The sequence below is a fragment of the Suncus etruscus genome, chromosome 11 (genome assembly GCF_024139225.1).
Source record: "Suncus etruscus isolate mSunEtr1 chromosome 11, mSunEtr1.pri.cur, whole genome shotgun sequence".
Taxonomy (NCBI): Eukaryota; Metazoa; Chordata; class Mammalia; order Eulipotyphla; family Soricidae; genus Suncus; species Suncus etruscus.
Genome location: NC_064858.1, coordinates 109,084,064 through 109,217,325, shown reverse-complemented (window position 1 = coordinate 109,217,325; position 133,262 = coordinate 109,084,064). Strand labels below are relative to the sequence as shown.

General features: G+C 43.7%; 3 protein-coding genes across 5 annotated transcripts; all 3 read right to left on the bottom strand.

The window, feature by feature from the left end:
* Positions 1 to 12,017: 12,017 nt before the first annotated feature.
* RPAP3 (RNA polymerase II associated protein 3) lies at positions 12,018 to 74,894 on the bottom strand. 2 transcript variants are annotated; one of them, XM_049783954.1, is made up of 16 exons: positions 74,505 to 74,894; positions 72,398 to 72,538; positions 62,344 to 62,466; positions 60,063 to 60,190; positions 54,928 to 55,049; positions 52,576 to 52,646; positions 50,423 to 50,545; positions 48,010 to 48,137; positions 38,976 to 39,097; positions 37,952 to 38,022; positions 37,709 to 37,810; positions 23,864 to 24,102; positions 20,136 to 20,298; positions 18,509 to 18,606; positions 16,942 to 17,042; positions 12,018 to 12,313 (listed from the first exon to the last, which is right to left on the bottom strand). In XM_049783954.1, exons 1-16 carry the CDS (start codon positions 74,655 to 74,657, stop codon positions 12,228 to 12,230), a joined length of 1,971 nt encoding a protein of 656 aa, XP_049639911.1. In that variant the 5' UTR covers positions 74,658 to 74,894; the 3' UTR covers positions 12,018 to 12,227. The 2 variants fall into 2 exon arrangements, 1 of the variants encoding a protein (XP_049639911.1); XR_007500279.1 differs by lacking the exon at positions 18,509 to 18,606.
* A 4,714-nt stretch (positions 74,895 to 79,608) lies between these two features.
* Positions 79,609 to 88,053, bottom strand: LOC126022212 (uridylate-specific endoribonuclease-like). Its single transcript, XM_049783051.1, has 6 exons — positions 88,047 to 88,053; positions 87,648 to 87,923; positions 86,089 to 86,202; positions 84,848 to 84,954; positions 84,152 to 84,294; positions 79,609 to 79,729 (listed from the first exon to the last, which is right to left on the bottom strand). Exons 1-6 carry the CDS (start codon positions 88,051 to 88,053, stop codon positions 79,609 to 79,611), a joined length of 768 nt encoding a protein of 255 aa, XP_049639008.1.
* A 9,833-nt stretch (positions 88,054 to 97,886) lies between these two features.
* LOC126022741 (uridylate-specific endoribonuclease-like) lies at positions 97,887 to 119,073 on the bottom strand. Of its 2 annotated transcripts, XM_049783735.1 has the most exons (10): positions 119,019 to 119,073; positions 113,153 to 113,275; positions 110,285 to 110,356; positions 109,659 to 109,793; positions 108,789 to 108,960; positions 105,195 to 105,394; positions 103,438 to 103,551; positions 102,389 to 102,495; positions 101,473 to 101,615; positions 97,887 to 98,007 (listed from the first exon to the last, which is right to left on the bottom strand). In XM_049783735.1, exons 1-10 carry the CDS (start codon positions 119,071 to 119,073, stop codon positions 97,887 to 97,889), a joined length of 1,242 nt encoding a protein of 413 aa, XP_049639692.1. The 2 variants fall into 2 exon arrangements, 1 of the variants encoding a protein (XP_049639692.1); XR_007500274.1 differs by lacking the exons at positions 97,887 to 98,007; positions 101,473 to 101,615; positions 102,389 to 102,495; ... (3 more) ...; positions 113,153 to 113,275; positions 119,019 to 119,073 and having other exon boundaries at positions 108,844 to 108,960; positions 110,285 to 110,410.
* Positions 119,074 to 133,262: the final 14,189 nt, after the last annotated feature.

The following is a 133,262-nucleotide window of genomic DNA, read 5'->3' as shown; positions in this document are numbered from 1 at the left end:
TGTGGTGCTTGTTTTTATTGCTGTAGTGCTCACTGGATATTTTATTTGATATTTCTTTCTGTATTGTTGTGCTGTTTCAATTATCTTTTTCCTGTCCTCTCTCAAACTGAGGTTGAAAGCCTTTAGAAGGACTCCGCCCATTTTCAACTTATTTGATTTTTTTTTATCCCATTCTATTGATTTTCTTTCCTTCAAACAAAACCACATAACTCAAACTATCTAGCTCCGCCTCTCAAATAGAGGGGGAAACAAGGGAGGATACGAGGACCAAACAGATATATGATCACTAATAGTAAGCTAGACATAGAGGGGACCACTTACTCTAGCAGCCCGGGGAGGGGGGTGCTGAGGGGGATATGGGTTGCAGGAAGGGAATGGGGGTGAGGGGACAACAAATTTGGTAATGGGTATTCCCCTGATTCAATGTTAATATGTACCTAACATACTACTATGAAAGATATGTAAGTCAATATTGTCAAAATAAAAATTAAGAAAAAAATAAAGAAACTGGTACTTATATACAATGGAATATTATGCAGCTGTCAGGAGAGATGAAATCCTGAAATTTGTCTATACATGATGAACATGGAATCTATTATGCTGAATGAAATAAGTCAGAGGGAGAATATAGACACATAATAGTCTCACTCATTTATGAATTTTAATAAAAATTAAGGACATTATTGTGATAATGCCCAGAGACAATAGAGAAGAGAGCCAGAAGGACATCTCACAATATGAAGCTCACCACAAAGAGTAGTGAGTGCAGTTAAGGAAATAACTACACTAACAACTATCAAGAAGATCTTAATGAGTGATAGAAGTAAAATGGCTTGTCTCCAATACAGGCAGGTGTTGGGGAGGAGAGAGTGGACATTGGTGGTGGGAATGTTGCATTGGTGAAAGAGGGGTTTTCTGTTCATGACTGAAACCCAATTACAATCATGTTTGTAATCATGGTGCTTAAATAAAGATTTTATATAAAAATAATTTAAGAAAAGAAATGAAAGAGGGCACAATGAAATGGAGACACATACCCTGTTCATGGATTGGGAGGATCAACATCATTAAAATGACAATACTCCTCAAAGTTTTGTACATATTGAATGCAATTTCTCTAAGGATATCCATGTCATTCTTCAAAGAAGTGTATCAAACACTTTTTAAATTCATTTGGACCAATAACACCCACGAATAGCTAAAGCAACCTTTAGAAAAAAGATGGGGGGCCGGGAAGGTGGCGCTAGAGGTAAGGTGTCTGCCTTGCAAGCGCTAGCATAGGACGGACAGCGTTTCGATCCCCCGGCGTCCCATATGGTCCCCCCAAGCCAGGGGTGATTTCTGAGCGCATAGCCAGGAGTAACCCCTGATCATCAAACGGGTGTGGCCCAAAAACCAAAAAAAAAAAAAAACAAAAAACAAAAAACAAAAAAAAAAAAACCCCCCCCAAAAAAAAGAAAAAAGATGGAAGGCATCACTTTCCCAAACTTTAAATTATATTATAAAACAATAGTAATTAATGTAACCAATCCCCCAACTTCCTGTCTATCTTACCTGAATGGGAGGGGTTTGTGGTAGGTAACAAAGGGGTTGCTTCAGGGGGAGAGGAGAGAAGAAGCAGCAGGAGGAAGCAGCATGAAGAGGAGAGACATAGGTTGGGTGCAGAGAGGCTGCTTAGCTTAGAAGTCATTTGAAATATGCACGTGGTGGTTCTGACCTTATTAATAAAATGTCATGTTTCCTGAAATCTGACTGCTGTGGATTATTTCCTCACCATTATCCTGAACCTACAGACTCACCAGGCTGAAAGGGACTGCAGGTGCCAGGCCAAGTCAAGAAAGGCCTCCCCCATCATCCATCCATCCATCCATCCATCCATGAACATCTAGGACTCTATAATTAATATTTAATACAATAATTAAAACAGCATTGTATAGGAACAAAGACCCTCAGATTAATGTAATAGATTTTAGTATTCAGAGAATGTTCCCTAGACATACAATCAATTAATTTTTAACAAAGGGCCAACAAATCCAAACTGGAACAAGGAAAGCGTCTTCAACAAGTGGTGTTGGAATAACTGGTCAGCCACATGCAAAAGAAGCAAACTCGGACCTCCATCTAACACCATGCACAAAGACCAAATCCAAATGGATTGAAGATCTTGATATCAGACCTGTAACTATAGGTATATAGAAGAAAACATCACTAAAAAACTCCATGACATTGAGACCAAAGGCATCTTCAAGGAAGAAATACCACTGTCCAAACAAGTGGAAGAAAAGATCAACTAATGGGACTATAACAAAACAAACAAACAAACAAACAAACAAAGGGCCCGGAGATATAGCACAGTGGTGTTTGCCTTGCAAGCAGCCGATTCAGGACCAAAGGTGGTTGGTTCGAATCCCGGTGTCCCATATGGTCCCCCGTGCCTGCCAGGAGCTATTTCTGAGCAGACAGCCAGAAGTAATCCCTGAGCACTGCCGGATGTGGCCCCAAAAAACGAACAAACAAACAAAAAACAAAAACAAACTAATGGGACTATATTAAGCTGAGAAGCTTCTGCACCTCCAAGAAGATATTGACTAGGATAAATAGGGCACCCACAGAATGGGAGAAACTATTCAGATAGGGGGCTAATATCTAAATTTTTAAATGACAGCTAGCACCTCAGGCACAGTAGTGATATAGAGGTAGGGTATATGTATATATATGAAAAAAACTGTAGGGGCCATAGAGATAGCACAGCAGTAGGGCATTTGCCTTGCATGTGGCCGACTGAGAGGGACCCAGTTCAATTTCCGGCATCCCATATGTTCCCCCAGCCTGCCAGGGGCGATTTCTGAGTGCAGAGTCAGGAGTAATCCCTGAGCACTGCCAGGTGTAGCCCAAAAGCCAATCAATAATTAAATAAAGTTTGTTTAAAAAAAAAACACTATAAACATGGAACCCAAACTGAAGTAACCAAACTTAATAATGTGCCTGGCTAAAAGACAGGTTTAGAGGTAAGAGGGAACCTGGGAACATTTGTGGAGGGAAGTTAACACTGTGGTGGGATTAGTATTAGAAATTATATATACCTGAAACTCTATATTATAAAAATCTATGAATTATGATGGCCTAATAATTATGTAAAATATATTCATATGGTCCCAGAGAGATAGCTCAGCGGCGTTTGCCTTGCAATCAGCCGATCCAGGACCAAAGGTGGTTGGTTCGAATCCCGGTGTCCTATATAATCCCCCGTGCCTGCCAGGAGCTATTTCTGAGCAGACAGCCAGGAGTAACCCCTGAGCACCGCCGGGTGTGACCCAAAAACAAAACAAAGAAAAAATATATATTCATATACTTTTGTACTGAAAAAAGCAATACCTGAACTTCAGATTCTTAAACTTAACAGAACAAGGACAGAAATTAAAATAATTTGGGGCTAGAGAGATAGCACAGCAGTCAGGCCTTTGCCTTGCACGCAATCAACCCAGGACAGACCTAGGTTTGATTCCTGGCATCCCATATGGTCTCCTGAGTCTGCCAGGGGTGATTTCTGAGCACAGAGCCAGGAGTAATCCCTGAGCACCATCAGGTATGGCCCAAAAACTGAAAAAGAAAAATAATCAATAATCTGGAAATTCAAAGAGTGAAATCTATACTCAAGGGGCTGGAAAGATAGAACAATGGTAGAGTGTTTGCCTTGCATGCAGCCAATCCAGGACAGATGGTGGTTCGAATCCTGGCATTCCATATGATCCCATATGCCTTGCAAGAGCAATTTCTGAGCACAGAGCCAGGAGTAACCCCTGAGTTCTGCTGGATATGAGAAAAAAGAAGAAAAGAAAAGAGAAAGAAAGAAAGAGAGAGAGAGAGAGAGAGAGAGAGAGAGAGAGAGAGAGAGAGAGAGAGAGAGAGAGAGAGAGAGAGATCTATACTGCAGCTAAGGGATCCCAAACCCCGAACTATAATTGTAAGGGAGTAGGCACAGATTTCATATATGTTTCTGCTCTGTCTCTGGTTCAGGAACAGTGCTATGACCGCAAAACAGTAAGTCAGTGCAGGTTCAAGGGGACATTGTACTGGACTGCAACTGTCCAAAGTAGTCTAAGCAAGAATAGATGCCTCGCAGAGATTGGGAAAAACATGTATTAGACTGAAGGGTCACAAGCCCTTTCACAATCACCACTTGGGAAAACAGAGCTTACCCAAGAGATTATCCTAAATTATCCTAAAATTAACACCAAGGGCCTCAAGTAGACTCCCCAGAAAACTTCAGAAACCACAGTTAAGGCATTATGGCCAACGATAAACCTCACTCCCTCCGCTTTGCAATTTATGGAGGCTTATGAATGTCACTCATACTATGCTTCATCAGACTCAGCCAGGCCTCACCAAATCGTGTTGGTTATGCTTGGAGGCAGCTCCATCATTCTTTGAGACTGTAGCTATTCCAGCTAATATTTCTTATCCATCTAATGCCTCAGAGTGCCAAGTAAGTGGGCAGGGTGAGATGGGCCTCACTCTTACCACAGTCCATGGGTCGGGCACCTGCCTGTCCATTTCATTGGGGAATTGACTACTGTTCTATAACACTGTCAGTGGGTGGGACAGTCCCTTGGGGTGGGCAAGACCAGCACAAGGGCAATGGCTCTGTGTTAAAGCAGAGCTCACTAGGTATATTTACAGGGACACCTGACTGACCACACAGGGCATTTGTGTGGCTGTGCAAATCCTGCCAAGAGTCTTGTGGCGCTCACAGGAAGAAATGTTAGCAGCCCATATGACCAGATGGGTCTGGAATAAATGAGAAGTAGAAACTAGCAGCTGTATCTTTAGTTTCTTTACTAAGTGTGACTGGGACAGCCACCGGAATTACTGCCTTGGTCAGTCAGGACGTCGCATTAAAAAAATCTCAGGTGGACAGTGGACCAAAACCTTAAGGAAGTAGGACATGCAATTAAATGGTTAAAAGACTTCCACCGCTCCTTAGCCAAGGTGGTCTTGCAAAATAGAAAGGGATTAGAGTTACTGCTAATTAAAGAAGGGGGACTATGTGCAGCTCTTAAGGAAGAGTTCTGGGCCTAGAGAGATAGCACAGTGGCGTTTGCCTTGCAAGCAGTCGATCCAGGACCAAAGGTGGTTGGTTCGAATTCCAGTGTCCCATATGGTCCCCCGTGCCTGCCAGGAGCTATTTCTGAGCAGACAGCCAGGAGTAACCCCTGAGCACCGCCGGGTGTGGCCCAAAAACCAAAAAAAAAAAAAAAAAAAAAAAAAAAAAAGGAAGAGTTCTGTTTTTATGCAGATTACTCCAGTTTAACAGAAGACTCTCTTAACAAGTTATATATCAGAATTGAACAAAGAAAAAGAGAGAGAGAGGCTGGTGGGTTCTGATTCCAGAGGGGGTTTACTCAGCCCCCATGGGTCACCACTTTGATCTCCACCTTAGCCGGCCCAATAATCATCCTTTTGCTTTTATTAGCCTTAGGACCTTGTATTCTCAATTTGTTAGTTAATTTTATAAAGGACCGTATTAACACAGTCTAACTCTTAGTTTTAAGGCAACAGTATTCTCAGGTGCCTAATAATGATTCAATTAGTGACCTAGTTGTGTAAGAATATAGTTTGTATAAGAATGATTTCTTATTAGTTACTACTAGAGGGAAAAATGCTGAAAATGAATCATATAAGAAATTAGAATATATTAATCATGCTTTTGCTTCTGTGAATCATGCTCCTGCCCACAGGATTTGTTTAAAGTTTAACTAGAGCCCCAAAGCCAGAACAATGGACAAGACATACCAGGGCAGCCCAGGCCAGGAAGCCCAGGCAAAGGGCAGAATCTAGGCAGCTAAGAATGCCTTACTTTTGTCATTTTCTTTAAAGTAGGTATTATTCTATGTATAATTTGAAACAAACATGAAAGTAGTTAAAGGGGCAAAAAGCTTACATACACAAAATTCAGGTGAGATGGGAAAGGATGTTTTGAAGGAAGTATTGTTTCAGCATTGCTGCATTGTCTCTTAATGATTTATTGAATGACCTATGTAACATCTCAAAAACTTATAAAAAGCTGTATCTGACTGGTACTCGGGGTCAGCGGACCACTGGAGACTGGGACCTCTTGCCCAAGGTAATAAAGCCCGATTGCTAATTGTATTACCAACTGGTTGTCTTTCTCTCAGATGGGCGGGGAGAGCACCCGGATTCTCAACTCGCTGTCTTGTCTTTTCTTCCTGGCTTTTTATACCTTCAACCCCTCTTCACTGGAGCAGTCTGAATATTCCCTCGGGCATAGGTTCTCCAAACTAAAAGCTCTTAGAGCGGGAGGGCTCCTGAAGACACCCATGACAGGATGAGGGGGCTGCAAGCAGGTCTTCCCAGATAAAGACCTGTCCCCCGTAGAAGAAAAGCTGCCCACTGTTGATAGGTTGCTTTGCTTGAAGCAAAACACTGTCTCGGGCCTGGAGAGATAGCACAGCGGTGTTTGCCTTGCAAGCAGCCGATCCAGGACCAAAGGTGGTTGGTTCAAATCCCAGTGTCCCATATGGTCCCCTGTGCCTGCCAGGAGCTATTTCTGAGCAGACAGCCAGGAGTAACCCCTGAGTACCGCAAGGTGTGGCCCCAAAACCAAAAACCAAACAAACAGACAAAAAAACATTATCTCAAAAATTATTTGGCAAACTGCTCTTCTTTCACTCTTGTCCCAGGCTTCTCTGACTCTAACAGCTGCACCCAAATTCCTGTACTGAATCTCTCTGCTATTGTTTACTTTTTTTTAAGCCAGTCAAATTAAGCAGTGGGGGGTTATATACCAACTTTTGTGATACTAACTTTAATAAGTTCTGATAAACCACTGCCATCAGACCAGCCCCAAGTCTTATGAGAACTCTGCTTGTCTGCTTTTCACGATTCCTCCAGTGTCTTCTCCAATGAGCCAGCTCTCCAGAGCAATTATCTTGGGGTGGGTAGATGGGGAGATTGAAGGGTTTCCATCTTCTCGTCTCTTTATGGACACACTGATCTAAGTCACTACCTACAATTCTTCCCTGTTCTTAGGCCACTTCAGCCCATATTTCTACATTGGCAGCACAGTTTGGGTTGTTTCCATCTTTCTGAATCTGCTCTTTTTTTTCCTTTGAGCAGCTTTGTTACTCAGTGGGACACACTCATGGCTGAATCAGTTAGTGGAGTAGGTTCAGAAGAGCTCCTTTGTCAAGGACACCCTTCTGGTCTCACTCAGCTCTCAGCATAAATCAAGGCACCATGCCTCGTTCAGGACCTGTCTTGCTCTCTGTTCTGGTCTCAGTCTTTCTCTTCTGGGCTTAGGAAGAGGAGGGATTCATGGGAGGCCAAATAGTGTTAGAATTGACCTTTCTGACCTTGTTGGGGGGAACATCAGAGGCTGGGTAGGGACCCCATAGGTAGCTCATTGACCATCACCTCTGACTACACTTCTCAAGCCTAGGCAGAACCTTTGTGTCCATGAAAACATGAGAATCTTGTGCATTTTGTTGGTCATCAATGATGGCTGCTGGAGATGGAGAGATGCCCAGTGTCTCAGCCATTGGCCTGGAGCTGAGGTTGGGCCCCTGGGGACTCTTCAGGGAGGTTGTGGCCAGGTCCCTTGGAAAAGACAACAGCAGAGGCGGAAATGCAGCTGAGTGGCTCCAGTTTTCCTGGCAGCCTCTTGTCATGTAAAGGTGATTTTTCTCTCTGGGTCTGGTCTCCACATTGCTCTGACTGTGAGGGTTTGAGACTCATTCTGGAAAACCAGAAAAACTGGCAGCCCCAGAGGAGGACCAAGGTCCCACATCGCCCGTGGTGGAGTGTGGCTGCTACAGATCCCGCTGCCATCCTCGCATGGTTTCTGTTCTCAGCCTGTTCCTGCACTGTGCCCCATCAGAGATTGCTGATCAAAGTGGAGCAAGAGAAGCCAAAGCAGAGACAGTGGGACCAATGGGCCTTGATCCCCTTCAAGCAGCTGCAGCTCCTCCAGACCAAGTTCCTGAGGGCAGTGAGGAACATCACACTGCTCTCACTGTGGGAAAGTGAGAAGGAAGCCCATGACTGTCCCTAGTACAAAAGCCAGTTTACCATTTTTGTAACCCCAGGTGAGACCCAAGGGGGCTGTGCAGGAGCTCTGTCTCCATGCTCAGCCTCATCTTGTATTTGTTCCACCTCCCTATTAATGGTTTATTATTATTAATTATATAATACAATATTATTAATCATTTTTAATTAACCACTAATTGCTTATTAATCGATTCTGCTTGTTTTTATTAAATGTATGGCTGCCCAGGTGCTGAGGAGCCCAGTGCTGTCCTCATCCCTGTTCTGCCGCACTCTACAGCAGATAGCCTGGAGGCCAGTCAAGAGCCAGGGCTCCATGTGACCTCAAAATTGGTTTCATCTTTTGTTTTTGAAAAGTTCTGTCTTAAGACTTAGAGCTTTAATGTCGTTAGAATCCTAGTATCTTTGCCCCTATTCTGCATTGTGGGTAGTTTCCCGACTCCTGTTCCACAGGTCATAGTAGTAACAAATAATTCCCACTTGAGAGCCAGAGAGCCAGAGCCCTGGGTGAGATGCTTCTCTAGCCTGTGTTCGATTCCAGTTTCATTCCCAGCACTGCACAGCATTTTATGAGACCCCTGGGTATACCACCCCACCCTCAATCCTGGCTCCCACCAGGAAAACTATTTTACTGTAGATAATAGCAGAGGGCATTTCTGTCTAAAGAGCAAGCCTAGGAGTGCCTGTGAGGAAAGCTCCAGGGCCAGGCACCCTGTGAGAGTGAGTGATGGTCTGGCTCCTAGACACAGTTCTGTCATCTGTCTGCAGCTCCGGCCACTTCCGTGGAGTTGGAGGCTGAGCCACCCCGGCCTGCTTTCCCCTGAGGTGCTTCAAGTTTCCTCAAGGGTCTCACTAGTGCCACCAGGACATAGGCTCAACCTGAGCCCCCAGTACTCCCGGGAGGCACTGACTGGGAGCCCGGGAGTCGTGTGATGGGCTCCTGGGCTTCCATGAGGGCTTGTGGCTGGGCGAGGAGGAGGAGGGTGGGTAGTCTGCAAGGTGCTGAGGGGCCTTGGGCCAGGGAACCAGAGATGCCTGTGGCTGGAGTTTCAGCACAGCTAGCTGCCTCTGGCTTGAGCTCTGGCTGTCACCCGAGTCATATCCTTGGGTCGTGTCTTTCTCGGAGCACACTGCTTTGAGTCAGGAGGGGTGATGGACAGTCTGAGGTTAAATGGGACCTGGTTGATGGTGACTGTCTACCACTCAGGTGCGACTGGGCAGCCCCCAGCCTCACCCCCATGAAGGGTCTGTTAAGCCCCACGCAGCACCCCTTCCTGTCTTTCAGGCAGCCTGCACTCTCCAGTTCCTGCTTCAGCTCAGCAGGGCACTTTTCTCAGACGTGAAGAAATGTTGGACTGTGTGTATCCTTTGGTACCATGCAGCCTAGAAGGCCCCAGATGCCTTTCGATTCTAGCTTTGACAGGAGACAGTCAGAAAGGATGCCTGGATGTCAGGATGGAAGGTGTCCACTAGAGGGCGCTGGTGATCTGTGTCATTGAAGCTGTCAGCCTGGTCTTGGCGCCGCAGCTCCCTGTTCTGTGGCCTGGAGCACACGTCTAAGAAAGAAAACCCTTTTGGGGTCCAGGCTCTCAGTAGGGAGGTGTCGGTACCATTTCCCGTGTATTCTCCTAAAGAACTGATGACAGAGACCAGAGACAGACCCTAATGGGAGCGTGTGTTCCCTGAAGGCTCAACACATCTTCACACCTTGTGACACCACCACACACACAGATTCTATCCCTACTCATACCAGCAGCTGCTTCCTTAAGTTTAACACCACAGTGGGTCCAGGAATGGGGCTTGCGAACTGATGAATGGGCATGGAGGGACCCTGGCAAATAAGGAACCAGAGAATTGTTGAAGAGGACAGAGGCCTGAGTTGGAGGTAGAAAGTACCTGAGAGGAGAATAAAAGGTGCTGATCACGAGTTAGTTTTCGAGAACAAGTTTGCGAATGTTGGGGTTGCAGGCACAGTATAGGTGCAAGGTGCTTCTGTTGCACACAGTCGACCCTGGTTTGATCCAGGAGGAGGCCCTGGACCCAGCTGCTTGTGACCCACACAGCACCAATAACAATAACGATTAGCCGTTCAATTACCTCTTAACTCCACAAAAGGTGTGTGGGACAATGAGGAGGAGGCCTTTCGGTGGGGGAATGGCTGACAAGGCTGTGCCTGTCCATAGTGAAGCCCTCCACCCCCTGCAGAGAGGACAGCCAAGGGAGAAACCCTCATGCAAGATTTGTCAGTAAAGAGGAACAACAGGAAAATTCAGTTTTGCTTCTTTTTAGACAGCAAATAGAATTAAACCAAGGGAAGACAGATCTGCAGCTGATAGCTACAAGGTGGGGAGCAGGAGGAGTAATTGAGTCAAATCTTTCTCAATATGCCTCAGGTCATTTTGATTTCACCTCAAGTGTTACTTCATTTGAAAGTGTTAATCATGAGGCTGAGCAACAGAACTGCATTTGCTTTGCAGGCAGCAAACTCTGACCGAAAAGAAAAAAAATGCAGAGAAGGTGTTTATCTTATAAGTGTGCAATATCAGCTCAATCCCCAGCACTACATAAGTAGCTGAGCCCCTCAAGTCCTACCATGAGGGGTGCCTGAAGATGAGCCAGGAGTACACAATGAGAACCAACCACCAAGTATGGTCCAAAACCAATCAGATGCAGAAGGGGAAGAGAAAGAACCTTCTTTGTCTTCAAAGGCAAAGAGGCAGCCAAGGAGCAGGCTGCACCATTGTTCTGCTTTAGCCCCAGAGCAAAAAGACTTAAAACATGCATCCTGGATCTGATCCTGTTCCCAATCTTCAGCAGAGGTGGGATACCATCCATTTCAGTCCATCTCACCCACCATACCCTTCTCCACACTGCCAGGCATTTCCACCCTCAGAATGGTGTTCTCAAGCACTCACAAAATTAACAGTATTATCTAAAAAGGCTAACCACAATAATTGGTAACGATTTCCACGCATTTTTTTTATTTTTAAAAACCTTAAAGTCAGAGAATTTTTTTAGTAGAAATATAAAAAGGCCTATTTCTTTTCTTAACTAGTTATTTACTCTCTTATATTTGTACAATAAATTAATTTTCATAAATTAGTAACATATCATTAAACATAAAACTTTTGTAGCCCAATTGGCTTGAATTTAAAATGGCCAAAGTTTATCTTTACTTTAGTCTTTAATTTACAGATGGTACCTACCGGATTTTAAATTATTGTACTTGCTCAAAAATTCCCAAGGGTCGGTAAAAAAGGGAGCTCAGGCATTGTTATCTCAAAGTTCTCTTCGCTTTTTCTCCGGAGAATTTTTAACCCTTCCAGGTCTGAATTTAGAAAGTCTCCCAAATCCCAATGTCTTAGTAATTCTTTTTTTTACCACCCAGCACCCTTTGCTGGTCTGACCAGCAAAACTGGTCCAATCTAACCCACAGTTGGAAGGGGCTAGTCTAGTCTGGTACTTCTGCCTTTGGAACTTGCTCCGATCCAGCTCAGACCTTTTCTTCACAGTGACTCTCTCTCACTGCCTGTGTTCCCATGGAAACACAGACCTGCAGCTTGCATAGAAAGAAGGATACAGAAGAATGCATTTAGATCTGGATTTTAAATTTTACTTTAGCAGTCTAGAAATAAAACCCAGGACCTCGTGTAAATAAAGCAAATGATCTACCAATGAGCCGCATTCACAGCCCTAGTTTTATTTTTTAAACTTTATTTATCTATTGATTGATTGGTTGGTTGGTTTGGGGGCCACACCAAGCAGTACTCAGGGGTTATTGCTGGCTCATTGCTGGCTCTAAACTCAGAAATTGCCCCTGGCAGACTGGAGGACCACATGGGATGCTGGGAATCAAACCAGGTCCTTCCAGAGTCGGCATACAGGCAAACAGGCAAACGCCCCACCCATCTCTCTGGACCCTAGTTTTCATATTAAAATAATACAAAATACTGTATTTACAAAAACAAATCATTCACTTTTATTTTCAGAATAAGAATTTTAAGTATTTGACTTCAATTTGCAATTTAAATTTATTTTGTAGTTAACTATAATTCAATAGTCCTTTTCTATGTGATTTCATTGTCTTAAAACGTCACATGCACTATTTTCAGTAGAAAAAATTTTACTTATTAAGAGCAAAGATAATTTCAGTAAAAATGGAGTCAACCACCATATCTTTTCTTGAGTTCTTCAAGAGAATTATTCTTTAATCCTGATTTATCTATGTGATTGAATAATATACGTGCAACTGGAAAAGAAAAAAAAACTTTATGTTAATCACTATTTTATAAAAACTAGAACAATTTTTAATTAAAATAATTAAAAGGGTACTCTGAAATGTAAAATAAAATTACATTTTAAAGCACAGTCATTAGTATTATTTATAAATTCTAATTCAGATATTTTAAAAAAACAACCTAAAACAGCAGTCAAGTGACATTTTTCACTAAAATAGTTTGCTTTCTACATCTTCAACGATACAGAGTTAATTCCATCTATAAAATATAAAATATGATATGAACCACCAGTGCAAGAATCTGTTTAAAATCCAGGCTTTCATTGGTAACAAATAAAAAGGTCTTATTTGTGGTGTTTAAAAAAAAAATGTTAGGCCAAAAAGAGTATACAGCAGGATGGCTGTTTCGCCTTGTACACTACTGACCTGGGATCAATCTCTGGAATCCATATGTTCTTGTGAGCCCACCAGAAGAGATTTCTGCATGCAGACCTAAGAGTAACCCTGAGCACTGCCCACAAACCAATAAATAAGTGAATAAAATTAAAAAGTGTGACTTATCTGAGTATGCTATTATGTCAATTAACAGTTTTCAAATTAAAAATCACTTTTTGGGCGCCAGAGTGACAGCACTCCGGAACAGGGTTCGATCTCCAACATCCCATATCCAGAGCCTGCTTGGAGCAATTTCTGAGTGCAGAGCCAGGAGTAACCCGAGAGCGCAGGGTTTGGCCGAAACCTCCCCCCCCCAAATTTGCTAAATAAAAAAATCAGTTTTAGGGGCCAGAGAGATAGCATGGAGGTAAGGTTTGCCTTCCATACAGAAGGACGGTGGTTCGAATCCTGGCATCCCATTTGGTCCCTCGAGCCTGCCAGGAGCGATTTCTGAATGTAGAGCCAGGATTAACCCCTGAGAGCTGCCGGGTGTGACCCCCAAAAAACCCAAAAAACAAAAAAATCAGTTTTAACAAAGTTTTTGGCTGCTACTATAAACTGAAAATTAGCAATAACATCTACAAGTCATGTTTAGTGAGCTTTTCATTTATTATATAATAAAATAAATTAACTAGTGAGAGTTAAAATTAGGTTTTCTTTTTTTTTTTTGGTTTTTGGGCCACACCCTGTGACGCTCAGGGGTTACTCCTGGCTATGCGCTCAGAAGTTGCTCCTGCCTTCTTGGGGGACCATATGGGATGCCGGGGGATCGAACCGCGGTCCATCCTAGGCTAGCGCAGGCAAGGCAGGCACCTTACCTCCAGCGCCACCGCCCGGCCCCAAAATTAGGTTTTCTTATGAATCATATAAAATCATCTTTCATCCCATTTGAATCATCCACACTCAAATACTTCATTTTATACTGATATTATCATTTTTGGTCCTTTGGGGGAGGGGGCACACCCAGCTCTGTGCTGAGGGCACAGGAGATCATATGGGGTTTCGGGGATGGAACTCCAGTCAGGCCATTTGCAAGGCAAGAACCCTGATGCTCTCCAGCATCTCACAAGCAACACTTCAGAAAAAAACAGTTACAGTTCAAGTTCATGTTGTTCAGTTACTTATTAATGTTCCCCATTAACATTTCAGTTTTAATGATACTGCAATAATAAAACTAACAACTGAAATGAGTAACAACTAAAACATACTGACTGCTTTATGATATGCCAGGAATCATTGTAAGATTCTACAATTTTTGTGTTGCCTTTTTTTTTTGGGGGGGGGGGTTTAGTTTTTGGGTCACACCTGGCATTGCTCAGGGTTTCCTCCTGGCTCTCCACTCAGAAATTGCTCCTGACAGGCTCGGGGGACCATATGGGATGCTGGGATTCGAACCACTGTCCTTCTGCATGCAAGACAAATGCCTTACCTCCATGCTATCTCTCTGGCCTCCAAGGTTCTACAATTTAATTTAGCTGACAATGGAAACCCAACTGGTACAATAGCACAGGCAGTCCATTCTGAAGAGCCATCCCACATTCTTTTAAGCATATCTGAACTTAGAGTAGTTAGAATTTCATTATTCAACAATTTCTACTGCGAAGCTACTATATACTAAGCACTGTTCTTTTCTCTGAGGCTATACTCTCAAGCAGTTTCACTCTTATTACGGAGAGATAATAAACACAAAAATACTGTTAACTAGTTATAAACTACGAAGAAAAAAATAAAATAGTAATGACTCGAATAATATGAGCAGCTGAACCTTCTCAGATGGGACCAGACTACAAGGCTGAAAAGAAAACTCTGGGATACTTTTTAAAATAAAACAATCACCAAAACTGCCAATGGAAACCCAGCAGCTTCCACTAACACTCACATTCACCATTTTCCTGTTCGAAAAATGGCTCAGCTCTTCTTCCAAGCTCCAAAATAAAATAATGGTCAGATACTTCCTAGGTAGTTTGGTACGGGGATGATACCTCTGTGACATTCTTGAGTATTAGGAGCAGATTCCCCTTTCTGCATGAACCACAGCAACCTAATTCCACCACTTAACCTTCTTAAACTGCCAAGCCACCAAGTCTATTTCAGATTTATAGATCCTGGACTGTGCACTGTGTGGCCCCTAAAAATTTTATAGCAATATCAATCCAGTCGCATCATAGAAAATCTGATGGAAAAATTACATAATAATCTACCAAGTTCTGTGAATCCAAACAATAATAGAGAAGGAACAACTAGCACCAACCAAAGGCTGGTAAATACTTAGATATGACTTTAGTAATAGCATAAGTTGACCCTCGTTGATCTAAGCTTTGATAATTCCATTTGCCTTTGTGTTATTACAAACAATATGAAGTAAACCTGTTTGTGTCTGTAAGGGGTGTGTGTGAGAAATTAGGGACACTAGTGAAGTGAAGGTCACACTGGAGGTGGGATTGATGTTTGAACTCTGAATGCCTGAAAAAAGTTGGCAAGTCATGGTGTTACAATAATAAAAAAAATTTAAAAGCCTTGCAGCCAAGACGTACCAAGTATATATATATATATATATATATATATATATATATATGTTTTTGGGCCACACCCATTTGATGCTCAGTGGTTACTCCTGGCTAAGTGCTCAGAAATTGCCCCTGGCTTGGGGGGACCATATGGGACGCCTGGGGATTGAACCGCGGTCCTTCCTTGGCTAGCGCTTGCAAGGCAGACACCTTACCTCTAGCGCCACCTCACCGGCCCTCAAATCTATATTTTTATTAGTACTGTTTAATCCCATAAGTGTTAGGTTTGAGGGTTGGTTTTATTTTGCCACATGAATTTAAATAATCCTAATGCATTAAAGTCTTTTCTACTTAAAAAGAGTAGAATAATGAGGGTAATGAAGGAGAGAATGTAGACAGTTATTTTTAGTAGGTGTGTTGAGGAAATGTGCCTCTGAAAGGATAACTGTTAAAAGTAAAGTATATGAAGTGAGGAAGCCGGCAAGATGAAGCTATGTGGGAAGACAACATAAACTGAAGGGAGAGACAAATGCAGTCTGGATCTAAAAAAAAAAAAGGTGGCTGGTTTTATACATTAAAAAGATGTTGTCAGGCACAGTAATGAAACAAGAGAAGAACAGGTTAGAAGAGTATTAAGAAAGTACTATTTGGGGCCGGGAAGGTGGCGCTAGAGGTAAGGTGCCTGCCTTACAAGTGCTAGCCAAGGAACAGACCGCGGTTCGATCCCCCGGCGTCCCATATGGTCCCCCCAAGCCAGGGGCGATTTCTAAGCACATAGCCAGGAGTAACCCCTGAGCGTCAAACGGGTATGGCCCCCCCCCCCCAAAAAAAAGTACTATTTTATTTTATTTTTGCTTTTTGGGCCAACCCTATCAATGCTCAGGAGTTACTCCTGGCTCTGCACTCAGAAATCCTGACAGGCGAAGGGGACCATATGGGATGCAGAGATTCAAACCACCCTCTGTCCTGGATCGGCTGCATGCAAGGCAAATGCTCTATTGCTGTGCTCTCTCTCCAGCCTGAAGGCATACATCTAAACCTGGGTCCATCCAGGGTAGGCCATATGCAAGGCAAATATCCTACTGCTTTATTATCGTTTTGGCCCCGCTTATGTTTTTGTAATGAGATTTTTAGGTAGTAATTAAAGATAAAACAGGAACTCCCTTTTCAATAAAAATCTGTCTAGAGGCCAGAAAAAGGGGCTAGAGCGATAGCACAGCAGGTACAGCCTTTGCCTTACACTGGGCTAACTCAGGTTTGATTCTTGGCAACGCATATGGTTCCCTAGGCCTGCCAGGAGTAATTTCTGAGTGGACAGCCAGAAGTAAATCCTGAGCACAGTCAGGTGTGCCCCCCCCAAAATTAAAAAAATAAAATAATAAAATAAAGGTCAGGAAGTTGCTTAAAGGCTGGTACAAGTCTGACTTACCTTGAGCAATGCCGAATGCAGCCCCCACTAAAAATAAAGAGCTAAAAGACCAAAGAGATAATACAGTAGGTAGGGTGCTTGACTTCCACATTATTGACCCAGTTTTTATCCTGACACCCTTTATAGTGCCCTAAGCTCCACCAGGAATAGTCCGAGTGCAGAGCCAGGAGTAGGCCCTGAACATAGCAGGTGCGGTTCCCTTGACCACAGAACAAAACAAAAAATAAGAAAAAACAATAAAAGAAAAAAGATGTCTTCGAAGAACTTACGTTTTTTCTCAGGTTCTGACATAAACATCACTGCCATATCAAAGCGTCTTAATTCAGAAAGTCTTTGCAAAATTTCAAAGATGAGTGATGGTTTTTCTTTCCTGAAATAAACCAAATATAAAGCAATGAGCAATTTAGCTTAATTCACTGAGTTTTGTTTACTAACATAATCTAGTAACTAGTCTATATATATCTAAACTCTCCATCTGTTTTTAAACTGGATATATATTTTTAGTACCCAAATAGATTATTTAAGTAAATTAAAGAGGTTTCTGTTTTTGGTCCACATCTGGCAGTGCTCAGAAATGACTCCTGGCAGGGCTTAGGGGATCAACTGTGGTGCCAGGAATCGGATCCAGGTTGGCCATGTATGGCAAATGCCTTATCCACTATGTTATTTTTGGGCCTAAGAAATTAGATTTTGGGGGACCGGAGATATAGCACAGCTGTAGGGCGTTTACCTTGAATGCAGCTGAACCAGGATGGATGGTGGTTCAAACCTCAGCATTCCATGTAGTCCCCCTGTGCCTGCCAGGAGCAATTTCTGAGTGCAGGGCCAGGAGTAACCCCTGAGCACTGCCGGGTGTGACCCAAAAACAAAAACCAAAATAAATAAATAAATAAAATAAAATAATTAAAAAAAAAAAAAGAAATTAAGACTTTTTCTGATTTGGGGCCATGGCAGTGTCTAGGGGTTACTCTTGGCTCTGCCCTCAGGAATTACTCCTGGCAGTGCTCAGGGGACCCTATAGGATGCCATTGACCAAACCCAGGTAGGTCACATGCAAGGAAAACACCCTACCTGCTGTGCTATTGCTCTGGCTCCAGAAACAAGAATATTCTTAAATATAAACCTGAGCTTAAATACAATTTTGTTATAACTTATCACTTTCGTATTATGGACCTTCTAACTAAAATAATTTTAGCATCACTTTCCTGCCCTAGTTATTACTTTCTGCCTTTCCAATTTTTGCTTTTGCATTATACCTGGTGGTGCTCATGGGGTTTTACTCCTGGCTCTGCACTCAGTAATCACTGCCAGGCAGGCTCAGAGAACCATACAGATTGTTGAGAATCGAACCCAGGTTGGTCATGTACAAGGCAAGTGCCCAACCGCGTGCTATCTCTGGCCCAGTAATTTAGCCTTTTTGTTTTGTTTTGTTTATGTTTTGAGATCACTCCGGCAGTGCTCAGAGGTTGCTCCTGGCTCTGCTCTCAAAAAACACTCCTGGCTGGCTCGGGGGTGGGGGAGTGGGGGATGGGGGGGATATATGAGATGTAGGGATTAGAACCACCATCTGTCCTGGATCCGCTGCATGCAAGGCAAATGCCCTATCGCTGTGCTATCTCTCCAGCTCAGAAATTTCCCGTTTTTGTTTTTGTTTTTTGTTTGCTACAACGTACCATCTCTTTATGATTTCCATAACAGTAAACTTTACTGGAGAGTTAATCTGGCTAGACAGTAGACCATAATATAATAGTAGGCACTAAGATAAAAGTGGACAGAATTAAAAATCAAAAAAACATGCATTACAATAGGAAAGTTAACTTAAAAAATTAAACTTACTCAATGTAAAAGTCATGCAGAATTTTAATGATTTGGTTGAATACATCTGGATCTAAATTTTTCTGAAACAGCTTAGGATATAAAGATGGCTCAATTTGCTTAGGAAAGATAAAAGAGAAAATTAAATTATGGCAATATTCATGAACCACAGGTATATAATAATTGCCAAGGCGATTATAGCAAAGAGTAACTGTCACAAGTACCATAAGTATTAGTGTTTAGTGAATAATTATGACGTAAAACTAAAATATAATGATGATAAGAAAGAAACGAGAAGAACTAAAGAAACTTGAACCTTCCCATTAAAGTCAGTTTAAAAATTTCATGAACAGGGGCCAGAGAGATAGCATAGCTACAGGGCATCTGCCTTGCAAGCAGCTGATCCACAGTGGATGGTGGTTCAAATCCCAGCACCCATAGGGTTCTCTGAGCCTGCCAAGAGCAATTTCTGAGTGCAGTGCCAGGGTTAACCCCTGAGCGCTGCCAGGTCTGACCCAAACACCAAAAAAAATTAAAATAAAAAAAATTTTCATGTACAGGAGCCAGAGCAAACAGTGCTTGAGTTGTATGTGGTCAACCTGGGTTCAAATCCCCAGTAAGCTATAGTTCCCTAGCCCACTAAGGAGTGATTCCTGTGTGCAGAGCCAGGAGTAACCCCTTAGCATGAGGCTTGGCCCGCCAAAAAAGAAAAAAAAGTTAATAAATTCATAAAGAGATATATACACTACCCTAAGAGATCCAGGAAACAAGAAAGAACTCAAGGAACGATGGTCTCAAACATAAAACTACATGTGATTGTAGATTACAAAGCAGGTACATATTGTATAATTTAAAAATATAATTTACTGGGGCTGAAGCGATAGCAGTGGATAGGGCTTTTTGCCTTGCATGAGGTCAACCCAGATTTGATCTCCGACATCACACATGATCATCTGAGCTTGACAGGAGCAATTTCTGAGCACAGACCCAGGGGTAACTGCTGAGTAGTCAGGTGAGGCCCAAAATAAGTAAGACAGTAATAACTCATACTTTCCCAAAAAGAATGTACCAATTCATTATTTAGTAAATTTCTATCCTTTATTTTTCTTGTAAGCTCATTTTTAGGTCATATATTCTAAACGTTGCTAAAACAGAGGGTATTTTAGCTTCTTTCCCATTGGAAGAATAATAGATTTAATTGGATTGAGTTATTTTATATGAGGGAATTTTACATTGAACCTGCTTTCAAAGATTTCCTTGTGTGCAACTATTTATAACATTCATGCCAAATTAATATATTCTATCAGGTAAAGAGTAAGAATAGTTCCTATATAGCCATTTAAAAAATGTTTTATTTTCATTTTATTTTGTGGGCCAAGATTGGAAAGAAGTCCACACCAGCAGTGTTCGGGGTTTACTCCTGGCTCTGCACTCAGAGATCACTCCTGGCCAGCTCAGAGGATCTTATATGGTGCCATAGATGGGAGTGCGGTTGGCTGTGTGCAAGGCAAGTGCCGTACTTGCTATATGATTGCTCTGGCCCTCAATGTAATATTATACAAAACAAACAAAGAAAACCCAACTACTAGACAGTAACAAAAAGGTCATTGACCGTCTACTTACAAGAGAACTACCAGCTCCTTCTTACCTTCAAATACTGATACAACATATCTGGAGAACATTTCAACTGTCTAAAATCAGATTCAAGTTGGAATGAGTTGGCAGGAACCGGAGGGACAGCTGTGATAAACTGAGAGGGTACTTTGTCTGGCTCTACAGAAGTATTACTCTGTTTCAAATTCACTTGAGGCCTGAAACAATACAGAGGCAATTAGAAAAGAACCATATAAAGAGTGAAAGTTTGAATAAGAAACAATCTTTTTTTAATTTCTACATTGACTAGTATTATATTCTTAGATTACTGAAGTATTTCAGCTGCCAGTAAATATATTCTTGGCAAAAACACAGTAAGCCTTTAAATATTCCCACATGCATATTAAATATTCTATTCTTATATTCTGAGCCTTATTAAATCGGTCACCATTTAAACACACCACTTTTAGATACTTTCATTACTTTATTACACATATACAAAACTGTCTTTTAAAAATCTGAATGAGGGGGGCCGGCAAGATAGCATGGAGGTAAGGCGTTTGCCTTCCATGCAGGACAGTGGTTCGAATCCTGGTATCCCATATGGTCCCCCATGCCTGCCAGGGGCGATTTCTGAGCATAGAGCCAGGAGTAACCCCTGAGTGTGTGGGTGTGACCCAAAAACTAAAAAAAAAAAAAAAAAAAAAATCTGAATGATGGGGCCAGAGAAATAGCACAGTGGTGGGGCATTTGCCTTGCATGTGGCCAACCTGGGAGGAACCCAGTTCGATTCCCAGCATCTCCTATGGGCCCCCTAGCCTACCAGGGGCAATTTCTGAGTGCAGAGCCAGGAGTGATCCCTGAGTGGCACCAGAGGTAAGGTGTCTGCCTTGCAAGCGCTAGCCAAGGAAGGACCTCGGTGTCCCATATGGTCCCCTTCAAGCCAGGGGCAATTTCTGAGCGCTGAGCCAGGAGTAACCCCTGAGCATCAAGTGGGTGTGGTCCAAAAAAACAAAAACAAAAACAAAATTAACCCTTCTTTCCCTCCCTCCCTCTCCTTCCTTCCTTCCTTCCCTCCCTCCCTCACTTCTTTCCTTTCTCCCTCACTTCCTTCCTTCCTTCCCTCCCTCACTTTTTTCCTCTCTCCCTCACTTCCTTCCTTCCCTCCCTCCCTCCCTCCCTCCCTCACTTCTTTCCTCCCTCCCTCACTTCCTTCCTTCCTAAAAAAAAAGAAAAAAAGAAGAAAAAAAAACCCTAACAATCCATCAATAAAGTTTAAAAAATAAAAATCTGAACTATCAGCTTAAGATAGCTCAAGAAAGAATGTTTCCTTCTTTAAAACAAAACAAATATTAAATATTAATCCACAATCCATAAATTCATACTCTAAGTATAATTCAAACATACTGTTCAAATATCAACCCACACTTCATCCATTCATAGCACTGTCACTTTAAACAGAAGTATTCTTACGCAAATAAGTGCCTTGCCTACAGTCAACCCAAGTTTAAGTCCCAGAGCCCCACTAGGAGTGATCCCTGAGCAGAGCCAGGAGTAAGCCCTGAGCGTCACCCAGTGGTGAAGAAGAAACTTCTAGTAGGAGTTTCAAATGTCAATTCAAAAATAGTTTCACTACCCCAAAATAAATGCCACCTATTATTTCATATTCATATCATTAAGAAAGAACATAAATATCTTAGAAATATTTCAAATTTCAGATTTTAGATTTAAAAATAAAGGGGGCGTGGGGACCAGTAGCCAGCAGGTAGGGAGCTTGCCTTGCATATGGTTGATCCGGCACATCAATCTCCACATCCCAGATGGCCCCCAGGCCTCCCGGGAGTAATTTCTGAGTACAAAGCCAGGAGTAACCCGAGCTCTACCGCTCTACCGGTGAGGGCCACAAGCCAAAAAAAAAAAAAAAAAAAGGAAGGAAGGAAAAGAATTAGGGCGGGGTCAGATAGTTCCATGGGCTGAGCTTTGCACATGGGAGGAAAGGTTCAGTCTCCAGCACTGCACTTCCCAGTACACCACCAAGAGCAACCACTAAGCACTATTGAGTGTGGCCCAAAACCAAGTATTTTCCTTCCAGTTAAAAAAACGACCAGGGCCAGAGTGGTGGCGCAAGCCGTAAAGTATCTAACTTGCCCACGATAGCCTAGGACAGAATCCCCCGGCGTCCCGTATGGTCCTCCAAGCCAGGAGCGATTTCTTTTTTTTTTTGTGGTTTTTGGGTCACACCCGGCAGTGCTCAGGGGTTATTTCTGGCTCCAGGCTCAGAAATTGCCCCTGGCAGGCACAGGGGACCATATGGGGTGCTGGGATTCCAACCGATGACCTCCTGCATGAAAGGCAAACGCCTTACCTCCATGCTATCTCTCCGGCCCAGCCAGGAGCGATTTCTGAGTGCAGAGCCAGGAGTAACCCCTGAAGCATCATCAGGTGTGCTCAAAACTAGTATAGAAGGTTAGGCAGTTTGGGTGGTGGTGTTTTTTTTTTTTTTTTAAATAAATGGACAGGGCTGAGGAACAGTATACCAGATATAATATTTGCCGTGTACATGGAGGACCCATGTTTGATCCCCTGAAGTCCATATAGCCCCTTGTGCCCCCTAGGTGTGATCCCTGAGTACAGCGCCAGGAATAAGCCGAGTACGGCCAGTTGTGCGCTCCTTCCCTGCCCCCACAAAAAAATACTAACATTGGCAAGGGCTTGCTGGAGCGATAGTAAAGTGGGTAGGGTGCTTGCCTTGCATCCAATCCAGGTTCAATCCCTGACACCCCATATGGTCTCTCAAGGCCAGCCAGAAGTGGTCCCTTTGCACAGAGCCATAAGTAAACCCTGAACAGTCAGGTGTGGTCCAACCCCTTCTCCCAATAAAACAACAAATTCGGTGACAAGTACAAATTAGAAGTTTTATTGTGGCAAATAAATGGCCCAGCTCCACAACTGATTTTGGAAAGACACCACAGCTGAGCTGACCCGGGTAGTTTGGGTTTCTGGCCTTATCTCGAAATGAGGATGGGCTTCTCAGGATGAGGATGGACTGATTCCCCAACCTTTTGGAAAGCCCAGCCGAGATGCCAGATGGCTGAATTATTCCAGTTCCAGATACTGGTGCATGGCAGCATGTTTATCCAAATTTCTCAGTATTGATAGCCCAAGAGGAGCTCCGCAAATTAGATGGGAAAACTGTGTAGAGGCCCAGTAGGTTCAGTGAGCAATATAAGAAGGCTCAACTAATGGCTAACAGCCTAGTAAATACGCAATGACTTTAGTATGATAGTGTAATTATGAGATAAATGCTATAAAAAGCAATATGAAGTAAATTATTTTGTGCCTGCTAAGAGGGCAGACTGAGAAGGTGAGTAGGTAACTGGGGACACTGGTGAAGGGAACGTCACCCCTGTGGTGGGATTGGTGTTGGAACACAGAATACCTGAAACAACTCTATTATGAACAACTTTGTAAATCAGGGTGTTTAAATAAAGTTTCAAACATTAAACAAAGATCTCATTGGTAACTTAAATTTTCTCATAGAATTACTTTTTTTTTTTTTTTTGGTTTTTGGGTCACACCCAGCGGTGCTCAGGGGTTACTCCTGACTCTGAGCTCAGAAATCACCTCTGGCAGGCTCGGGGGACCCTACGGGACGTCAGGATTTGAATTACTGTCCATACTGGGTCGGTTGTGTGCAAGGCAAACGCCCTACTGCTGTGCTATCTCTCCAGCCCCCAGAATTACCATTCTTACATGACTTAAATAAAAGAGATTTCTACTCACTTAAGATCTGAAGACTCGTTGATTCCTTCTATTTTCAGTACTTTGGCTTTTGGAATATCACTTGTGGATAAAGGGCCATCTTGGCTTGGAATTTTCTTATTTGCAGTGCCTGTGGCTGCTATTACATTTGCTAGATTAATAGGATTATTCTTTGGAGAAGCAGCAGTAGTACTATCTGGCACATCAATGGTCTGTATCAAATTACCAGTTTCTTCTATAATAATCTTCCTGAGTGGGCTCTAAAACAATTAAAATCAGTCTTTAAATACACACAGAAAGGTTTCCTGTTCTAGGGTTATTAAATTAAAAGGCTTTAGTGTTCTTCAAGTCAGTATTTCAGTTGGAAGCTAAATTAAATCTGATGTCTAGACAATTTAGACATCATACTCTAAGAACATAAAGAATAAAGACCAGATAAGTGGTAGATCACCTGCATTGCATTTGTGAGGCCCTATATTTGATCCCCAGCTCTGTAAAGTAAAAACAGAAAACTGGGCTGGAGAGATAGCATGGAGGTAGGGCGTTTCCCTTGCATGCAGAAGGACGGTGGTTCGAATCCCACCATCCCATATGGTCCCTCAAGCCTGCCAGGAGCGATTTCTGAGCATATAGCCAGGAGTGATCCCTGAGTACTACCGGATGTGACCCAAAAACCAAAAAATAAAATAAAATAAAATAAAAACAAAAACAGAAAACAGAGAATGAAGAGATGCATAGCACTACTATATTTCTTTCTTTTTTTTTTTTTTTTTTTTGGTTTTTGGGCCACACCCGGCGGTGCTCAGGGGTTACTCCTGGCTGTCTGCTCAGAAATAGCTCCTGGCAGGCACAGGGGACCATATGGGACACCGGAATTCGAACCAACCACCTTTGGTCCTGGATTAGCTGCTTGCAAGGCAAACGCCACTGTGCTATCTCTCCGGGCCCAGCACTACTATATTTCTAAGAGAAGAAAGACATAGAAATAAATCATTACATGCAATAGAATAAAAAAACAATGTCTTGGGGCCAGAGAGATACCATGGAGGTAGTGCGTTTGCCTTGCATGCAGAAGGACAGTGGTTCAAATCCCAGAATCCCATATGGTCCCCGGAGCCTGCCAGGAGCGATTTATGAGCAGAGAGCCAGAAATAACCCCTGAGCGCTGCTGGGTGTGACCCGAAAAACAAACCAACAAAATAAATGAACAGAAAACAATGTCTTTTACTATGCTATAAACTAAAGCTACACTATAAAAGGGACGGCACAAAATGCTGGCACACACAATGAAGTTGATGGAGAGTCTTCACAGGATGATTACATGGAGGGTTCTACAAAGCAATGAAAGGTGAGAAGGCCAATGGGGCTCATGTAAGCAGAGAAGTAACAGACAACACCAAAATGTTTAAAAATCGACTGCAAAGGGGCTTTTTGTGTCAGGGTGAACTTGGACTATTCCATAGCATTATTTGTAAAGTAAATGGCAGGAAGCAGAACACCATGTGCTTGTTAATAAGGAGACCCCAACCAAAGGGGAAGGAGTAAGAGAAGACTGTGAAACCACCCCAGCATGGCCTCGCCCAGCCCCAGCCCCCCAAAACTGAGGTATCACAAAGTTGGGGCCCTGTTTTTAAGGATCGCTATTTCACCTCACAAGATCAGAAACCCTCCTGAAAGCGTGGGACTGCTAACACAAGTGCACATTTTCTTCTGTTCATATTTCACAGTGGACATACAAAAATAACCTAACTCCAGTCATCTAGCCATACAACACCACACAAAAAATACCTCCAGATTGTAAAAGTCACGATGGGAAAGCAACACAGAACCCCTCCACAATCAGTGAGCGAGCAAAGACAGTAGCCCTAAACACCCAACCAGTAAAAACCAGCTATAGAACTTTTCTGATAAGGACTTTAGAAGGGAAATGTTTTGGACAGTTAAGGAGCTCAAAGAAACAATAGAATGGGAGCCAATAAAACACAACAGGACATGAGCAGAAAGGAAGCTTTGAGGAAGCTATAAGCAGAAATGGCAGGACTAAAGAAATGAACTCAGGAGATAGCCTAAGCAGCAGAGCTAAATCAGTGAGCTCCAAATAAGATGCAGAAACCTTCAGACAACAGGAGATGTGGGAAAGCCTCAAAATAAATGAAGTGCAGATAAGAGAACTCTGGGAGGAATGCAAGAGGAACACCATAAAAACTCATCTGGGTTCCAGAAGATCAGAAAGGAAATTTGAATGAAGAAGCAAATAGTTAAAGAAATTATTTCTGATCACTGGTGATTCGATAATTTCCAAAAATATACTTGCTACTGAACCTTTTCTTCTTTCCTTTCTCTTCCATCTCTTTAGTTGTTCTTTCAATTCTCTATTTTTTTAAATCATGTTGCTTTTGGTCTTTCTAAAACAAATATACTATGATCAGTTATGTCAACTATGTGATGCATTTTCTTTAAATAAATTAAAAAAAATTATTTCTGAAAGGTTTTCAGAGTTGAAGAGTGCATGCACCAAGATTAAAGAGACCTGAGGGTACCAGGTAAAAGAACTGTAAATAAAGATTCCTAAATACATCCTAATCAGAATAACAAAAACCATAGATATAGAATACTTAAAGCAGTAAGATCAACTTAGTAAATCACACATGCAAAGAGTATCCTTAAGATTTACAGCAGGGGGGGCCCGGAGAGATAGCACAGCGGAGTTTGCCTTGCAAGCAGCCGATCCAGGACCAAAGGTGGTTGGTTCGAATCCCGGTGTCCCATATGGTCCCCCGTGCCTGCCAGGAGCTATTTCTAAGCAGACAGCCAGGAGTAACCCCTGAGCACTGCCGGGTGTGGTCCAAAAAACAAACAAACAAACAAACAAACAAACAAAAAGATTTACAGCAGGGGGTCAGAGCAACAGTCCAGCAGACAAGGCATTTGCCAGGTTCAATCCCTGCATCTAATCCTTCAAACTGCCAGAAATAATTTCTGAGCACAGAGCAAGGGGAAACACAAGTACCAGTGGGTATGGTCCAAAACTCAAACACACAACACCCCAAGAAAGAAGTTTATAGCAGATTTATCAAATGAAATCCTGTGGGCCTGAGGACAACGACTGGATATAGAGGAAGAAAAAAAACTTAATAAAATGAATGCCTCATCAAGCATACTTTATGCAACCAAACTTTTATTCAGATTTGAAGGAATGATACACACATATAAAACACAGATCAAGAACTTCATAGACTTGAAACCAATTTTACAAAGAACCAAGAAGGCTACATTGAGACAAGAAAAATGTCATAAAAACACAAACTTCTAAAGATGGTACATGCCTAAATGCACCAATTAGAGACAACAGGGTCAGAATTATAACAGCACAGTGGGGAGGGCATTGGCCTTGCAGGCAGCTGACCCAGGTTTGAATCTTATCCCATTTGGTCCCTAGAGTCTGCCAGGAGCAGTTTTTGAGTAGAGCCCGGAGTAACCTGAGCACTTCCAGGTATGGCCCAAATACCTGGCCCCTAAAAAGAAACTTTGGCAGGATGGATTAGAAAACTAAATCCAGGGCCCAGAGAGATAGCACAGCGGTGTTTGCCTTGCAAGCAGCCGATCCAGGACCAAAGGTGGTTGGTTCGAATCCTGGTGTCCCACATGGTCCCCTGTGCCTGCCAGGAACTATTTCTGAGCAGACAGCCAGGAGTAACCCCTGAGCAATGCTGGGTGTGGCCCAAAAACCAAAAAAAAAAAAAAAAACAACAACAAAAAAGAAAACTAAATCCAATCTTCAGCTGCCTACAAGAAATACATTTGAACAACAACAACAAAAAGAAATACATTTGAACAATAAGGACAAACACCGACTCAGTCAAAGGTTGGAAAACATATTTTAAGCAAACAAGTCAGACAAAAAGACCAGTGTGGCCATATTTGTATCAAACAAGAAAGACTTCAATACTAAAAAAGTTTTAAGTGCAGAGAGGGTCATTTCTTTTTTGTTGTTTTTTTGGGGTCACACCCAGCAATGCTCAGGGGTTACTCCTGGCTCTACGCCCAGGATTCAAAGCACCGGTCCTTCTGCATGCAAGGCAAACACCCTACCTCCGTGCTATCTCTCAGGCTCCCCCGCCCCTTATTTTTTTGAGGATCATTTGTTAATGGTCAAGGGACAAGTACAACATGAAGAATTCACACTCCTAAATATATATGTACCTCACAAGGGATCAGCAAAATACTAAAAAAATGTTACTAGATTTATTAAGGAAGACATTAGTAGCAACAGTATAAGTGGAGACACACTTCTTGATAGTCCAATTAGACTATAAAACTCAGCAGAGAAATACTAGATCTGAAAGTAGAAATGGAACTGAGAGGATTAGTAGACATATAATAGATCTTTTAATACCCCCAAATCGAATACATTCTGTTTCATGCACACAAGACCTTCTCCAGAATAAACCATATACTGAACCACAAAACATACCTCAATAAAGAGGGTTGAAATTGTATTCACTATCTTCTCAACCCATGATGCACCAGAAACAGAAGTTGATCACAAACAGAATATCACTATACTCTCCAGATTCATTCACGTAGCAGACCAAGAAAGCATTTGACAAGATCCAGTACACCTTCATGATTAAAAAAAAAAATGGGATCAGAGTAACAGCACAGAGGTAAGGCGTTTGCCCTGCATGCGGCCAACCCAGGACAAACCTGGGCTCAATCCCGGCATCCCATATGATCCCCAGAGCCTGCCAGGAGGTATTTCTGAATGCGAAGCCAGGAGTAACTGCTGAGTACTGCCAGATGTGCCCCACCCACCCCCCAAAAAAATCTCAGCAAGATGGAAACTGAAGGAACTTCCTTAATAGAGCAAAGCATTTATCTCAAGCCCACAACAAACATTATACTCAATAGAGAAAAACTAAAAACCTTTCCTCCAAGATAAGCAGGGTTTACCACTCTCACCATTTCAATTCAATATAGTATTTGAAATACTTGCCAAAGCAATTACAAGAAAAGATGTAAGGGTATTCAGATAGGAAAAGAAGTCAGCTTCCTCCCTCCCTCCCTTCCTCCCTCCCTCCCTCCCTCCCTCCCTCCCTCCCTCCCTCCCTCCCTCCCTCCCTCCCTCCCTCCCTCTTTCTTTCTTTCCTTCTTCCTTCTTTCCTTCCTTCCTTCCTTCCTTCCTTCCTTCCTTCCTTCCTTCCTTCCTTCCTTCCTTCCTTCCTTCCTTCCTTCCTTCCTTCCTTCCTTCCTTCCTTCCTTCCTTTCTTTCTTTTTTTTTTTTTTGGGCCACACCCGGCGGTGCTCAGGGGTTAATCCTGGCTGTCTGTTCAGAAATAGCTCCTGGCAGGCACGGGGGACCATATGGGACACCGGGATTCGAACCAACCACCTTAGGTCCTGGATCTGCTGCTTGCAAGGCAAACACCGCTGTGCTATCTCTCCGGGCCCAAGAAGTCAGCTTTCTTTTCTTTTTTTTTTTTTGGTTTTTGGGCCACACCCGGTGACACTCAGGGGTTACTCCTGGCTATGTGCTCATAAGTCGCTCCTGGCTTGGGGGACCATATGGGACGCCGGGGGATCGAACCGCTGTCCGTCCTAGGCTAGCGCAGGCAAGGTAGGCACCTTACTTCTAGCGCCACCGCCAGGCCCCAGAAGTCAGCTTTCAATACTTGCATTAGACCACACTAAAGATTCTACAAAAGAGTTTCTAGAAAGAATAGCTTTGTACAATAAAGCTGCAGGACTAACACACACACAGACAGTTGATGGATTTCCTATACACGAATAATAAAATAGAAGAGAGATTTAAACAAACAAACAAAAACTATCCCAGGGACAGAGAGATAGTACAGTGGTAAGGGCATTTGCCTTGCACACAACTGACCCAGGTTCAATCCTCAGCAACCCCAGTCTCCAGAGCTCAGCCAGGAGTGGTCCCCGAGTACAGAGCCAGGAGTAACCCCTGAGCACTCACTTCCAGGTATGGACCCCCAAAACGAAAAAAATCAACTTTGGGGCCCAGCACAATAGTGTAAGAGGTAGAACATTTGCCTTGCACACAGCTGATTTGGTTGATCCCTGGTACCCCAAATGGTCCACAAAGACTGCCAGGAATAATTCCTGAGTGAAGAGCCAAAAATACAGTGGAAGCACAACCAGCTGTGGCCCCCAAACAAAAGCAAATAAAAAAATCTCATTTACAATTGTGCTCCAGAAAATTAAGTACTTAAGAATCGGCATAACTAGGGGGCCAGAACCATAGCACAGTGGTAGGACTTTTGCCTCACATGTGGCCAACCTGGGACAAGCCTGGGTTTGATCCCAGGCATCTCCTACGGTCCCCTGAGCCTGCCAGAGCAATTTCTAAGTGCAGAGCCAGGAGTAACCCCTGAGTGCCAGCAGACGTGGCTCAAAAACCAAAATAAAAAAAAAATGTATTCAGCTAAATCAAAGAGGTTACTTATAGAAAAAAAAAAACTACAGGACACTTGTTAAAGAAACAAAAGAAGACACAAGGAAATGGACACGCATCTTCTTTCTGCTCATGGATTAGGATTATCATAGTCAAATGGCAATATCACCCAAGCAATATACAGATTCAGTATAGTCCCTACACTAATACCCGGGATATTTTTTCCAAAAATGGATCAGACACTTCATAAAGTAATCCTTGGGAAAAAAGAAGATGGGAGGCATCCATTTCCCCAAATTTAAACTCTACTACAAAGCAGCATAATTAAACAGCATAATACTGAACTACAGACCCTGTGGCCAATGGAACAGAACTGAAAGTCCAGGTACAGACCCTCAGGTATATGATCAGTTAACCTTTGAAAAGAAGTAAAAAATATGAATTGGAGCAAGCAAAGCCTCTTCAACAAATGGGACTAGGAAAAAAGGTCAGCCACATGCCAAAAAACAAAGTCAAACTTCTTTCTAATGTCATGGAAATCAAATCAAAATGGATTAAATAACTCGATATCAGACCAGAACCCATTACAGAAAAAAGCATAATGGCAAAATTCTATGACACTGAAGCTAAAGGCATCTTTAAGAATGAGATGCTGGGGCCAGAGAGATAGCATGGAAGTAGGACATTTGCCTTGCATGCAGAAGGATGGTGGTTTGAATCCTGGCATCCCATATGGTCCCCCAAGCCTGCCAGGAGCAATTTCTAAGTGTAGAGCCAGGAGTAAAGTAACCCCTTGAGTGCTGCCGGGTGACCCAAAAACCAAGACAAAAAAAAAAAAAAAGAGAAGAAATGCCACTGGAGAAAGAGTTATAGCATAGCAGGTAGGGCACTGCCTTGTATGTGGCTTACCTGGGTTCAATACTTAGCACCTCCCATGATACCGCTACCCCTAAGTAATGCCAGGTGCAATTTCTGAGTTCAGAGTCATAAGTAACCCCTGAGTATTGCCAGTTTGGGCCCCCAAAACAAAAGAATGAAACACTACTGACAACAATGATAAACAAATTGGGCTACAATTAAGAATTGGACTTCAGGGCCCGGAGAGATAGCACAGCGGCGTTTGCCTTGCAAGCAACCGATCCAGGACCAAAGGTGGTTGGTTCGAATCCCGGTGTCCCATATCGTCCCCCGTGCCTGCCAGGAGCTATTTCTGAGCAGACAGCCAGGAGTAACGCCTGAGCACTGCCGGGTGTGGCCCAAAAACCAAAAAAAAAAAAAAAAAAAAAAAAAGAATTGGACTTCAATTAAGAAGCCTCTGCAGGGCCCAGAGAGATAGCACAGCGGCATTTGCCTTGCAAGCAGCCGATCCAGGACCAAAGGTGGTTGGTTCGAATCCCGGTGTCCCATATGGTCCCCCGTGCCTGCCAGGAGCTATTTCTGAGCAGACAGCCAGAAGTGACCCCTGAGCACCGCTGGGTGTGAGCCAAAAACAAAAACAAAAAGAAGCCTCTGCAACTCAAAAGACATGAATACAAGAATACAAACAGCCCGTATACTTGGGGAGAAAGCTGAACAGAAACTTCCTCAAAGAAACATAAATGTCCAAAAGGCAAATAAAAAAATCACTCATCAGGGCCAGAGTGATGGTACAGCGGTAGGGTGTTTGTCTTGCACACGGCTAACCCAGGACAGACCGCGGTTCGATCCTCTGGCGTTCCATATGGTCCCCCAAGCCAGGAGCGATTTCTGAGCGCATAGTCAGAAGTAACCCCAGAGCATCACCGGGTGTGCCCCCCCCAAATCACTCTTCAAAAGACATATGAAAGATCACTAATCATCAGGGAAATGTAAATCAAACAACGAGATATCATGACACTGCAGAGAAACTGAGCTCATCAAAAAGAACGACTGAGGGGGGATTCCTTATTTACCATTGGTAGGAATGTCAACTGATCCAGTCATTTTTGGAAGTCAATATACTCAAAAAACAAGCAACAGAGCTTCCATATAATCCAGACATCCCATGCCTTGGAATATATCTCACATGTTCAAAAGCACAATCCAGAGAAGACAGCTGAATTCCGACGCTCACTGCAGATTATTTATAATAGCCATAACCTGCAAACAAACCAAGTACCAAAAAAAAAAAACAAAAAAAAAACCCCAAAAAACAAGTACCCATAAACGATGACTGGATAAAAACTATGGTACATGAACCACAATGGAAACTACTCAGCCTTAAGAAAATATAAAGTCATTCAATTTGCTGCTAAATGGATGAATCTGGAGCATACAGTAAAATTAATCAGAGGGAGAGACAGATGCAGATGATCCCTCTCCCATGTGGAATATAAAGAAACTTTCTAAGAGAATAATAAAGCCCCAAAGACAAAAGAAATGAAGAGCAGAACTGTTTTTCAGTAAGAAGCTTGTCACTGGGTTAGAGAACGAGATGGGGGCATAAATTAGGGAAGGGAGCACTAGGACAATGACAGAGGGGGATAGTATCTGCTCTAGAGGCAGGCTGGAGGAGAGGAAGGAAGCTTAGGGGCTTTGGTAAAGGACGGTGGACACTGATGAAGAGATGGATGTTGGAACATTGTATGCTTGAATCTTAATAATGAACAACTTTGCAACTTTGTAATTCAGCGATTCAAATGTTTTAAATTACTAAAAAAAAAAAGACCAGGTAATTCCATTATATGATATTATATGAAACTAACAGTAAAATTTAAGCATGTACTCTAAATATGCAACAGCTAATAAAACAAGTCAGGTTTTAAAAGTTGCCAAGTAATATTCAGAGTTTGCAAAACCTAAACATATTGAGTTTTTATTTAATAACTAGCATTCACTATTTCAATCATTAGGAGAGTCAAACATCTTCAGTTTCTGCATGATACACTCTCCTATGCATAGTAAATACTCTAGTATGGCCAGAGAAATAAGATAGGGGTTTAAGGTGTTTGCCTAGCATTCAGATGACATTAGTTTTATCCCAGGCACAGAGTACGGTCCCTCGAGCGAAAGGTCAAAAAGCAAGCCCTGACCACTGCTGGCTATAAATGCAAAGTAAAACAATAAAACACTCTTCCTTTTGCTATGTTAATATACATTGTACATTTTAAAGTAAGGTAAGATTATCTGGGAAGTAAAGGAAGGGAAAGCTAATTTCACAATCAAGAGAGAACGTGAACTTTTTCAGAATGGAAAGAGTCAAGTACACATACCAGGAAGAAGTCAGTGAAGCCTCTCTACGTGTTCAACACACAATGAATTGGAGAACAGGGGAGGAAGGTGGCACCTCCTTACAAGGGATGCCACACCTGCGATTCTTGGGAGGCAATCAAGTGCCAGCAACTGAACCTGGGCCTTATATATGCTAGGCATGCGCTCCAGTCCCTTGAGTTCTGTCTTTCGAGCACTATATTGTTAAATTTTATGTCAAAACTATGAATAAGCAAGTGTTGACATATATTAAATTATATATTAAATTTATTAATATATACTATTATACTAGATAGGGGCCAGAGAGACAGCACAGCAGTAGGTCATTTGCCTTGCATGCAGCCAACCCAGGAGAGACCCAGTTCAATTCCCGGCATCCCATATGGTCCCCTGAGCCTGGCAGGGAAGATTTCTGAGTGCAGAGCCAGGAGTGACCCCTGAGCACTACTGGGTGTGGCCCCAAAGTCAACCAATCTATCAATAATATAGACTAATAAAGTTGAAAAATATGATACAATATATTAATCAATGATGTATTATATAATATAGTTAATAAATGTGTTTAATATTGAATTATCTATTAAATCCAATGCTAAAAATCACTCTATCCACATAACAAGGCAAATACTCAATGTTACTAGATAAATGCACAAAAATTAAAAAGATTATAGTAAATCTAACAGCATCCTGTTAGTAGTTCCTTTCTAAATACATATAAATGGTCTGCTCTGCTGAGAAAAAGCAGCAGTCATTTTCTATCAAGGTATTTACCAAGGGGCTGGAGGAATACAGCAGGTAGGACATTTTCCCTGCATGCGGCAACCCCGGGTTCAATCCCCAATACCACATCTGGTTCCTCAAGTAATTCCTAACGTGTAGAGCCAGGAGTAATGCCTATGCCATTGACAAATAATTTCTATATTTTGAAATATAAGGGGGAATTCAGTAGGCCTGTCAGAGTATTCCTCAAATTTTCCTGGCATGGAAAACTGAAAAACCCCACGAGATTCCTCAAAGGGCCTGCTGTGGAAGCTTTACCCCTGCATGGAGAGTTGAGGAATTCCCAAAGAGAAGTCTCTGAAATTCATGTCATGGTACTGACATTACATTCCCTTCATATTATTTGGCTTAAATATGGTTTCTTCCTTGTATATTTACCAGCCGAAATGTGGCCTCAATCAACTTCTTTTGCCCAGAGAATTCTCCGTATCAAAAGGAAACTAAGACTATTTTCTTCTCTCTGTCAGCCCTATTTACATCTAAAAGCCAAGTGGGGAACTTTGCTCTGAGTCACTGAAGATCCTAGCTAGGTACAAAATTCACATTTCTTTGACCTGGCTCTCTCTTTACTCCAACTTTGCCTGCGAACCTGCTAAACCTGTCCGATCTGTTTAGCTCCAAAATTAATATCAGCCAGGCAACCCCCTCTTTTTTGCAGTGCCCCCACCCCCCTCCTTTCTGATTGCCAAATTTCTCCCTTCTAACTCAGGACTTCCTACATAAGATCCTTTTCACCTAAGCACCCTTACCAGTTAGACTGCTATGCATAACTAAGCCTATTGTTAATGTTTCTGTTTTTCTCAACTCCCTCACTCTTTGTCTACACAGAAATTTCTTTTATGCCTAAGATGGTAGTTTTACCCTTTATATGCTCCTAGCAGGGATATTAAATTTTGTCACATACTTGCCAGAACATGTGTCCCCATACATTCGTGTGTGGTCATCATTTCTTCATATTTCATCACCCATGTATCCACTCTCCTCAGAGAGGACTCAAAAGTAGCCCTCTAATGCATCTGGACCCCAAGAGCCAGTCCACAAGATCTGGTAGATCAAAGTTTGCCTGCAACAGAGTAACCCCTGGGCATCTACTGGGTATATATATATATAGGCTATGGAGCTGAAGAGACAGTACAAAACAGTGAGTATCAAAGAAAGTGGGCACTTTCTTTGCACATGACACACGCAGGTATAATTCTTGGCATTTATATGATCCCCTGAATACAGAGTCAGGTATGGTCCCCAAACCAAAATAACAACTACAAAAACTGACAGAATATTTGTTAAGTGTTTAAAAAAAAATAAAAGATTAATTTCTGAGAGGCAATAACTGTTTAAATTAATGGAGTCCCATTTAAAGCTAATTATTTCACTGACAGTTCTCTAAGCATAACTTTCCAACAGATAATCTCTGATAATTGTGGACACTGGTGGGCACTAATGGTTGGAAAGAATGAGATGATGATCAGACATAGTAGTAAAACTAAAAAAATACCACTGTAGTGGTATATAAAATGTGTGTATGTATGTGTGTATATATACATATATACACATATATACACATATGTATAATATATATAATGCAACAGAACGAGTGCAGAATTTAATAGCAGTACCCAGCATGACATGGTCCCTCTAAACACCACAGTGTGTAGCCCTGAAGTTCTCCAAGAGCACCAGTTGAAGGAAACCCCTAGCACTCCCAGGAGTGCAACCTCAAGCTCTCACATTGAACTGTCCTGATGGGGCCCCAGAACCTTCTAAGTATGGCTTGGGTAAACTCCCCAATATCTCAGTGACAAATAAAATTATAATTTAAAAAAAGGAAAGGGAAGGGAAGGGAAGGGGAAGGGGAAGGGGAAGGGGAAGGGGAAGGGGAAGGGGAAGGGGAAGGGGAAGGGAAGGGAAGGGAAGGGAAGGGAAGGAAAGGAAAGGCTTTTAAACTGGCTTTTAAACACATTTAGTCAGTCAGGTGTGGCCCTGACATTTTAAACATAAAGTAGAACATATTTCTACTTTATAAACTTATGTAGCAAACTTATAAATTTGCTTAAGGTACACTGGTCATAGGATATTACATGCATAGATATTTAATTTCCCAAATGGCAATATGTTCATAATTATGGACAGCAAAACCTAACAAAGTTTGTTTTCTAATGTGTAAATTAATTCTTGTGAAGAAACACTTCAAAACTTTACAGGTTTAAACCAGATTTAACATTTAATCACCTTTAATTTCTAAAAAAAAAAAGCACAATAAATATAAACATATGAAAACGAGTATACTTATGATTGCCACATAAAATATTAACTCCAAAAGCTCCAAAAATAAAAGTAACAATAAGAACACTGAAAAGCATTGAAAAAAAAGAATTTTCTATTTAATTAGGCTTGGTAAAAACAGGCTTGTGCTTCAAGGTCATGTTCCCCCTTGAACATGTTATCTCTCTGGCTTGTCTCTGTCTCTTTGCTTGCCTATTTCTGTTCTGGAGAAGCCAGTGTTCTCTCTTCAACGCACTCTTCTTCCTTTCTCTCCCATCATATTTTTCTAACTAAGATTCAACAAAATCTTTTTGCTTCACACATACACACCACTTTCTTCCTTTGTGAGAGGGTAAATACATATGTTCTTACTTTCTTGTAAAATTCTAAATTTTTAATTACCAACAATGCATAATACCTTTATGTTACCTCTAGGAGGCAGGAATTTCCTAAGTACTAGCTCAAAAGTATTTAATCTGTCTTGTGTACTTTCCTATGTGGACTTTATATTTCATAATATAAACACTAGTATAAAAATGTTGGAAGTTAATAGGCACATGTCAATGTGCTTTAAATAAACACTATTTTACAATTCAGCACAAAACAAACTGAATACAACTAGTTCCTCTCTGTTACAATGCTGCAAAGAAAAAAATTCCCTTGTTGAACTTGGTGTGTTAAATCATAACCAATGTGCACTGTAGACTTTGTTTGGTTTTGGGTCCACCTGAGCTCAGAGCCAGGATTAAGTCCTAAGCACTGCTGGGCATGGCAAAAAAATAAGAAAAATTAAAAAAAATATTATAAATAACTGGATTTTCTCCCAATTTTGTTTATCAATAATCCTAAAAAGTAAAATTTGAAGATTCTAAAATGGTCCTTAGAACATTCAACATCACAGGATTTTTTTGCTTTGTAAGTCAGATCTGGCAGTGCTCAGGGGTACTCCTGGCTCTGCACTCAGAAATCACCCCTGGCAGGCTCGAGGGACCATATGGGATGCCGGGAATTGAACCTGGGTCCGTCCCAGGCCAGTCTTGTGCAAGGCAAACGCCCTACCACTGTGCTATCTCTCTGGTCCCTCAACAATACTTTTAAGAGTTCACTCAATAGTTTTTAACTCTACTAATAATAATACTGAAACAAAAGTACAATGAAAGGTAAAATTCTTCTTTACTTACAGTTGATCCAAGACGAGATGGATTATTAATGGGTTTTATCACGTTTTGTCTTTGTGTAGAATCAAGAAAGACATCATCCCAGTGTCCTTTTTCAATTAATTCCTTAGAGATAAATTTTCAATCATGAAAACCCATAAAAGTTAATTATATAAATTATATTATATATAATTAATTATATAAATTATATTATATATAATTAATTATATAAAATATATTATGTTTTAGAAAATAAAAATACATTACCTTTTTAATTTTGGAAAGTTCAGTTACAGCTTGCTTATTTCCAGGTTCCAAAAGTAAAACAGTTTCAAAATCTAAAGTGAATTTTTAAGAAATACAATAATTAGGGGTCAGAGAGATAGCATGAAGGTAAGGTGTTTGCCTTTCATGCAGAAGGACAGTGGTTCGAATCCCGGCATCCCATATGGTCCCCCGAGCCTGTCAGGGGTGATTTCTGAGCAAAGAGCCAGGAGGAACCCCCTGAGCACTGGTGGGTGTGACCCAAAAAAAACAAAAACAAAAAAAAACAATAATTAGCAAAAGACTTTATGGAGGGGCCTGAGTGGTGGCGCAAGTGGTAGGGCATTTGCCCTGCACACAGCTGACCAAGGACGAACTGCAGTTTGATCCCCAAGTGTCCCATATGGTCCCCCAAGCCAGGAACAATTTCTGAGCACATAGCCATGAGAAACCCGAGAGTCAACGGTGTGGCCCAAAAACCGAAAAGAAAACCTTTAACAACACAAACTCCATGTTTACAGTCACTTATGACTTAACAACGAGGCTCTATTCTGAGACTATCTTGCTGGGCGCTTCTGCCTCTGCAAGACATTCTATACTGTCACTGTGAGACTTTTTGTATAAACAACATCATTATGCATACATAATCGTCTATAAAACACCAAGGCTCTGTGATACAGCTTAAGAGCCAATGTCTTTCTCATTTAGGTCAAAATGTTCAACTAATGTTTTTTTTTTGTTTGTTTGGTTTTGAGTCACACCCAGCAGCACTCAGGGGTCACTCCTGGCTCTACGCTCAGAAATTGCTCCTGGCAGGCTCAAGGGACCATATGGGATGCCGTGATTCAAACCACTGTCCTGCATCTAAGGCAAATGCCCTACTACTGTGCTATCTCTCCGGTCCCCTGTTCAACTAATTTTTATTTAAATTGGCACACAGTAAATGTATAGCATGGGAAAGCTATGTAAATGTCTCTTAACTTGGGAGTTTCGTGAGGATGAGTGAGAGCTGTTAAAAAAGCTGTACCTTGCTTGGCTTCAACTAACTTGCCCAAAAACGTTCTTGCAGTTCCTCTTCGTGCAAACGCCTTAGAATATGAACCGTCTAAAAATATAGCTTGTGTACAATCTTTTTCAGCCTCTTCATACCTATTAAAAGGAACCAACAGGGGAAACGAAGCTCATTAAAATAAAATGCACATGGAAACAAATAGAAAACATTTTAATGTAAAAAAGCATGCATATCATTTCAGTGAACAAATCCTAGATCTGTGAATGGAGAAAAGACTATTTTTTAATTTTTCTTTCTTGTACAGACTTGGGCACCAGCATTGCTCACCAGAGCTAACTCCTGGTGCTGTCTAGAAACTACATGGCGCTGAAATCAGATCAGGGTTATTTTCTTTTCCAGCCTACTTTAAAAATTTTTCACGCTCACCAAATCCTGAAATATAGTTAAAGAAAAGTAGTCAGAGAAGGAAATGCTAAAACAATGTAATTAATGATGCTAAAATGAAGACAGGGGCCAGAGTGATAGTACAGTGGGTAGAGCATTTTCCTTGCACACAGCCAACCCAAGTTCGATCCTCAACATCCCATGCCATGGGTTCCTTGAGTCCATCAGGAGTATCTGAGTGCAGACCCAGGAGTAAGTCATGAGCACCAGCAGATGTATGCACCTCCAAAAAAAGAATTAAAAAAAGAACTAAAAAATAACAAACCTAAATAAAGATGTTATTAAAAAATAAAATAAAGGATATTATTGAAAAAAGAATACCAAAGCCAGAAGCATACTCACAACACTCAAAGTTTATAGACATTGGGCTGGAGAGATTGCATGGAGGTAAGGCATTTGCTTTGCATGCAGGAGGACAGTGGTTCAAATCCCAGCATCCTATATGGTACCCCGAGCCTGCCAGGAGTGATTTCTGAGCATAGAGCCTGGAATAACCCGAGCGCTGCCGGGTGTGACCCCAAAACAAAAAAACAAAATATTTTTAGACACTATACTAAAAATATAAGTAGCACTTCTTTTCTTTTTTTTTGGTGGGGGTTTGGGTCACACCTGGCAGCACTCAAGGGTTACTCCTGGCTCTAGGCTCAGAAATCGCTCCTGGCAGGCTGGGGGGACCATATGGGATGCCGGAATTCGAACCACCATCCTTCTGCATGAAAGGCAAACACCCTACCTCCATGCTATCTCTCTGGTCCCATTTTCTTTTTTCTTCTTTTTTTTTTAATTTTTATTGTGACCAAATTACATTACAAATCTTTCACTGCATCATTTATGGTACATAGTGACAATGAATGAGGGACATTCCCACCATCAGTGCTGTCCTCCCTCCACCCCTGTTCCCAGTATGCATCCCATATCTCTCTCCTTTACCCCCCAGAATGCTAGTCCAACTGGTCTCCACTTTACAGCTTGTTGTAGATTGAGCATCCATTCCACCGTCATTGGAGATAAAAAGGATAAGAAAAAAGGGAGAAAAAAAATTTGGTGACAACTAACAAAAAAAGAAAGAAGAGAGAGAGAGAAAAAAAAAAGAAAAGAAAAATGGAAGAAAAAAGAAAAAATGGACCAGGCAAATAAAAATAAATCTCTAAATAATAACCACAAGAGTGAAAAAGAGAAAAGTGCAAGAAAAAAAAAAGAGAAGAAAATTAAAGTCAAAAACTAACAAATCAAAACAAAACAAGAAAAAGTATGGGTGCTGGAGTAGCAGGTTTTTTTTTTTTTTTTTTTTTTTGCATACACACAGTAAGCATTGGGGAAGAAAGGGAATTCCCGTGGCCTAAGAAATTCAGGGTTTCTCCATCCTTGAAGCATACCATCATGGGATCAACCCCTGGCTCCATATATACTCATTACCCCATCCCAAAGGCTTTTTTGTGATGCCAGGAAAGTTTCCTCTCGGTTGTGTGTGAGAAAAATCAAGCCACTGTGGCTAGCGATCTTGGTATTTGCAGGGGTTATAGGTCAGGGTCTAGGATAGAGTCTTTAGGTTCTAGACTGGTTCCTATCCATCACTGTTGTTGTGTTCAGTCTTCTGTAACACTTGCTCCCTGTATTCGTTCAGTCCCTATGCCGAAGCCTAGGATATTATGGATCCAAAGGTTCTGCTCAGTCTCTGTTGTCCAAGTTGGACCTCTGCAATAAGATATCTTATTGTTGTTGTTGTTATTGTTGTTTTTTATGTCCTGGGCTACAACCTAGGGTAGGGTTTTCCTTATTAGTTCCATGGTAGGTTCTGTTCAGTCATGGTTGTCAAAGTTAGGTTTCTGTTGTTGGTGCTCTTATTTTTCACAGTTCAAAGGACGATATCTCTTCTGATTTCCATTTAGTGTTAGGGGATGTGATAGGACAGCCTGGACTTAGGTCAAGTTTTCCTTTCCTCGTTGTCATATCAAGACTGGCACAAGTTGGTGCCAGAGCAATGTTATAAATCTCCCAATGGAGCTTAGTTCCTGGTGGTGTTGCCCGGAGCTGTATCATTTCTACGTTGGGGATCTGGGGGTTGGGATTGGGCTAACACTGTCCAATCTCCTGGGGACTGCATTGTATCCACATGACACATGTTCAGGAGGGGAGGCACCCTTCTGCTATAAAAAGTGAGTTCTTATCCCTAGAAAATAATATCTTGTTTCTGTGTCTATGGTTTCCCCTTTTTTTACTGTGCCCATACAAAAATGTATGGTGTCATACTGTGTTGCTGGTGCTATTCTGGGTAAGGATGACAGGCTGCACACACAGTCTCTGTCGTCTGGTTTTGTTCTGAGCTTTTATCCCAGTCAAGGCTTTTTGTACCAAGCAGCACCAAAAATGATAAGAATAGAGAAAAAATGTATATATTAAAATAGAACAAATAAATAAAACTGAGTTAAAAAGAAAAGGTATTCGAATAAAAGAAGTGGTAGAGGAGGCTACCTGTATATTTAGGAATACACATCTTAAGATGTATTGTTATACAGGTATTGAGCTTCCATAGGCAATATAAGACTCCCAATTAGGTCTTTTGATATATTCTTGTGGGGAGTAAAAGCCAAGGTACTTTTCGATTCACAGGCCTTGGAATTGAGTCCGGCTCCATTTTCTAATAAAACAATACTCACCCACAGAAAGCATCATGTAAGAAAAAAAACATAGTCTATATTAAACTTACCAATTTTTGTCTTAGAGCCACACCTAGTAGTGTTCAAAGACTCTACACTCAGCTCAGTGCTCAGGGATCAGGGATCACTTCTGGTTGTGTGCCAGAGACAAATCATACATCCTGCCCTCTGCACTATCGCCCCATTACTGATCCTGTACTTAAACCTTTGATTTCCTATCCTTGTTTAGAGAACACAGATTGGTTCCTCACCTAAAGACTTTAGTTCAGCTCTCTGACTCCATCTATGATATATTAATGCCTTTGTATATTTTAAAATTAGCTATCTACAAACATACACTTTCAAAATCTGCCAGCTCAAAGTTTCCATAACTACAACTTCAGAGTTGCTTGCTGATACCTTTGGGGCCAACAGTGGCTGCAGATTACTACCTCACACACTCTCTTCTCTGTAAGTTTAACTAATCCATTTCAAATTTCCAGGTGGATTTCTTCATACTCCCTCTCCTAACTGGTCTCTGACTCACAGGGATATGAGAATATACTACTCATCTTCCATGTTATAGTACAAATTTAAGTGATAGTTCTCACTTGAAACTTATTTATACTCGGGGCCGGAGAGATGCATGGAGGTAAGGCATTTGCCTTTCATGCAGAAGGACGGTGGTTCAAACCCCAGCATCCCATATGGTCCCTGTGCCTGCCAGGGGCGATTTCTGAGCATAGAGCCAGGAGGAACCCCTGAGCGCTGCCAGGTATGACCCAAAAACCAAAACCAAAAAAAAAGGTGACTTATTTATACTCAACCTACACACCGGTTACCTAAACTTACTCCAGTTTGAAAGTCACTTCCCTTTATTTCCCTCATTTAGTCTCTACCAGACAATAGTCTCCAGGTAGCAGAGCATTTCAACTACTTAGTTTGAATCTTTTAAAAGATCTTTTTTGTTAAAATATATTCTACCCTGGGACTGGAGATAGCATGGTGGTAGGACATTTGCCTTGGATGCAGAAGGACGGTGGTTCGAATCCTGGCATCCCATATGGTCCCCCGAGACCACCAGGAGCAATTTCTGAGCATAGAGCCAGGAGTAACCCCTGAGTGCTGCCGGGTGTGACCCAAAAACAAAAACAAAAAAACAAAATGATATTAAATTACATATATTCTACCTTGTAAAGCATGTTCTTCTAATGAAATGATCAATAAAAGCAATTCAACCCATTGATACCTACATACTCGGGTCATACAGGTTATTTGATTCAGTGCTCGTAAAAACCGAATCTAATGCACGTAGTCTCCCGTCATCTTCTGCCTCCAGTCTGTTGGAGGGTGCCCCCAGTGCTTCAGCTCAGTTCACAAGTTGCAGCTGAACTGAAGAGGTGGGCGGCTGAACTGAACTGGACACCACTCAACTATTTAACCCACAATATCCTGCGCTTTGTATGAGACCGACAGCAGGGATGATGATATCTGCGAACTCAGTGATGGTGACAATGTCTACGCTGATACCCTCACATCAGATACAGGTTAAGCTCTGTTTGGGCATGCAGATGAGGAGGAGGAATCCAGTTTGGAAGGATTTTAACCTTTGTGATAGGGCTTTCTGCACTTTATTTAAAGTGTTAAAGTTGCTAGTTTATAGCTTTTCTTTAGCAATAATATTGAAAAACATTTAACCTACTGATTCTTCAATTACAGTAATTGTTTGGAGTATTTTTATTTTTGAAATTTACCAGTGGCTGCTACATTTTCCACCTCAGCTTATACTCGAGTCACTAAGTTTACCCAGTTTTTAGGGTAAAATTGCGGGGGGAGGGGGCCGTCGGCTTATACTCAGGTCAACTTATACTCAAGTATGTAAGGTAATTCAAAAATATAACTAATCTCTTACCTATTGAATGTATGTATTATTCTCAGCATTAGTCAACTCTAAATCTGTAATGTCAAAAATCAATGCATAATTCTTAGAAAGCAAGCCAGTATTTTCAGATTTTTTTTTGTTTGTTTTTGGGTCACACCCGGCGGTGCTCAGGGGTTACACCTGGCTGTCTGCTCAGAAATAGCTCCTGGCAGGCACGGGGGACCATATGGGACACTGGGATTCGAACCAACCACCTTTGGTCCTGGATCGGCTGCTTGCAAAGCAAATGCCGCTGTGCTATTTCTCCGGGCCCAGTATTTTCAGAATTTAGGGTAAGAAAATATGCCTTTCTCTGATAAACTCTGATAAAATAACCTTTCTCTGATAAAAATGTCTCTCCACTTGCATGAACATTTAGTGGAAATAAAAAATGATTAGGCCTGAACATCAAACCCAAAGTCAGCGACAACAGAATCTATATCTAATCCATAGCAAGCTGTACAAGTGGGGATCAGTTACTCTAGTATTCTGGGGGGTAAAGGAGAGAGATATGGGAAGCATGCTGGGAACAGGGGTGGAGGGAGGACATCACTGGTGGTAGGAATGCCCCTGATTCATTGTCACTATGTACTTTAAATATTACTGTGAAAGATTTGTAATTCACTTTGGCCACAATAATAATAATAATAATAATAATAATAAAAAATGTCTCTCGTTACACCTATGAGACTTATACAGCCAAACTTACTTTATGTCAGGTTAAAGATTCCTAACCTAGGGCCCGGAGAGATAGCACAGCGGTGTTTGCCTTGCAAGCAGCCAATCCAGGACCAAAGGTGGTTGGTTCGAATCCCAGTGTCCCATATGGTCCCCCGTGCCTGCCAGGAGCTATTTCTGAGCAGACAGCCAGGAGTTACCCCTGAGCATCGCCGGGTGTGACCCAAAAACCAAAAAAAAAAAAAAAAATTCCTAACCTGGGCCCGGAGAGATAGCACAGTGGCGTTTGCCTTGCAGGCAGCCGATCCAGGACCAGAGGTGGTTGGTTCGAATCCCGGTGTCCCATATGGTCCCCCGTGCCTGCCAGGAGCTATTTCTGAGCAGACAGCCAGGAGTAACCCCTGAGCAATGCCGGGTGTGGCCCAAAAACCAAAAAAAAAAAAAAAAAGATTCCTAACCTGACTTGGGGTCATGTAAGAGCTCTGAAAACTTGAGTGAGAAAACACTGCAGTCTTGATTTTCACTTTTTTTTTTTTAAGTTTAGTGTTCTGCTAAACGCTCAGGGATTACTCCTGGCTATGCACTCAGAAATCACTACTGGCTTGGGGGGACCATATGGGACGCCAGGGGATCGAACTGTGGTCCATCCTAGGCTAGCGCTTGCAAGGCAGACACCTCTAGTGCCACCTCTCCGGCCCCTTGATTTTCACTTTTACATTTCTTTTGATTATAAATACAGACACCACCACAGTAGTGATCACCACTAATAAAAAAATAATTTTAGGGGCTGGAGAGATAGCACAGTGGTAGGCCATTTGCTTTGCATGCAGCCAAGCCAGGACTGAGGGCGGTTCGCATGTGATCACAGTATCCGCATCTGGTCACACTCCTATGACCTAATTGGCCAATCTCGGTGCAGGTGGGACCAGAGTAGTCACAAAGGTCTTAAGAACAAGGGAATATATTAGTACTTCTTATGTGATCATCTGCATTGCTTTTGGGCATTCCGTATCAACTCCAATTAATTGTTCAATTAGCTGAAGATAGTTTGACAGTCACCCAAAAATTCACTATCCTACCTATTAAGAATTTTAGCTTTAACCTACTTACATCTCATGTTGTTTTTATTTTTGTTTTCTTTTTTATAGACTGCTTACATTTTAAATAGATTTGCATTTTAGAATAAAAGACAAAAACAAACAAAAAACCCAACCAGCATACATATATACATATACACACATATACTGCTTTATGTATATATAGACAGTATATATGCATTACTGTATCAGAAATGTAATACTTAACTCTATTTCAATATAACCTGTTTTATTTGGAGTCCTAGATATCACTACATAGTATATACTATAATTTTATATTGAATTGTTCTGAGAAAGTACGCCAAGTAGTCAAGGGATAATAGCACAAAAATAAAGTTTAGGGTTCCTATTTATAATACACACAGTATTTTCCAGTACTGGAAATCCAAGATCTCATATGCAAAGTAAGTGCTCTACCATCCCTGGCCCTTTAGTTTTTCAATACTTGTAACTAGACAGTAAAATATTAATACAAGACATACAAAGACCTATACGACAATTTCTACCATCAGACACTATGCTGTTGAGGCTAGAGTGAGAGCTCAAAGGGCTGAAGTACATGTTTACCAGGCAGGAGCCTCAGGTTCAATCCCAGGCACTAAGTGTTCTCCCAATGGCCACTGAACAAGCTCTGGGCACCAAATCAAGAGGAGCCCTATGGAGCACAGGATCTGATCCCAAATCCAACATCAAAAAAAAAGTGGATATTATGCTTCTGATAGTAACCTAAAATTTCTGAGTAACTTACCACAAATATCAAGTTAAAACCACAGAACCAAGTTTTAAATATCCATGTAACTAAATTTCTTTTCTTTTTTTTTTTTTTGCAGTTTTGGGGACAGAGCTATAGAACAGGAGGGAGGGCACTTGACTTCCATGCCACTAACTACACCAACTTGGGTTTGAACTCCACCAGGAGTGATCCCTGAGCACTGCCAGAAGTAGTCCCAAAACAAAAACAGATAAGGGGATGAAGCGATAGCATGGAGGCAGGGCATTTGCCTTGCATGCAGGACAGTGGTTTGAATCCCAGCATCCCATATGGTCCCCCGAGCCTGCCAGGAGGGATTTCTGAGCAGAGAGCCAGGAGAAACCCTGAGTACTGCTAGGTGTGACTAAAAAACAAACAACAACAAAAACCAGACAAAACAAATCAAAAATCTATCAGCAATGGCCAGCGATAGCATAGTGGGTAAGGTGTTTGTCTTGCACACGGCCAATCAGGGTTTGATCCCCGGCATCCCATTGGTTCCCTGAGCTTGGCAGGAATAATTTCTGAGCACAGAACAAGGAGTACAGGTTGTGGCCCCAAAATAAAACAAAAACAGGGGATGGAGAGATAGCAAGTAGGCAGAGCGTTTGCCTTGCATCCAGAAGGATGGTGGTTTGTATCCCAGCATCCCATATGGTACCCCTAGCCTGCCAGGAGAGATTTCTGAGCGTAGAGCCAGGAGGAACCCCTGAGTGCTACCTGGTGTGACCCAAAAACCAAAAATAAATAAATAAATAAATAAATAAATAAATAAATAAATAAATAAAACAAAAACAAACCAAAAAAAAAAATCAATGAGGAACCAGAATGGTGGCCTTGCAGGCAGTTGACCCAGGATGGACCAGATTCGATCCCCCGGCGTCCCATGTGGTCCCCCAAAGTCAGAGGCGATTTCTAAGCCACAGCCAGGAGTCACCCCTGAGTGTCACCGGTGTGGCCAAAAAAAAACAACAAAAGAAACAAACAAAAAAATCAAGCAGCAGTTCAAAGACAGCAATTCCCTTTAGTTATATATGTAACAAAGTATATCAAACACTTCTCTGCTTAATATTTGCCCAGAGATTCTAATGTTCAAGATGATGTTTAAAATTGCTAATTTATAACACATATAAAGCTATTAAAATATCAAAATACAGGGGCCGGGCGGTGGCGCAGGAGGTAAGGTGCCTGCCTTGCCTGCGCTAGCCTAGGACGGACCGCGGTTCGATCCCCCGGCGTCCCATATGGTCCCCCAAGAAGCCAGGAGCAACTTCTGAGCGCATAGCCAGGAGTAACCCCTGAGCGTCACAGGGTGTGGCCCAAAAACCAAAAAAAAAAAAAAAAAAAAAATATATCAAAATACATAATACCAGACTACTAAAGGGGAACGTGCTAAGGAGATCTACCTTTTACTGTATACTATGTACTTAGTCCTATTTCAGACTCTCTCTTAACTATAACACTTGAGAGTACATTATAACTTATTGTTTAAATAACATGCCTAAATGTAACCAATACTTACATCTGAATCTTCAGATAGGCCATTGCTCTATTAGCAGGAAGAAGAGCATTAGCGCCATCTGCTGCTATTCCTTGTGTATAGCATTCAATTGCTCTTTCATATTTTCCCTCTTTGAAAAATCCATTTCCCTGTAATTGAGGGGAAAAAATATATAAGGGGGAAAAAAATTTAATATGAAATAAAGGGGGAAGCTAAATTCATATATTCAAGGAACACCAGAAGAGTACCTGCTAATATTAAATCAGTGACCAGGTTATATTGTATTGCAAAAAATCCAGTTCTTATAATACATACTTTTCATATGGGAAATTACTATGTTAATTTGCAGCATAACTTTATTATGAGAAAAGGTTAGGGCCACACTCAATAGTGCTCAGGGGACCAGTATGCCATGCCACCAACTGAACCAAGGTCTGCCACATACAAGGCAAGTAGGCACTTGCCTTGTATGTATATATATATGGAATATATATATATTCCAAATGATTTTTAATCAATTTTTCCAGATTGGGGTCTATACCTTGGCACTGCTCAGGGCTTACCCTTGGCTCTCTATTCCTGGATCACTGGCAGATATCAGAGAATCAAATGTACTGAGGATAAAACTGGGGACAGCCACGTGCAAAGCAAACACCTGATCCCCTGCACTCTCTCCAATACCCACCATCATTATTCTTTTTTTTTTTTTTTTTTTGGTTTTTGGGCCACACCCGGCATTGCTCAGGGATTATTCCTGGCTGTCTGCTCAGAAATAGCTCCTGGCAGGCACGGGGGACCATATGGGACACCGGGATTCGAACCAACCACCTTTGGTCCTGGATCGGCTGCTTGCAAGGCAAACACCGGATCCCCTGCACTCTCTCCAGTACCCACCATCATTATTCTAAGTGATGCAAATAACACTTAAGTCTTTAGTTATACGAGAAGCCATAACCAGTATTTCAAAGCTTTAATTATTCATGTAAAAGATCAGTTCCAGAATTGCACGGTCCATCCTTTGGTAGACTAAGCTAAACTACTGGAATGTGTATTAATTTGATTATGTTTTGCCAAGGTGGCATGTCCTGCCTGAGATTCTTGGCCAACTAGGCTGGTGGTGCAAAGCAAAGGCCTGAGGTTGTGCTGCTGCTTGTATCCTGTGGTTCTGAAGATTACATGGACATGGGGCCAAAGAGATAGCATGGAGGTGCAGAAGGTTGGTGGTTCGAATCCCGGCATCCCATATGGTCCCCTGAGCCTGCCTGGATCGATTTCTGAGCGTAGAGCCAGGAGGAACCCCTGAGCGCTGCTGGGTGTGAGGCCCCCCCCCCCAAAAAAAAAGATTACATGGACTACTCAGGTTATGTTGGGGCTGTCCAGGTCTCCACCCAGCAATGCCTGTACCAAATATTGTCAGGGATTGAACTAGTACTTGCCTATATGCAACTTACTATCACCATGGTCCTTAAAACAGATTTCCCACAGTCAATAATCATTCCATAAAATTTATAAGGAATCCTCTGTGGATCCATGAAAAGCTATACACATATACTAAATTAAATCTTAAATGTTTGGGGCCAGAGAGATAGCATGGAGGTAAGGCGTTTACCTTACATGCAGAAGGTCGGTGGATCGAACCCTGGCATCCCATATGGTCCCCTGAGCCTGCCAGGAGCGATTTCTGAGCATAGAGCCAGGAGGAACCCCTGAGCACTGCTGGGTGTGACCCAAAAAACAAAAATAAAACAAAACAAAACATAATCTTAAATGTTTGATTTGGGGGGGGGGGTCACACCCAGCAGTGCTCAGGATCTATTCCTGGTAGTGCTCAAGGGACCCTAGACAATGTCAGTTATCAAACTCAAAACTGTCAGCGTGTAAGATCTATATAATCTATCTGTAGAATCACTCTGACCCCTCAACTCAGTATTCTAAAGAAAGAGATCAGTATTAATGAAAAACTTGATAACAGGGTCTGAGAGAAAAAATATGAAGGTGCAAAGTTAAAGTCTTATCTCAACCCTAAATCTTGTGTAAAATTACTATTCTTCTATCAACCTTATAGAATAGTAATTTATTTTCACATTACATTTATAACTATGTAAACAAACATTCAAAATCATTTCTTCTCTAAACATACATGCCTTCAAATATGAGTAGGCTTTAGAGGAATGGATATACTGAATTTCTAGTGCGTATTGAAATTTAATAGTGTTCAAAAAGTCAGATACATGGGACCAGAGTAATAGGACAGCCTGGTTTCACACATATGGTCCCCCAAACCCTGCTAGGAGTGATCCCTGAGCAAAGAGCCAGGAATAAGTCCAGAACACAGCTGGGTATAGCCCCCAAAGACAGAAACCAAACGGTATACAAGAAACTAAGAACAAACATTCAGCAAAACAACTTATATGCTGGAATCCTTCAGTATTACCAGATCTTTCTGTGATATAGCCTGCTGCTTATTCTGTTTCTCTTTTATTTTTTTCTCTTCTTCAGTTGACTTAATGACTGGATCAACTTCCTTTGGATAAGAGTTTTCATTGGGTGTGAACATCTAGGAGATATAGCATCAACCAAGATAAAATACTATGTAATTGCCTTTTCAAGTATCAGACTACTCAAATATATTAGAATTCCTACCATATTTCAAGTAAACAATATTTATCTCAAATTAAAAGCCTTTCTATACTGTGACTGGGGCTGCAGCTCAACAGTCGAGGATATGCCTTGCATGTAATCAGGCCCTAGATTCGATGCCTGCCAACCTACCATAAACCTACCATAAACTACCAGAAAGCCTACTTACTAAAAAGAAAAAAAATGTATTTGACAATTTAATATGCATCTTACTCCAACTGAAGCACAGTATCCACTGAATGTGAATTTTATTTTCTTTTACAGTGCCAGCGACTGAACTCATGCAAGGCTTGTACTTTATCAGTCACATTCCAGTTCCTAAATGTTTATTGTGCAACAAATATTTACTGAATTTCTTTGTTTTTCGAATAGGGCAATCACCATTACAGGAATGATTTTCAAAATCAAAGCAGGTCATTCAAACACCCCTAAATTTTTCAATTTAGTTATTACTGATCTAAAACAAAACACAAGATTATGATCATAATAAAGTTAACATGTTTTCCAACAGATTTTATGTGCAATAAGTAATAGCAAAATTTAAAAGCAGATTTTCCCCAATTATTGTTGCTTTTTTCTTAAAGTTAGACCAGTTGGGATATTGGTCAATTCAATGCCAAAATGAAAGAAATGTGGAAATGAACTACTGAAAAAGAAAATAGAATGAGAGGCCAGAGCAGTGGCGCAAGCGGTAGGGCATCTATCTGCCTTGCGCACGCTAGCCTAGGATGGAGCACAGTTCAATCCCCCTGTGTCCCATATGGCCCCCCAAGCCAGGAGCGATTTTTGAGCACATAGCCAGGAATAACCCTGAGCCTTACTGGGTGTGGCCCAAAAAGAAAAAAAAAATGAAATGAACTATATTCAGTATCATTTGATAGCAAATTTTACACTTAAATAGTAACTATTTTCTTCCTACAAGTCAGTAGTGGGTTTCCTAAGACAGCACATAAAGATGAAGCACTTAAAAATTACAAAATCCGGGGCCCGGAGAGATAGCACAGCTGCGTTTGCCTTGCAAGCAGCCGATCCAGGACCAAAGGTGGTTGGTTCGAATCCCGGTGTCTCATATGGTCCCCCGTGCCTGCCAGGAGCTATTTCTGAGCAGACAGCCAGGAGTAACCCCTGAGCACCACCGGGTGTGGCCCAAAAACCAAAAAAAAAAAAAAAAAAAAAAAAAAAAAAAAATTACAAAATCCAAGACATATGCTTAAGTTTAGTATAAAAATCAATACACAAGCCATAAAAGAAAAATCAGTAAGATAAACAAAAAGTAATTCTGGCTTCACCAGCCACAGCTATAACGATTGCAGACTATCTTATTAAGAAGAAGGATGTTGGGGCTGGAGAGATAGCATGGAGGTAAAGCGTTTGCCTTTCATGCAAGAGGTCATCGGTTCGAATCCCAGCGTCCCATATGGTCCCCCGTGCCTGCCAGGAGCAATTTCTGAGCATGGAGCCAGGAGTAACCCCTGAGCACTGCCGGGTGTAACCCAAAAACCACAAAAAAAAAAAAAAAATAAAAAAAAAATAAGAAGAAGGATGTTCAAATACCATTTATACTATTTCTTTTTTTTTTTTTTTTTTTTGGTTTTTGGGTCACACCTGGCAGTGCTCAGGGGTTACTCCTGGCTGTCTGCTCAGAAATAGCTCCTGGCAGGCACAGGGGACCATATGGGACACAGGGATTTGAACCAACCACCTTTGGTCCAGGATCGGCTGCTTGCAAGGCAAACACTGCTGTGCTATCTCTCCGGGCCCTATACTATTTCTTTTTAACGATTAAAAATGTTCAAGTACCATTTATACTAATTCTAACTGAAGACTAGCCACTAAAACTATTAAAATTAAGGAAAAAAGGAATTTATTTAAATAAAAAAGGAGTTTATTTCATCTAATAAAGTAATAAATACACTTAAATTATATAACTAAAGTATTTTAAATTACCTGATTAATTTTCATCAGTTCATTCGCTGCTTCAAAATTATTTGGCTCCAGTTCTAAGACTTTTTCATAATCTTAGTAAATAGAAGATAAAAAAATTTTGAAAGCTATATTAATAAAAAGACATCACTTGCTACACATGACAAGCAGCTAACTGACCCATGATAAAATTTAAAATAATACTTCTACCATTCTCTCCCAGGACAGACAAAATTCACAAATCTACCTTCTTCCACCAGCCCAGAAAGGACACTGTTTTTTAAAAGTTGTACGTTATTAGGGGCTGGAGCAATATATCGCACAGCAGTAGGGCTTTTACCTTGCACACAGCTGACCTGGGACAAACCCAGGTTCATTCAATCCCTGGTATCCCACATGGTCTCCTGAATCTGCAGGGAGTGATTTCTGAGTACAGAGCCAGGAATAACCCCTGGTGCTGCTGGGTGTAGCTCAGAAATCAGAAATCAAAAAGCCAGAAAACCAAAAAAAAAAAAAAAAAAACTGAAGCAGGAAAGATAGTACAGTGTATAGGGCACTTGCTTTTACATGCAGCCAACTGGGTTCAGCATCCCAGATTGTCCCCGGAGCAACACCAGAAATTACTTCTGAGTACGAAACCATAGTAACCATTGATCACTGTCAGGCATAGTACCCAAACCAAACATAAATAAAAGTTGTACACTGGGGGGCCGGGCGGTGGCGCTGGAGGTAAGGTGCCTGCCTTGCCTTCGCTAGCCTAGGACGGACCGCGGTTCGATCCCCCGGCGTCCCATATGGTCCCCCAAGAAGCCAGGAGCAACTTCTGAGCGCATAGCCAGGAGTAACCCCTGAGCGTCACAGGGTGTGGCCCAAAAACCAAAAAAAAAAAAAAAAAAAAAAAAAAAAAAAAGTTGTACACTGGAAAGTCAAGTAGCAACAGAATCTTATTGGTTAGCAGCTTTACTAAGATTTTTAATTTATAATAGCACAAACCAATTTTACTGAAGAGTTAAAGGTCTAGAATTAACAAATAAACATGTTAAGAGCTTTTTATGTGGGGCTGGAGAGATGTTTTAATATCTATTTTATATAGAAGAAATTGAAAATCAGAGAAGATATGTCACCTTTTCTCCTGGTCATAGAGCTGATACATGGTAGAATGAATATTTAAAAATAAAAATCTGGGGGCCGGGCGGTGGCGCTGGAGGTAAGGTGCCTGCCTTACCTGCGCTAGCCTAGGAGACGGACCGCGGTTCGATCCCCTGGCGTCCCATATGGTCCCCCAAGCCAGGAGCGACTTCTGAGCGCATAGCCAGGAGTAACCCCTGAGCGTCACCGGGTGTGGCCCAAAAAAAAAAAAAATAAATAAAAAAAAATAAAAATCTGAGGGCCCGGAGAGATAGCACAGCGGCGTTTGCCTTGCAAGCAGCCGATCCAGGACCAAAGGTGGTTGGTTCGAATCCCGGTGTCCCATATGGTCCCCCGTGCCTGCCAGGAGCTATTTCTGAGCAGACAGCCAGGAGTTACCCCTGAGCATCGCCGGGTGTGACCCAAAAACCAAAAAAAAAAAAAAAAAAAAAAAATCTGACTGATGCCAAGCAATGTATGCTATCTCTAAAAATCAAAGCCCTTTTTAAATTTCTAAAACCAGGGGCTTGAATAATAGTACAATACTAAGTCTCATGTCTAGCATATGGCTTACTCTGGCTTGATCTCTGGTACCTCATATGGACCTCAGAGCACCACCAGGAGTGAGCCCTGGGCACTGCTGAGTGTAGCCCCCAAACAAACAAAAACATAAATTGCAAGAAAAGGCTTTATTCAAACATTAATAGCTCTTTAAAGATAGTAACTATGGGGCCCGGAGAGATAGCACAGCGGTGTTTGCCTTGCAAGCAGCCGATCCAGGACCAAAGGTGGTTGGTTCGAATCCCGGTGTCCCATATGGTCCCCTGTGCCTGCCAGGAGCTATTTCTGAGCAGACAGCCAGGAGTAACCCCTGAGCACTGCCAGGTGTGGCCGAAAAACAAACAAACAAAAAAAACAAAAAACAATAAAAACAAAAACAAAAAAAAAAAGATAGTAGCTATGGGGGCTAGAGAGATAGTAAAGCAGGAAAGGTGCTTGCCATGCACCTGGCTAAACCAGTTTCAATTTGCAGCACCCCAAATGGTCTCCCAAGTGCCAACCAACCAACCAGGAGTGACCCCAGAGCACAGAACTAAGAGTAGTCCCTGAGCATTGCTGGATGTGGTCCCAAACCCTGCCCAAAAAGACAATAACTATGGTTATCTAGTACAATCTATATAGCATCGTTAAATCAAACTAATTAAAACTACTAAGCTTTTCAATAAAATGACCTGGAAAATATAATACCTTTTTTGGCATCTTCTAATTTTTGCAAAGCAAAGCGAGCTGCACCTCGTCTGGCATATGCTTTTGTATAATCTCTATTCAAGGCAATTGCTAAATTGCAATCAGATTCAGCAACAGCAAATCTAAAATTAAAAAAAATTAAAATGAAGTTAATTATTTTTATAAATCATTAAATCAAGATTTCAAATGTTGCTTCTGAAATTCCTTCAAAGGGGAATTAAGTTCCAACTGAAGTTTCAACTGAAAGTTTAGTAGTTAATCCTACTAAAAGCACATTTTTACAGTAAAATTTAAGCAGCATTCTTTTTAAAGAAAGGAATAAAGGGAACCGGAGAGACAGTAAAGCAGGCAGGGCATTTGTATTGCACACGACCTACCCAAGCTCCATCCCCACCATCCCATATGGTTGGTCCCTCAGCTCTGCTGAGTGCAGAGTCAGAAGTAATCCCTGAGCACTACCAGGTATGGTCCTTTGCTCCCCCTCCAAAAGGGAAAGGAACAAGTATTAATCCTTTATCTTATTAACATTGTTCTTGGGGCGGGAGTGATAGTACAGCAGGTAAGGTACTTGCTTTGCACACAGCTGACTAGATTCAGTCCCAGGATTTATATATGGTCTCCTACACAAGTAGAGGAATAATTCCTGACCACAGAGTGGGTCCAAAGTACCACTGAGTGTGACGCTCAAATCCAAAAATTTTATTAAATAGCTTTTTAAAAGATGGGACCAGAGAGATTGTACAACAGGTAGGGTACTTGCTTTGAACATGGTCAAACCAAGTTCAATCCCTGACATCCTATAGGGTCCTTCAAGCCTGCTATGAGTGACTGCTGAGTGCAGAGCCAGGATAGGATTAAGCCCTTAACAGCATCAGGTGTGGTTCCAAAACACACAAGCAAATGAAACAATAAAGAGATGAGGGTGGAAAGAGTACAGAGATCAAGACGTTTGCCTCGCATATGGTTGACTGAAACCAGTGTCGGCATCACATATGGTCTCCAAAGCAATGCGAGTAGTGATCCAAGAGCATAGTTAAGTGTACACTAAACCTCCCCCTCAATAAAAGAAGATATGAGAAGCCACAGATATAACCAAATGGTGGAGTACATACTTGCCTGTACCAGGTACTAAGTTCAAGTCACAGTGTACCCACTCCCCATGCAAAAAATAAAAAAGAAGAAGATGAGATTCATGTAAACATATGTATAACAATGGTGTTATTTCAGGTCCATAAGGATATTTTGAATCTTCAATCAAATTTTGTACATTCGTGGGGCCAGAGTGATAGCACAGCATTAGGGCATTTGCCTTGTATGGAGCCGACCTGGAATTGATTCCCAGCATCCCATAAGATCCCCAAGTTTGCCAGGATTAACTGCCAAATGCAAAGCCAGTGGTAGCCCCTGAATACCACCAGGTGTGGCACACACACACACACACACAAAAAAAAAAAAAGCCCAAAAAGTTTTGGATATTCAATAAAATTGGAACATTACAGATAATACATTCATATGCAAAGACAAAACTGAAACACTACCTTCAGCACATCAAAGTGAAAGAAAAGTATTTAGAAGAGGGTCAGAGAGATAGTACAGGTTAAAGTGCTTGCTTTGCATGTCTGATTTAATCCCCAGCACCTGCATATGGCCCCAATTATCCCAGGAGTGACCCCTGGGTATGATCCAACACCCCACACAAGCAAACTTTAAAGGAAAGTATTTATGCACAGGCTATTATATAACACCAAGAAACATGCACAAAAACACTCAGTATCATGGTTTCAAAACAGGAAGGAAATGAGGGTAGGAAGTATGCAAATGAAAAGAGGGAAGGGGGCAAGAGAAGGAACTTATCAGTTTCAGCAACAAGAGAATGAAACACAATAGTATATTCCTAAAAAGGAATGACACAGCACTGCAGCGACAGTGCAATAAGCAGAAAGCATATCTATATACAGGAAGACCAGATTCAATCTCTAGGGTCCCTGGAGCACAAAGCTAGTAACAGTCCCCCTACCAAGAAAATAATAAAACCAATAACCACCACCAATAAAAGGAATTGTACCTAGTAGTAAAAATGAGAGACCTGATGCTCTATTTAAAACACATAACCTCTTAGAAATAATATTCAAAGAAATAGGCTAGTCATAGAGAAGATCACTGTTGTCTTAATATAAATTAATTAGTCCTAATGGTGTGATGCTCAGGGGTTACTCCTGGCTATATGATCAGAAATCGCTCCTCACTTGGGAGAACATAGGGGATGTCAGGGCTCGAACCCAGGTCCGCCGTCCTAGGTCAGCCACGTGCAAGGCAAATGCCCTACTGCTGTGCTATCACTCCCACCTTACAATCATTGTTTTTGGCAACACCCACAGCATTCCCCCAGGGTCCATGCCATGCTAGAGACCAACTCTGGACTTCTTGCATGAAAAAGCATGTGTAGTCTGTTTAGTTCTCTCTAGCTCATAATAAACTTTTAAAAGCTCAAAAGAATTATTCAAGTTATTTCTATTTATACATATGAGAGGCAAGGGTCAGAATATAAAAAAATATTTAAGTGAACTTTGAAAGGAATCCTTAACTTTGAAAATAATAATGTTCAGAGTAGGGACCCAGCCTTACATGCAGTCAAACTGAGTTTAATCCGTAGCAACCCAGATGGTTCCGAGTACCCTAAGAGTGGTCCCTGAGCTCAGAGCCAGGATCAAGTCCTGAGAGCCATAAACAAACACAAACAAACAATAAACTTGATAACGTTCAACTACAGACATGGTATAGGGTTAAAGTGCTTGTCCTGTATGCAACCAACTCCAGTTTGATCCCTGACATAACAAATTCCCTCCACAGAGCTCAAAGTTCCCAAACACTGGTAGTGCAGCCCATGATGTTTGAGCTCTGAAACTGCGTCATGTGTATATACTTCAAATTATTTTTTTAACTTTCAGGCTATACCACCGTTATCAATTTTTTTTAGAAATGCCAGGGTTGGGGCCCGGAGAGATAGCACAGCGGCATTTGCCTTGCAAGCAGCCGATCCAGGACCAAAGGTGGTTGGTTCGAATCCCGGTGTCCCATATGGTCCCCCGTGCCTGCCAGGAGCTATTTCTGAGCAGACAGCCTTGAGAATCGCCGGGTATGGCCCCCCGTCCCCCCCAAAAAAAAGAAATGCCAGGGTCAAAGATAGCTGGAAATGATCACTCTGGACAAGAAGCAGGTGCTGAAAGTAAATGAAGTGATATACATGATCCCCCTTCTGGAACAATTCTGCAAACTAGTGCCTAAAAGGAGAAAAGGGAGAGAGAAGAAAAATATTTGCCATCAAGACACCCTGAGGGTGGAGAGGGGGTAGATACTGTGGACACTGGTGGCAGGAATTATGCACTGGTGGAGGGTGTCGGAACACTGTATAATTTAAACTCAATCATGAACAACTTTGTAACTATCTCATGTGATTCAATTAAAATTAAGATAATAAAATGGGAAAAGTTAGGAGAGCATAAATTTCAAAGACCTAGAAATACACCATCAATATAGCAGACACAAATATTATCTGTGCTTTCAGATAAGAATTAAAATAAAGGGCCAGAATGATAGGACAGCAGTAGGGAATTTGCTTTGCATGCTGCCAACCAGGGACAAACCCAGGTTCAACCCCCAGCATCCTAGATGTTCCCCAGAGTCTACCAGGACCGATTTCTAAGCACAGAGCCAGGAGTAACTCCTGGGCACCGCTGGTGTGGCCCAAAACCCAAAAAATGATGATGATAATAATAAAATAGAATGGCTACGAGGCCAGAGCAATAGCACAGCTAGTAGGCGCTTACCTTGAATGCAGTCGACCCAAGTTTACTCCTGGGCATACCATATGGTCCCCTGTGCCTGCCAAGAGTGATTTCTGAGCGCAGAGCCAAGAGTAACCCCTGAGCGCTGCCACGTGTGGCCCAAACCACCCCAAAAACCCAAATAAATAAGTAAAAAAAAAAGAGGACCTAGAGGTGAGAGACGTGAGAGATAATACAGGAGGTAAGGCACTTGCCTTGCATGCAGCTAAACCCAGTTCAATCCCCAGCACTATATTATGGCCCCAAGCTTTGCCAACAGTCACTCCTGTACAGAGCTCAGCTGTTGAGCACCACCAACAAATGCTTAAAAACCAACCAAAATATAGAAGGGCCATCGAGACAACTCGAAAGACTGAGCACATGTTTTGCACATAGGAGGCCAAGGGTAGATATGAGACAGCATGGTCACCCAAGCGACACATGGGCATGCCCAGTGAACAAAATTAAAATAAATGGGCCTGTCTTTTCATTGTTCTTTTGTTTCCTGGGATGATGGTGAGAAAGGAGGTTCGTGCCTAGCGGTGTTCAGGCACTACTCCTAGAACTACACTTGGGGGCCACAACCAGCATTTTCCCAGGACACTATGTCATGCCAAGGATCAAACCCAGTTAGGCTCCCCACTTGAAGAGCATGCACTCAGCCTGTTCGGCTGTCTCGACTCCAAGGATCCCTTCCTTGATAGTAAATGTCTTTTATAAAATGTCATGACGAAGACAGGTGTGCTCCAAATTATAATATCACAATACGTTTTTCCACATTAAACATACTTAAAGGGTAAGTATCAATTAAAGATTCTATAGCTTACTACACTAAAATTAAAGTTTAATAAATTCAATACTGAAATGACTTCAAAATGGCAGAAAATTAATTTCTAAAACTTTTATCAGGCTAGCATTTGTGTGTGTGAATTATGCAATGAACATAATTACTCAATTTTCAGAGGACAATGAGTGGCTTAATCACATAACCAGTCAAAATGGCTTAGAAATACAATGAAAGAAAATTAGTTGAAAAGTAATTTTCGATCTCTCCCACATCATATGAAATCTTAAAAGCATCATCTATAAACATACAAGATATTCACACACATTGTAGAATCCTTACTTCTTTTATTTATTTATTTATTTATTTATTTATTTATTTATTTATTTATTTATTTAGTGTTTGGGCTACACCCAAGTGCTAAGGGGTTACTCCTGGCAGGCTAAGAAACCATACTGGATGCTGGGGAGGTCACATACAAAGCACACATCCTACCCATTGTGCTACTGCTCCAGCACAGTTCTTACTTTTTCAATCTAAAGTATGCTGATGCTCTGTTTGTTGGCAACACGGGATTATATGGATCAGCATTCATGCCTTTGGTGTAGCATTCAATTGCTTCATCATATTTTCCTTGTTTGAAGTATTTATTGCCCTTAAAAAAAAAGTGCAGGTCAATTATATACTGGCACAAAATTCCAGAGTCATTTTCTTCATTATCTCTAACTCATAAGTGATATGGACAAGGCTAAAAAGGAAAGAAAAATAAGCAGGGGCTGGAGAGAGAGCATGGAGGTAAGGCCCTTGCCTTGCATGCAGAAAGGTCAGTGGTTTGAATCCTGGCATCCCATATGGTCCCCTGAGCCTGCCAGGAGCGATTTCTCTGCATAGAGCCAGGAGGAACCCCTGAGCACTGCCAGGTGTGACCAAAAAAATAAAATAATGGTAAATCATTTTCTAATAGCTTAACTCATTCTGTAATCATCTTTGTACAATCCAAAAATCCCTGGCAAAAACATAAGTATATCAGCATGATATACTTACTGACAATAACAACTACTATAATAAAAGAAAATTATAAAAAGAAACAAAGCTTAGCTGAAGTCACTTAGGTTTAAAAACAAATGAAATAGGGGCTGGAGAGAATGCACAGTGGTAGGGCATTTGCCTTACACGATCCAGGACAAATGATGGTTTGAATCCTGGCATCCCATATGGTCCCCTGTGCCTACTAGGAGTAATTTCTGAGCACAGAGCCAGGAATAACCCGAGAGCCGCCAGGTGTGACACCCCCCCAAAACAAAACAAAGAAGAGGCCAGAGCAATAGCACAACAGTAGGGCTTTTGCCTTGTACGCGACTGCCCAGGATGGACCTGGGTTCGATCTCTGGCATTCCATATGGTTGCCCGAGCCAGGAGCAATCTGATCACATAGCCAGGAGTAACAAGAACTTACTAAACCTTTCGCCAATATCTTAATGACCTCGTTGGAGAAATAATTGTTTTCACAAATTAGCTTACCACTGTCCCTCCCTTTTATTTTTAATTTTCTTTCTCCTCTTCCTTTTTTCCCTTTCTATTCATTATTTTTTTTTGTTTGTTTTGGTTTTTGGGCCACACCCATTTGACGCTGGGGGGACCATATGGCCAGGTAATCAAACCGAGTTCGTCCTACACTAGCGTTTGCAAGGCAGACACATTACCTCTAGCGCCACCTTCCTGGCCCCTCTATTCATTTTTTAATAACTTTGCTCTCACTTATCTGGAAACAAATGTATTATGGTTAACTATGTTAATTATGTGATGTTTTTTAAATAAAGTAAATTTTAAAAAAAGAAAGTTTAATCTAAATAGATTTAGATTTAAATCTTACATTTTGAAGGGTGTCACACCCGGTGGTGCTCAGGGGTTACTCCTGGCTCTGACTCAGAAATCACTCCTGACAGGCTCGGGGGACTATATGGGATGGCAGGAATTGAAGCCGGGTTCATCTCAGGTCAGCCGCATGTAAGGCAAATGCCCTATCGCTGTGCTATCACTCTGGACCCTAAATCTTAAATTTTAGGTTTAGATTTAAATAAGATTTAATCCAGAAAAGATGTCCACCATTTTAGAAAGTAAAATAGCTAGTCTAATAAGTAATCAATACCTAGGGAAAGTCTTCCAAAATATAACTAATCCATAAAGTGGGGGACTAGAATATAATATTCATGCCAAGATACAATCATTGATTTTTTGTTTTGTTTTGTTTTGTTTGTTTTTGGGCCATACCCGTTGATGCTCAGGGGTTAGTCCTGGCTATGCGCTCTGAAACTGCTCCTGGCTTAAGGGACCATATGGGATGCTGGTGATCAAACCGTGGGCTGTTTTAGGTCAGCCATGTGCGGGGCAAATGCCCTACCACTGTGGCACTACTCCGAACCCCAACAAATACTGATTTTAAGTTAACTTCAGTCTACTACTAATAATCCCAAATAATTCTGCAAGATCTAATCACTTTACATATTAATATTCACCTGATTTATATACTATTTGATTTTCACTTAATATTTATATCCACTAAGATTTAATAATGTTAAATCTTATTTTATAATTGAAGAAAGAAAAGGGACAAGCAATTTAAAACCTTTTTCATATATTCTGGTTCAAGATCAGATTCTCCAAATCACTATGCTATACTGCTGCCTCACCAATTTAGCTAATATTTTAAAAGTCTGAACACTCCCTAAACAGTCTTGAAGAAATCCTGGGATCCCTTCCACATAGCCTACATCCCCAAAGGAACACACAAAGTAACCTAAAAAGTACCTTTTCTTTTAGAGCAAGAGCCTTTTGGGAATCTATATGAATTCCATCTTCTTCTGACTCTGATTCTGGAGACACAAAATCATGAGTACTTTCTTCTTTATCAAGCTCGTCAAGGATACTGTCCTGAAATTGTAAGAATAATGCTCATAACTACATAATTGTTTTAAAAAGGCATATTCAGTGTTAACATTATAAACATGTAATCTAACCTATTAAAAACAGAAAAATCATAAAAGGACAGTCCTTGATCTTTCAATATAAGATTAATGAGACAAAAAAAAAAATAACCACCACAAAAAAAAAAAAAAAAAAAAACCTAGATCTGGGCTCAGAGGATGGTGCAATATATGACCAACTCCCTGTCTTGAAAGCTATTGGCTACTAGAATTCAATCCTCGAAGCCACCATGAGTGCTCTGTGCAGCCTGGTGGCTCTACTGTCTGGCACCCACAGGACAACAATGCATGCAATTTATGTGCAAGTAAAGAAACGATATGCAAAGCACTTCAGCCAAAAGTATGGTGCCGGAGGAAGTTTGTAAACACAACAGTGACCTGCTCAGTGAGCACAACCAGAATGTACACATTAATGCAACTGCCAGCAAACACCACAATCAAGTGCATGAATGCCACAATTAGCTGTACAGCACCTGGCAAGCACCAAAAACAACTGGACATACACAACACCAAATGTGTTCAATTCCTGGTTGTCACTACAACAATAAAAGATTGGGTAAGCAAAAAGAAATTAAAAAAAAAAAAAAGCTGATTACTGTTCATGTGTAATTTGTCAGTTCTTTCCCACACATGAACAGGTTTTCTCTGAGTTCCCTGGTTTCCTATATCCTACACTCACACAAATTCCGATATGTAGATGATCTTAGTACATTTGGTAGTATAGGGCATCCGGTCCAAGCTGCTTTCTGCCCTGTACCCAAGTTACTGGGATAGGCTCTAGTTACCATGACCCTGAAACTATAGTAAGTGGATTGGATATCAATGATTACAAGTAATTATTTAATGCCAGAAGTGCTTTGGGCAGTTTAGATAGTGAATAGAACTGATATTGTGATTAATAAGAAAAAGTGTATTTGATTTTCAACCCAATACTTGCAGATCTACTAAAAACTCTTGGAAACTCCTGTGATGAGAACAAAAGGTGATTTTTGTTACATTAAAGTGGGAGAGTACCCAAGAAGACAGCTGGTTGTGAAAAGAACTGGATGTGATTTTTAGAAGACTGGAGACCTAAGTCCCACCTTCCTGATGAGAGGAGAGAGGAGGGGGCGAGGGGTTGCTGAGAGAATCAAATGCCAACAGTCAGTGATTTAATCAACCGTTTTTATGTTATGAGGCCTCTAAGAATCCAGGAAAGGACATGACTCAAGAAGCTGCCAGAGGGGCCAGAGAGATAGCACAGTGATAGGGCATTTGCCTTGCACGCAGCCGATCCAGGACAGACAGTGGTTGGAATCCTGGAATGCCATATGATCCCCGTGCCTGCCAGGAGCGATTTCTGAGCACAGGAAACCTTTGTGACCCCCCCCCAAAAAAGCCAGACTGGTAAATAGTCCAAATCTGGGGAGAGTGGAGGGCTGAGAAGCAGGGAACTTACTTTTTCCCATGCCAGGCCCTATGAAGCTCCTCCATCTGGCTTTTTTGTTTTGTTTGGTTTTTGGGTCACACCCGGCGCCACTCAGGGGTTACTCCTGGCTCTACACTCAGAAATCGCTCCTGGCAGGCTCGAGGGACCATATGGGATGCCGGGATTCAAACCACCGTCCTTCTGCATGTAAGGCAAATGCACTACCTCCATGCTATCTCTCCGGCCCCATCTGGCTTCTTTTGAGTTAGCCTTGCTTTTTTTTTTTTTTTGGTTTTTGGGCCACACCCTGTGACGCTCAGGGGTTACTCCTGGCTATGTGCTCAGAAGTTGCTCCTGGCTTGGGGGACCATATGGGACACCGGGGGATCGAACCGCGGTCCGTCCAAGGCTAGCGCAGGCAAGGCAGGCACCTTACCTTTAGCGCCACCGCCCGGCCCTGAGTTAGCCTTGCTTTAAAATTTGTTTTAATTTAGGCACTATGGTTTAGGAGCTGTTGATCATTGGCTAAGGCATTCAATCGTCTCACTACAAATCCAGTGTCAGTGACAGTGACACTGTCAGTGTCAGTTTCCTACCCTCTCCCCACCGACCTCTAATCGTGCTCTTTTCTAAAAAACAAAACAAAACAAAACAACAACAAAAAAAACAGAGTTAAGTAAGCTGAATGAGTCCCAGGAGCTCGTCTTCTAGATAAAGCCAAATGAGAAGAGGTCCAGAGAACTTATGTGCACATTACAGCCTGCAATGGTTAGCAATCTGCAACCTGCAGATGCAATGAGCACAGGCAGTGGAGAAGAGTCTTTAGGAAGGTCCAACCATCAAGGGCAATGAACATGATCAAGCCGAGGGCAATCTTAGGGTACAATCTTCAGATTGGGATCTGACACTACCAATGGGTAAGTAGAATCAGGATTGAGTTGAATTATACAACACCAAACTGGCAAATAGGTTGGTAGTGTGAGGGGACACTCCTACACATTCGAATTCTGCACGGAACAAAAACGTACGCAATAAATTAGAAACAAGTTAAAAAGTAAGACAAGATCTGTTTAGTCTCACTGAATAAAAACTAAAAAATGAACTGAGGGGCCAGAGCGATAGCACAGCGGCAGAGCATTTGCCTTGTATTCCTGGCATCCCTTATGGTCCCCTGAGCCTGTCAGGAGCAATTTCTGAGTGCAGAGCCAGGAGTAACCCCTGAGCACCACCAGGTGTGGCCCAAAAACCAAAAAATAAATAAATGAATAAATATTTTTTAAAAAGATGAACATGAAATTCATGAAATACATGTCTTAGCATGAAGATTATAAACGTATCACCAGCCTACCACTTTAAAGCCAAGTTTGTCCAACCCAACTATGCTGGCATATGTGAAAACTAATAGCAGCAGGTCACCAAAAGAGTTGCTCAGATGTGAACTACAATGAAATAGTAAAGAAACACCTGTAAAAAAAAAAAAAAGAAAGAAAGAAACACCTGTACCTTGCAAGGATTACTGAAATGACATTATCTACCAAGGCAGCCTTGATGACACAGGCCACCCCAAGTAGCTTGGTCACTGCATTGAATGAGCTAATAGCTATACTGAAAGTCTATTTCTAAGGAAGAAATCAGCTTAAATGATGACTTCATCAGAATATCATAAGAAGACACTAATCTATGACAAGGAAAAGCCACAACCACTGAAAGCAGACTAAATGATTACTACTTAGAATGGTATGTTCTACTGCTTGAATTCATTCAAAACCAAACAGACTTCTCTAATACTGGGACAATACTGAGTCAGATGGAGACTATTTAAATAACAGCCAACATTCTCACGTAGTCTTAGTTTCAAGAAAAATACAACTGGAGTTAAGAGAGAGAAAAGAGGGTGGAGCACCTTATTAAATTCTACCACCCAAGCTCAATCCTGGCACCACGTACCCGGTGTCTCCTGCACTGCCAGTAGCAAGCCCTGAACACAGCTAATGGGTGACACCATCAGTATAAGAAAAAAAAGTAGGGCCCGGAGAGATAGCACAGCGGTGTTTGCCTTGCAAGCAGCCGATCCAGGACCAAAGGTGGTTGGTTCGAATCCCGGTGTCCCATATGGTCCCCCATGCCTGCCAGGAGCTATTTCTGAGCAGACAGCCAGGAGTAACCCCTGAGCAATGCCGGGTGTGGCCCAAAAACCGAAAAAAAAAAAAAAAAGAAAAAAAAGTACAACTTGCTTGGATAACTGAAGTATCTCTATAGCTTCTGCACATATAAAACATGACCCTGAAAAACCCCTCCCAAGGGCTTCTCTTATCAAAAGCCCATGTACAAAAATGTCCCTACCAGTCTTACTTACTAAAAATGAGTGCCAATAGGCAAATAGATACACAATGTAATTCTGACCAGCAATAAAAAAATAAAATTGGCTGGAGAGACAGCACAGCAGTAGGGCGTTTGCCTTGCATGCAGCCAACCTGGGACGGACCCAGGTTCGATTCCCAGCATCCCATTTGGTCCCCCAAGCCTGCCAGGAGTGATTTCTGAGTGCAGAGCCAGGAGTATTTCCTGAACACCACCAGGTGTGGCCCTAAAAACAAAAATAAATAAATAAAATTACTACTGCCAATGTGGATTTATCTCAATTAATTCTGAAGAGCAGAATATATGAATTTCCAAAACTGGCAAAAAGAATCTATAATAATAAAGATTGCCTTTAAAAGAGGTGATTTACTGAACAGAGAAATTGTTAAGGTCCTGAAAAGGTGGATTCAACACCATCTTGATTATCAACAGTGCTTTTCAGATGTGTTAGAAAGTAAAAATTCGGGCCGGAGAGATAGCATGGAGGTAAGGCGTTTGCCTTTCATGCAGGAGGTCATCGGTTCAAATCCCGGCACCCCATATGGTCCCCCGTGCCTGCCAGGAGCAATTTCTGAGCCTGGAGCCAGAAATAACCCCTGAGCACTGCCGGGTGTGACCCAAAAACCACAAAAAAAAAAAAAAAAAAAAAAAAAAAGAAAGTAAAAATTCAAAAAAAAAAAAAAAATGGGGCCCGGAGAGATAGCACAGTGGCGTTTGCCTTGCAAGCAGCCGATCCAGGGCCAAAGGTGGTTGGTTCGAATCCCGGTGTCCCATATGGTCCGCTGTGCCTGCCAGGAGCTATTTCTGAGCAGACAGCCAGGAGTAACCCCTGAACACTTCTGGGTGTGACCCAAAAACCAAAAAAAAAAAAAAAAAAAAAAAAAAAAGAAAGTAAAAATTCAAGATGTACACTTAAGATTTTTGGACTTTAGAGGCCAGAGCAATAACACAGTGGGTCAAGCATTACCTTGCATGTGGCCAACCCAGGTTCAATCTCCGGCATCCCATTTGTTCCTAAGCCTGCCAGGAGTAATTTCTGAGCACAGAGCCAAAATAACCCAAGCACCACCAGCTGTGGCCCCCCAAAAAAAGTTTTTTTGAACTTTAGCACATTATATCAAACCTTAAAAAAAGTTAAACAGAAAAGAGCAAAGGAAATAACATCAGCGTACTCCATTCTGGAATGTCCCACATCCCAGTGTGGGTAGGTAATTTTATGAATCTGTCTCTTATTCTCTTTCTCTCATGTACTCCCCCTTCTCTCTCTCACCACACTCATTTTCCTTCTATATTTCCTAAATAAAACTATTTTATTAAAGAAATAACATTTTTATTTTATCTTTTATATATTTTATAATTTATATTTATAAAATATATTTTATAGTTATCTTATTTTATAAAAGAAATATCTATCATTTATGATAAATAAAAATGCCAATGTGGATTAATCTCAATTAATTCTCCAGAGCAGAATATATGAACTTCCAAAACTGGCAAAAAAGAATCTATAATAGGGGCCAGAGCATTGGCACAGAAGTAGGGCGTTTGCCTTGCACACAGCTGACCTAGGACGAACCGTGGTTCGCTTCCCTGGTGTCTCAGATGGTCCTCCAAGCCAGGAATGATTTCTGAGCCCATAGCCAGAAGTAACCCCTGAGCATCACTGGGTGTGGCCCCAAAACAAACAAAAGAAAAAAAAACCTGTAATAATTGAAATTACAATTGCCTTTAAGAGGTGATAAATAATAGATAAATAAAAATCCTCACCTGTGGGTGAGGTGAAAAAAGAATGGGATCATGAATAAGCACACTGGTGGCAAAAATGGGATAGGAAAGAAGAGATGGTAAGTCTGCATATTCATTATCTTGAGTCAAATATTACATAATAATTCCTTGTTTAAAAAGTTGTTGGCCAGGGCCAGAGGAACAGCACAGCAGGTAGAGAGTTTGCCTTGTACAGGGACAACCCAGGTTCAATCCCTGACATCCTATGGTCTCTGGAACCTGCCAGGAGTAATTTCTGAGCGCAGAGCCAGGATTAACCCAAGTGACCCTGGGTAAGGCCCAAAAACAAACAAAAAAATGGGGGGGGGGGGCACATCTAGTGGTGCTCAGAGGCTACTGAGTTGTTGGGGGATAATCCAAACAGTGCTGGGTTACTAAACAAGGTCAAGAATGGAGCCTGGGTCTCCTGCATACCTATGCCTTAGCCTGTCGCTCATTTACTTCACTTTTATTGGGCCACACTGTGACACCAGGCAGTATGGGTACTATTTCTGGCTCTGCTTAAGTCTCAGAAGACTAGCGTTGCCAAGAATGGAATTGAACAGGGTCCACTGCAAGACAAGCATGTTAACTCCTGTATAACCTCTCTCCAGCCCTAGAATAAATAAATTTTTAAAACTTTATCAATTGATTGACTGACTGGTTTTGGGCCAGATCCAGTAGCGCTCAGGGATTACTCCTGGCTCTGCACTCAGAAATTGGCCCTGGCAGGCTGGGGGACCATATGGGATGCCAAAAATCAAACCGGCCCCTCCCAGGTCGGCCACATGCAAGGCAAACGCCCTACCACTGCAGCTGCTATCTCTCTGACCCAGAATTAATACTCTAAAAGACTAAAATTAAAAGACTAAAAAGTAGTGTCCATTCCAAATCAATTAAAGTAGATTAGTCTTCAAATATAATTTGCCATAGCTTCACTTTCACTGGCAGCCTGGGAAGAGGCTGCACGGAGCACTGTATAGAGGGGTTCTGAGGCAGAGTACTGGCAACAATTCTTCAGTGTCACTTATGGGAGATACGGGTCATATACTACAAAGTTTGCAACCTGTGATCTAGAAACCCACCTTTCCAGAACCAAGATACAACCATTTTTACTATCATACAGCTCCAGTCCTTAGATGAAACAGAAAGGTATTTCTAACAAGCTGCTCAGTATGTAAAAAAGGTACTGGCGGGGCCCAGAGAGATAGCACAGCGGCATTTGTCTTGCAAGCAGCCGATCCAGGACCAAAGGTGGTTGGTTCGAATCCCGGTGTCCCATATGGTCTCCTGTGCCTGCCAGGAGCTATTTCTGAGCAGACAGCCAGGAGTAACCCCTGAGCACCAAAAAAGGTACTGGCATGGTCCACAGCAATAAGTAGTATGGCAAGGAGGGTATTTTCCTTTCACACAGCCGGCCCCGGTTTAATCCCTGGAATCCCATATGGTCCCCACCCCCAAGGACACCAGAAGTGATTTCATAGTGCAAAGCAAGGAATAACCCTTGAGCACTGCTAGCTGGAGCCCAAAAAACAGTAACAACAAAAAAATACACAGGCAGTCATTCATTTGGGGGAGGGGGAATGGGGCCACACCCAGTGGTTTTCAGAAGCTACTCCTAGCTCTGTGCTCAAGAGTAATCAATCCTTGGTGGTGCTCAGTGACTACTTATGTGCTGACGATTCAAACGATAGTTGTCAGAATGCAAGGCAATAGCCTTAACTCTGTACTATTGTCTGTGCCAATTCTTTTCTGGGAATTTTACTTCTTAAACATCTAGCTATTAACTGGCAGAAAGAAGTGGGTTCGATACCAAAAGGCAGTACAAGGGTGGTGTGTTGTCGTCCCCTCCCCCTTTTTTGTTGTTTTTGGGGCAGCACTCAGGCGCTATTCTTGGCTCTGCTCAGAAATCATTCGTCAAGCTAAGGAGATCAGATGGGATGACGGAAATTCAACTCTGATCAGGCATGTGCAAGGCCCTCCCCACCATTTTATCGCTCCAGCCCCCATTTGTTTCTTAACTGCAATGGTTACTCAAATCTATCCATGATAAAATGGCATAGAAACCTTGTACCAATGTCAGCTTCCTACTGTACTGTACTATCCAGTATGTATATAATACTTTACTAAAGCTAAGCTATCCTAACTACTGGAGGAAACTGAATGAAGAGTACAATGAAACTATTTTGGGAGGAAAAAATGTAAAATCTTGATTAATTTAGTCACTGTTAAAATACAATTAACTTTTTCCTCCTTGTGAAATAGACTGGGGGAGAGAGTTCAACAGGCTAAGCTCCTAAATTGCATAGGGAATGCCCAGGTTAGACACATGGTACCAGAGGGTTTCCTCAGCAAGAGCAAATGCTGAGCACTGCTGAGTATAACTCAAAATTTTTTTCAAGTGAAAGAATCTAAAGAGGTTTGGGGCAGGAGCATTAACACAGCCTTGCACACAGCAGATCCGGGTTCAAACCCCAGCATCCCATATGGTCCCTGAACCTGCCAGGAGCGATTTCTGAGTAACCCAGAGCACTTAGTATGATCCAAATAAAGGAGGTCTTATACAAGTCACTAAAAATCCTACCTTATGTTTCATTTAATTCATGACTCTTAGTTAAATTCAAAAGGTTGTTACTCTAAATATTAAGAAGCAATTAGGTGGTTGGCAAGATTGCTTGTGTGTGTTGGGGACTGGAGAGATAGCATGGAGGTAAAGCGTTTGCCTTGTATGCAGAAGGACAGTGGTTCGAATCCCAGCATCCCATATGGTCCCGAGCCAGCCAGGAGAGATTTCTGAGCGTAGAGCCAGGAGTAACCCCTGAGATGCTCGGTGTGACCCAATAAAAAAAACAAAAAAACAAGGGGCTAGCAAGGTGGCGCTAGAGGTAAGGTGTTTGCCTTGCAAGTGCTAGCCCAGGAAGGACCGCGGTTCGATCCCCCGGCGTCCCATATGGTCTCCCCAAGCCAGGGGCAATTTCTGAGCGCTTAGCCAGGAGTAACCCCTGAGCATCAAATGGGTTTGGGCCGAAAAACCAAAAATAAGGGAAAAAAAAAAAAGAGAGAGAGAGAGAGATTGCTTGTGTGTGAAAAACATGCCTTTTCATTAGGGAAGTGAAATTTGACACTGGACACTGAAGAGTTATTGAAGGCTGATTTTTCTCTCTTTGAAAAATAAAACTGGTAATCATAGAGATAGAACCCTATTTACCAGTAAAGATTTTGTTTTTGCTTTAAAATAAAATTGCTTGGGCCCGGAGAGATAGCACAGCGGCATTTGCCTTGCAAGCAGCCGATCCAGGACCAAAGGTGGTTGGTTCGAATCCCAGTGTCCCACATGGTCCCCTGTGCCTGCCAGGAGCTATTCTGAGCAGACAGCCAAGAGTAACCCCTGAGAACCGCCGGGTGTGGCCCAAAAACCAAAAAATAAAATAAAATAAAATAAAATAAAATAAAATTGCTTGTTCAGGTTGAACAAGCAATAGGCAAATTAAGCCAAGAAGAATGATGATCAATGAATTATATCCAATATCAACATATTTTTCCCACCCACCTAAGAAAGATAAAATAGAAAAAAAATTAAAAATTCATACAGAACTTTCACATTTTTTTAAAACCTTTTAAAAAATTTGAAAATTGCCAAAGCCTTGTCCAAATGTCCACAAGAGTTGAAGCAGCAGCAGAAATGAGAGCAAAGACTGTGGACAGTGGAACTCATATGGCCTGTTTAATAAAGTCTTGTTGCCGTTCATAGAGACATACCCACTGACATGATCACCAACATCATTCTAAAAGCAGCTCTCCATGTCTGCAGTTCTGGTGCCATTCAAATTAATTTGAAACATTACTTTTTTATTCTACATGTCTTTTTAACATGCCTTTTATGAACAATGTGTGATGTTAAAAACTTTTACGTTTAGGATTTTATTTTATAAGGTTAATTGTAGTATCTTCTAGAAACACACATAATAGAGACTGGTGCATTAGTCTCCGTGTGTGTACCCTTTCATAGAAACCTGGAATTTCAGTAACTACTTGTACAAGTCATATTTGTTCTGTGACAAATTATACTGTGAATAGTATAATTCACACTACATTTTTGAAATTTACTAAATGTTTTAATCTCTTTATTAAACACCAAATAAGAATGTTAAAAAATTTAAGAAAAACATGCATGCCTTGCATGCATGAAGCCTCAAGTTAAATCCTCAGCACAAAATATGCTCCCCATAGTAGTACCAGTTCTGGAAGGGGAACAGCCCCACACCCAGTATGGACCCATCAGGAAAGTGTCAGGGGAAGCCCACCCAGGCTTCTCCAAAAGAAGCTCTCAGTAGAGTTAACTTACCACATCAAGTTTGGCCCAAGCTTCATAATCATAGGATCTTATTCTATTTTTTGTGTTTTCGATTTTAGTTGTTTTAGAAGGTGATTTAGCTTTGCCTTTTTTTTTTTTCCTAAAATTCGTATTTCGAATAGGTGGTAATTTCTAAAAAGAAAAGGAAAAAGAAAACCTCTGTTTAGTACAGCTCAATACTTTTTGGGGGGTTGCTCATTACGTTTTGTGTGATAATGTTGACAAGACTTACTAAATTACATGCTAAAGTAAAAAGTAAATTAAGTTTTCAAGTGCTTACAAGTACCAATTTATAAACATATTAAGTGATAAATTAGGTTTGAGAATTTTAATTTCCCCTTTGATGAATGTTGCATATTTTTTAAATTACCTGTATTTAGCACCATTATAACAAACATGTTTGTAGTTGGATTTCAGTTATAAAAGAGAACACTTCCCTTCACCAGTGCAACCTTCCCATGCGTACTTATTTTCAATGCCAAACAATATTCAGTTAAAAAAATTTTTTTATTTTAACCATAGATTTAATTTGTACTCCTAAACACAATCTTCAAATAAATCCTGTCTCAGAGCCAGAGAGTACAGTAGGTACAGTTAGTAGATCTCATTCAATCCCTGGTATCCCAGATAATCCCCCAAGCCCTGCTAGGAATTACCTGAGTACAGAGCCAGAAGACTTGAGTACTGTGTGGTCCAACCTCCCCCAAACCGTGAATTATCAGTATTACTATGGCAAACTGTACATCATATGTACAAAAAGAAAAAGTCATACTTAAAGGCATTTTTAGGACCTTTATTTTATGTAGATATGCATGTATTATTTCAGATTCTGTGATTTACAATAGTTAATGGTTTCTCATGCACATAATTTCAACCCCACATTCACCACCAGTGTACCCACCTCCCTCCCCCAAGGACCCCAATGTCCCTCTCCCTTTCATCCCCCACACCTCACCTCACCAACTCAACTCTGTTGACCAGTTCTCCACTGTGTTGCCTTTGGCCCTTTGTTGCTACCTTGCTGTGCATCTTTAGGTACACATATAAGAGATAGCATTCTGTATCTATACTATTTTTTTTAGAAAGAAGGTTGTGGGTCACACCTGGTGGTGCTCAGGGGTTACTCCTGGCTCTGTACTCAGAAATTACTCCTTGCAGGCTCAGGAAATCGTATGGGATGCCAGGGATTGAACCCAGGTCAGTTGTGTGCAAAACAAATGCCTTACCCACTTTTGTTTTTGTTTGTTTTAGGCCATGCCCTATGGTGCTCAGGGATCACTTATGGTGGGCTCAGGGAATGATATGTAGTATCAAGGACCAAACCTGGGTCAGACCTATGCAAGGCAAGTTGCACTATAATTCTGTCCCCTGTCTCTTTCCTTCTAACTTCACTCAGCATGGTATCCTTTAGTTCCATCCGCATTGCTGCAAAGTGCATGGCTTTATTTTCTTAGCACTAAATGAAACACTAAATGAAAGCACTAATAAAAACATCAGTGACATAGGCCGGAGCAATGGCGCAGGCCTTGCTCGCACTTCTGAGCACATAGCCAGGAGTAACCCCTGAGCGTCATCGGGTGTCGCCAAAATTAAAAAAAAAAAAAAAAATCAATGGCAGTCAGATCTACATTTTAATACATATAATACTAATGGCATAAAAATCTATATAAACATTCATAATACATACTAATATATATACCTATTATTTGCATAGAAGAAATATCACACGATCTTTTAGCAATTAATCAGTCTTTAAAATGTCTTTTTAGTTGTTTTGTTTTGGGGCTCCAGCCTGGCAGAGCTCAGGAATTACTCCTGCCTGAGCTCAGAAATCGTTCCTGGCAGGCTAAAAGGACTAATATGGAATGCCGGGAATTGAAGCCGAGCCCGTCCTTGCTTCAAACGCCTTACCACAGTGCTATTTCTCTGGCTCAGAAAAATGTCTTAATATAATTAAGACATTTAAAAGGCTCTTAAGCAAAAAACTTCTTGAAATGGTGACAAAAAGCAACTCACTTCACTTTTATTAATTTTACAAAACTTTATTTTAAAATAAATAGCTTCACTGGTTGCTAATATAGGAATGTAAGATATTCACCTCTTCTGGAACCCCATTCTGTCTTCTTAGTTCCATATCCTTTTGTTTAATATCTTTTTCCCAATTTTGTAAATCTCTCATAAAATCTTGTAATTCTTCCGCATTTTGTTTCACTTGAAGTTGTAACTCAATTGCTTTACTTGTTGAAGTCATTATGGCCGGCACAGCCTGGACCAGTCAATCTATGATAAAAATGAAACAGACCAGAGAGATAGTACAGCAGGCAAAATGCTTTCCCCGGAAATGGCTGACCCAGGTTAGATCCCTGTCACTGGTCCCTAGAATGGTCCCTCAAGTCTGCTAGAAGCCAAAAGTGATCCCTGAGCACAGAGTCAGGAATAATCCCTAAATAAGTTGGGTGTGAACCAAAAACTAAAAAAAGGGAAATGCTGAAGACATGAATCATTTGTAAAGGAACTTTTTTCTTTTTTCTTTTAATGAAACATCCTGCAATGCAACAAGAGTGAAAGATTAACAAGGAAGAAATAGCTGCAATTAATAAACAGCACACTGGCTGCTCATCTCAAGTTTAAAGTGACATCCTAATTATGCGACTCCTTTTTCTTCAACATCAAATTCCTGTGACTGGCTCTCTCTCAAAAGTTAAGGATGCGCCAAAAAAAAAAAAAAAAAAAAGTCAAAGCCCCTTACACAATCATGAAAGCAAAATAATCGCTACTGAGTAAAATGAGAAAAGAAAAAACACACTCGACACGGTTTGGGGACAAATAAAGGACAAGCATTTATCAGATACTGTGGTAGTAGTGACTTCAGAAGTCTTCCAAGGGGCTGAAACATTATCCTAGCGTGAAAAGATCAGAAAAGTGGTTAATATGGGGAGTTGAAAGAGGAACTCTTTAGGATGATGGTCCACGAAGTCTTCCTCCACAGTCCAAAAGCTGAAAGCATGAAGATGGTGAACACGAAACTGACCACCCGCACTCATCATCATTAGGCTGAGCATGGATCATCGAGATCACTGATCACCGGGTGGAGCGCAGACCATCGAGCGCACTGACCAGTGGGCGGAGCGCGCGAGCAAAGAACACAGACCGACAAGTTCAGAAGTCTCGGCCCGGAGACCCGAACTTGGGGCGGGAGTGTGAGCCGGGAGGGAGGCGAGGGACCCCCGGCTGTGTCAAGGGGCCGCTCGTCCCGCGGTCTGGGCCCCCTCTTGGGTCGGCTGCGGGCGCGGCCAACCCGGGCCTGCCCTGCGCAGGTCTCCGGAGGCGAAGTGGGCAGCGCCTCCGCAGGTCTTCGGGACCCCGCCTGGGAGGCCGGAACTGCGGCCCGCGGCCTGGGCGGGGAGGGAGGAGGACGTGAGGGAGGAGGAGGAGGGAGGAGGGAGGAGGGAGGAGGAGCGCCGGAGCCCCGGGAGCCCCGGCGGGCGGAGAGAGAGGCGGCGTCCTCAGAGACTCGGCAGAGCGACGGCGCCTCGTCCCGGGCAGTGGGTCGGCCCGCCTGGAAGCCGGCTGGGAAGCCTGCAGAAAGCGGCTGCGAGGGAGGAAAGTGGCTCCCAGAGAGCCGGAGGAGGAGAGAAGACATCTTACCGCCGCGGCCCGCGGCCAACTCGGGGACGCAGGTAGACCGTGCCGCGGCCGCCGCGCACTCCAGGCCCGCCCCGGACCCTGGGGGGGGGGGCATGCGCGGTGAGGGAGAACGCATGCGCGGTAAGGGGAGCGCATGCGCGGCGAGGGGCAGCGCGGCCCAGCGAAGTGGAGCACATGCGCAGTGAGGGAGATCGCGTCGCTGTAGGGGGAGCGCATGCGCGGTGAGGGGGCTCGCCTGTAGAGAAGAAAGACTTGTCATTTGACACGGCCTGCTTCTCTGGAGTGAGTGCCTTCTTTCATTTTCATAAACAAACCTAAAAAACTGTACAGCAAAGAAAAACATATGCCCACCAAAGCGACACACACACAAAATATTTCCATCTTTAACAGCTTTGCTGTATGATCTCAACTTGCAGGGGTCCTCAAACTTTAAACAGGGGGCCAGTTCACTGTCCCTCAGACCAGTGGAGGGTCTGACTGTAGTAAAAACAAAACTTATGAACGAATTCTTATGTACACTGCATATATCTTATTTTACAATGAAGAAACAAAACATACAAATACAATATGTGGCCCGCGGGCCATAGTTTGAGGACCACGGAAAGCATCAGGCCCCAAAAATGCAGATCAGTGGCTCCCAAGTGTGGCCAGCTTTTGTCATTTCAAAAGGAGCATCTTTTTAAAATGCTGGTTTTGGGGAGCTGTTTTCTGGGATTCTGATTTAATCAATACGGCCCAGACATCATGTGATTTCCCCTTCCTTTTATTTATTTATTTATTTTGGTTTTTGGGTCACACCCGGCAGTGCTCAGGGATTATTCCTGGCTCCAGGCTCAGAAATTGCTCCTGGCAGGCACGGGGGACCATATGGGGCGCCGGGATTTGAACCAATGACCTCCTGCATGAAAGGCAAACTCCTTACCTCCATGCTATCTCTCCAGCCCCTTATTTTTATTTTTACAGCAGGCAATGCTCAAGGGTTATTTCTGTCTCTGTACCCAGGAATTCCTCCTGACCGTGCTCAGTGGACTATATGGGATGAGGGACTTGAACCCGGGTTGACCAAGTGCAAGGCAAACTCCCTACCTGCTGTACTATCCAACTCATGATTTTTTTTAAGCACAAGAAGCTTTTAAGCTTTGAAGTTGAGGTCAGTGAAAAGTCACCCGACTTCCCTTCCTCTCAACATTCTATCTTTAGCTTATCTTTCCACTGTTATTATGTGGTATAGTAATCAAACCATTAAGTAAATCATTCAAACATTTAGGAATTGAATGACTCTTGAATGGTTGTGTTCTGGAAGAGATACTTGACTTTAAGAGCCTTTTGTTTGAAGATTAACAATAAATCAGGTGTAAGCCTGAACACTGCCTGGTATGCACCCTCCCCACACACACACAAAAGATTGAATTTAAGTCTAGAATTGGTATAATAATCCCAGAATCACCTCCATTTACCTTGCAACTCTTAAGTCAACTCTTCCTCAGCTGGGAGAGTACAAGTGTTACTTGCCTTGCATTGCAGCCATTCCAGGTCGAATCTTTGCCACTGTATCTGATACCTAGAGCATCACTATGGTCAGGAACGAACAGGACTTGAGTCCTGCAGGACTCAGTCATTTAGGTTACAGCCTAAAATGAAGTGGAGGGGGGTTCTTCCGGGATTCAGAGTGACCAGCCAACTTCCAGAGTAGGAAGAGGCAAGTGTCTTAAGCTCAGAACACTCTTGTTGCTGACAGACTTAGAATCTCATGCCACATAGAACATGCACCACTCCTGATTGTAAGGAAAGCTAAGTATTTTTAACTCGACATACTCATTTTTGTTTCTTTTTTAAGGAGCAACACCTGCTGATACCCATGGGTAACTTCTGTTTCAGCACTCAGGAATCTATCTTTTCAAGCTTGTTTCAAGATGACAGCAAAGTTATCAAAAAATACAAAATAGAAAATCTAAATAAAAAGAAAACTATTTAAAAAGAGAGTTCATTAGCAGTTATATTCGTGAAAATTATTTTATCACCAATAAAGTTGTTAATACAATAGCAGAAGCTTTAGCCCTCTCTTTTTTGTGTGTGTTTGTTTTGTTTTTGGGCCACACCCATTTGATGCTCAGGGGTTACTCCTGGCTATGCACTCAGAAATTGCCCCTGGCTTGGGGGGACCATATGGGACACCGGGCTATCGAACTGCGGTCCGTCCTACGCTAGCGCTTGCAAGGCAGACACCTTACCTCTAGCGCCACCTTCCCGGGCCCCCCCCCCTTTTTTTTTTTAAGATAGTAGATGCACTAGAAAAAGAAAGATGTATGTGTGGGAGTTGTTTGCATAGGAACAGCAAAATATGGGAGAGATTGGAAGGAGAAACTTTTGGTCTAAAAACAGGGAGACCTCACTGTTGGCATTAGACCAACTCCAGGCTCCAGACCTACTAGGTTGTCCAAACCCTTTGACATACTCTGTGGTCCCAGTAACAGTTCTTCACCATCACAGTTGTTGCTGTCAAGTTTCTGTAGTTATAGATCCTGATTTCTCTACAGGTCCTATGTTGCTCAGATGGTGTGTAGTGTCTTCTGGTTGTGTCTCACCATTAGGTAGCATTGCAGAGAATTCTGCCCTAAAAGCAGACTATTGCTAGGTTGTCAGAGTGTCATAAGTACCATCTTTAAAATAAGTCAGTGCCATGGCTTTAGTGGAGCCTTCCTTGTTAGAGTTCTTTTTTTTTTTTTTTTTTTTTTTTGGTTTTTGGTTTTTGGGTCACACCCAGCAGTGCTCAGGGGTTACTCCTGGCTCTATGCTCAGAAATCTCTCCTGGCAGGCTCAGGGACCATACTGGAAGCTGGGATTCGAACCACCGTCCTTCTACATACAAGGCAAATGCTTTACCTCCATGCTATTTCTCTGGCCCTTTTGTTAGAGTTCTTATTCCTGGTGTAGGAAACCATGTTTGTTTTCACAGATGGTTCCATAGTTCAGGGGTGAATGGGCAATGTCTGATCAGCCAAAGTCTAAGCCAAGTCAGTTGTGCCAGGTGTTCACAGTGTAAGGTCCCTCTGCAGTATAAAATGTTGTGTTCCTATCTCTGTTATAATAACTTGTTTGCATATGTAATCTTTTCCCATTTTAATGTGCCTATGCAAAAAGGAACAATGCCATTTGGCATTATTGGTGCATATGGGAGTCAAGATATCAAGACCAACAATCCCCATAACCTTTTTCTTACATGGCCTCTAAACAAAGATTTGTCTACCAGAATTACATACTAAATGGATACCGAGGATGGGGGAAATAGCCACTACATGAGAAGATATTCAATCATAGTTATGCCTATTAAAGGAATGTAACTAAGAGATATTCAAATGAGATTTCTATGTCCTTTCTAAGTCTTTTGAAATAGGCAGGGAAGGGGTAAGATCCAGAACCCAGCTTCAGCCTATGGGTTCATTATGAGGAGTCTAGGGAAGATGGCTCCTAGCAGTCACATATCAGGGAGTATCCTCAGAGAACTTAGATAACACTGCAGTTCTTCTGCCCTCCTGTTCCTTTCTAGCTGGAAGCTAGTGGGTGGAAGATACCACATAGGCTGCGGCGATGTACTTCTTGCCATTTCCATAGGTGGTCTTATCCCAGGTGTAAGTCTGGATAGCCAAGGGATATCCACCCAGGTTCAGCTTGCACCTGTGGAGAAAGATGGCCAAGTTGTTAGGGTCCTCCACTTCACTCCACCTCTGTCCTGCAAGGGGCAGCCCAGGCCGTGCATAATGGCTCCACACTTTGAACCCATGGCACTCCAAGAGAGCTGCCACAGCCCTGCTTCCCATTCTGTGTGTGCAGGAGCCCTTTGAAAACATTATTAGGTTTCATTTGGAGGTGGGGTGGGGGCAGAGAGCCAAACCCAGCAATGCTCAAAGTTTACTCCTGGTTCTTCACTCAGGGAGCACTCCTGGTGGGAGTCTTGTGTTGCCAGGGATTGAGCTCAGGTCAGCTACATGCAAAGCAAGGCATAGACAATATACTATCTCGTTGACATCCCCAAAAATTCTAATCATCTATTTTCCATGGTTTTGTTTTATTTTTTGAAGGGGCCACAACTGGTAATGCTCAAGGGTTAATCCTGGCTCTGTACTCGGGAATCACTCCAGGCAGTGCTTGCAGAACCACATGGGATGTCTGGGATTAAACCCTAATTGGCAGTGTGTGAGGCAAGTGCCTACCTACTGTGCTATCTCCCACTCCCCCATCTTCTTTTTTTTAATGAATCTTTAATTGAATCACTTTGAGATACATAATTGCAAACTTGTTCAAAATCCACTGAATAAGAGAAACTATTAACCCAATACCCATCAGACAAGGGGCTAATATCCAAAATATACAAGGCACTGACAGAACTTTACAAGAATAAAAAGTCTAACCCCATCAAAAAATAAGGAGAACAAATGAATATGTATTTCTCAAAGAAGAAATACAAATGGCCAAAAGACACATGAAAAAATGCTTCACATCACTAATTATCTGGGAGAGGCAAATCAAAACAACAATGAGGTACCATCTCACACTACAGAGACTGGCACATATCACAAAGAACAAGAACAATCAGTGCTGGCAGGGATGTGGAGAGAAATGAACTCTGATTCTCTGCTGGTGGGAATGCTATCTAGAAAAGCCTTTATGAAAAACAATATGGAGGGTCCAGGAAGGTGGCGCTAGAGGTAAGGTGTCTACCTTACAAACGCTAGCGTAGGACGGACCACGGTTTGATCCCCTGGCGTCCCATATGGTCCCCCCAAGCCAGGGGAGATTTCTGAGCACATAGCCAGGAGTAACCCCTGAGTGTCAAACGGGTGTGGCCCAAAAACCAAAAAGAAAAAAAAAAGAAAAACAATATGGAGATTCCTCAAAAAACTGGAAATTGAGCTCCCATATGATCCAACTATACCACTCCTAAGGATATATCCTAGGAACACAAAGATACAATTCAAAAATCTCTTCCTCATACCTATATTCATTGCAGCACTATATACAATAGCCAGACCCTGGAAACAACCAAGATGCCCTTCAACAGATGAATGGCTAAAGAAACTATGATACATATACAAAATGGAATATTATGCAGCCGTCAGGAGAGAAGTCATGAAATTTTCCTATACATGGATATACATGGAAGCTATTATGCTGAGTGAAATAACTCAGAGGGAGAGAGATAGACACAGAATGGTCTCACTCATCTATAGGTTTTAAAAAAATTAAAGACATTATTGTAATAATCCAAGCAACAATAGAATTAAGAGCCAGAAGAACTCGCTCACAATATGAAGCTCTTCACAAAGAGTGGTGAATGCTATTAGGGAAATAACTACACTAACAACTAATATGACAATGTTAATGAGTGAGAAAAGTAGAATGCCTGTCTCGAATACAGGCAAGGGTGGGGGAAAAGGGTGGGGGGCATTGGTGGTGGGAAGGTTGCACTGGTGCAGGGGAGTGTTCTGTTTATGACTGAAACCCAACTACAATCATACTTTAATTATGGTGCTTAAGTAAAGATTTTATAAAAAATAAAGAAAGAAAGAACACATTAAAATAAAAAAGTTGTTCATGATCGAGTTTCAGACATACAACTATCTTCTATTTTCCTCAGAAACACATTTCCTCTTTATCAGAGTGAGATTCTAAAATCCCAGATACAAGGTCAAAGAGAGTATAGAGAATTAAGCACTTGCCTTGGACATGCCAATCTGGGTTTGATCCTTGGCATTCCGAATGGTTCCCTGATCACTACCAGGAGAGATCTGTTAGCACTACTAGGTATGACACCCAAAATCTTGCACATGCCCTACATGAATTTTATCCCTGGTATCCCATATGGTCGCCTAAGCATCAACAAAGTAATACCTGCATGCAGGTCTCGGACTAACCTCTATTCCAGTAGTAGCCCCTCAAAAAAAAAAAAAAAAAATCCCAGATTCTAGGAGGGTCATGGCCACTTGGTGATGGTAGGAAGTACTAACTTTGTACATCAGTGCCCCAGAGTTTAACCATCTTACCAGCTAAATATCAAAGTAATAAATATTGTAAAATAAAAATATGGGGCCAGAATGACACAAGGGATAAGATACTTGCCTTGCATGTGACAACCCCTATTCCATCCCCATTACCACATATGGTCCCTCAAGTACTGCCAAAGATAATCCCTTCCTGAGTACAGAGCCAGGAGTTAGCCCCAAACATAGGTGAATGTTGCCCAAAATCAAAAACAAAATTTTAATAAATAAGCCATAGAAATACTAAATTTGTTTCAATTTTAGACATCCTCACAAATAGTCTAAAAAAATGACTATTTCTAACTTCACTTGCAGCCAAAGGTAAGGTCAGGGGAGGAATGAAATGCATTAGGGATATGTTATATTCCAAAATATATGATTCAGGGCCCGGAGAGATAGCACAGCGGCCGATCTAGGACCAAAGGTGGTTGGTTTGAATCCCGGTGTCCCATATGGTCCCCCGTACCTGCCAGGAGCTATTTCTGAGCAGATAGCCACGAGTAACCCCTGAGTGCCGCCGGTGTGGCCCAAAAACAAAACAAACAAACAAACAAACAATATATATATATAATTTTCAGACACAAAAGAGAAAAGAGCTGGAAGTTCCAGCTCACCTCAGGAAGCTCACCACAAAGAGTGATGAGTTTAGTTAGAGAAATAACTACATTTTGAACTGTCCTAATAATGAGAATGTATGAGGGAAATGGAGAGCCTGTTTAGAGTACAGGCGGGGGTCGGGTGGGGAGGAGGGAGACTTGGGACATTGGTGATGGGAATGTTGCACTGGTGATGGGTGGTGTTCTTTACATGACTGAAACCCAAACACAATCATGTATGTAATCAAGGTGTTTAAATAAAAAAAAATATATATATATATATATGATTCAGATGCTATGTTAACAAAATATGAACTACCTTATAACAAATTTGTTTGTACATTTACCTATGCATATTTGTATTAAATTTCTATAAAGAGTCAAATGACTGAAAAAGTCCTCATTTTAAGCAAAGTTAAATACAAAATAAAAAATAGAGGCCAGATAGCACAGTAGTGTGTGTGCCTTGCTGACCTGGGTTTGATCCCCAGCACCCAAATGGTACTTTGAGCGTGCTAGGAGTAATTTCTGAGTGCTGAGTCAATCACCCCTAAGTATTGCCAGCTGTGCCCCAAAACAGACTCTCTCCCCACAAAATAAAATAAAATAAAGAAAAACCCAGATTCTAGATCCTCTAGCTATGGAATATCTGCTCAGAAGTTCTAGCATCCACCATCCTCAAACATCCTCAACCATGAGGCCCCATGCTTGCAAAGTGTACTCACTGGAGCTCTAGGGTTTCCCTAAGCAGGGGCCAAAGAGAGAGGCTTGGGGCTTCTCCAAGGTCAACAGCGTCTTTAACTTTCACATATTGTGGTTCTGCCCAGCACTACTTGGGAGAGCGGGGAGCCAGTTAGTTTTGCTGCAGAAATGAAGTTTGACTACCAGAAATGAGTCACTGCATGTTTCCCACTAAAAATGCTGCCATCTAACAGGTGATTTTTCTAAGCCCTTAGAGAGAAAGAATCTCCCTCAAGAGGCACAATTGGGGGCCAGAATGATAGCACAGTGTTAGGGCATTTGCCTTACAGAGCCAACCCAGGATGGACCCCGGTTCGATTCCCAGCATCCCACATGGTCCCCAGAACCTGCCAGAGTAATTTCTGAGTGATGAGCCAAGAATAACCCCTGAGCACTGCCAAGTGTGAATTAAAAAACAAAAAGAGAGGGCCCGGAGAGATAGCACAGTGGTGTTTGCCTTGCAAGCAGCCAATCCAGGACCTAAGGTGGTTGGTTCAAATCCCGGTGTCCCATATGGTCCCCCGTGCCTCCCAGGAGCTATTTCTGAGCAGACAGCCAGGAGTAACCCCTGAGCATCACCGGGTGTGGCCCAAAAACCAAAAAAAAAAAAAAAAAAAAAGAGAAAAATTAAAATATTAGGCAGAATCGAGATCTCCTGGCTGTTTGGGCTGGCTTGTCCACGGTTCCAGGTACTCCCCAGGCCCTGGATACCTGATACTTACTTTCTGTCTGGCTGGATAATGAAGCACAGGGTGTAGAGGGCAAACTCAAACTCAGGGCTGCTGCCAATGAAAGCTGAGCACTCTTCCTTATGGTAGCCTTCCCAATTGAAATGCATTGTCAACACTTCAGGGTAGGAATTCCACTGCAGAGAAAAGTGGCAAAGAGGTGAGGAGTGATGAGGTGCCCCAGGCTGGAGTGGATTGAGGAGGAATGAATGGGAAGGATTAGTTAGAATTTGTTGAGGGCTAATCAGGATTTAGGTGAAGTTTCTGGGAAAGCTAGATTCGATTCTTTATTTTATTGGGCTTTTGTTTGTTTGTTTTATTTTGTCTTGATTTTTTTGTGCTAAACATCAGACCCAGGTTCTCGCACATGCAAGGCAAAAGCTTTACTGCTAAATTGATATCTCCTGTCCTGCAGATTTGTTTGAAATGGACAGAGAAAATGGTTCACCCTGCTAAGATATCTGGTCTCTTTGCTTCTGCACGCCTGAAATTCTAGAAGTTTCGCTGTTTGCAAGAGAATGTCAGATCCCTTGATGGTCCCTTGGTGGAACCTGCTCAGCCCAAGAAGTCATAGTCACTCCCTGCTTGGCTGCTCCTGAGCATCAGGGTGAAAGGCAATTTTGGTGTCTGGAATGCAGAACAGAACAGCAGGAAAGTAGCTGCTATCGGGGGGTCACACTCAGTACTCACTGGCCCGTCATAGATGTGCCTGTATTGGTGAATCTGGCCGTCTTTTTCTTGCAAGTAGAGGCGAATCCAGTTATGGAAGCCGGTGACTCTGCCATGTCTGATTTCACCTATGGGGAAAAATCCAGGCTGAGGAGCTGGCTTTCCTTTCCATGCTAAGATTGATTCCCTTCTCCTGTCTCTGGATCCTAGAATGTCCATGTTGCCCATGACGTCCTAGAATGCCTTCCATGCACTTCAACCCTGCTTTTTAGTTTTGTTTTGTACCACATCCAGCTGTGCTCAGAGCTTATTTATGGTTCTGCACTCAAAGATCACGCTCAGTGAGCTTGGCTTGGCTTCCATAGAAAGTCCTGGCAATCAAACCTGGGTCAGCCACATGCAATGCAGATGCCCCACCTACTGCACTATCTCTCCAGCCTCTTTTTTTTTTTTTTTTTTTTTTGGTTTTTGGTCATATTCAACAGCACTGCTCAGGGGTTACTCCTGGCTCTACACTCAGAAATCTCTCCTAGTAGGCTCAGGGAACAATATGGGATGCTGGGATTCGAACCACCACCCTTCTGCATGCAAGGCAAATGCCCTACTTTCATGCTATCTCTCCGGCTCCTCTCCAGCCTTTTAAGCTTGCTTTTTTCACTGGAGGCCTTAGGAGAGTTTCTTTCCTCCCACTAACCAAGGTCGGGGAATACTTGTCAGCCTTTTATTTATTTATATTTATTTATTTATTTATTTATTTATTTTGGTTTTGGCCCACAACCTGCTGACAATCAGGGGTTACTCCTGGCTCTGTGCTCAGAAATCACTCCTAGAAGTTATTGGGGACTATATGGATGCCAGGGACTAAACCAGGATTTGTCAAATGCCCTATCTGCTTTGCTATGCTCCAGCCCCAACTGTCAGTCTTTTTTATTTTTTTTCCCAAAAATAAGTCTGACTTGGTGGGAAATTTTTAGGTAAACCAAGGGGGAAAAGACCATGGTCCTTTTGGGAGATAACTGATGATGCTCTGAAAGCAGAGCACCATTCAGAGGTAGGCCCTTGTCTCTAAAATCATTTTCCTTGCCCTGGGTACCCCAGCATCTGAGCTTTCTCCTGTTTAGATACTCCAGAAAACACAAAAAGTGGCTGCTCCAGCCCTCTCCCTAATCTCTAATGAGGTTTCTTATTTCATCTATGGCCAGGTCCAGCTGTTCCCTTCTCTTCATCCCTCTAGTTCTTTCTTCCCGACAGAGGAACCTCACCTGAGAAAACGTGCTCAAAGCCACTTGAGTCCTTGACTCCAAGGTCTCTTGAATAGAGCCCAAACCACATGTTCTTCAAGTCTTTGACAAACTCTTCTCTTGAATTGTAGAAGTCTGTGGGGAGTAACACAAAGGACTTAGGAGATAATAAGATAGCACCTGATCGGATCCTGGGAATCAAGGACAAGCCCCTGCTCCGGCACCCTGAAACAATAAAAATGATAACTAGCCTCAGGTCATACCAGTAACAAGATGCAGAGCTTAAAGACAAGCCACGTCTCTCAACTCTTGACTAAAAGCCTCTTGTGAGCTGGACAGAGACAGCTGCCTGGATGTCATGAGTTCTGAGCTAGAACGTGTAGAACTCGGGCAGAGAAAAATGTGAAGAAAAGCTTGCCCTCAGCTTGAGACCCAGAGTTCCAGTCCTGACTTTGATTGAAACTTCTCTTATCATTTTTTGTTATTGTTTAGGGGCCACGTCCAACTGTGCTCAGGACTTACTCCTGACTCTGCGCTTAGGGATCACTCCTGGCAGTGCTCAGGGGTCCATATGGAGTGCTGTAGGTTGAATCCAGTCAGCCCCAAGAAAGGCATATGCTCTGCCCACTCTACTATCTCTCAGGCCCCTTACCCAGTGATTTTGTTTGTTTCAGGGTCATACTCAGCACCACACAGGGGTTACTTCTGGTTCTGTGCTCAGAGATTACTCCTGACGGCTCAGAAGACCATACAGAATGCTGGAGATCAAACCTGGGCAGGCTGCATGCAAGACAATGCCCTATCCACTAGACTACTGCTCCAGCCCCTTTCCTGGTGATTTGAAACTTGTCACTTAGCCCCCACCCACCCTCTGTCTCCCACAGGAAAATCTGCAGGCCTTCAGGCTAACAGAATGCCTGTGCACATGAGAAAGCATCAGGGGACAGTGCGGGACTGTGACACATGCCCAGCAGGCCTGCCCTGAAAAGAGCCAGGGTAGAGGCCTTTCTTCAGTTCAAGAAAGAATTCAAGGACACAAACCAACACAGCCCTTGCCAACAAGTCCTGCAGCCCAAACCTTTTTTGGACTGATTTGTGTGCATCTCACTGGAGCCACTCCAACTAGAACCCTACCAGGTAGAACTTCCCTCTCTCAACCTCTGCTGCGTTTTGTTACTGCTTCCCCACCCAACATGTGGAGTAGCTGGCTCCTTCCTGCCCCTCAAGTGAGGGCCGAAGGAGTCCAACCAGGGACCCTTCCTGCCTGGAAAAGTGGTGCTGATTCAGACCCAGGAGAGTCTGGGGTAGAATGGTAACTCCCACACCACAGAGAACCCTGAAGATCAAAATGGCAAGTCAGGCAAATGAGGCAGCTGAGAGTAAGTCGAACTAGACTGAACTGCTCAGCTCCTCAGGGGGCCATGTCTTTCCTGACTCTTCTCAGATGGACACTGGCTTCTGCCTCTTTCTCACCTACTTTCTGAACCTCCCACTGTGTGGAGCCCCTGGGCATCTAGGTGTCCCAGACACAGACATGAGTTGTCAGCACTTCCCGTGAGGCCTGGAGAGGGCTCACTCACTCTTTCGATGGAGGAACCCATAGAGTTCCTTCATGACATTCGTCTTCATGACCTCCTCAAGGAAGGTATCCTGCTCAGCAAACTGCTGGGTGCTGAAATCTTCCCTCTGGCCTGTCCTCGGATGGTAGTTGTCAAGGAGATTGATGAAGGCTGCGTAGGTTGGCTTGGAGAGCAGCTTCTCGTTGACATAGGTGAAGAGCCTGAGGGGTAGAGGGAGACTCACTGAGAGGCTAGAACATGGATTCTGGACAGCCAGGGGGAGACCCAGGAAGTTGGCTACAGGAAAGAGCAGGCACTTCAGAGCCTCTTGAAGAGGTCACTATTTTCTCTCTCTTCAGCTCTGGAAAGGGCTGTTCTAGTCACAACCTGACCAGCCACAGAAACTTCCTAATTATAGACCTTCCATCCCTCAAGATGGCTCTGGAGGGGCCAGAGCTATAGCCCAGCTGGTAGGGTGCTTCTTTGCACATGGCTGGCCCAGGGCTTTTTGTTTGTTTTGGTTTTGGTTTTTGGGTAACACCTGGCAGTGCTCAGGGGTTTACTCCTGGCTCTGTGCTCAGAAGTCACTCCAGGCAGGCTCAGGGGACCATATGGGATTCCGGGGTTAGACCCAGGGTCTGTGCTGTGTTGGCCGCATGCAAGGCAAACACCTTACAACTCTGCTATAGCTCTGGTCCCTAACCCAGGTTTGATCCATGGCACCACATATAATTTCCCTGAGTAAAGAACCAGGAGTAACCCCTGAGCGTTAACAGGTGTGGCCCCAAAACAAAAACACGAAATATTACTCTGAAGATGTTCTTTCTTTTTTCTTGTCTTTATTCTGATTTGAGGAGAAAATAGTTAAGTCCTGAAAAGAAGCTGAACTGGAGAGGAAGCATAGATAGAGGAAGAAATGAGGGGAACTCACGGCTCTGCAGTCCTCTGGTTCCCAGCCTTCGTGTTCTGTCTGTTGAGAACTATGTCTTGCTTCTGCGCTCTGTTGGTGTCTGCAGCATAGATCTTCTCCCAGATGCTCTGCAGCTCCTTCTCGGTTACAGCATCACTGCTGTGGGAGAAACCCTCTGGGAGGAACCAGGGGACAGACGAAGTCAGCCAGAAAGGTCTGTGCATGGACCCCCTGGGCACCTTCTAGAAGCCAACAGTGAGGGAGAAGGGCTGTCCTGAGATACTAGCAGCTGAAGTAGTTTGGAGGGAGATAACTCAGAACCCAGAGCTGAAGGACATTTAAAACCAGCCCTTGGCCTCACCCACAGAATGTCCATCCTGACCCTTTTCCTATAGGAAAATAGCATGTACCCTGACCGGTATGTTGAAACAAACTGGGAAGGTCCAGAGTGATAGTACAAGGCGCTTGCCTTGCACATGGCTGACTCTGGTTTGATCCACATCATGGAATATGGTCCCCCAAGCCTGCCAGGAGTGATTTTTGAGCACAGAGCTAAGAGTAACCCCTGAACGCCAGCAGGTGCGAACCAAACCAAAAACAAAAATTCAGACTGATAGATACACACACACACACACACACACACATACTACTGAGACACATACACACACACTACTGAGACCTTGTAGATACACACACACACACTACTGAGACTTTGTAGTCCAGCAGACCTCTAGAGGGAGCTGCCGAGAGAGAGAGAGAGAGAGAGAGAGAGAGAGAGAGAGAGAGAGAGAGAGAGAGAGAGAGAGAGAGAGAGAGAGAGAGACAGGAGAGAGGAGAGAGAGACAGGAGAGAGGAGAGAGGAGAGAGAGGGGAGAGAGAGAGGAGAGAGGAGAGAGAGAGGAGAGAGAGAGGGGAGAGAAAGAGGAGAGAGAGGGGAGAGAGAGAGGAGAGAGGAGAGAGAGAGAGGAGAGAGAGGAGAGAGAGGGGAGAGAAAGAGGAGAGAGAGAGGAGAGGAGAGAGAGAGAGAGAGAGAGAGAGAGAGACCCTTCCTCTTCCCAGTCCCACCCACCAAAGATCTCCAGTTAAGGAGAACAAACAGGCTGACCAGTAAACACCCTATTTGGCACACACACACACACACACACACACACACACACCCCCTTCCTCTTCCCAGTCCCACAGTAAACACCCTATTTGACACACACACACACACACACACACACCCTTCCTCTTCCCAGTCCCACAGTAAACACCCTATTTGACACACACACACACACACACACACACACACACACACACACACACACACCTTCCTCTTCCCAGTCCCACAGTAAACACCCTATTTGGCCAGGATGTCCTTTCTGCAGCTGAACTTCCTTCTCTGGCCTGTAGTTTTTATAATCTTCCCACTCAAAAAATAAAATCTCTTTCACTTCCTCCAGGCCTCACATTCTTTCCTGCTTCCCCCAACCCCATCCCCAACAACAAGGCTGTTTTTGTCCTTTCTGCAGCTGAACTTCCTTCTCTGGCCTGTAGTTTTTTCTGCAGCTGAACTTCCTTCTCTGGCCTGTAGTTTTTTCTGCAGCTGAACTTCTTTCTCTGGCCTGTAGTTTTTATAATCTTCCCACTCAAAAAATAAAATCTCTTCCACTTCCTTCAGGCCTCACATTCTTTCCTGCTTCCCCCAACCCCACCCCCAACAACAAGGCTGTCTGAGGCCCCTGACTCTTTTCCACCCACGGAGCACGCCTTTACCACCTCCAGATTCTGACTTTGGGGTTCTGTTCTGGCTTGGGCCTGGGCCTGGGCCTTGGTCATAGGCATGGCTTGCACCCTCCTTGTCCCTCTCTGGTACCTCCTGTACCAAGAAGACCTCACTTGGAGGAGAAACACTCACTGCTCAGCTTGGTTTTCTCCAACTCTTCCTCCGGATCCAGGTATGGCTCTGCCATTTTGGGGTCTTTCCTGTCTGCTGAGTCAGGAGTAAAGAGCAAGAGGAGTAAAGTCAGCCTCTACCTCCAAAGGCTCAGCATTCCCCTTTCCCTCCCCTCCCCTCCCCTCCCTCAGTCCTCCCCTTCCTTTTCTCCTCCCATTTCCTCCTTTTCTTAGCTCCACCCGCCTCAGCGGGGGTGGATTGGGGTGGATTGGGGTGGGGGGGTGGGGGGGTGGGAGGGAGGGAGGCAGGACATGTTCAATTTGTTCAGTGACAAAGGCAAAAGATAGGACTGGAGATAAAGCTCTGGGGCTGCACACAGATTTTGCCTTCAGAAGGCCCAGGTTTGTTTGATTCCTTCTCCCCCTGCCCCCCAGCACTGCCTGATTCACTAATACTGCTGGGAGTGAGCACAGAACTAGGAGTAGCTTCTGAGCAACACTGGGTGTGGCCCAAATCAGCAAAAAAACAAGAAACAAAAACTGGAGCTAGAATATGAACAGCAAACAGGAGCTGGGGAAGGGATGAAAGCAAAAGAAAAAGACAGGTGGTTGAAAACTCACACAAACTGAAAAGAGAGTTCCCTGTGTGATTGTCCTTTCCGACTAGAGCGCTCATCTGGAGATTGGGAAGGGGATGGCGGCAGGAGATGGTCCCTTCTGGACTGAAACTCTAGCTTGGGTTATAACTTTTTTCTCGCAGGGAAGCTGGCAAATGGTTTGGTGTTTGGTGTTCTCTAAATGGCACGACTCTCACGTAGGGGGAATCTTCCTTACCCAAAGAACTTCCTACCAGAGAATAGTGAATTCTTCCCCAGGACTCTACTTCCCCAGGGAGTAGGGACTGCTTCCTGAGATACCAGCTTCTCTTTTTGCTCCACAACACTTGGCACAGGCCACACATTGTCTTTGGGGGAAGATGTGTTCAGCAAAGCACATTCCTATTGCTGTTGCGTTCCCTTACCCTGTGAGCAGAGTGCCCGCATCCTCCGCGCTGGGCCGAGAAGGGTGGACTTGGGTGGGGAAGAGGAGAAAAACAGTTTCTGGGTTCCCTGAACCCTTACACAGGAGAACCGTGTTCCACAGTGAAAGCGTACTATTCCAAAGTGATTCCCGATCTAGTCATGCATTTGCAGGATGGCTCTCCCTTAGTCCATCAGAACCATCATTCAGATGACTCCTTCAACTAGCAAACATCTGGTGACTAATGCTATGTGCTTCGATCCACCAAGTTCTGTATTTAACCACATTTCACTCCAAACAGGCTCTGATGAGCTGGTCAGGAATCTCCACTATCACTGACATTATTTTCTTTTTTTTTAATTATCTTTATTTAAACACCGTGATTACAAATATAATTGTAGTTGTATGATTACAGTCATGTAAAGAACACCTCCCTTCACCAGTGCAGGATTCCCACCACCAATTTCCCAGATCTACCTACTCCCCAACTCACCCACACCTGTACTTGAGACAGGCTTTCTTTTTCCCTCATTCATTCACATTGTTATGATAGTTTTCAGTGTAGTTATTTCTCTAACTGCACTTATCATTCTATGTGGTGAGCTTCATGTCATTAGCTGCACCTACATGGGAGGATGGGGGGAAGTAAGGGTTGGGACTGAGGCAGTAAAATATTAGAAATGAGCTTTGTAGGGCAGTATCAAGGTCCCAATACAAGATGGATATTATGGATATATAGAATATATGCACACAATACTATCAATATGAAAACAAAGAGAAAAAATTTCCACTGACTGTCCCAATATAAACCAGTGCTAGAACAGCCTGCCCTCCTCCCAGAGCGCATTCCCATTAGTGTAGGGAGAGATAGGGGGAAAGCCTGTTGACCCCTATAGAGTCCACCTAGACCGGTGCCCAGGGAAAGACTGAAGTCCAGGGGAGAAAAACCCTATACCTGGCAAGAGCTGGTCTCCAGAATAAAGGACGAAATCGAAAGCCAGATGACTGACATTATTTTCTATTGGAAAGGATTCTGGGATGAAAGGCTCTGAACCAGGGGCCTGAGAGATAGCATAGTGGCAGAGCGCTTGCCTTCCAGGCGGCCAACCCGGGAGGAACCCAGGTCGATTCCTGGCCTCCCATATGGTCCCCCAGCCTTCCAGTTTGAAAGCATGGTCACTGAAGCTATGGTAGGTAGAAAGACCCTGGGTAAGGTGTAAGGCTGAAATGGGCATTACACATTACACATTACAGTCTGTCTACTGAGAAGGAAGACTGGACTGAAATAGAACCTGCTTATCTTACGAAGCCATCTGCTGTGATGAAGAGCTCTGTCTGCCCAAAGGGGACCGATTCAAGCAAATACCCACAGGCCTACTTTCACCCAGAAGGAAACTGGACTCAATTTATACAAATACAGTATCCACAGTAGCAGAAGTTCTGCTGATCAGGACCAGCGATGGAAACCAGGTCAGAGCTTAACCCCGGCTCTCATCAGATCCTATCCCTTTTCTGCTTCCCAGGCCCCTTTTCAAGGACACTGTGGGGCCTGCCTGCTCACTTGGCACCACCAGGTTGATATGTCAAGAGAATAAGACTCCGGTTCAGAGCCTTTTTTTTTCTTTTTGTAGACTTGATTGATTGATTGGTTCTTGGGCCACACCCCGAGACGCTCAGGGCTTACTCCTGGCGTCTGCACTCAGAAATCACCCCTTAGCAAGGCTCTGGGTCCCAAACAAAGATTGTTTATCTGGAACTCTAAAACACTGGAATAAGGGGATTATTCAAAATGATGTTTTCAGATTATCCTTTTTTTTGGGGGGGTGGGAGTCACACCTGGCAGAGCTCAGGGGTTACTCCTGGCTCTGCACTCAGAAATCATCCCTGACAAGCACAAGAGACCATACTTTGAATGTGTGGTAATGCCTTGTTTGAATTTGCTTTTCTCTCATGAAATGTCATGTGAAAAGTTTTTTACATGCTAACTCTTTATCTGCATATTTTTGGTGAGATAACATTTTTAATTTGCTTATTTCAGTTTGAGGGCTATACCTGGTGGTGCTCAGAGCTTACTCCTGACTGTTTAGGGATCATTTCTGGGGAGTGCTCAGGAGATCATGTGGTGCTGGGGGTTGAACCTGATCCGCTGAGTGCAGGGCAAGGACCTTAACCCTTGTACTGTCATCTCTCTCCTTCACTTCACATATAAAGGGTATTTTCTCAGGTAAAAGAATTCTAAATTGTGGGTTTTTTGGTTTCTTCTTAGTACATGGAGGGGGCATAAGAGGATTCTGGGCCATAACAGTAGTCCTCAGGGGCTACTCCTAACGCTGCTCAGAGGTCATTTCTTTGTTTGAGGGAGACCACATACAGTGCTAGGAATCAAACCAACATCTGCCACATGCCTTAGCCCTTGTACTATCTCTCTGTCTCATATAATCGTTTTTCCTTTTTTAAATAAAATATATTTTTAGTTTTTAGTTTTTATTAGCTTGGGGGATTTAGAGAGCATACATGGTGGTGTTCATTGATCATTCTTAATTGCCATCATATTAAGTATAATAGGGGACCATATTCAATATGGAAGGTCACACCTGGATGAATATGAAATCATATGCAATGCATATGACTATTCTCTAATCATACATAGTTTTTCCTTATCTTTGAGTTTTTGTTTTGTTTTGGTTTGGTTTGGTTTTGGTTTTTGGTTCACACCAGGCAGCGCTCAAGAGTTACTCCTGGCTATGCTCTCAGAAATTGCCCCTGGCTTGGGAGACCACATAGGACGCCGGGGATCCAACCGTGGTCCATCCTAGGTTAGTGCGTGCAAGGCAAATGCCCTAGCGCCTGCGCCACCACCCGAGCCCCTCGGGTTTACTCCTAATGGTGCTGAGGTCCCAAATGTGGTGTCAGAGATCAAACCCAGGTCAGCTGCATGCAAGATAAACCCCTCTGCCTGCTGTACTATCTCTCTGGCTCAGCGCCTTTTATAATTAATAATAGTTGTTTTATGGTCTTGGTCTGAATTTTAACATGCCTACCATACTGGTAGCTCTGTCCTTAAATTGCATCTCTCCCCCTTCTAATGATATTATCATTCTTGTTTTTTTGAGAGACAAATGTGTTGTACCAGGTAAAATGAGTTGCCGGAGAGCCAGAGAGACAGTAAGGCACTTGCCTTGCACAAAACTAACCTGGGTTTATTTTTATTTTTATTTTGGTTTTTGGGTCATACCTGGCAGCACTCAGGGGTTACTCCTGGCTATCCACTCAGAAATCGCTCCTGGCTTGGGGGACCAGATGGGATGCCAGGGGATCGAACCGTGGTCCATCCTGGGTCAGTCAAGTGCAAGGCAAAAGCCCTACTGCTGTGCTATTGTTCCGGCCCACCTTTCCATCCTTGAGGCCTGCTTTTTGCCTATGTCCTCTCAATCTAAGAAGAGTTTTAGATTGTTCAGACTATTCAAACTCCTTACAAGCCAAACCAGAAACCTGAAATCTACTTTTTCCACATTGTATGTCTACCAGGAAGAATGTTCTCCCATCTTGGTGAGAGAGGCTTTGTTGAGTCCTTATGGGTTTCACTGAGTTACCACATTCTTCAAGCCATCTGAAAGGACACTAAATACTGAAGCATCACTCATAGCCCTACTGGAGGCAAGACAGGAGGCAGAGGATGGGGCCAGATACAAAAAGGAGACAGATTACAAGTTTTCTTAAATGACTTTCATTAGAAACGTCAGTCCTCTAAACGTGGTTTCAACCAGGGGTCATACACCTCCATTGGACCCTCAAGAAGTTATAAGGGTGGAGCCACAGGTGAAAATCAAGTAAATGGGGCCTACCACAAAGATGACCAACTGACAGGGCAGGGGTGGGGGATCACGGTCAGAAAAAAAGTTGGAAAATGCTTCTCTAACCACGGTTCTGACTCTGGAACAGCATCTGATTCCCAATAGAATTGGGGAAAAATACATAATTGAGGTTGAGAAAGAGGGATCTCGTCTCTAATTTTTTCTCCCAAATTATATACATCATAGCTGTTGGTTAGGCCTTCGTGTGGGTGCCCCTGCCTGCAGGGGACATCAATTAAGATGCGAGTTATTTTTTTCAGCGGGAGCAGGCGCATACACACAGACAAAATAACACACACAGAGACAGACAAAATCAGACACAGAGACAGACAAGAGTGGGAAAAGGATTCTAAATCCAAATCCAAATCTGTTTATTGAAACACAAGGCCCAGCTGATATACCTTTTACAGGTACATTTCTGCAAGTCCACATGTCCACATGTCATAGGGAATAGATACATTGAACAGGCTAGAATACCTAGATAACAGGACCCACTAGTGAGTGGGTCGGAATGTACAGATAATGGGACCTTCAGATAAGTCAGACTCAGTTCCCCAGGGTTAAAATTCTATGCCTTCATTGTCTCTGTGCAAGCCTGAAATGGTTACATTTATTTCTCAGGCCTCCCTGCTGGTTGCAAAGGCCTGCTTTTAGCAAAGTTCTGTGCTTGTCACAAGGGCCTGTTTTTAGCTAAGTTTTCTGCTTGTTACAACCCCCCCCCCACCTTGGGTTAATGTTATTCTTTTTCTTTTTTCTTTTTTTTTATAAATTTATTTAAAGAAAATGTATCATAGTTAACATAACTGACCATAAAACATTTGTTTCAGGATGACAGAAAGCAAAGTAATCAGAAAATATAAAGAAAATAGAAAATCTAAAAAAAGTTAAAAAATTTGGAAAAAAAAATAAAGAGAATTGGAACAAAAAAAGAGAGTTCATTAGCAGTTATATTCGTGAAAATTAGTTTATCACCAATAAAGTTGTTAATATAATAGCAGAAGCTTTAATACGCTTTTTTTTTTTTTTTTAGTTTTTGGGCCACACCCATTTGACGCTCAGGAGTTACTCCTGGCTATGCGCTCAGAAGTCGCTCCTGGCTGGGGGACCATATGGGACGCCGGGGGATCGAACCACGGGTCCGTCCTAGGCTAGCGCTTGCAAGGCAGACACCTTACCTCTAGCGCCACCGCTCTGGCCCCAATACGCTCTTTTATTTATTTTTTTTAAGATGGTAGATACACTAGAAGAAGAAAGATGTATGTGTGGCAGTTGTTGTTTGCATAGATACAGCAAAATATGGGAGAAATTGGAAGGAGAAACCTTTGGCCTAAAAACAGGGAGACCTCACTCCTGAAGAATAAGACCAACTCCAGGCTCCAGGTTGTCCAACCCCTTTGACATTCTCTGTGGTCCCAGTAACAGTTCTTCACCATCACAGTTGTTGCTGTCGGGTTTCTATAGTTATAGATCCTGGTTTCTCTACAGGTCCTATGTTGAAGGCTTCCTGGTATATGGCATCTTCTGCTTGTGTCTCAAGATTAGGTAGCATTGCGGAGAATTCTGCCCTAAAAGCAGACTATTGCTGTTCCTAGATTGTCAGGGTGTTATAAGTACCACCTTTGGAGTAAGTCAGTGCCATGGCTTTAGTGGAGCCTTTCTTGTTAGAGTTCTATTTGTTGTTGTTGTTGTTGTTGTTTTGTTTTGTTTTTGGGCCACACCGGGCAGTGCTCAGGGGTTACTCCTGGCTCTATACTCAGAAATCGCTCTGGCAGGCTCAGGGGACCAAATGGAATGCCAGGACTCAAACCACTGTCCTTCTCCATGCCTTACCTCCATGCTATTTTTCCGGTCCCTTTGTTAGAGTTCTTAACCTGGTGATGGTGTAGGAAACCATGGTTGTTTACACAGATGGTGTCCACAGTTCAGGGGTGAATGGGCAATGTCTGATCAGCTGAAGTCTAAGCCAAGTCACTATGCCAGGTGTTCAGGATGTAAGGTACTACTGCAGTATAAAATGTTGTGTTCCTATCTCTGTTATAAGAACTTGTTTGCATATGTAATCTTTTCCCATTTTAATGTGCCTATGCAAAAAGGAACAATGCCACAAGGTATTATTGTGCATATGGGGGTAGAGATATCAAGACCAACAATCCCCATAACCTTTTTCTTACATGGCCTCTAAACAAAGACTGGTCTACCAGAATTATATACTAAATGGATACCGAGGATGGGGGAAATTGCCATTACAGAGAAGATATTTGATCACAGTTATGCCTTTTAAAGGAATGTAACTAAAGAGATATTCAAAGGAGATTTATATGTTCTTTTTAAGTCTTTTGAAATAGGCAGGGAAGGGGTAAGATCCAGAACCCAACTTCAGCCTATGGGTTCATTATGAAGAGTCTAGGGAAGATGGCTCCTAGCAGTCACATATCAGGGAGTATCCTCAAGCAGGGAACTTAGATTTGATGCTTTGCCTCAGTTTTCCCCTGAGAATTTTCCTTGCTTTCTCACATAGGCATTAAGGAATGCTTTCCACTCTCCAGCCAAGAGAAATAACACTGCAGTTCTTCTGCCCTCCTGTTCCTTTCTAGCTGGAAGCTAGTGGGTGGAAGATACCACATAGGCTGTGGCGATGTACTTCTTGCCATTTCCATATGTGGTCTTATCCCAGGTGTAGGTCTGGATAGCCAAGGGATATCCACCCAGGTTCAGCTTGCACCTGTGGAGAAAGATGGCCAAATTGTTAGGGTCCTCCACTTCACTCCACCTCTGTCCTGCAAGGGGCAGCCCAGGCCGTGCATAATGGCTTCACACTTTGAACCCATGGCACTCCAAGAAAGCTGCCACAGCCCTGATTCCCATTCTGTGTGTGCAGGAGCCCTTTGAAAACATTATTATTTCTCTTTTGGAGGGGTGGGGAGCAGAGGGCCAAGCCCAGCAATGCTCAAAGTTTACTCCTGGTTCTTCACTCAGGGAGCACTCCTGGTGGGAGTCTTGTGTTGCCAGGGATTGAGCTCAGGTCAGCTACATGCAAAGCAAGGCATAGACAATATACTATCTCGTTGACATCCCCAAACATCCCCAAACATCCTTATCTTCTATTTTCCTTGGTTTTGTCTTATTTTTTGAAGGGATCCCACCTGGTAATGCGCTAGGGTTAATACTGGCTCTGCACTCCGGAATCACTTCAGAGTCTTCAGACAGTGCTTGCAGAACCACATGGGATGTCTGGGATTAAACCCTAATTGGCAGTGTGTGAGGCAAGTGCCTACCTACTGTGCTATCTCCCACTCCCCCATCTTCTTTTTTTAATGAATCTTTAATTGAATCACCATGAGATGCATAGTTGCAGAGTTGTTCAGGATCCACTGAATGGGAGAAACTATTCACCCAATACCCATCAGACAGGGCTAATATCCAAAATATACAAGGCACTGACAGAACTTTACCAGAAAAAATCTAACCCCATCAAAAATTGGGAGAAGAAATGAATAGATACTTCCTCAAAGAAGAAATACAAATGGCCAAAAGACACATGAAAAAATGCTCCACATCACTAATCATCAGGAAGAGGCAAATCAAAATAATGAGGTACTATCTCACACCACAGAGACTGGCACATATCACAAAGCACAAGAACAATCAGTGCTGGCAGGGATGTGGAGAGAAATAAACTCTGATTCTCTGCTGGTGGGAATGCTGTCTAGAAAAGCCTTTATGGAAAACAATATGGAGATTCCTCGAAAAACTGGAAATTGAGCTCCCATATGATCCAGCTGTACCATTCCTAAAGATATACCCTAGGAACACAAAAATACAATTCAAAAACCCTTCCTCACACCTATAGTCATTGCAGCACTATTTACAATAGCCAGACTCTGGAAACAACCAAGATATCCTTCAACAGATTAATGGCTAAAGAAACTGTGGTACACATACAAAATGGAATATTATGCAGCCACCAGGAGATGAAGTCATGAGATTTTCCTATTCATGGATGTACATGGAATCTATTATGCTGAGTGAAATAAGTCAGAGGGAGAGAGAGATACACAGAATGGTCTTACTCATCTATGGGTTTTAAAAAATATTAAAGACATTGTAATAATACCGGCAACAATAGAGATTAGGGTCGGAAGGACCCACTCACAATATGAAGCTCATCACAATGGGTGGTGAATGCTATTAGGGAAATAACAACACTAACAACTAGTATGACTAGTATGACAATGTTAATGAATGAGAAAAGGAGAATGCCTGTCTCAAATACAGGCAAAGGTGAGGAGAAAAAGTAAATGAATTAGCTATTCATTAAAAAAAAGTTGTTCATGATCAAGTTTCAGACATACAACTATCTTCTATTTGCCTAAGAAACACTTCATCTTTATCAGAGTGCAATTCTAAAATCCTAGATACAAAGTGAAAGAAAGTATAGAGGATTAAGCACTTGCCTTGGATGTGGCCAATCTGGGTTTGATCCTTGGCATTCCGAATGGTTCCCTGATCGCTATTATGAGAGATCTGTTAACACTACTAAGTGTGACACCCAAAACCAAATAAAATTATAGGGGCTAAGGCAATAGAGGGTAGGGTGATTATCTTGCACCTGTCCTACCTGAATTTTATTCCTGGTATCCCATATGGTCGCCTAAGCATCAACAAAGTAATTCCTGCATGCAGATCTAGGACTAACCCCTAGTCCAGGTGTATCCCCTCCAAAATAATCCAAAACAAAACATAAACAAAATCCCAGATTCTAGGAGGGTCATGGCCACTTGGTGATGGTAGGAAGTACTAACTTTGTACATCGGTGCCCCAGAGTTTAACCATCTTACCAGCTAAATATCAAAGTAATAAATATTGTAAAATAAAAATATGAAGCCAGAATGATAGTACAAGGGATAAGATATTTGCCTTGCATGTGACAGCCCCCTGTTCCATCCCTACTACCACATATGGTCCCTCAAGTACTGCCAGGAGTACTGAGTACAGAGCCAGGAGTTAGCCCCAAACATAGCTGGATGTTGTCCAAAATCAAAAACAAAATTTTAATAAGTAAGCCATAAAAATACTAAATCTCTGTTTCAATTATAGACATCTTCAAAAATAGTCTAAAAGAAGACTATTTCTAACTTCACTTGCAGCCAAAGGTAAGGTCAGGGAAGGAATGAAATGCATTAGGGATATTTTATATTCCAAAATATATGATTCAGATGCTATGTTAACAAAATATGAACTACCTTATAACAAATTTGTTTGTATATTTACCATGCATATTTGTATTAAATTTCTATAAAGAGTCAAATGACTGAAAATGTCCTCATTTCAAGCAAAGTTAAATACAAAATAAAAAATAGAGGCCAGATAGCACAGTAGTGTGTGTGCCTTGCTGACCTGGGTTTGATCCCCAGCACCCATATGGTACTTTGAGCGTGCTAGGAGTAATTTCTGAGTGCTGAGTCAATCACCCCTAAGTATTGCCAGCTGAGCCCCAAAACAGACTCTCTCCCCACAAAATAAAATAAAATAAAGAAAAACCCAGATTCTAGATCCTCTAGCTATGGAATATCTGCTCAGAAGTTCTAGCATCCACCATCCTCAAACATCCTCAATCATGAGGCCCCATGCTTGCAGAGTGTACTCACTGGAGCTCTAGGGTTTCCCTAAGCAGGGGCCAAAGAGAGAGGCTTGGGGCTTCTCCAAGGTCAACAGTGTCTTTAACTTTCACATATTGTGGTTCTGCCCAGCACTACTTGGGAGAGCGGGGAGCCAGTTAGTTTTGCTGCAGAAATGAAGTTTGACTACCAGAAATGAGTCACTGCATGTTTCCCACTGAAAATGCTGCCATCTGACAGGTGATTTTTCTAAGCCCTTAGAGAGAAAGAATCTCCCTCAAGAGGCACAATTGGGGGCCAGAATGATAGCACAGTGTTAGGGCATTTGCCTTACAGGGCCAACCCAGGATGGACCCCGGTTCGATTTTTGGCATCCACATGGTCCCCCAAGTCTTCCAGAAGCGATTTCTGAGCAAAGAGCCAGGAGTAACCCCTGAGCACTGCCGAGTGTGAATTAAAAACCGAAAAAAAGAAAAAAAATATTGGCAGAATCAAGATCTTCTGGCTGTTTGGGCTGGCTTGTCCATGGTTCCAGTCTGCTCCCCAGGCTCTGAATACCCAGTACTTACTTCTTGCCTGGCTGGGCAATATAACACAGGGAGTAGAGGGCAAATTCAAACTCAGGGCTGCTGCCAATGAAAGCCGAGCCCACTTCCTTATAGTAGCCGTCCCAATTGAACTGCATGGCTAACACGTCGGGGTAGGAATCCCACTGCAGAGAGAAAAGTGGCAAAGAGGTGAGGAGTGAAGAGATGCCCCATGCTGGAATGGATTTGAGGGGGAACAGATGGGAAGGATTAGTTAGAATTTGTTGAGGGCAATCAGGACTTAGGTGAGGTTTGTGGAAAAGCTGGATTCTTTATTTTATTGGGTTTTGTTTGTTTGTTTTGTTTTGTCCTGATTTTTTGTGCTGAACATCAGACCCAGGTTCTCGCACATGCAAGGCAAAAGCTTTACTGCTAAATTGATATCTCCTGTCCTGCAGATTTGTTTGAAATGGACAGAGGAAATGGTTCACCCTGCTAAGATATCTGGTCTCTCTGCTTCCTACATCCTTGAAATTCTTTTTTTTTTTTTTTTTTTGGTTTTTTTTTTTGGGGGGGGTCACACCCGGCAGTGCTCAGGGGTTTCTCCTGGCTGTCTGCTCAGAAATAGCTCCTGGCAGGCACGGGGGACCATATGGGACACCGGGATTCGAACCAACCACCTTTGGTCCTAGATTGGCTGCTTGCAAGGCAAACGCCGCTGTGCTATCTCTCCGGGCCCACATCCTTGAAATTCTAGAAGCTTCGCTGTTTGTGAAAGAATGTCAGATCCCTTGATGGTCCCTTGGTGGGACCTGCTCAGCATCAACCTGAGAAGTCATAGTCACTCCCTGCTTGGCTGCTCCTGAGCATCAGCATAAAAGGCAAGTTTGGTGTCTGGAATGCAGAACAGAGCAGCAGGGAGAGTAACTGCTATCCGGGGATCACGTTCAGTACTCACCGGCCCGTCATAGATATGACTGTAATAGTCAACCAGGCCCTCCTTTTCCTGGAAGTAGAAGCGGATCCAGTTATGAAAGCCGGTTACTTTGCCATGTTTGATTTCACCTATGGGGGAAAATCCAGGCTGAGGAGCTGGCCTTCCTTTCCATTCTAAGATTGATTCCCTTCTGTCTTTGAACCCTGGAATGTCCATGTTGCCCATGACTTCCTAGTGTGCCTTCCATGCACTTCAACCCTGCTTTTTAGTTTTGTGCCATATCCAGCAGTGCTCAGAGCTTACTCCTGGCTCTGCACTCAAAGATCACGCCCAATGAGCTTGGGTTTGGCTTCCATAGGTAGTCCTGGCGATCAAACCTGGGTCAGCCACATGCAAGGCAGATGCCCTACCTACCTTACTATCTCTCCAACCTCTTAACCTTGTTTTTAACTCGAGGCCTTGGGAGAGTTTCTCTCTTCCCACTAATGAAGGTTTGGTGGTCAGGGGATACTTGTCAGCCTTTTTGGTTTGTTTGTTTGGTTTTGGTTTTTGGCCTCAACCTGGTGGCACTCAGGGGTTATTCCTGGCTCTGTGCTCAGAAATCACTCCTGGAAGGTTCGGGGGACCATATGGGATGCCAGGGACCAAGCCAGGATTTGCTATTTGTGTAAGACAAACACCCTACCTGCTGTGCTATTGCTCCAGCCCCAACTGTCAGCCTTTTTTTTTTTCCCCAAAAAATAAGTCAGACTTGATGGGAAATTTTTAGAGTAAACCAAGGGGGGGAAAAGACCATGATCCTTTTGGGACATAGCTGATGATGCTCTGAAAGCAGACCACCATTCAGAGATAGTCCCATGTCTCTAAAATAATTTTCCTTCCTCTGGGTACCCCAGCATCTGATCTTTCTCCTGAAAGACACAGTTCTCTAGAAGACACAGTTCTTCAAAAGTGGCTTCTCTAGCGCTCTTTCAGCCTCTAATGGGGTTTCTTATTTCATCTATGGCCAGGTCCAGCTGTTCCCTTCTCTTCATCCCTCCAGTTCTTTCTTCCCAACAGAGGAACCTCACCTGAGAAAACGTGCTCAAAGCCACTTGAGTCCCTGTCTCCTTTGTCTCTTGAATAGAGTCCAAACCACATGTTCTTCAAGTCTTTGACAAACTCTTCTTCTGAGTTGTAGCGGTCTGTGGGGGTAACACAAAGGACTTAGGAGATCGTAAGATAGCATCGGATCCTGATAATCAAGGATGGGCACCCCTGGAACAATAAAAACGATAACTGGCCTCAGGTTATACCAGTAACAAGTTGCAGAGCTAAAAGAAAAGCCAAGTCTCTCAACTCTTGACCACCAGAGACTAAAAGCCTCTTGTGAACTGGACAGGGACAACTGCCTGGATGTCATGAGCTCTGAGCTAGAATTTAAGAACTCGTGGAGAAAAATGTGAAGAAAAGCTTGGCCTCCGGCCAGAGAGATAGCATGGAGGTAAGGTGTTTGCCTTGCATACAGAAGGACAGTGGTTCGAATCCTGGCATTCCATATGGTCCCCTGAGCCTGCCAGAAGTGATTTCTGAGCCAGGAGTAACCCCTGAGCACTGCCGGTTATGACCCCCCACCAAAAAAAAAAAAAAAAAAAAAAAAAAAAAACTTGGCCTCATCTTTGAGACCCAGAGTTCCAGTTCGGGCTTATATTAAAACTTCTCTTTTATTTTTGTTATTGTTTAGGGGCCACATCCGACTGTGCCCAGGGCTTACTCCTGACTCTGCTCAGGGATCACTCCTGACAGTGCTCAGGGGTCCATATGGAGTGTTGTAGGTTGAATTCAGTCAGCCGCATGCAAGGCACATGCTTTGCCTACTGTACTGTCTCTCAGGCTCACTTTCCCAGTGATTTTGTTTCAGGGTCATAATCAACACCGCACAGGGGTTACTTCTGGATCTGTACTCAGAGATTATTCCTGATGGGCTCAGAAGACCATATGGGATGCCAGAGATCAAACCTGGGCAGGCTACATGCAAGACAATGCCCTACCCACTGGATTATTGCTCCAGCCCCTTTCCTGGTGATTTGAAACTTGTCACTTAGCACATCCCTCCCCCACTCTGTCTCCCACTGAAAAAAGCTGCAGGCCTTCAGGCTAGCAGAATGCCTGTGCACATGAGAAAACAAACACCAGGGGCAGTGCAGGACTGTGACACATGCCCAGCAGGCCCGCCCTGAAAAGAGCCACGGTAGAGGCCTTTCTTCAGTTCAAGAAGGAATTCGAGAACACAAACCAACACAACCCCTTGCCAACAAGTCCTGCAGCCCAAAGCTTTTTTGGTCTGATTCGTGTGCATCTCACTGGAGCCACTCCAACTAGAACCCTACCAGGTAGAACTTCCCTCTCGCAACTTCTGCTGCCTTTTGTTACTGCTTCCCCACCCAGCATGTAAAGTGGCTGACCTCCTTCCTGCCCCTCAAGTGAGGACTGAAGAAGGAGTCCAATCAGGGACCCTTTCTGCCTGGAAAAGTGGTGCTGATTCAACCACTCTGACTCAGGAGTGTCTGGGGAAAAATGGTAACTCCCACACCACAGAGAACCCTGAAGATCAAAATGGCAAGTCAGGCAAATGAGGCAGCTGAGAGTAAGTCGAACTAGACTGAACTGCTCAGCTCCTCATGGGGCCATGTCTTTCCTGACTCTTCTCAGATGGACACTGGCTTCTGCCTCTTTCTCACCTACTTTCTGAACCTCCCACTGTGTGGAGCCCCTGGGCATCTAGGTGTCCCAGACACAGACATGAGTTGTCAGCACTTCCCGTGGGGCCTGGAGAGGGCTCACTCACTCTTTCGATGGAGGAACCCATAGAGTTCCTTCATGACATTCGTCTTCATGACCTCCTCAAGGAAGGTATCCTGCTCAGCCAACTGCTGGGCACTGAAATGTTCCCCCTGACCTGTCTTCGGATGGTAGTTGTTGAGGAGATTGATGAAGGCTGTGTAGGTTGGTTTGGAAAACAGCTTCTCATTGACATAGGTGAAGAGCCTGAGAGATAGAGGGAGATCCACTGAAAGGCTTGGATGTTGTGTTACTTGTTGTCTTAATATAAATTAAAGAGTCCTGGGGTTGGTGTGGGTATGGTGAGGTCTTTCTGGACTCGACCTGGCTCCCACAGCCCCTATGGTCTGGCAGGTCTGAAGGTAGTATGGTGAGGGCAGAGAGATTCACAAAGCAATCAGATGAAGTTTCAGGAGTCAGCCAACTTTATTTCACAGTCCCTACCACCATGTACAGCTCCTCACATGGCCTCCATACTAAGCCTTTTTCTCACAGCTACTTCTCTACTCCTACTGGGCTCTCTCAGCCTCTGTCTCCCTTTCAGTTGCTTTTACTAGGCAACAACTGGTGCCCGAACAGGGACTGACTTGAATCCTGGACCCAAGAAGAAGACCTCAGCGATAGTGAGTGCTAATTGTGACTTGACCCTTTGACAGCCTCCTTGAGCTGGACTGAATTTGTTCTGCCTTTCACTGGAACATTGGTGAACATGGCTCTTATTCTGAATGGCTTCATGTTGCTCTGGTCTATCTACCTGCATTTTTTACTCTAAACTATACGTGCCAGACTCCCTAGAGATTCTCCTGAATACATTTCACAAGAGGGGAAGAGTGCCTTCTCAGTGGTGACGAGTTCTCAATCTAAAGGTCTTCCCAGAACTAATAATGTATTGTTTACTACTGACACTAAATCAGAGAGACCCCCATTTCCCAAGAATAATAAGCCAGCTACCATCTCTGCAGACTCAGAGTCTGAAAACGGCTCAACCAAAGATACCCCCATGGCCCAAGCATTGAGTCAGGTAGACAAGCCAGTGCTGGCAACCCAAGTCCTGGGCACTGTTAAATGGTTCAATGTCCAGAATGTTTATGGATTTATCAACATAAATGACACCAAAGATGATGTCTTTGTTTACTGGCCAGTTATTAAGAGAAACAATCCCAGGAAGTTTCTGTGTAGCGTTGGTGATGGGGAGACTGTGGAGTTTGATATTGTTAAAGAAGAGAGGGGACCAAAAGCTGCTAACGTAACCGGACCTGGTGGAATGTCTGTGAAAGGTAGCAGATATACTCCCAATCGACATAGGTTCTGTCAATTCATCCTCCATACTCACTCAGCTGGCCCACCACCTATGGTCGAAGAGCTCCTTCTGAGACAGATGCAAGCAGTGAAGGGGAAAAAGTTGAAGACTCTAGGCAACATCCCAAACACCACTATCTACCATTTTTCGTCTATGAGAGGCACCTTTTGTGAGGACCCCGGACCCCTAACCTGCAGCAGATTATCTAATAGACCCCAGTAGCCTAACACAGAAGGTGATGATGGAGAAGATGGAGGATCCAAGACCAGCTGAAAATCAACAAAGAAGAAGCTGTTTTTAGAACTTCTTGCACCTGGGTTACCTCCAAAAAATCAACTTTTTTTCTAGGCTAATCTTTTGACTCTATTTGCATCAGTCATTGTCTTAATAAATTGTGTTTCATCTTTATATATCATATTGTTTTGTTTTATGCCTTACTGCAAACAGAAAATTTTGTATCTAATTTTAATATTTGTTTGCACAATTCTGGGGAAATATATTTTAGAGTTTGGAAGTTCTCTGCTATCCTGGTGCATGTTTCCCAATTGTTATGTTATATTGTGTATCTTACATAGTGATTTCATACATATATCTCTCTGTTGTATCTCTGTTATATACTTAGCAATAATGCCTCTAATAATACAAAAAAGGTGGAGAATATGGGTAACCCCTCCCCCACCTGAATTTATCCCACCTGAAGGATCAGAACTGCCCACACCTGGAATGGGCGGGGAGAGGAGTCTGCAGGGGGAAGAGAGAGCGGTTAGGAAGGAGAGTTCGAGAGAGAAGTGTATGAGAGGCATCATCAGGAGAGAGAGCCATCACCATCAGAGATACAGCATTGGATTCAGCATCAGCAATTCAGTATCATCAAGGAAGCAGCAGCAGGAACATCACCATAAGGAGTTAGTCAGTCTGGAAGCCAGTTAGGAAGCCTGGAAAAAGCAGCTGAGGGGGAGACAGAGGTCGAGAGAGCCAGAAGGAGTAGAGAAGTAGCTGCTAGGAAAAGGCTTAGTATAGAGGCCATAAGGAGGTGTGTATAGCAGAAGGGACTGTGAAATAAAACTGGCTGACTCCTGAAACCTCATCTGACTGCTTTGTGAATCTCTCTGCCCTCACCCTGCAACCTTCAGACCTGCCAGATTATAGGGCTTCGGGAGCCGGGTCAAGTCCAGTAAGGCCTCACCATCCCCACACCAAACATTAAAACTCTTTAATTTATATTAAGGCAACATTACTGATCCTACCCTAGTTAATAATTGTGCCCCATCCTAGCGTGATACTACCTGGTGATAGTATATTGGATTATTCCTTACTTGATATTCTGCTCCCATCCTAGGGTGGTATCTGATTCTTGTGTATAAAAACAAGGGTCTGAGGAAGCCTGGGGGTTATCTGGGACTGTTTCTTTGACCTTCTTTCAATGAATAAAGCTGATGTCTCCTGAAACCGGACTGATGTGAATCTTCCTCGCCACCATCCTGAACCCTCAGACCCGCCGACTGGAGGGGGTTGCAGGCCTGTGGCCCAAGCTGGAGGAGAAAGGTCTCCCTCCATCCCTCCATCTCACCATCATCCAGCCCCATCCATGGCTGTTATTCTACAAACTGGCGCCCAAACAGGGACCTAAAGATGGGGGTGGGGGTGGGGGGGAGATCCAGAGAGTTGGCTTCAGGAAAGAGCAGGCACTTCAGGGCCTCTTTGAGACTTTACCCGAGGTCACTATCTTCTTTCTCTTCAGCTCTGGAAAGGGCTGTTCTAGCTACAACCTGACCAGCCACAGACACTTCCTAATTATAGACCTTCCATCCCTCAAAATGGCTCTGGAGGGGCCAGAGCGATAGCCCAACTGGTAGGGTGTGCTTCTTTGCACATAGCTGACCCAGGGCTTTTTTTTGTTTGGTTTGGTTTCAGTTTTTGGTCACACCAGGTTACTCCTGGCTCTGTGCTCAGAAGTCGATCCTGGTAGGCTTGGGGATCATATGGGATTCGAGGGTTTGACCCTGGGTCTGTGCTATGTTGGTCGCATGCAAAGCAAACGCCTTACCACTCTGCTATCGCTCTGGCCCCTAACCGAGGTTTGATCCATGGTACCACATATAGTTTCCCTGAGTAAAGAAACAAAAGTAACCCCTGAGTGTTAACAGGTGTGGCCCCAAAACAAAAACACGAATAATGGCCTGAAGATGTTTTTTTGTTCTTCTTGTCTTTGTTCTGATTTGAGGAGAAAATAGCTAGGTCCTGAGAAGAAGCTGAACTGGAGAGGAAGCATAGGCAGAGGAAGAAATGAGGGGAACTCACGGCTCTGGGCAGTGGTCCTCTTTGTCCCCCGCCTTCGTGGGGGGGATGCTGTTCTGTCTGTTGAGAACTATGTCTTGCTTCTGCGCTCTGTTGGTGTCTGCAGCATAGATCTTCTCCGAGATGCTCTGCAGCTCCTCCTCGGTTACAGCATCACTGCTGTGGGAGAAACCCTCTGGGAGGAGCCAGGGGACAGACGAAGTCAGCCAGAAAGGTCTGTGCATGGACCCTCTGAAGCCAACAGTGAGGGAGAAGGGCTGTCCTGAGATACTAGCAGCTGGAGGAGATGGAGGAGATGACTCAGAACCCAGAGCTGAAGGACATTTAAAACCAGCCCTTGGCCTCACCCACAGAATGTCCGTCCTGATCTTTTCTCATAGGGGAAAAAACACAATTAACTGGTGTATTCAAACAGACTTGGAAGGGCCAAAGTGATAGTACAGTGGGTAGGTTGTTTGCCTTGCACGTGGCTGACTCTGATTTGATCCCCATCATGCTATATAGCCCCCAAAGCCTTCCAGGAGTAATTTCTGAATACAGAGTTAAGAGTAACCCCTGAGCGCTAGCAGGTATGACCCAAAAAACAAACACAAAACCAGACTGGTAGATTCACGCGCGCACACACACACACACACACACACACACACACACAGCTTCACGCGCACGCGCACACACACACATACACACACACACACACACACACACACACACACACACACACACACACAGCTTCTGATTCCCATAATTCTTGGGAGAAACTCGAGAGTTTCTCAGCTCAGCTATTGAGAGGTAGGACCATACTCTGAGAACTACTGTGCTCCAAAGTTCCTCCCTCTCACTCTGGGATGATGCCGAAGGGAGCAGGTCACTGACCATGGCCACAGTGCCTCTGAAAGTCCTCGCAGCAGTCCCCAAACTCGTGGCAGCGGACGTTGCAGTGGCATGAGTGGTGCTTGTCGAAGGCTTCGTGGCAGCGACCTTGGCAGGAGGTGGGTGCTGCGTACAAATCTGAAAGAAGGGGAAGTGTAGCCCAGCAGACCACAGTCAGTTTCCTACCCCTGCCAACCCCCCAATACACCCTTTCCTCTTCCCAGTCTAGTTCCCCATAATCTGTCAACCCACCAAAGATCTCCAGAGAAGGAGAACAAACAGGCTGATCAGCAAACACCCTGTTCCGCCAGGAAGTCCTTTCTGAAGCTGAACTTTACTTTTCTGGCCTGCTGTTTTTATAATCTTCCCACTCAAAAAATAAAATCTCTTCCACTTCCTCCAGGCCTCAGATTCCTTCCTGCTTCCCCCAACCCTACCCCCAGCCCCTAGGCTGACTGAGGCCCCTGACTCTTTTTCACCCACGGAGCACCCCTTTACCACCTCCAGATTCTGACTTTGGGGTTCTGGCTTGGGCCTTGTCCTTGGTCAAAGGCATGGATTGCAACCTCATTGTTCCTCTCTGATCCCTCCTGTACCAAGAAGACCTCACTTGGAGGAAAAACACTCACTGCTTGGCTTGGCCTTCTCCAACTCTTCCTCCGGATCCAGGAATGGCTCTGCCATTTTGGGGTCTTTCCTGTCTGCTGAGTCAGGAGTAAAGAGCAAGAGGAGTAAAGTCAGCCTCTACTCCAAAGGCTCAGCATTCCCCTTTCCCTCCCCTCCCCTCCCCTCCCCTCCCCTCCCTCAGTCCTCCCCTTCCTTTTGTCTCCTTCCATTTTCTCCTTTTCTTAGCTCCACTATCCTCAGTGGAGGGCACCTGTTCAGTGAGTTCAGTGACAAAGGCAAAAGATGGGACTGGAGATATAGCTCAGAGGCTGCACACAGACTTTGCCTTCAGGAAGCCCAGGTTTGTTTGACTCCTTTCTCCTCCCCCTCCCCCCCAGCACTGCCTGATTCACTAATACTGCTGGGAGTGAGCACAGAACTAGGAGTAGCTTCTGAGCAACACTGGGTGTGGCCCAAATCAGCAAAAAAAAACAAGAAACAAAAACTGGAGCTAGAATATGAACAGCAAATAGGAGCTGGGGAAGGGATGAAAGCAAAAGAAAAAGACAGGTGGTTGAAAACTCACACAAACTGAAAAGAGAGTTCCCTGTGTGATTGTCCTTTCCGACTAGAGCGCTCATCTGGAGATTGGGAAGGGGATGGCGGCAGGAGATGGTCCCTTCTGGACTGAAACTCTAGCTTGGGTTATAACTTTTTTCTCGCAGGGAAGCTGGCAAATGGTTTGGTGTTTGGTGTTCTCTAAATGGCACGACTCTCACGTAGGGGGAATCTTCCTTACCCAAAGAACTTCCTACCAGAGAATAGTGAATTCTTCCCCAGGACTCTACTTCCCCAGGGAGTAGGGACTGCTTCCTGAGATACCAGCTTCTCTTTTTGCTCCACAACACTTGGCACAGGCCACACATTGTCTTTGGGGGAAGATGTGTTCAGCAAAGCACATTCCTATTGCTGTTGCGTTCCCTTACCCTGTGAGCAGAGTGCCCGCATCCTCCGCGCTGGGCCGAGAAGGGTGGACTTGGGTGGGGAAGAGGAGAAAAACAGTTTCTGGGTTCCCTGAACCCTTACACAGGAGAACCGTGTTCCACAGTAAAAGCGTAGTATTCCAAAGTGATTCCCGATCTATTCATTTGCATTTGCAGGATGGCTCTCCCTTAGTCCATCAGAACCATCATTCAGATGACTCCTTCAACTAGCAAACATCTGGTGACTAATGCTATGTGCTTCGATCCACCAAGTTCTGTATTTAACCACATTTCACTCCAAACAGGCTCTGATGAGCTGGTAGGAATCTCCACTATCACTGACATTATTTTCTATTGGGAAGGATTCTGGGATGAAAAGGCTCTGAACCAGGGGCCTGAGAGACAGCACAGTGGCAGAGCATTTGCCTTCCAGGCAGCCAACCCGGGAGGGACCTGGTTTGATTCCTGGCCTCCCATATGGTCCCCCAGCCTGCCAGGGGTGCCAATAGTAACCCCTGAGCATCGCTGGGTGTGGCTCAAGAACCAATCAATCAAGTTTACAAAAAGAAAAAAAGCTCTGAACCGGAGTCTTATTCTCTTGACATATCAACCTGGTGGTGCCAAGTGAGCAGGCAGGCCCCACAGTGTCCTTGAAAAGGGGCCCGGGAAGCAGGAAAGGGATAGGATCTGATGAGAGCCGGGGTTGAGCTCTGGCCTGGTTTCCATCGCTGGTCCTGATCAGCAGAACTTCTGCTACTGTGGACACTGTATTTGTATAAATTGAGTCCAGTTTCCTTCTGGGTGAAAGTAGGCCTGTGGGTATTTGCTTGAATCGGTCCCCTTTGGGCAGACAGAGCTCTTCATCACAGCAGATGGCTTCGTAAGATAAGCAGGTTCTATTTCAGTCCAGTCTTCCTTCTCAGTAGACAGACTGTAATGTGTAATGTGTAATGCCCATTTCAGCCTTACACCTTACCCAGGGTCTTTCTACCTACCATAGCTTCAGTGACCATGCTTTCAAACTGGAAGTCATGTGGTTTGACAGTGAACTTAGCAAAGCTCTAGGTCCCAAAACAAAGATTGTTTATCTGGAACGCTGAAACACTGGAACAAGGGGATTATTCAAAATGATGTTTTCAGATTATTCATTTTTAAAGCGGAAAGATTGGAGCAGGGGAGGAACAATTGGCTTTTGAGGGAGTTTATGTCTGCTGGTAATTGCTGAATGGGAAAGGCAGGTTGGAGATGTGGCGACTTCTTGTTCTGCTTGCTCGAGAAAAATGATTTGAGTTGTGAAAATCCTTTGGACACTATTCTATTATCCTGGTGGCACTCAAGTTGGGAATGTTTGCTGCCAGTTAGTTTCATACTTACATAATGGAAATGGTTGGACAACAATTGTTCATATAACACATGCTAAACTAACATTTTGACCTTTTAGGAAGATTACTTCAACTTTCAAACTTACTGTTAATTTCAACAGTCATACACATATTCAGAGTAAATGACCTCTATTGTATTTCGGCTCATGTTTTTGTTTTGGACCCTACCCAGTAAAGTTCCAGAATTAGCCCTGGCAGTGCTTAGCGGACCATTTGGGATGCCAGAGATTAAACCTAGGGTGGCCTTGAGCAAGGCAAAATAAATGCCTTACCTTACCCACTGTGCCCCTTCAACTTGGTGTTTTCAGTTGGAAACATCCTAAAAAACCTAGAGCTAGTACTGGCCAAATAGCTGACCTCTGTTCTGCCCCCTCAGCATCCTTATTCCAGCCTCTTTGAGCCTATAATTATTTCAAGTTCTGTTCTGCACGGTTCAGGGTGGTACCTACTGGCAGCTCCTCAGGTCACATAGACCTATATCTGGCCTTATGGGCCTCTCAGACCCTTCACCCCACAAGATCCTCACCAGTACACAGGTGTTCATAGTCTTCACAGCAGTCCCCATGCCGGGGACACCGGTGGTCACACTGACAGGCAGCATTCTGGTTAAATTTCTCACTGCAGCGAGATGCGCACGACTCCATTTGTCCTATGACAGCAAAAGTCACAAATTCTACTCACTGCAGGTCCTATTTCCTTATCAAGGTCCTCTCTGCAGGGGAGACAGTATAGTGGGTAAGGTGTTTGCCTTGCTCGTGCCTACAGGGTTCAATCCCACCACCCTGTATGGTCACCTGAGCCAGCCAGGAGTAATTACTGAGCACAGAGCCGGAGTGGCGCCTGACCACTACTGAGTGTAGCCCCAAGCCACTCCCCCAAAAAGCAATCCATTAGAAATATGACCCTCACCCTGGCAAGATAGCTCAGTGCTCCGAAGAATCATACTCATGTCACCTGTCTGCTTACTCCAGTTAGTTGTATACCAGGTACCCACTGGCTACTAGTATGGTGGGGCTCCCAATATGTCAGTTGGAACCAGCTTCGAATACATAGTAGATCAGGCAGTCAATAGGAACAGGTGGGGACTGACAGACTTAGGCAGTGTCCTGCCTGAAGTTAGCAGCGGCTGCTCAGTCACTCACTGTCATGCAGGTGCAGAGTTGCAGAACTTTGCCCAGAATGGTAGCACAGTGAGTGAGGCGCTTACCTTTCATGTAGCTCATACCCATATGGCCCCCAAGCCCACAGAGAGTGATTTCTGAGTGCAGAGCAGCCAGGCATAACCTCTGAGCACCACCAGGTGTGACTTAAAAACCAAACTCAAACCAAAATGAACAAGAGTTGCCAGAACATAATGGTTTTCCAGGCACCCTAATTTATTGTAATGACACCCCACTTTCCAGCATTGGGGATTCAATGGGGGTTTTCCACATGAGAAGCAGTCCACAGCCTCTATTTCTAGGCCCCAATCCTTTTCCAACTTTTAAAGATATTCAGGCTGGGGCCAGAGAGGTAGTACAGCAGGTAAGACACTTGCCTTGCATCCAACTATTCTGGACTTGACCCCCAGCATTCAATATAATCCCCTAGGCTCCAGCAGAAATGATACCCGGGACAGAGCCCAATCTAGGAGTAAGCCTGGAACACAACTGTGCAGGACACTCTCCCCCCAAAACATTTCAGGAACATCCAAGAAAGATCTATGGGTCAGTTCTGGTGACTGGTCACCTGTCAGGTGGATGAAGGGGCATCCCCAGTGCACCCCACTGTTCCCCAGGGCCTGCTTCCCACTGACCTAGTGCCTTCCTCTCATCTGTCCCTTTCAGTCCTCACTTTCTTTTTTTTTTTTTTTTTTTTTTTTTTTTGGTTTTTGGTTTTTGGGCCACACCTGGCAGTGCTCAGGGGTTACTCCTGGCTGTCTGCTCAGAAATAGCTCCTGGCAGGCATGAGGGACCATATGGGACACCGGGATTCGAACCAACCACCTTTGGTCCTGGATCGGCTGCTTGCAAGGCAAATGCCGCTGTGCTATCTCTCCGGGCCCTAGTCCTCACTTTCTTTGCTCTCCCATAGCCCTCATCTGGTCTCCTCTACACTGTTTTCTGGTCACATCTTTCCTTTTTAAATAGTCGTTGGAATGCATTTGGATTCATTCCTGTACAGGGTGGGGAATGAGGCGGGTGTGGGTGAGAACTGGGCTTTGGAATAAGATTCTGTTATGTAACCACAGACCACATCCATAACTGCAGCCAAATGGTTTGCAGAAATAAACTTGTTGGTCTCAAGAAGGGTAAGGAAAAAGATTCAAAGCAAACCATACAAATGTACCCTCTCAAGCAAGCCCCGTCATGCCCCCCACGGCCCAGACAGCAGATGGTGTCTATTGCTGGCAGGGCTGACTTGGGGGGGGGTTATTTCCTTGCCTTCTAGGCTTCAAGGGTGATAATAGACACTTGTTTCCATTTGAGGTTCCTGAGGTTTGGATTTAGCAAGTATTGGTTTAAAAGCTGTAGATGTCAAGATCAGAGTCAGAATTACTCTAGGCATCAGAATTTGTCTGAAGGAGGAAACCAAAACCTCACTGGGCCAGCACTGGGGTTAGTTAGGTTTGAATTAAGAACTTTGGGGAATCCTGTTTAAAAAAAAAGCCTCTGGTAACCTGCGAGCTTCTCAGTCTTCTTTTCCTTCCCTTTGACCACATCTTTTCCTTTTCCTTCCCTTGGATAGCATCTTTCCTGAATTTCGAGTGATTGATGAAAGGCTACAGTTAAGACTTGGGTTTGAAGTACATTTATTCCTCAAGTTACCTTTTTGTGTTGCCATTGGGTTAAGGAATGAAGTGAATCTAGGAACCACTGTTAGAGTTAAGAAATGCGTTTGGAGTAGTAGAGAATAAGCCCAGTTTTGCTTTCGATTACACTGTGGGGGCTAGTTCTTTTGGGGATTCTACAGAGCTGTGTTTAAACTGAATTGGGCAGGGCGGATATTAAGACTATGGGTTTGGGGCCGGAGAGATAGCATGGAGGTAAGGCATTTGCCTTTCATGTAGGAGGTCATCGGTTCGAATCCCGGCGTCCCATATGGTCCCCCGTGCCTGCCAGAAGCAATTTCTGAGCCTAGAGCCAGGAATAACCCCTGAGCACTGCTGGGTGTGACCCAAAAACCACAAAAAAAAAAAAAAAAAAAAAAAAAAAGACTATGGGTTTAAGTAGGGATTTGGATTCTGTGATTAGGGTTTAGAGTGAGCTGATGAAGGTGGCAGGAGAAGAGAGCCCACAGTCTTGGATTCAGATGTCAAACTGCTTAGGGTTAGAAGTCTGGTTCCGGGGCTTTTCTGGGCTACAGTTCTGGGCAAGTTAGTTGACCTCTGTGCCACTGCTTCCTTGTTTGTAAAAGGATGATAATCGTGGCTTGATCCCAACTCATGGAATTTTTATTTGTTTGTTTGTTTGAGGACCACACCCACCAGTGCTCAGGAACTACTCCTGGCTCTATGCTCTGTAGTTGCTTCTCGATGTACTCGGGGGAATCTATGAGGTTGGAATTACCCGTGTCCTCTTACACTATGGTATCAGGGCTCCCGCCCAGGCCCCCTACATGCAAAGCAAGTGTTCCAACCCATTGAGTTAGCTCTCTAGTCCCCTTAAACATGAAATGCATTCCTCTTTTAAAGCCCTTTAAGGACGGTGCCTGACACATAGCAACATATAGATGTTTATTCATTATGCCATGGCCACCATGAAGGTGGTGAGTATACAGACCAGCTGGAGCAGTCTTCCCTGATGATGCACTTCATCCAGCTGACTCCTTCCTGGATTTCAATGGGTCACTTTATGGGCTGGAGTGTCTGCATTCTTGTTCTACTAACAGTTTTCTAGCTGACATCATGACAGTATGGTTATGTCAAAGAGGTTTCAGGCTAAGGTCAACCCAGGTCCAGAGACAACATCGTGTTGTATGTGGAGCCTCCAAGGTGACCGGGAGACTGGTCTCTGATCCAAGAAGGTGGCCCCAAAAAGACCAGGTCCAAGGCCACTTGTCCCTTCCAGCCCAAGGAGCGTCTTTTGAATCCTAAATGAGGTTCCCTTGAATCGCAGATGCCAAAAACTTAAGGAGAATTTTCAGCTCAGGAGGAAGCGTCTGTCAGCTGCCTGCTCTGGCTGCCTGGCAGTACATCCAGAATCCAAAAGGGGAGAATTCAGACAAACCAGGGCAGTGTTTCTAATGGGCCAGATCAGCAGAGTCAAGGGAAGAATTCAGTTCATGCCAACAGCTGGCACCAGCTGAGAAGGGCTGCCTGAGAAGAGTCATCTCTGAGCAGCACAGTAGTACACCGCTCTGGGCCCTTCATGGCCTCTTCCTTCCCATTTAAGAACTTTGTCCCCAGTAAGAACCAATTCCAAGGGGTATTCTCTGGTCCCCCATAGCATGTCAGGATTTGGGGGTGGAGGGACTTCTCCCAGACACCTTGCTGATCTCTTCTGTGGACACTCAGAAGACTCCTCACCTCAACTCCCCACTCTAACCCTCCCACACTGCACCTCTTAAATATGTCCCACTGAACAACAGGTACCTGAGTCACAGCTTCACCAACCATCTGCCCCTTGCTTCCCCACCTCATGTGCCTCAGTATTTCTTTCTACCTTTCTCCTTTTCTCTCAGATGCTCTCCATTCCCTATGAAAGGCATAGGACATTCCTCTCCCTATAGAAACACTAACTTTCCCCACATCTTCAAAGTTTTCTTCTTGCAAAAACACCTGCTTGTTTTCTGCACTGCATTTTCTCAAATCTGTGTAGTTTGGGAAAGCCAAAGCCAGCACCCAATCTTCTGATAGTGGGCAGGCCTCCATCCATGCCTCTCCAGGGCCCAGATGCTGTTTCCATAGAGACCTAGTCCATTGAGAAGATTCACTTCTGGAACCAGCTTCCTGCCTAAGTTCACTTGAAATCTCCAGAGAGTCAAGAATTCTTCATACATTTTATACTTTGACAGCTAGGTTCTGAGATGTTGAAATAGGACAAACAAGATCAGAGCCTTTTCCTTTCATCTTAGGAAAAAAAACAGAGGCATCAGCCCCTGAACCCTCACTGCCCCCATCAATCCCTAGCCAGAACAGACTCTTGGGCTCCCCAACCCAGACCCCTGCTACTTTGAGATGAGAACCAAGGGAAGAGGGACCTGGCCTTGACCCCAGTAGTCATCCAGCATGTGGAGGCCTGGCAAAAGAAATTCTACCCCTAGGATTTTCTACCCGGGATTCCCATAAAGGGCCTTCTCACCCACACACTGAACAGAATAGTTAAGAGTAAGTTTCTCCCAGGAATCTTTATCATGCTAATCATAGTCAAAGCCCCAATCATCGAGATCTCACCTCATGAAAGCTGCCTTTGTTTGTTTGTTTGTTTGTGTTCTTATTTTTGAGCCACACCCAGTGGTGCTCAGTGTTATTCCTGGCTCTGTACTCAGGAATCACTCCTGGCAGACTCAGAAACCATATACAAGGCTGGGGATTGAATATGCAAGACAAACACCCTACCCACTGTACTATTACTTGGCCCAAACACTCTACCCAATGGCCCCAATAATACTTTATCTTATTTAATACAACAGTACTATATATATAGAACCTACCTAGGTTGGGCGGATGCATACCAAGCTCTGATTCTTTTTCCTCTGGACAGAAAACAATGCTCCCCCATTCCCTTCAGCTGACCCCTCCCTTGCACTGTTCCTGCCTACCCATAACCTTCAATTAACACATTGGCATAGGCATCTGTACCGTTGCTAGAAAGTGAAGTGTTGATGTTCTTCTGCTGATCCCAGCCCCATACCACTAGTAGCTGTGGGTCAGGCTTTTTCATTTTTAGTTCTTCTAATACAGAGACCCCAAGGACACTTGTTCTTCTCCAGATTGTTCTGTAGCCCACCTTCCAATAAGAGGCTCTTCTCGCTTCCCTCTAGGCTTGACTGCTTCCTAAGACTTTACCCAGAGAAAAGCTTCATTCTATGCAGCTTCGCCTACAACCAGAGAGCAGGAGTGATGTAGTCGCTAAACCCAATTCTAATCCACTCATTCTACAGAGACTCAATTTTACATCCCACCATGGCCACAAACCCAAGCCCAGTACACTCAAAAGTCAGGTGGATGAAGAAATGTTGGGAGTTTTCCCCAAGGGGTCAGGAAGACCTCCACACCATTAGTCCTTAGCCCACCAGAACCCTGACACTGTCCACTCCATCCAGAGGTTATCCCCGAGGAGAAGATAGGTCTAGCATGTCCCATGGCTTACCAATAGGGATGAGCCTCCCTGTTCAAGTATCTTCCGCCTCTACAAGTTTCCCAATGCTTTAAACACCATGTCTTTCACCCTTGTTAGATAATGACTTACCTGCCCAGGCCAGGCTGCAGAGCATGGCCAGCATCAAGGGGCCACAGAGCCTCATGGTTGGAGCCCAGTTGGAGACCAGATAGGGACTCTGGAAGGTAGAATTTCCCAAGAATCAGGGTGAATGTCACAGCTCCAAATGTGCCTTATTTCCCAGGCTGGCCCTTTTAAAGACATCAGAACTTGAGAATCTGGTACCTCCGGATCGGATCGTTCCAGGAGGAAAATGGGGAGGGAAGAATTAGTGACAGAGAGGAGGTGGGGCCCCACAGCTGTTTGAAGCCAGGGGGCAAGGTGACTAAGCAGACAGGTAATGCCAGATGTTCTGCACAGGGAATGCTTGTTGTTTGCAGCTAGAAACTAGTTTTTGCAAGTCTGCACAACAACACAGGTCTCTGCAGTTTGGAGTATTCCCTTCCAGACTTATCTGAGGGTGAGCCCTCCTAACACCATCCCCTTCTACCTGCAAATCACAGGCCTAGACTTTTTTTGTTTGTTTGTTTGTTTTTGTTTTTGTTTTTGGTTACACCTGGCAGTGCTCAGGGGTTACTCCTGGCTCTATGCTCAGGGGATTTTATGGAATGCGGGATTTGAACCACCATCCTTCTGCATGCAAGGCAAACGCCCTGCCTCCATGCTATCTCTCCGGCCCCAGACCTGGCCTTTAAAAAGCTACAGAATGGCTTCATCTTTGCATGCTTAGCATGATGACTGCAGCAAGATGGGCACAGGGAGTGAGACCAACAGAAAGCGATTCCTCAGGAGGCGGGGTTCTCAGGAGGAGATAAAGGAGGTACAAGATGAGAAACCAGGGCAGTTCCTACCGTGAAAACACCTAGAGCTGTGTCACCTTAAAATATTATGCAAATGGGGGGCCGGGTAGGTGGCGCTGGAGGTAAGGTGTCTGCCTTGCAAGCGCTAGCCAAGGAAGGACCGCGGTTCGATCCCCCGGCGTCCCATATGGTCCCCCCAAGCCAGGGGCGATTTCTGAGCACATAGCCAGGAGTAACCCCTGAGCGTCAAACGGGTGTGGCCCAAAAACCAAAAAAAAAAAAATATTATGCAAATGGGCCTCTACCTTTTAATGAAGCAACATCTCGGGTTTACATGTTCAATGTCTCATAGGTTCCAGTTTTGTGAGATCAGGGTAGGGTCAGAGGCCTCCTGAAGGACCCACCCTGCCACTCCTGGAGGCCTAAACCTCTTCTCTTCCCTGCTGACACGCCTCATACAGATGAGCCTGAGCCTTCTACAAAGAGAGATGAGTCTTGAGGGGCTTCTCTGCTCTGAAGTTGGAGCAGAGCTGTAGCCACTTGAGGCTGCCAAGTTACTATCTTATCAGAGAACTCTGCTGTGCAAGATGGCCTCTCCAGGAAAACATCCCTGCCTGGTATTCTCAGCCATCTCCAAAAAGAAGTCTCCTACCAAAAAGAAAAGAAAAATATTTCTTGAGGAATGACTGAGAACTTTCCAGAGTGTTTTTGTTTTGTTTTGCTGTGGGAAGGTCAAACCCAGTGACGCTCAGGGGTTGCTTCTGGCTGGCTCCGGGAACCATGTGGGAAGCCAGGGACTGAATTTGGGTTGGCCACGTGTAAGGCACATGCCCCACACTCTCTACTCTTGCTCCAGCCCCTACAGAGTGATGTTTTGAATGAGATCAGTGGGGATGTCCACCTGGACCCAGGTCCTTTACGAGAGGGTCATTCTAGTGACTCCAGTTTTTTCCTCTCTGCAATGACAGGGTTGGAACTGATTATTCCCCTTCAAGTTCTCGATTTTAATTTTGAGGTTTGCTGGCATTGCTAGGGCGCTCAAGAGAAGCCACAACCACTTGTATGAAGATAAGCCCAAGGTGTGGGGAGGTGGCTCCCAGCACATCACTAGGATTAACCCTTACATACCATTGAGCGGAACTCCAAAGCGGAATAACAGAACAAAAAAGAAAGGTGAGCCCAGGCAGAAAGTTTTTGCTGAAGAGGACGGTGTAGGGAGAAAAAGCCACTTTGTCAGGGACTTCCCCAAGTAACTTCCAGGAAGGAAGCCCAAGTCAAGAAGGAGCACAGATGCCTGTTTTGCTTTCCTGCGTTTGCTTTGCATACTCTGAAAGTAGGTTGCCAAGCCACTCTTAGCCAGATTCCCAAGCACTCTGTCCTGGCAGCACATGGCTCCGTTTTGTTGTTGTTGTTGTTTGTTTGTTTGTTTGTTTGTTTTTGGGGTTGGTTTTTTTTTTTTTTTTTTTTTTTTTTTGGTTTTTGGGTCACACCCGGCGGTGCTCAGAGCTTACTCCTGGCTGTCTGATCAGAAATAGCTCCTGGCAGGCACGGGGGACCATATGGAACACCAGGATTCGAACCAACCACCTTTGGTCCTGGATTGGCTGCTTGCAAGGCAAACACCGCTGTGCTATCTCTCCGGCCCACATGGCTCCGTTTTTGACACCAAATTGTTTTTAGGAGCTAAGAATATATCCCCAGCAGGTCTAGGAAGCAATGATGCCTGCAGTTTGAGAGGGAAAGGTCTGCCCCTTTCCAGTCCCCACTGTGTGGACTTGGGCTGAAGTCAAAGCTATTGATGGAAGGGATTTTGGCTCCGTGTGGCCTGAAAACCTGCTGGGCTGACTGTGGGAGCTCTTCCATTCTAACGGGAGAATTTAAGGTTAGGAGCCAGTCTAGGAGCTGGAAGACTGAGCCCATAAAGTTAAATTGGACATGTGAGGATCTGCCCAGGATCTGCCCCTAACAGCACAGATGGATGTGAGTGAGCACTTACCATGTGCCACTCACAAAGGACTTCCTGAGAGCTGCATTCTCACTATACTCCTTCCCGGGACTATTGTCATCCTTTCTTTACAGATGAGGAAACAGACACATGGAAAATTTGGCAGATGGTCCAGAAGTACTCAATTATTGTCATGCATCTTGGCAACAACCCAAGAGACTCCTCTGTGGGTACTAGTAACACAGGGTCCCACAAACATTACACCTTTATGCATCTTCTGCCTCTTAATTATATCTGGGTTACTCTGCAAAGTGAACTGGAATCAGACGCAATGGGATCAATGGGACTTCGGTGGCTATATAGCTTCTCCTGTGGTGGTGCGATGCCCCAAACAATCCTAAAGGTGGTCTATCACCCCTGGAAAGTCTCTAGTGCTAAAATTCCCCACCTGTTCAGGATGTTTACCCTCCTCATTCCTACATCTGACTCCCAGACCTCATGATTTTACAGCCCAAGACCTGCTATCAGGGACAAGGGTAGACAGAACAATTGGGAATTATTACTGCTGAGCCAGTCATTGAACATTCATCCATATAGCCACATCAGAAGGTCTCAGAGAGAAAGTGAGATGCATATGCGCTTCCGTGTACAAAGAGATGAATACATTAAACTCTTGCAGACTGCACTCTCTTCCTGGCTACCCTGGGCCGACCAAGAACTTGGCTGCTCCTCCTCCAAAATCTCTTCCACATGAATTTGCTTTCCTTCAAGGTTGTCCCTAAGAGACACCATTGGGGGCCAGTCAGCAAGGGATCAACCCTCAAAACTGCAGTGGTGAGGAGTGCCTGGGGGCAGTCTACCGATAGTGAGAACACCACAGAGATGTCATGCATGTGTTAGGAAGAGAGGAGAGGGTACAGTGAGGCCTCTGAGGGGGCTAAGAGGCTGTGGAACAACAGCATGAAGCCTTATAGATGGGACCCAGCAGGCCTTCAACTGTCCTGGTTATGGGAATCCCATCAGCAAATATTTAATGAGCACTTGTTGTGTGCCAGCTGCTTGCTGGGATTGGGCAGGCCTGCCTGAAAGAGAGTGCAAAAGCTGTCCTTGCAAGCAGTAAGTTTCTGGTGGGAGAGTGGACAGAAAAGCCCAATGTTAAGCAGCTGCCTGAAGTAAACTCAGTTCACTCTGGGCTACTGAGTTAGTTTGCATGAACCAGCTAGGAGATAGACTGCCTGGGACCACTACAAAAGGGAACATGTGTTCAGGTCAGGTCAGCTGCCCCCTGTCACCCCTGTCCTCTGTGGAATCAAGATCCAATCACTTTAGCAGAAGACCAGAGTCTGATGAGGCCAACAGGTGAGGCTCTGAGTCACCTCCCCTGGAAATGCAGCACTCAAACCTCCGTCTCACTGTGGCCTGTGAGTGCCCTGTCAGGTTGCTCCCCCTTTCTGATCCCAGCGAGCATAGAATCGCCAAGCCACATTGGGTTGGAGCACCGAACCACCACGGGTTGTGAGACCTCTTCCTGAGCAGGAATAGCTCCACCTGTGGTTTTCACTCCCAGTAGCATGCGTGACGCTTACATTTGTGTTTCCAGGCATTCCTTTTCAAGTTCAGGGGCAAACCCGACACTCAGACTCAGCGTCACACTCGCCACCTGCCCCAGGCCTATGAGTCAGACCTGCTGCCAGGTCTGCTCAGCCTAGGCTGCCTTTCCGGTTCTGCTGGCCCTCTGCCTGCAGTGCCCACCCTTTCTGGCTGTCTCCTACTCTTCCTCCAGCTGCAGGCCAACTCTGCTCTTCCACTCATGGCTCCGGGCCCACTTTTTGATATTTATCCTGTGTGCCTTTGATGTTGTAGCCACCTCTGATGGTTGTTGTTGCCAACATGGTGGCAGTTAACCCATGCCCTGCCATGGACCCTTTCTACTCTTTTAAAATTTTATTTATTTATTTAGTTAGTTATTTTTGGGCCGGCAACACTCAGGGTTTACTCCTGGATTTGTGGTCAGAAATTACTCCTGGCAGGGGCTGGAGATATAGCACAGTGATAGGGCATTTGCCTTGCATGCAGGAGGATGGTGGTTCGGATCCTGGCATCCCATCTGGTCCCCCGAGCCTGCCAGGGGTGATTTCTGAGCATAGAGTCAGGAGTAGCCCCTGAGCACTGCCGGGTGTGAGGCAAAAACAAAACGAGAGAGAGAGAGAGAGAGAGAGAGAGAGAGAGAGAGAGAGAGAGAGAGAGAGAGAGAGAGAGAGAGAGAGAGAGAGAGAAATTACTCCTGGCAGATGTGGGGGACCATATGAGATGCTGGGGATCGAACCTAGCTTCAGCTGCATGAGAGGCAAATGTCTCTATCACTCCGGCCCCTCCATCCTTTTTAAAATATGGTCTCTTTCTCTTAGTCCACCTCTGAAATCCCTTAATATAGGGACCCTTGCCTCTTTTCATTCATGTGCTAAGATGACTGCCAACATGTACCAGGAACCAACAATGAATGAGTGAATGAATGAATGCACGAACAAAAGACTAATAAGACAGAGCCAACATAGTTCTCCATGAGATCTGATGGCCCCGAAGTTTGTAGGTAGAGGAGCTTGTTGATGAGTAGGTTATTTATTTTGTAATTGCATTTCCATAGGAAGCATATTGCTTTGAGTGATGTTGAATGTTGTTGTGGGGTTAGTAGGAGGTTGGAGGGATCTGAATTCCATCTCTGCAAGGGGTCACCAGTACAACCATCAGACAGAAGCAGGAATGCCACCAACTTCTGAAACCACAATGTAACTGATAACCCAAATATATCCTACTTTTTTAGGATACACCTGCCTACACTTTTCACCAGCTGTATTAGTGTTTGTTTTATACCACCTAATAATGATGATTAAATAAATAAATAAAGTCACATTGCAAAAGAAAACTTATCTCATATCCTCCATCCTCAAAGGACATGGGGAGGGTCTGGAGGCACAAATAGGACAAACAGAAGTGGATAGACCAGGCAGACAATATTAGAAGTCCAGAGCAACAGCAAGAGGGAGCAGGGAAGATCAAGACAGAGGGCAGAGTGAGGCCAACAGAAGCCAGGCCCTGGCACGAGGCCCCTTGTCAGCCTTTTGCCCCAGGTGCATTGGCACAGCTGTGTTATTTGTCCCTCCCAAAGATGACAGGAATCACAGAAGCAGTGTGACCCAGAGTCTAAAGATCTGCAATCTGCCAAAATTATCATCATTATCACACTGAGGTAGCTGGATGATGGCAATTTCCTCCTTGTTCACTTGTTCATCTATTCCACTGTGCTAGTCCAAGTGGAAGCAGGCTATCCAACCGTTGGGAAGGTAGGGAGTCAGGGACCAGAATACACAGGAGCCATGAACGAGGCAGCAGAAAGCAATGCTGAGATCACTATGTTTTTTTTAATGTGTGTGTGTGTGTGTGTTATTGCTGTTTGTTTGTTTGCCTGTTTGGGGTCACAATAGGTTACTTCTGGCTTTGCACTCAGAAATTATTCCTATCATGATGGCAATTTATCATGTTTAGTTTATAAACATATCTTAAATTATTTTATTCAAGATATATGAATAATTAAGAAATCTTTATTATGTGTCTAAAATAGAATCCTCTTTACTATCCATTTTGTAATCAAAGGGTGAATAATAGTCTAATTCTTTTTTTTTTGGGTTTTGGGCCACACCCGGTGACTGACGCTCAGGGGTTATTATTGGCTATGCGCTCAAAAATTATTCCTGGCTTGGGAGACCATATGGGACACTGGGGGGTCGAACCACGGTCCATCCTAGGCTAGCATGAGCAAGGCCTTACCTCTTTGCGCCACCACTCTGGCCCCAATAATTGTCTAATTATTATTATTATTATTATTATTATTTTTGGTTTTTGGGTCACACCCAGCAGTGCTCAGGGATTACTCCTGGCTCTATGCTTAGAAATCGCCCCTGGCAGGCACATGGGACTATATGGGATGCTGGGATTCAAACCACTGTCCTTCTGTATGAAAGGCAAATGCCTTACCTCCATGCTATCTCTCCGGCCCCTAATTGTCTAATTCTTATAAAATAGCAAATAAAACAAATATCCTTAAAATTAAAAAAAAAGAAATTATTCCTAGTGGGCATGGGAACAATATGGGATGTTAGATATCAAACCCTGGTTAACTGTGTACAAGGCACACCGCCATACTATAGCTCTGGCAAATGACTTGTTTTTAATTTATTCACTCACTCAATTTTGGCGTGGGGTACTTAAGTACACCTGGTTTATCCAACATGGTGTCTGGGAATGAGTCCTGTAGTTACACAAGTGAGATGTGGTGTTAGTAATCAAACCTAGGGTTCCAGCATGGAAAGCTTGTGTTTTGGTCCTTTGATGTATCTCCCTAACCCCTAACCATAGGATCTACAGCTAGAATGCTTGGATGCCAATCTCAGCTTCACCATTTAGCAGCTATACAACCCCAGGCAAGTTTCCCAACCTTTCTGTGCCTTAGTTTTCCCTGTAACTGTGAAACTGAGCAAGTCAATATACCTGACAGGGCTCTTGTTGTGAATGAACCAAAATTTGAAAAGCTCTTAGAAAAATGCCCAGTACAAAATAAAGCTAGATAGGAGCTGAGTGATAGTATAGGGTAGGGTATTTGCCTTGATCTCCAGTACCCTAGATGGTCTCTGGAGCACCACCAGTAATGATCTTGAGCTCAGGGCCAGGACAAGCACCAGGTACTGTGGGTATGGCAAAAACCCAAACAAACAGAAGTGAAGAAGGAAGAAGAAGAAGAAGAAGGAGGAGGAGGAGGAGGAGGAGGAGGAGGAGGAGAAGAAGAAGAAGAAAAGAAGGAATAAGGAAGAAGAAAAGAAGGAAGAAGGAAGAAGAGAAGGAAATAAGAAAGAGGAGAAAGAAAAAGAAAAAGAAAGAAGGAAAGAGAAAGAAAGAAAGAGAGAAAGAGAAATAAAGAAAGAAGGAAAGAGAAAGAAAAAGAAAGAAGGAACGAGAAAGAAAGAAAAAGAAAGAGAAAGAAAGAAGGAAAGAAAGGAAGAAAGGAAGGAAGGAAGGAAGGAAGAAAGAATTCCTGTGTTCCAGAGCTAAGAAAGAAAGAAAGAAAGAAAGAAAGAAAGAAAGAAAGAAAGAAAGAAAGAAAGAGAAAGAAAGAAAGAGAAAGAAAGAAAAAGAAAGAAAGAGAAAGAAAGAAAGAGAAAGAAAGAAAGAGAGAGAAAGAAAGAGAGAAGAAAGAAAGGAAAGAGAAGAAAGAAAGAAAGAAGGAAAGAAAGAAAGAAAGAAAGACAGAAAGAAAGAAAGAAAGAGGAAGGGAGGAAAGAAGGAAGGAAGGAGGAAGGAGGGAAAGATAAGGAAGGAAGGAAGAAGGAAAGAAAGGAAGGAAGGAAGGAAGGAAGGAAGGAAAAAGAAAGAATGAAAGAAGAAAGAAAGAAAGAAAGAAAGAAAGAAAGAAAGAAAGAAAGAAAGAAAGAAAGAAAGAAAGAAAAAGGAAAAAAAAAGAGAAACCAAGACTGGGTATTAAATGTGTGACTAAAGTAAGTAAGACCACAAAAGGTCTAATTTACGGGGCCGGCGGTGGCGCTGGAGGTAAGGTGCCTGCCTTGCCTGCGCTAGCCTAGGACGGACCGCGGTTCGATCCCCCGGCGTCCCATATGGTCCCCCAAGCCAGGAGCGACTTCTGAGCGCAAAGCCAGGAGTAACCCCTGAGCGTCACCGGGTGTGGCCCAAAAACCAAAAAAAAAAAGTCTAATTTACACTTGGGCATCACAGAAGGCATCCTTGAAACAAAATAACCCTTAACACAAACAAACAAAAAAAAAAAAGAGAGAGCTCAATGATCTCGAGTGCAGGTATTGTGCATGCTTTGGGGCTGAGAGTAGCCTCTAAGCACTACTAAAATGACCCCCCTCCCAAAAAAAAAAAAAAAAAAAAAACAAGCATAAAGTAGGAGAAATTGCTAGGTTTTCTTTTATTTTTGTTTGGTTTTGGGCCACACTCAGAAGTGCTCAGAAGTCACTCCTGGCTTTGTGTTCAAAAATCACTCCTGGCAGGCTCAGGGGACCATATGGGATGTTGTGAATTGAACCTGGTTAGCCACATGCAAGGCAAACACCATACCTGCTGTGCTATTTTGCTGCAGCCTCATGAAGTGCTAGGTTTTCTAATACAAATTTACCACAATGTCATTTTAAAAAATGCTCCAAAATAAATTTAAATTTTATTTACCTGACTTACTGGCAAAAGCAACTCCTGTATTCTGGGAAGTAGCTGCGAGCAGAAAAGCTAAGCTTTGCTCTCGGAGAGCAAAGAGACTAGAAACCTCAGTGGGAGTTAGTGCCTGACCTCAGCCTCCTAAACCTGTGCCCTCTTTGATGAAATGATGTGCCTGGTGCAAAAGTACAGAGAAAGCCAGGAACAGAGAAGGCTGGAGGCTTCCATAGACCTCTTAGAGGTCCAGTTCAAAACTACCAGCAGAGTTAGATGTAATTGAGATGAGGAATAAGATGGCTATCTACTTCTCTCTCCAATGCTAACCCTGAGGTGCACTGGCTCCCCTGCAGTACTGTCTAAGTCATGCTCTTCCCTTAGATCTTATTTCCCAGTTAAGCTTACCTTTCTTCGTTACTCCTCTTCTCCCTGAACTTCTTTCCTGTGGAGGTAGGTGATGGGGCTAATATTTCTTTTCCTAGTAAGAGCACTTCCTCGCTCCTGCCTGTGTTCCAGAGCTGCTCAGGAAACCAAAGGCTGGAATCAGTTACCATGCTATGAAGATCAAGTGGCGTTTGGCTTGACAATTTGTTGTGTGAAGCTGGTGAGGGGTGAGGTCTGTCCCTTGCAGGTACTCAGACATTAATATTTCTAACTCAACAGCATTCCCAGGCAGTCAAGGTGGGTGCAAGAGGACAGCCGTGGCCTCTTGCCTCAGGGCAGCCACCTCTCCTCTCCCCACTTCAAATAAGTCATTTGAAACTTAGAGAACAGAGTCACTAACTCCCTAGTGCCAATGCCTCAGGTCCTTCATTGGCTACCCCTTAAGTGATCATTATAAATTCTAATTGTTGGGCTGGAGCAATAGTACAACATGTAGGGCCTTGCACACAGCTGAGTCAGGATTGATCCTTGGTATCCCATCTAATCCCTAGAACATTACCTGAAGTGATTTCTGAGTATAGAACCAGGAATAAGCCCTGAGCATGGCTGAGTGTGACTCAAATCCAACCTCAATTTTTTTTTCTTATTCAGTTCTGCATCTAACCTATGATTTTCAATCTCCCGTCTGCAGGTGGGTGTCAATTCACTGGTGTGAACAGGCTGAAAAGCACAGATGTCCTATACAAAAGGGACCATCTACACACACACACACACACACACACACACACACACACACACACACACACACACACACACACACACACACACACGAACTGTGGGGAAAGGTCAACAGTTCCATCTGTTGGCAAGCTGCATGTAGGCTTGGGGAATAGTCCCCAAATCCTCCTAAAATGCTGGTGGCTGACTCCTCTACAGCAAGCCCCTGTAAAGTGTTAAAAGGTTTGCTCTGTTGCCTAAATCACAGACACAAAGAACAAGAAAATACTCTCAACTCTTTTATCCAGATCCCTGACACCCAATGACATGAGGCTCTGGGGTCCACATACTGCCACCCACTGTGGGCTATGGGCAGAGATCCTCAAGCTCTGGCTTACCAGGTACCTTGTGGGGTAGGGTGCTTAGTAAGCTGAAACTGTCCTGCTGTCCTAGTCCAGCTGAGGGTCACCCTGTCCCCAGCCCTTTGCTGGCCTGAGTTCCAGGAGAGCCTGCATTCTCCTCCCTGGGAGCTCAGGAACAACACACACCCTGGTGAGAAAACTAGGGCCCAGAATGCACCACCAGGGACAAGAATATAGATGCCAGGATACATGCCCATCCATTTAAAGCTATACCAACAGTGTGGCTCTCCTACACTCTCCTACAAAGACTGGAACTGAGATGTAAGAACCATTCTTCTGGGGCTACTGGACACTGGAGTCATGTATCTTTTGGCTCCTTCCTCAGGGCTCTGTGGGTCAATAGGTACCACCACCCCTTGGGTATCAGGGACACCTGCTCCTTGGCAGGAGAGAGAAGTGGTACTGAGAGTAGGATTGAGTTCGACTCAGTTGCTCAGAGTGGCCCCATTTCATGGCCCATTGGAGAGGGAGACCTTGTCCCGGGGATGTGGCCTCTTTGCTTCCAGAATCCCATCAAGAAGGCTGCAGGAGGCTGAGGTGCAGGTCTCAGAGAGTCCAGAATCTCTAAGGCTGTGTCCATGTCAGCACTGGCAGCTGAGTAGACCCTCGTGGCTCCTCCCTTACAGCAGGCCCAAGAGCCTGGCAAGCCGCCAAGGGTTTAAACTTTGTGTTTTGGATTGAGACAGGATTCATTTTTTTCTTATTTGTTTGTTTGTTTTTGGGTCACACACAGCAGTGCTCAGAGGTTACTGCACTCATAAATTATTCCTGGCAGTGCTCAGGAGATGATATGGGATGCCAGGGATAAAACCCCGGTCAGCTGCGTGCCAGGCAAACCCCCTATCTGCTGTCCTGTTGCTTCAGGCCCCCAAAACAAGATCCGTTTTTAGAAATGCATTTCCTTTCTGATCCACAGATTTATAGAAGAGGAAAAAAAAAGGAGTAATATTGCCAGGTGAGCTCATGCCCCAGCTACCAGCTACAGTTCAGCTTTGGTAGAAATGCCAGTGAGGAGCTAATGGTGCCCTCACTCTGGGAAGTCAAACTTTGCAGGCTGGAGTGTGGGGATCTAGGGTTGGGAGGCTATGCAGGGAACCTGTGTCCCATCCTGGGAGCAATGGAGGGCGAAGTGCTGACAATGAGAGTGGGGCATGGCAGCCCTGCCACCCCTTGCATGCCTGTCTCTCCTGGTCCCACTAGGAGTGCTTGCATGGTCTGCCAGCAAAAGCCAGGACTGCCTGTCTGGAACACAGATCCTTTCCCAGGCCCACAGGAAGTGCTCCAAAAGAAGGGATCCATTGCTGGAGTCTATTTACCAAGAGAAGGTAATTCTGTTTGTTTTGTTTTGTTTTGTTTTGTTTTGGGGCCATACCCGGTGTTACTCAAGAATTACTCCTGTCTCTGCACTCAGGAATGGTTTGGGTGTCCATATGGGACACCAGGGATTGAATCTGGGTTGGCTGCATGTAAGGTAAACACCCTCCCTACTGTGCTATTGCTCATGCCTGAGAAGGTAAATCTGAATAAAGCACTTGGAGTGCCTGGAACAGGTGGAAAGAGCAGGACAGCAAGTTACCTAGGAAGCCTGTGGAATGGACTTGACTGACAAGCCCTTTGGCCTGCCCTGTTTTTAACAAGGTAGGTGACATTAAGCCAATTGTTTTGTGTCTCAGTTTCCCTGAATGTAAAAATGCCTGTCTATGAGAGATAGACCATACTGAGTTCGCCTTGTAAGCAGCGGCCAGGGTTCAATCTCTGCCGTCCTGTATGGTCACCTCAAAACTGCTGGGTGTGCCCCCCCAAATAAGCCTGTCTTGGGCTGAAGATATAACTCCAAAGTAGAGCACTAATTTGCATGTGTGAAGCCCTAAGTTGGATCTCTACATTGCAAACACACACACACACATACGCGCACACACGCACACACGCACACGCACTCACTCAAAAGGCCTGTTTTATCATCAGGATAAAAATAATAGATGTGAACATGTGCCAGGAAGGATGAAAGCAGCATTCACCTCAAAGTCTGTTAGCACGACAAATGCTATGAATAACAGCAACATGAGGAATCTTGCCTTGTCAGGAAGCAGAGCAGCAGAAGCCCAGGGCTGTTGGTTTCGCCTAGGGCAAGAGTGAGGGTGCCAGGGGGGTGAGGGCACTGGATCACCAACTGGTGTCTGTCCTGCTTGGATGGGACTCAGGGGTAGAGGCGAGGCCTGGCTCCTTAGAGAGAAAGCAGGGCCCTGGAGGTCTCTAGTCTGCCTGCCACACTTCTCAGATCTTGTGAAGCTTGCTGGAGAAGCATGTACCCCACAATTATCATGCCATCCACAGGGGAGCCAAAGACATCGGGGAAGGGAACATTAAAGAGGATGAGTTTGGGGCTGGAGACGTACATTGTACAGCAGGTAGGGCATTTGTCTTTCATGCACCCACCCCAGGTTGGATCCTCGGGATCCTATATAGTCCCTTGAATACCATCAGGACTGATTCCTGAGAGCAGAGCTAGGAGTAACTTTTGAGCACTGCCAGTGTGGCCCCAAAACAAAAACAAATACGAGGATGACTTGCCCGTTCTAGACACCAGAAGACTTACTTTTCTTTTCTGTTGGTTTTACCATTTAGTTAAAAAAGTGTTGCAAGTCAGCCCTTGAGGGGTTGACTGATGGAGGGATCTTCACACTTCTTTTCTCACACTTCCATAAATTCCTCCTGCCATCACAGCTGGCCTGAAACTGGGGCATAAACTAGGATCCCTACACAAAGCCTGGGAACATAAGACCTGCCCGACCAGTCAGGGACCCCACCACTGTGGCCACATCACCGCCAACTTTCCTCTCCTCCTTGGTGACCAGCTCAGTCACCCAGACCCTGCCTGTATCCTCTCGCCCATTGTGGGCTCTGTTGTTCCTGCATGACCCTCCAGAAAGGCCCCAACAATGTCTGGTTCAAGAGACCGAGGCCACTTAGAGGACACAGGATGGTCCAGGGCACCAGTGTCTGAATGAGGCCCAAGTTCCTTCAGAGACATAAATGTTGTTGACAAGAGCATGTGTCCTCTCAGGTGTGACGTTCCCTGTCAGGCAAGGTGCATCTCCCCTTGGTCTGGTGGCTTTGCAGACACTCCAACTATGGGTGTAGCAGAGACTGGCCTAAATGCTTCCTGACTCAGGAAGGCCTAGAGTCAGGCCTGATTACTCAGCTCTGAAGGCTTTCATGCCCCCAGGTCACCCACAGACACCGGCCATTCATTCTACCCAGGCTCCCTGGGTCAGGCCGAATATGCGTCCAGGGCATGAGACACACCTTGGCTTCAGAGGCAGAGCCACACATGTCCTTGTCACTTAAAGGAGGGCTGAGATCATTGTGCCCATCTCATGGAGGGAGAAGCAGAGGCATAAACTTGTTCTGGACTTGCTGGGATCCACTTAGAAACCTGAGTCATTTCCGGTCCTGCTGCCTGCAGCAAAGAGCTGTCTGAAAGCAGGTTATGCGCATGTCCCTGATGGCCTCAAAGACTGAGGTCTGGTGTTGCAGACAGGAGGAGGGTGCTCTTCTGGCTTGTGTCCCCACAGATATTCCTGCTCTTCAAACTCAAGACCACACCAGCCACGGCCTTCTTCAGGGATGGGCCCACCTCTCTACTGTCCACATGCCTCGCACCCATGCTGGGGTCCCCCCTCAGGCCAAGAGGACACACTAGGCACCTCCTTCTGGCAGGCTCTGGGGCCACGAGGAGCTGAGAAGACAGAGGAGCTTCCTCAGACAGGTCACAGGCCCTGACTGG

Bases quoted from the DNA above. Each gene is read 5' to 3' on its own strand.
- LOC126022741 (XM_049783735.1), bottom strand. From the start codon at position 119,073: ATGAGGCTCTGTGGCCCCTTGATGCTGGCCATGCTCTGCAGCCTGGCC. The intron at 101,616-102,388 runs GTGAGTACTGAA...TTCTCTCTGCAG, and splicing joins GTCATATCTATGACGGGCCG to TGGGATTCCTACCCCGACGT. The intron at 98,008-101,472 runs GTAAGTACTGGG...CTTTCTCCACAG, and splicing joins ATTGCCCAGCCAGGCAAGAA to GTGCAAGCTGAACCTGGGTG.
- RPAP3 (XM_049783954.1), bottom strand. From the start codon at position 74,657: ATGACTTCAACAAGTAAAGCAATTGAGTTACAACTTCAAGTGAAACAA. The intron at 60,191-62,343 runs GTACTTTTTAGG...TTTTTTTTTAAG, and splicing joins CTCTTGCTCTAAAAGAAAAG to GGCAATAAATACTTCAAACA. The intron at 17,043-18,508 runs GTAAGTTTAATT...GGTTTATTTCAG, and splicing joins CTGCATGACTTTTACATTGA to GAAAGAAAAACCATCACTCA.
- LOC126022212 (XM_049783051.1), bottom strand. The intron at 86,203-87,647 runs GTGAGTGAGCCC...TACTCCCCACAG, and splicing joins TGGGTTCCTCCATCGAAAGA to ACTTCTACAATTCAAGAGAA. The intron at 79,730-84,151 runs GTAAGTATCAGG...CTTTCTCCACAG, and splicing joins ATTATCCAGCCAGACAGAAA to GTGCAAGCTGAACCTGGGTG.